The following is a 144,179-nucleotide window of genomic DNA, read 5'->3' on the forward strand; positions in this document are numbered from 1 at the left end:
ATTGGTGCTGTGCCCTCAGAGGGTACTGATGGAAACTATAAAATAAAATTTGATGACCCCTGAGAAACAGGGAATAAGTCAAAAGAAGAAGAGGAATATTCTTTAAATCATGTGTGATGTGTACTGGGATTTGCTGTTTGAATGGCGTTACAATCTGAAATCTACCACAGTGCGCCAAATTGGTTGTTTTCCAGAAACAAACTCGCTGCTGCTTTGCTAGCTAATATTATTGTAGCTTAAAAATGAGTAGCCTGGTGACCAACAAAGTTACCCTAGCAATGACAAAACAAATGACCATTGCGAGGTTTGCAAGATTGGAGGAGCAGGTGCCTGATGCCACTGCTAACATTACTGGATCCATTAACATTACGTGGGAGGGGGGCACCGAATTAGCGCCGTCAAACTCCACAACAGACAGGCCTTCACAGCTATTGGCATCAACTGACACTGAAAGCAGCCAGGGCCAGTGCGTGAAGAATGTGACCCTGCAGAGCTGTCAAGGACTCCGCCACCAGACCTGTCTGCAATTGATGAACTCAGCCAAGTTTTCCTGGAACTGCCATATCAGGACAATTACACCACTTCTCTACACGTTTGTGGCTTTAAGTGGATTGAGTATAGCAGATTAAAGGATGCTATCTTTTGCAAATGCTGTAGACATTTTTCCAGGATTTGTATGGAATATTCATTTGTGAGAGATGGCTTTAGATATTGGAAGCATCTCAGCTGGCTTGGTCTAAACATGAAAACAGAAAGCCGCATGCTCTTGCACTTAGTAAGCTGGCAGCATACAGAGAAAACTATGCACCAAATAGCCATGGGACTGTGCTAAACCAAATGCATAGAGATGCTGGTAACATTGCATTTGTTGAAAAAAGCCGTCAACATGTGAAAGTGGCATTAGATATTGTCATGATGTGTGCCAAACAAGAAATTCCTCTCAGGTGGCACAGAGAAACAGAGAAGGCTCTAAATAGAGGAATTTTTTTGAAATATTCAAGTTGAGTTTGAAGTCTGACCCAGAAGTTGACGACAGAACCCAGCAGCTTCCATGAAATGCTACACTGATGAGCCCCAACATTCAGAATGAGCTACTGGAATGTGCAGCCTCATTATTATTATTATGAAAAATCAAGGAAGAATTACATGAGTCTACACATTTTGTCATACTGGCAGATGAGTACAAAGCTCAATCCAACTGTGAGCTAAAAGCCATGTGTCTCTTTCATTCATGGTGGGATGATTAAGGAGAGGGCTGTTGGATTTGCTGACATGGCTGATATGTCTGCAGATGGGATATCAAAGAAGATCCTGGAAGTACTGGAACTGGAGCTGGATCCATCTCTTTGTGTGGGATTTTGTTCTGATGGTGCATCAGTGATGTCAGGAAACGGGGGGGGGGGGGGTACATGTTCTTCTGAAGCAAACCTACCCACAAGCTGTTTATGTACATCGCAACTTCCATTGACTGAACTTGGTGTTATGCACTGCTGCTAAAGTGACAGGAAATATCTGCACCTTTTTTGACACTGTGAATCAGCTGCATAACTACATGTTTGGAGTCCACAGACATGCGCAGTTCATGCAATTGCAAAAGGAAATGCACCTTGATCGGAAGCTAATTGAGCAAGAGAGAGCTATTGATATACAATGGAGCTCCAAGTCAGGATCCGTAAGTAAAATATTGCAGCTACTTGACATGATACTAGAGTCTGGTTGAGTTTTCAGAAGAAAGTGGACAAAGTTAGAAGCGTAGTCCCTGTTATAGCAAATTCAGACAAAGAAGTTTATATTTTTGCTTGAGACATTTAGAAAACTATTTGACACTAGTGACATAGAGATAAAATGACTACAGAGTTCTACATTTGTGTCTCAGACTGCACTGATCTGAGAGAAATTCTAAAAAAAAACAGCTTTTCCAAGTTCAGAAAGAATACAGATGGTGATTTTGACAAGGTGTTCAAATTAAGAAGAGTTGATGAGCAAGAATGATATCAGTGATTGGGACACCACCTCCTTGCAAGGCTGAGTGACACTGTGGTGACTACTTCATTAGGGAGGAAAACTCAAGTATAAAGCAACACAGATCTAACACAAATGTGGAATGCTATTCCGTATAGACAGATAATGGAGCTGAACTGCAGGTTTCAGGAATCATGCAAGTCGTGGCCTCCTTCTTGCCTGGATCTGTGACATTTGGTGAACTTGAGCTGCTGAGGAGCCCCAGCGAGTGGTTTGGTATTTCCATTGCAGAAGCTGAATACTCAGTTTTCATATAACAGATAAGACACAAAATGGATGCGGGACAAAACTATCCATGCTTGAGCCAATGCTTGACAACTGTCCAGCAGTGATTTTCTCCAATGTCAGTGTACTGCAAAGGGTTATTATAACCCTGCCAATGACATCATGTACAGTGGAGAGACTTTTCTCAACGACAAATTGACTAAAAATAAGACTGAGAACCTCAATGTCAACACCTCGTCTGAACAAATTCACCCTTTTGTCTGTTGAAGGGTAACTGTCAGACTCATTAGACTATGATGGACTCATTGGACATCTGTCTTCAACAGTAAGCCCCAATGTCTATGCCTCATTCTGTAGGCCTAATTATGAATTAATATGACCCCAGGAAGACATCAAAGGTAGGCTTAAAAATGTTAAAATGTTCTTTTTCTTTCTTTTTTTTGCCACAGTCAATTTGTCAGGCTGTTGCCATTGTAACCTGTTGTGTGTTTCTGCATTATGACAAAATAGCGATTAGCAAAGTTGGTTGTGAACGTTGCTGAAGTTGTGTCTATGGCTGTGTATTGTAAATTTATTATCAGGAATCAGGAATCAGGAACAATTTATTGTCATTTCTCACATGTACTTGTACACAAAGAAACAAAATTTCGTTTCTCCCAGCCCACAGCAGTGCAACATGAAAGACAAAAACACATGTCCAAAGTTTCCCTGAAACGACACCACCAAAAACATACAAAAACAGAGAGAACAAAGCCAAAAAGCACAAACAGTTAACAATACAATCCATTCTGTGCAAAGTAGTCCAAAAATTTTACTGTCCAGAGAACGAACACCAGCAAGGATGACTGTCGTAACTGCCGGTCTGCATGAGCTAACAGTTAGCTTAGCCTGCCCCGCATCCGCGTCCTGTCAGACAGCCCTTTTTTTCCTCTTCGGGTACAGCTCTGGGAAGGGCCATGGTCCCTGGGCCCACTGGATCCAAGACCAGGCTCCCTCAGCCAATCCAACGCTAGCTCTCCCAGCCAGACACCTTTGACACGCCTCCCCCACAATCCGCACGATGACACAAATGCAGATGCAGACAAAAACACTGCACAGTCGACGCTACGCGAGGCTGCTGCCAGACTGCCTCGGTGTTCCCTCTCGGGAGCAGCTCCCGGCAGGGTGTACAGCTCCGGGCAGGGCTGTACAGCCCCAGGCAGGGCCGTATGCTCTCTCAACTGATCTAATGACAGCTCTCCCAGCCATTAAATGAAAAAAACCAATGATCAAAATAAAAACTTCACACAATGACACAATCTTAGACGCAGATGTAGACATGGTCAAAGACACTGCATAGTCAGTACTGGGTGAGGCCGCCGCAAACGTGAGTTCACGCCGCCATCGTCCCACACCGGAAGCCATATATAACATATATAACATTATATAACATGGCTTGGCTTTGATGCTTAATACTCTATGCAGTCACTGTGTGTAGAGCTGTTTTTGTTGTACCTACATCTGCTATAGGGTACTTGTTCAGATTCACACTTGTAATGTACTGTAAATGCGATTGAGCTATTTATGGAATAAATTGTGTGGCCCATCCACTTTTATTCAGACCAAGCTGCAATTTAATTTCTGGCTACGCTACTGCAGCTAGTGTTTCACACTGACAGACATTCAGCCCAGGCAGTCAGTCTGTCAATCAGACAAAATCATCAGCCACACACCCTGTTGGTGTATTGGTCAGTTTATAAATCTGTCAATAAACCTGTCAGTTATTCAGTCTAACAGTTAATCAGACAGTTAGTCAGACAGCCATGTACAAAACATTTTGTCTTTCAAAAAGAGGAAGATCCGGGTGAGAGCTTTGACCTTTCTTTATTTGATTTCATGTGTTAAGAAGTCCACACAAGTGTTAGAAAAAGGATTTTTAAAACTAGGGTCATTTGAAACATGAACTGTGTATGTACTAGGAGAGAATGGAGAGAGAAGAGTTTTACGTGGTGTCTTGGTTGGTGTAAGCAGATACATATAACACAGTGTGTTATGTGTATCTGGAATAATTCACACCCCTTCAGGACATCCAGTCAATGGCAGGCCAGCAGATAAAACGTACTCAGCTATGAAAGGTCAGAGGAGGCTAACAGTAGTAGTATAGAGCAACAGACAGTCTATCCAATACAATACTGGTGACAAAAGATGATTAAAATAATGTATATTCTGTTGCACAAATGCCAATGGAGGACTGGGGATTGGAGAAAACCATATACTGACTGGCTGCATCGAACATGTGAGAGAGCCAAGCACCTTTAGTTATGTTATCACAAGGCTATGTTGAATACCCGATGCTGATTGGTCAACTGAAGCATTCTGTGGTCGATTATTTCTGAATTTCAGACGGCCTGGCGGCTGTCCAGGGTGTCTCCCCGCCTGCCGTACAATGGCTACTTGGATAGGTTCCAGCATCCCCGCGACCCTGAGTCGGATAAGCAGTATGGACAATGGATGGATGGAGACTGCTGTCAAGCTGCGAGCTCAACACTGTTCCTGTTCTGTTCCAAATGAATGTGCTTCATGAAGCCTTTGGAGGTGACGTTAGCAAGTTACATATACAGAAAGAAGTCTAGTCAAAAATAATTTTAAATAATGCCATGTAATAAGAGGGGTAATCCACTCCGAGGTAGTCTTCTATTGAAAAATAATGAGCCTTGCAGACCTCCCTCCTCAGCACGTTGGGGGGGGGGGGTCTTCGCCTCCACGTCAGTCATTCTTTTTCAATAGAAGACCGCCTCATCATCATGGATTGTCACTTACTTATCATCTGGCTGACTATTAGCAAAAAAATGGGAGACCACACACAGAATCAAATGTAAAAAGGATTTTGATAAAGGTGAACAAAGCTCAGGAAATAATCATGAGGTGTAGATGTCAGTAGTGGAAGTAATGTCTGGATGAGGGAAGGTGATGGCATGGTGAGTGTGGTGGGGAAATAAAACAAAAGAAACCCCAGGTGCAGGCTGGGGATATACATGGGTGAACCACAAAAGGGAGCAAAAAGAGAGAGAAAAAAAAAGCCCAGTAAACCAGCTCTTCACCGGCAGCCCCAGCCCAGGTGTTCCCCAACTCCAAGAACTCTACTCACTCTACCAGGAACCCATTAGCGTGTGAAGGGGGGCTGCAGCTCCCCCTCGTGGTGGGTACAGGCCCCCCCCGCAATAGTGGCAGATGGCTGTGTAACATCTTCCAACATTATGCCTAACTTTTCATAACGTACAAATGCAAAAAAATAAAACATTGTGGAGTTAGAAAACAACGAGACAGGAGACGTGAGAGTAGACGTAGTCGAGGTAGTTTACTAGCTCCAACTTTACATGTCATATATTCGACAACGACACTGAACTCTCTGGACCGGAAGCGGAAGTGCATTCTCTCTTAGGTGAATGTCTCTAGTTATATAGATGTGGGTCACCACACAGGCCCCCCCAGAATTCACCTACACAAAACAATGCAAAACAGCAAAAGCGCAACTCATGAACATAAAAATAGACTCTACAACAGAACAGTCAATGACATAGTGCAAAGTCACGGGGAAAACAAGTGACGAGTCGGGGGGTGGACCCTGCGGCCATAACGGCTGCGCTTCACAGGAGGGGAAACAGATGGGGCCGAAACCCGGGCCATAGGCGGGGCCGAAGCAGGAACAGAGGCAGGTGCCGGGGCCGACCTAGGAGGGCGTCCCCGCCGCGGGGGTAGGGCCAATTGCATTGGCTCCCCAATGTCCAAGTGAGCAGGCTTGAGACGGTCTATAGCGACCCGCTCCGGCCTGCCCCCCATGTCCACCACAAAGTTCTTATCCCCCGCCTCCAGGACGCGGAAGGGCCCGTCGTATGGGGGCTGCAGCGGGGACCGATGGCTGTCGTGCCTAATGAAGACGTACCTCGCCGATGGCAGATCCTTGGGGACGTAGGACCGGGGGAGGCAGTGTTGAGACATCGGAACGGGAGCGAAGGCACCGGCAGCGCTCCGGGACGCACTGAGGTGAGAGGCGGCCGACCAGGGAGTCGTAGCATCCGGAAGAAACTCCCCCGGAACTCGCAGGGGCTGGCCATACACCAGCTCAGCGGAGGAGGTCTGGAGGTCTTCCTTCGGGGCCGAACGCAGGCCGAGCATGACCCATGGGAGCCGGTCCATCCAGTCGCAGCCAGTGAGGCTTGCCCGCAGAGCGGCTTTCATGTCCCGATGGAACCGCTCACAAAGTCCGTTGCTCTGCGGGTTGTACGCCGTAGTGCGGTGGATCTTCATCCCCAGGTGCTCAGCGACCGCCGTCCAGAGCTCCGAGGTAAACTGGGAGCCCCGGTCGCTCGTGATGTCACCCGGTGTGCCGAAACGGGCCACCCAGCAGCCGATGAACGCCCGTGCTACCTCTGCTGCCGTCGTGGAGGACAAGGGAATAGCCTCTGGCCACCTGGTGGCCCTGTCCACAATAGTGAGGAGGAACGTATAACCACGGGAGGGGGGCAGGGGACCCACCAGGTCAACATTGACGTGGTCAAACCGCCTCTCTGGAACCACAAACGGCGCCAAAGGGGCCTTGGTATGGCGGTGCACCTTGGCGCGTTGGCACGCCACACAAGAGCCGGCCCAGGCTCTAACATCCTTACGGAGCCCAGGCCAAACAAACTTGACGCTCACCAATTTGGTCGAGGCCTTCACTCCCGGGTGGGAAAGGCCGTGGACGGTGTCGAAAACTCGGCGCCGCCAGGAAGTAGGCACCAGGGGGCGCGGTTGACCGGTGGAGATGTCACAGAGGAGGGTGGTGTTGGCCGCGTCGAACGTCACGTCCTCCAGCCGTAGCGCCGTAGGGGTCGACCGGTAGTCTTGAACGGTCGCGTCCTTGGCTTGGTCCGCTGCCATAGCGGCGTAGTCGAGTCCCAAGTGAACGGCGTTAACAACCGCCCGTGAAAGGCAGTCGGCGACGGAGTTATCCTTGCCCGACACGTGTTGTATGTCCGTGGTAAACTCGGAAACCGCCGCGAGATGACGCTGCTGACGCCCAGACCACGGTTCTGAGGTTTTGGCCATACAGAACGTCAGCGGTTTGTGGTCCACGAAAGCGGTGAACTGTCGGCCCTCCAATAGGAACCTAAAGTGTCTGGTTGCGAGGAAGAGACCCAGTAGTTCCCTATCAAAGGTGCTGTATTTGCGCTCGCTCTCACGGAGTTGTTTACTGAAGAACGCCAACGGCTGCCAGCCCCCCCCCACCCACTGCTCACACACGGCCCCCACGGCGTAGTCGGAGGCATCCGTTGTAAGGGCTATGGGGGCGGCAGGCGACGGGTGAGCTAGCAGCGCAGCGTTGGCCAGCGCGGTCTTGGCGGCCACAAAAGCCTCGTCCATCCCCGAAGACCAGTGCAGCTCGTCCTTAGACTTCTTACCCCGCAGGGCCTCATACAGGGGACGCATGATGTGGGCGGCACGGGGCAGGAAACGGTTATAAAAGTTCACCATGCCCAGGAATTCCTGCAGCGACTGTACAGTGCGGGGGCGGGGGAACATGGTGACAGCCTCAACCCTGGCAGGGAGGGGAACGGCCCCCTGTGGAGTGATGTGGTGCCCGAGGAAGGTGATGGACGACTCCCCGAACTGACACTTAGCTGGGTTGATGATGAGGCCGTGTTCGCTGAGCCTGTCAAACAGCTGTCTGAGGTGCGTCATGTGTTCCTCCACCGACGCGCTGGCCACGAGGATGTCGTCTAAGTACACAAACAAAAATGGCATGTCACGGAGCACAGAATCCATAAGGCGCTGAAACGTCTGCGCCGCCCCTTTAAGGCCGAAAGGCATACGTAAAAACTCAAAGAGCCCAAAGGGTGTGATGACAGCCGTTTTTGGGACATCCAGTGGGTGGACCGGCACTTGGTGATACCCCCGCACTAAGTCGATTTTGGAATAGATGGCAGCGCCCGCCAGGTGGGTAGAGAAATCTTGTATGTGCGGTATGGGGTACCGGTCGGGGGTCGTGGCATTGTTTAGGCGACGGTAGTCCCCGCACGGGCGCCAACCCCCGTTGGCCTTAGTAACCATGTGAAGAGGGGAAGCCCACGGGCTGTCAGAACGGCGGACAATGCCGAGGCGCTCCATAGTCGAAAACTCCTCCCTGGCTATTGCGAGCTTGGCCGAGTCGAGGCGTCGGGCCCGGGCGTAAACTGGGGGCCCCACTGTGGTGATATGATGTTCCACGCCGTGCTTGGCCACCGCCGAGGAGAAGGTGGGTGTGGTCAGCTCGGGGAAATTTGCGAGCAGGCGTTGGTATGGATCCCCGGTGGAGAGTGTGTTAGCGAGGCACAGCGCTCCAGCGCCCCCAAGCGTGCAGGGGTATGACGCAAAAGAGACGGCATCAATCACGCGACAGTTTTTAACATCCACCAGCAGGTTGAAAGCACAGAGGAAATCCGCACCTAGGAGCGGGGTGGATACAGCAGCCATCACAAAGTCCCAGCCGAAACGTCGGCCGCCAAAACACACGTCCACATGTCTGATACCGTACGTCCGAATGGACGTGCCGTTGGCGGCGTCCATCTGGGGGCCGTGACTGTCGGTCATCGTGTCCACAGCTTGTGCTGGTAGTATGCTGCGTTGAGCGCCAGAGTCAACCAGCAGCCGCCGGCCCGACAAGGAGTCTCTGATGAACAACAGCTTGCAGTCACGGCCGGCGCCCATAGCCGTTAACAAGCGCCGGCCTTGGCGTTTCCCTGAACCCTGTAACTGCAGGGTTTGCGACACCGTTTTGCTTTTGCCCCAAACCTGGCATGGTAATAACAGAGCCCGTCGTCAGGTTGGCGGCGGGCTGTCACCGCAGCCGCGGTGTCCATATAGTCGTATACAGGTGGTGGTGGGGCGGTCTGGTGGGGTAGCAGGGCATGCACAAACTGTTGCCGGTTGGCCAGGAAAACCCTGTCTGCTTCAGCAGCCAGAGAACGGTAGTCCTTGGAGGCGGCGAGAGGAGAACTGGCCAGTGCTGTGCGTACAGGTGCGGGGAGCTGCCTCAGAAAAATGTGTGTGAAAAGAAAGGCCGGATCAGCCGATCCCAGCACAGACAGCATTTTTTCCATTAAATCAGACGGTTTGCCGTCGCCGAGGCCATTCGGGGACAGTAAACGGTCTGCCTTCTCCAGCTCCGACAGTTCAAATAGTTTCAGGAGGAATGTCTTTATAGCATTGTACTTGCCAGCAGCTGGCGGAGCTTCCAACAGTGTCATTGCTCGCGCCGTTGTCGATGCGTCTAACGCCGCCACTACGTGGAAGTACTGCGTTGCATCCTGCGTTATCCCTCTCAGCTGGAACTGGGCTTCCACATGTTGAAACCACGGCCGTGGATTATGCTGCCAAAAGTCGGGTAGCTTCACAGTAGCGGTGTAAATGCTAGCGTTAGCAATAGCCATGTTGTTAGCACCGGAGTCGTCGTTGTCAAACATACTCGTATTAGTTGTTCGATCACGTCGGGGTCACCAATGTGGAGTTAGAAAACAACGAGACAGGAGACGTGAGAGTAGACGTAGTCGAGGTAGTTTACTAGCTCCAACTTTACATGTCATATATTCGACAACGACACTGAACTCTCTGGACCGGAAGCGGAAGTGCATTCTCTCTTAGGTGAATGTCTCTAGTTATATAGATGTGGGTCACCACAACATACCTTTATTTCAAACAGTGGCCTAGGGCTGCGCGAAATTCCATTCCATCCATTATCCAAGCCGCTTATCCCAACTGGGGTCGCGGGATGTTGGAGCCTATCCCAGCAGGCATTGGGTGGCAGGCGGGGAGACACCCTGGACAGGCCACCAGTCCATTACAGGGCCGACACATTCACACCTAGGGGCAATTTAGTATGGCCGATTCACCTGACCTACATGTCTTTGGACTATAGGAGGAAACGGAGCACCTGGAGGAAACCCACGCAGACACGGGGAGAACATGCAAACTCCACACAGAGGGCGACCCGGGACGACCCCCAAAGTTGGACAACCCCGGGGTTCGAACCCCGACCTTCTTGATGTGAGACGACTGCGCTAACTGCGCCACCGTGTGTTAAGCTGAAACGGTTAAGTATGCAGGGTTGTTTGTTTGTGTGTGTGCGTGCGTGTGCGTGTTGAAAGGGGCTTGAAGGCATTCATAGTTTTGACATGAATGCAACTTGCACATGAATGTGTACGTATAAGCGTGTGTACAATGTGCGTGCGTGTGCGGTGCGTGTGTGGTGTGGAATGTGCATTTTTAATAATAAAGTGGGTAAACTCCATTCCAAATCTGCTACACACGCTCCTTACAAACAAAACAATGACGTCATACTGTAGGCGGTCGCTCTGACTGTCGGCGGTTCTGCGCTGGGGGAGCGCAATGGCTGATGAGACGATTAATGTTATTTTTTAAATTGTGTTTTAATGGTGTAGTGTTCATGTTGTGGTCATTCTTGTGTTGTTGTTTTGGAGGTTTGACTCAGACTAAGGCCAGGGTGAATAATAGAGCACTCTCGGGGTCGTGCGTCGTATGGGCCACGGGGGTTGCGATTAAAAAGAGATCTATGTTTCTCGACTCATTCTTCCACGCCGGCTCGCAACAACACTGTAGCGAATTCAGGGGGCAGCCCGGGAACCGCCGCAGCCGGGACGCGAATCCAAGTCTCCCGCACCACGGGCGACTACGTTTACCAGTCAACTAAAGGGTCCGACCCGTTAGCCAAGGGTCAGCGAGTCTCTTCATCCGTGATCGTTACAATACTTTTCGTTCTAGTTGGCAGTCCCTTACCTAAAACATTGTAACCGGTTATTTTCTTGCCCGGTGCGGGATTCGATACTGGGTGTACTGCAGCACAAGGCGACATCACTAAGCGCTCGGCTAAAGGGTCAGACCCGTTAGCTAGGGACTAACGTGTCTTATTAGTAGTTTACAGTCGTCACTCTCCCCGGAAGCGCGCCCTCGCGCTTTGTTATTCCCGCGCTCCGAAGAGACTTCTGAGGATCTGCACACTTCCGGATCCCACCGCTGCCACCAATGTAACCGGTTATTTTCTTGCCCGGTGCGGGATTCGATACGGGGTGTACTGCACCACAAGGCGACATCACTAACCGCTCAGCTACAGGGTCAGACCCATTAGCTAGGGACTAACGTGTCTTATTAGTAGTTTACAACATCTTCCCGCGCACCTGCAGGAACATGCAAGGGAAAAAACAACAAAGCAAAGAGGAAGACAGTGGGTGGGGTCATCAGTCAGGGATCATTGCCCCCCCCCTCACTTTTTGTTGTAATATAGTAATTTGACAATGGGTGTCGCCAATGCGCTGTACTGTCCTCTAGTGTCTGCTTTTAGTTCCGGTTTGACTTTCAGAATAAACACGTGAAAGAGCAATAGGTTATGGGCCCAGAGCGCCGCTAAAAGGCTGTTTTACACGGAGTTTTGTGTGAGATAAACGGTGTTGTGGAATTCACAATGGAAGATAAGCTGTTTATTGACAGGCTGAGCGGACCAAAGAACTGGGCAACGTGGAAATTTCAGATGGAACACTTGCTGAAAGCGAAAGGACTGTGGGGCATGCTAATGGAGACGGATATCCTAGCCGCAGATGCTAATGCACACGCACAAGCTGAATTCGCGAAACAGAGAGAGAAGGCATTCTCTGTGTTAGTGCTGAATGTAAGTACACCCCAGTTGTACCTGATAACAAGCTGCCAGACTCCAAAAGAGGTGTGGAACACACTGAAAGGACATTTTGAGAGAGGTACTTTGGCAAATAAACTGTCCCTGAAGAAAAAAATAGTTCAGATGTGAAATGAAGGAAGGAGAAAGTTTAAATGAACATTTAAAACGAATGAAGGAACTGACTGATCAGCTAGGAGCAATAGGTTCTGTGATTGAAGAGGAAGACCAAATTAAAACACTCTTGGGTAGTTTGCCACCAAGCTATGCTACAACTGTCACTGCCCTAGAAACAGGGCAGCTGATCCATAGTGACGTCTGTGGTCCCATGCAGACTGAATCTATAGGTGGAGCAAAATATTTTGTGACTTTTATTGATGATTACTCTAGATGCTACAAGGTATACTTTCTGAAACAGAAGAGTGAAGTCCTTGGCAAATTCGAGGAATTTGAGAGAACATTCTCCAATGAGTGTGGGCAGAACGTCACGAGACTGAGAACGGACAATGGCGGTGAGTACACATCAAAGGCATTTCAAGAATATTTGAAGGCTCAAGGTATCCGCCATGAGATGACTGTACCTCACTCACCACAGCAAAATGGCGTTGCAGAAAGAAAAAATAGGACATTAATTGAAGCAGCAAGAAGTATGTTGTCTCATGCTAAGTTGTCAAAGATGTACTGGGCAGAGGCTGTAGCAACCGCAGCTTACATACAGAACAGGCTGCCCACATCTGTCCTGAAGCAAGAGACACCCTACGAGAGATGGTGTGGCAAAAAGCCAGACATGAGTCACAAGAGTGTTTGGCTGTGTTGCTTATGCACATATCCCAGACATAGAGAGAAGAAAACTCGACAAGAAGGCTGTGAAGCTTCGTTTCATGGGATATTCAAACAATGCCAAAGGCTATCACCTGTTTGATGAAGAGAAAAGGAGGATTCTAATTCATTGTGATGTCATCTTTAATGAATCAGACTTCGACTGGAAACAGGAAGTAGAAGTGACCTGCTCAGAGAACGAGGTAAACATGAACACAGATGAGAGTGGAACATCAGATGACGAGGTCACTGTCGATTAAGCTGCTAGAGAAGGCGGCAGAATCAGAAGGGCTCCAAGGAGATATGGATATGATGAGTTTGCTGATATAGTGACTGTTGATCATTATGCCAATGTGTGTCGTGTCGTAAAGCCAAGCACACTGAAAGAAGCAATGATGAGTACTAATGCTCAACAAATGACATGAAGGCAGATATCTTGACCAAGCCACTGACTAAACAGAAGTTTGAATATCTTAGGAGAGAGACTGGGCTTTTCCCTATGTAATTCTATTTACTGTAATAGGCACTGTTTTTCTGTTGAAAATGGTAAGAAAGCTGTAAGCAAGGTAAAAGGAGTAAGAAAAGGAATCTTGCAAGTTTTTCAGTTTAAATATTTATTATCTTGACAGTATTTGTGAAGGAGAGCACGGCTCTTAGTAATATAATTTAGTGTGAAGTGCCTTAATGCCATTTTAAAATTTAGTGGGGTGTTGTAATACAGTAATTTGACAATGGGTGTCGCTAATGCGCTGTACTGTCCTCTAGTGTCTGCTTGTAGTTCCGGTTTGACTTTCTGAATAAACCACGTGAAAGAGCAATACTTTTACCCTCTTTCCACATTTTTTTAAAGTCAGGAATCCCTGTATCCCCGCTGAAGTCCCTATATTACAACACTTACGGTAAAAAGACTGCGAGGTTTGCTAACCAAGAGGATAAAGGAAATGAATGAATAAGAGGATGATGTCCAGCGGTTACAGAATAGTCTGGATGCCGTGTTAGAAGCTTATGTGAAATTGCAAAGTATTCAAGACCAAATATGTGAACTTTTAAATGAAGAAGATGAGATTGAAGAGCAGCAGGCCTATTTTCAAGGTATAGACCGTGAAGTCCGTGAGCTCAGAGTGAGGACGGAGGAAAAAATAAAGAAGTTGAATGAAGGAAAGGTTGTCCCATTCCAGTTCCAAGCTGATGACGTCAAGCCTGAAGATTCTGCGAGCCAGGCCGGTCGCAGCCGTGCAGGAGGTTCGCGAGTATCAAGCTGCAGTGGAGCAGCTAGTTCAAGAGCGTCAGGAAGAGCCGCATCCTTGTCTGTCATCGCAGAATCCCTGCAAGAGCGTCAACGTCTGGAGAGGGAGGAGCTGCGTATTCGCCAACAGAAGGAGGAGCTGGAGCTGAGGACCCAGTTCGCTGCGGTGCAGGCGGAGATGGCTGCCACAGGGGGGAGCCGGGTGTCAAGCATCCGATCGAACAAGGAACAGCAACGGACTTTAACAAACATGGACCGCAAAAAGAACGGGACAATGAATGCTGATGCAGAAGAGTTTTGTCCTCGACCTGCAGCTGTCAAGACTGTTGAGTCTTTACAAGATGTTGCTGAGGCTGTCCGTTTTGGCAGCAACATATGTTAAATGCTGTACTGTTACCTAACCAGAGCTTATTTGTTTCGATGGGGATCCATTGAAGTATTGGGTTTTTATCAAGGCCTTTGACAGTAGGGTGACTGCAGTAGATGATGCTGCCAAACTCATGCTCTTGATTCAGTATTGTTCAGGTAAAGCCAAAGCCCTCATAGAGCCTTGTGTGTGTTTAGAAAATGGGTATTCACGGGCAAGGGAATTACTGAAACAGCGATTTGGAGATGATTATACAATTTCACAAGCCTGGGTTAGGAAGGTAGGAGAGGGCCAACAGATTGGACCCAAGGATGCATTTAAGTTACAGAAGCTGGCAGATGATTTAAGCTGTTGCATTGATACTCTTAGCGCTATGGGTTATGTGGCTGAGATAAGTACCCAGAGGGTGATGGTGCAAATTATATCAAGGTTACAAGGTTACCCATGTACCTTAGAACCAGATGGTTGAGAGAGGTTCAAAATCTAAGATCTAGGGGTGGTAAGCCACCAGATGTGTTAAATTTAGCTAAATTTCTAGAGAATGCAGCAGGAGAAGCCAATGACCCAGTCTACAGTAGTGTTAGGAAGGTAGCAGAGGGCCAACAGATTGGACCCAAGGATGCATTCAATTTACAGAAGCTGGCAGATGATTTAAGCTGTTGCGTTGATACTCTTAGCGCTATGGGTTATATGGCTGAGATAAGTACCCAGAGGGTGATGGTGCAAATTATATCAAGGTTACCCATGTACCTTAGAACTAGATGGTTGAGAGAGGTCCAAAATCTAAGATCTAGGGGTGGTAAGCCACCAGATGTGTTAAATTTAGCTAAATTTCTAGAGAATGCAGCAGGAGAAGCCACTGACCCAGTCTACAGTAGTTTACTGTATGATAAGCCAAGCAGGCGACAGGGCAGTGCCTTTATGACAGTAGGTCATTGTAATCAGTCTCAGTCAGGTGGTTTGTCAGTCACAGCATATCGCTCACGGGAGTTTGAGCCTGGTGGTTCCTCTGTGCGTTGTTCAGGTCAAGCAGGTAGGCCGGCTGTAACAGCTAACAAGAGCTGTGCATTGTGTATGAATGGCAACCACAGTCTGTTTGGTTGTGGCAAGTTCAAGGATATGACTCCACAAAGTAGGAAGAAATATGTACTTAACAAATGCTTATGTTTTAATTGTCTCAGGACAGGTCATGTGTCATCCAGCTGTAAGTTGGAAAGGCGTTGTACCGTAGATGGTTGTTCCCAAAAACACACAAAGTTCTTGCATATGCCTGAGTCACAAAGGAAGCCAGACTCAGAGTCTGAGAGTACAGATGTTACCATTAAGGCGGGGTGTAATGCAGTCGGTGGAGGCAAATCCAGACTAGCTTTGCCTATTGTCCCCGTAAGAGTCAGAGCGCCAGGTAGCAGCCGAACATTTTGCACTTATGCTCTTTTAGACAATGGGTCTACCTCAACGTTTTGCACAGACGGTCTAGTAGAGAGACTGGGGGTGAGAGGAGAAGTTGAAACTTTGATCCTAAACACTATTGATAGGCCTAATACAATTGATACAAGGGTGGTTACTATTGAAATATCTGCTGTTAACCATGATGGGTTTTATGTGCTGAATCCTGTGTACACCAGGTCTGCTATGCCTTGTGACAAGACTCACATCGCCACAGAGGCTGATGTGGAGAGATTCTCCCACCTGAAAGGGTTACGTCTACCAGATGTGAGAAGTGATCAGGTTATGATTCTTATTGGGCAAGACAACGCCGAATTGATGATACCCTTGGAGGTCAGGCAAGGAATGGGTCCTGGCATACCGTACGCTGTTAAGACCAGATTAGGTTGGGCTTTGAATGGGCCACTTTCGCCAGGTACAGGTATGTCATTGTCAGCCAATTTTGTAGCCTGTCACTTAGAGGACCAGTTGGAAAAGTTCTGGAAGGTTGAGGGTTGGGAACAGCTGAATGGTCCAGAGAAGTCGTTATCATTAGAGGATGAACGTACATTGAGTTTGTGGAAGGGTACCATTACTCAGGATATGGATAGCCATTATGTGCTGCTGGTTCCATTCAGGGGTCAGCCCAGTTTTCCAGATAGCCATCCTCTTGCTGAGAGAAGACTTCAGTCGCTCCGTAAGAGGTTAGTAAAGTATCAGGAACTTAGGGATGAGTATGTGAAGATTATGGCCGCATTGTTCAGGAACGGTCATGCAGAGGAGTCAGAGCATGATGCTGTTGATGGCCCAGTGTGGTACTTGCCACACCATCCAGTTGTTTCTCCAAAGAAAGTGAGAGTAGTATTGACTGTGCAGCACAGGTTAATGATGTTTTGCTGAATAAGCATGTCATGCAAGGCCCAGATGTTACCAATGATTTACCTAGTGTTCTCCTTAGATTCAGACTTGGACCAATAGCAGTACAGGGGGACATAGAAGCTATGTTTTACCAGGTCAAAGTTTGTCCCAGCGACAGAGATGTTCTCCGGTTTCTTTGGTGGAGGGATGGGGACCTGAATGATGATGTGGTAGTCTATCGCATGACGGCACATCTATTTGGTGGTACTTGGTCACCTGCGTGTTGTGGGTTTGTGCTGCATCATGTTGCCGACCAGGGTAGTGCCAAATATGGTAGTTTGGCTGTAGAGACAGTCAAAAGGAATTTCTACGTTGACGACTGCCTTGTGGCTGTTGACACAGTTGAGGGTGCTGTATGTCTAGTTCAAGATTTGAAAGGTATGCTTTCAGAAGGCGGCTTTAGAATAGCTAAGTTTCCTTGGAACTCCCAGGAAGTTGTGGATTTAATCCCTGCAGAGAACAGGGCTAAGGGTGTTCAGCATCTTGACCTTGATTCAGATGAAGTAGCTTATGAGAAGGCCCTAGGACTAATTTGGGAACTGGGCTCAGACACTTTGTCATTTAGTGTACGTACTGGAGACAAACCTCACACTAGAAGAGACATGCTTAGTGGGGTTAGTGCTGTGTTTGACCCTCTTGGATTTGTGACACCATTTGTGGTCAAGGGACGACTCATAATACAGGAACTAGCGAGATTGGGAATACGTTGGGATGATCAGCCTCCAGATGCTATTGTCACAGATTGGAAGAATTGGTCAGCTGAGTTACCAGTGCTGCAAGGGTTTCGAATTGACAGATGTGTGAAACCTACTAGTGCAATGAAGTTTCAGTTGCATCACTTTGCCGATGCATCAGCCAAAGCATATGGTTCTGTCGCTTATTTACGCGTCATGTCGGAGGGCAATAGCGTTGATAGTCATTGCTGATGTCAAGGTCCAGACTTGCTCCGTTGAAGCAGTTAAGTATTCCTAGGTTGGAGTTACCTGCTGCATCTTTGACAGTAAAGGTAGACAGTATGCTACTAAGGGAACTGTGTATTGAGATTGAGAACTCATATTTTTGGACTGACAGTATGATAGTTTTAGGCTACATCAAAAAACCCCAGAAGCGGTATCACACCTTTGTTGCGAACAGGGTTTTGGCCATTCAGGCAGGTTCCAGGTCTGATCAGTGGCGCCATGTGGCTTCTAACGATAACCCAGCAGATATCGTTTCTCGTGGTGTAACAGTGTAGTCCCTCATTGACAGCAGTATGTGGAAGAAGGGACCATGGTTTCTGGCTAAGCCTGTAGAGTACTGGCCTATGTCAGATGTTAAGGCTACGGTAAATCCAAACGATCCTGAGGTCAAACAGTCACCACAAGTCAGTCTGAGTGTTGCTAGTGACATTGTTCAGGACTTCATTTTGTATCACTCGTCATGGTTTCAACTCAAGAGGAGAGTTGCATTGCTTATAAGAGTCAAGGCTTGGCTAAGATTCAAGGTGTCAGGTGGTGATGTGCCTGATATCTCCCTGCCAGTTAATTCTCAGGAGATGGAAAAGGCAGAGCTTGCCATAATTCGCTTTGTTCAGAAGAAAGAATTTCCATTGTACTTTGGGAAAGAGTTGCCACAGAGAGGCATGCTAGCTTCTCTCAGTCCTTGTGTCTCTGATGATGACCTACTGGTGGTCAGTGGAAGGATATCACAGGGGAAGTTTGAGGAGACAATGAAGCATCCTCTTATCCTGCCGAAACGACATCACATTGTGGATTTAATAGTGCGTGAAGTTCACCAGACTCATGGTCATGTTGGTCAGGAACATGTATTAGCAATGGTCAGACAGAAATTTTGGGTAATTAGTGGTAGGCAAGCAGTTGAAAGGGTCCTCAGACAATGTGTTACATGTAGAAGGTGGAGTTCCAAGGTAGTTACACAGCGCATGGCAGATCTACCCAAATGCAGATTGGAGGCCACCTATCCGCCATTTAGTGGCGTGGGGATAGATTTCTTTGGTCCACTGACTGTGAAACATGGCAGACATGTTTTGAAAAGATACGGGTGTTTGTTTACCTGCATGACGGTCAGGGCCGTCCACCTCGAAATTAGTCACTCACTTGACACGGATTCCTTTATTCACTGTTTGTACCAATTCATGGCTCGTAGAGGTTGTCCAAAGGACATTTACTGTGATAATGGGACCAATTTTATAGGGGCTGAAAGACAGCTGAAGGGATTACTTGTGGGTTTGGATCAGAATAGGATTCAGGGAATGTTGCTCACCAAGGGGGTGGACTGCCATTTTAACCCACCTCATGCCCCTCATATGGGAGGTGTCTGGGAGCGTTTAGTTCGGTCGGTAAAAAAGGTGTTGTGCCCCATGCTTTCAGAACAAGTAATGGATGATGAGGCCCTTACTACCCTAATGTGCATTGTTGAGTCTGTGATAAACAGTAGACCGCTCACTATTCTTTCAGATGATGTGTCTGATTTGGAGCCGCTTACCCTGAATCATTTACTTCGCCCAGGTACTTGTTCATTTGCTTACCCAGAGAAGGAGTTTGATCACAAGGATCTCTATGTCAGATACAGATGGCGTCAAGTTCAGTATCACGCAGACATTTTCTGGCAAAGATGGACCAGAGAGTATCTCCCAATGTTGCAAGTTAGGGCAAAGTGGCACAAATTGCAAAGGGATACCGCAGTTGGAGATGTTGTTTTACTAGTTGAAGACACTCCAAGGGGAGAATGGCCTTTAGCGAGAGTAACAGAGATTTACCCAGGGGCAGATGGGCATGTGCGCAAAGTCAAGGTTAGGACAAAGTCCACAGAACTTATCCGGCCTATTACAAGGTTGTGCTTGTTGGAGGAGGCAAATTAGGATCTTTCTGTATTGATCTTTTGCATCAGAAAACTGTACTTAGCTACCATTGATATTTTCAAGTAGTTTGAATTTTGTTTAAAAAGAAAAAAAAGGGTCTTTATTACAAAAACAAATTATGTCAATTCTTATTTGGCTGTTAAAAGAAGGTTTTTTGTTTTTTGTTTTTGTAAATATGTGACGTTTTGATATGTCTTGGAAATCATAATGTAATGATGCATTGATTGCTTTATGTTAATGTGCTGTATGTTACTTAATTTTTGTGTAAAGGTCCCTTTACGGCCCTTTAGGGGGGAGTGTAAGTTATGTACAGTAGTTTGGATAATTGTATGCCCGCCTGGCCAGCAGGTGGAGCTATGGAGGCACCAATCTCATTAATATTTGGCGCATATATGACGTCATCATGCAGGGCAGGCTATTCAGAACGGTGCAAAGAAACGAAGCACATGGTTGCATGGAGTTGAGCTCCCGAAAAATACAAGAGTTAATTAAATGCGATAAAATGGAAACGGTTAATTTAAATGCGATAAAGTGGAAACGTTGTAAGTACACTGTTTTGTAATTGTATGTGAATTCCGAGTATTATATATAAATGTTAGATCGAGTTTGAATGTTTGTACAAAGCTAAATGAGCTCGGTAGATTCTTGTATAATCACCAGACTGAGCTAATAGCAGTAGCTATTGTGTTGTTATAAAAACGCATGTAAAATGCCGATAATATTGTTTGTTTTCTTATTACCGATGTGAATTTCATTTGACGCATTGTAAATTGTATTCGGTAACGTTAGTTTATTTCTGCAAATGCCGAGTAAATATCTACTAATTTGATGTTAAGAAAATTATTTGGATGACATTCTACTGACCGGGAGAGATGAAGCAGAGCACCTGAGAACGCTGGATGAAGTACTCTTGACAACTGAAAGAAGCTGGCCTGCGACTCCACAGAAGTAAGTGTGTGTTCCTACAGGATGAAGTCGAGTACCTAGGTCACAAGGTAGATGCTGAAGGCTTACATCCGGTGGAGAGCAAGGTGAGAGCCATAGTGGAAGCCCCACCCCCAAACACAGTGACTGAGCTGAAAGCTTATTTGGGGTTGTTAAATTATTTCAACAAATTCCTGCCTAACCTTGCCACACACCTAGCCCCATTACACCAGCTGCTGAGAAAAGATGTGCCATGGGCCTGGAACAGAGAAAAGAAGGAAGCGTTTCAGAGGTCAAAGCTGTTGCTTCAATCAGCCAAAGTTTTAGGTCATTACTCAGCTGACAAAGAATTGCTGCTGTCATGTGATGCCTCACTGTATGGAGTTGGAGCCGTGCTGTCACACGTGATGGAAGACGAAAGTGAGAAGCCACTATGAAGCCATCACACATCAAATTTTGACATGTGGTGTAAGATGCTTGACAGTGTTTCCCACACCTTATCGGATTGTTCTTTGATACTTTTTTGATCATCCTGGTTGGCTGCAATAATTTCAAGAAACATGCACTGAACATGGGGGCTTAAGAAAACTTTTGTTGCCTGAGGGCAATGCTGTGCAGTGGAGGGTTAAATAGGAAAAGTAAAATAGATGTATTAAGGATGGTGGCACAACCATCCTTACTGTGACTTAGAGCTTGATTTTCGCATTTACATCTTATTATGTACCGATTATTGAGCACAACAGTTAAGAACAAAGCATATACCATTTAGCAAATGCACTTTAATACCGGCACCATTGATCCTCTACTTAACTTTGAGCCATCAGGTTATTTAATTGTGCAATCAAACATAGTTGTACATTAAAACGCCAAATACAGTATAATCAAATGTCCCTGTGGCTTAACCTTTGCCAAACTTGGGAAGAATTGATAGAGGGGATCCTTATATAGCAGTAATCAGAGACCACACATTAGCTTCTTCTTTCAAGCTTGTGTCTAGTCACTCCTTAGTGCTCAGGGTTGTTCTGATGTTCAGTGGTTTCTCCTCCACCATGTCTCAACTGTGTCAGGTCCAAGTCTCACTGTTGAGCAGAGCACACAGTTAACCACGACATATAATCCTGGAATGGCTTCTGAACTTAATTTATTTGGCCAATGTGACCACTGGGCCAGTAAAGCCAATCCCATCAAAAACCAGATGTCCATTATAGCTGAATTTAAAAATGACTGCTCTGCGGATAAGCATGCTGATATACTTTATTATTACCATTAGATTTGGTTTATATTTGTTGGGTCTGAACATTCCCCTTCCCCATCCAAGCTTGGTTTCAAAGGCCCAGTATAATACAGGATGGATACAGGCTAAGTGAATGAAGGGGGACTTCTTCAAAATCCACCTTGATAATTCTAGCACAAATGCTAGGAAACTTCTACAATGGCTTTTACTGTGTTTATTTTTTAACTTCGATGTAACACAGCACAGTGAAATTAGCTTTGCTAAAGGAAAATATGTCATCTGAATTTTAACACCAGAGAGGCATGTTAATTCCAGGTCTAAATGTAATCTTAAGTCGTATCTAGCTCTATAATCATATATAATTATGGGCGGCATGGTGGCCCAGTGGTTAGCATTGTTGCTTCATAGCAAGAAGGTCCTGGGTTCGAACGCCAGGCTGTCCCAGGTCCTTTCAATGTGGAGTTTTGCATGTTCTCCCTGTGTCTGCATGGGTTTCCTCTGGGCACTCCGGTTTCCTCCCACCGTCAAAAAAGACATGCATGTTAGGGTTAATACTCCTCCTGTCTGTGCCCCTGAGCCTGACCAAGGCAATAGGAAGAAATAACTGGAGTTTGTCCCCGGGTGCTGCACGGTGACTGCCCATTGCTCCTAGCTACATAGCTAGGATGGGTGAATGCAGAGTAAATTTCATTTGTATGTATGTACAATAATGACTAATGAATAGTTTTCTATTCTGTTCTATATCATGCAGCAATATCAAAGGGAGCAACGTGTGCAATGATATGTACACCTTACATTCTTGTGCTTCTATTGGTCAGTTGCATGCTCTTATATGAACTGCTGATTCATTCCATTTAAAGAAGAGTCAAGTTTCTGTTTTCTGTCTGTGAAAAAAGCACAACAGGCCTTGAAGACAGAATTTCAACTCTGGAACCCAAGAGTTGGTAATTTTTCTCAAACCAGAGTTTCCCAGGACATGTTCTGTGATGAAAGATGGATATGATGGTGTACATTATCTGCAGTAGCTTACTTTAAAATGTTAGTTTACAGACTGGTAAACTTCATAGCCTAGCACGACACAGTAATATGAAAAATCTCATCAAATGAAAATATCCTCTTAGATTTTGCACCATGATCTTTCACAGTGGTGTTGTTATAAATGAGACTGCTTCTTAGTGTAACGGTAATTAGTTCAGAGATCTACAACACAAATATCTTTTTTATTGCAGGTGCCCCAGTGGTTCCCTCTTTATTGTGAACTTCCCAGTCAGTTCCCTGTCAGAACTTCTGACGGGGAGCATCGAACTTTCCCAGATGAAAAAAATGCAGCGTGTGTGTTAGTGGTGGAGGCCTAAGGCTGAGCAGGTTCCCAGCTGCCTGTAGGGGATGCAGCTCAGCAGCGTAGTGGAGTTCTCCCTGCAGCACTGCTATACATCTCAGGTGACCTGGAACCCCCCACCCCCCCAACCGCCTTGTCTGGGTCAAACTGTCATAGGCCTGAGGCGCTGTCATAGTGTAACATGTACTGAAGGCAACAAGGTTTTATTTTTGGAGTGGCCATGAGCACTGTTGCCCGCTCCCCTAGACAGGCATTAGTTCATTTCAGAATGAGACAGCCCCTGTGACACTCCGAACTGGGATTAACAAGCAGCAAGCAGGTTTCCCCAGCTCCTACTCAGAAAAGGTAAACCCATTGAAACTATGTGGCTGTTGATTGACAAGCTCATGGTACTGCGATGTGTTCCTGCCTCACTGGCACATGGTGCTAAGCTGGCTGCAGTGCATAAGATCTAGACTTACAAGTACACAATGTGAAATCTTAAAAATACATCTTAAATTTCATGTCTAAGTGGACAATAATTTGTAATGTCAACCATGCTGTATGTTTCTGTACAATTTTGCAAAATGGTGGATTGGTGGATGGTACTGAAGAATTATTAAAAGAACCTGCACATCAACATATTAATTTCAATATTATATCAACATTTGATAATCCTAATAAACGTTCATTTTCAATGGAAGATCGTTCACTCAATCTTTTAATTGGTATAGTAGTTTTATCTCTGCATCTGCCCTGTCAAAGTGAACCTTTGCTTTCTAGCATATCCAGTAAAAACAAAAAAAAAGGAAGAAAGAAAGAAAATAACACAACCTCTGCATCCACCTCTTACAAGGAGCACATTTTGGTAAGTTTCAGTCCAATATCAACTTTAGTATTGAAACAGATGAACATTGTATTGAATAAATAACTTGTCCTCAATATCTTTGGTATAGAAAGTTCTCTAAAGCTAGACTGGTTGAGATCATGACACACTTGAGTTGCAAAGCTAAACTTACACTTTCCTCTTTTGAGCTGCTCCAGTGGATGTGTCCCAGATATCTAATCCCGCTATCTTAAAAGAGGGACTTCTCATGTGTCGACCACTGTCTTTCCTGTCCCTGGACAGGAGAGGACAATGTAAAAGTGTTGTTGAAACAGGCTGACAAAGTATGTTTCATATTCCAGATGAATACTCATACTTACGAGAGGCGTTTCTTCATTGCACTGCTACGGAAAATGGAATCAGACAAAACACGCTTGCTGAAAACCATCTTTGTTTTATGTGCATGTTTCAGGCACATAAATCAAAATTTGTGCAAACCTGGAGTTGATTAAAATTCAAAACCCAGAGGTTGTGTGACCAGAACCACCTGGCAATGCTATAAGCATTAAATTTTAGGCCTCACGCAGAGGCCTATCAATGATTTGCAGCATAGAAGGGTGTCAGTGTTTAGAGGACGGCTCTTAACTGCCGGGAGCAGGTGGTTGGTGTCATAATGGTGTCACTTGCTCCAGTTTCCGTCAATCTAAATTTAGGTCATGGACCTTCTCTAGTGTCCATGCAAAGTTACTCTTGTCTTCACAAAGGAAACCCATTAGAAAACAAAACAAATCATCTGAAGTTAAGTGGAAAACATAGCTTACATAATTAACAACATTCAAATCCAATACCTAATCATAAAGTCAATGTACGTTCAATATTCATTTTGTGATAAGGATTTAATATAAGTTGTTGCAGAGTGTAAATCTGAACACTGCCTTAGTTCATGCATCTTATCTGAGCATTTTTCTTGTAGGTATTTTGCTATGTGATCATTCTATAGCTGCAGGGATATTTTGATAAATCTACTGTCGGCACTGTGTCTTACTTGCACTCATTATTAGTTGCATAGTTGTCAATGACCTCATGACATATAATAATGCACAGTATATCACTTAAAATATGTGATGAATGTAAACTGTGCCTGGCAACCCCAACCCAGTTAAAATGTGCATCCATCAACTTCAAAGTAGCTTTTGAATATATTGTATTTCCCATACAGATCATATTTAAACCAGACATTATTCTTTGTGGGAACTATTTTCAGAGTTAATTTGTCATCATTTCAAAGTAGGCGAGCCATAAACAGCAACATGCATAGCTTTCTATTTCTGTCACAGAGGTTTTATAAAGCCACACAACACCTTAAGGTCCTGTTAAAATTGGTTTTGAAAACTTGCTAATGAGCCTGTTGTCATAAGACTGCATAACTTCCTGAAACCAGTTGTGGTGGGTGTTCACAGAGTCATTAGCAGTTAAATAAAGGCTAAAAGCCGCTGTGGACATTGTTCAATACCTTATACCAGAAACAAACTTGAGTTAATTTGCAAAATAAATTATTGTGAATGAGCAGACAGTCATTACAATTACATGATGAAGGATTCAAACATACCCATCATTAACTTTATTTTCATTTTAGTGGTAATTTGGTGTAATGACATAAAATATCAACAAAAAGACAGTATAAATGAAATTTTCCAAGATAAATGATACATTTTGCCTTAATTTTTGCTCAGTGATGGTGTAGAGGACATTGACAAAGTATTCATCTGCTACAGCTATATTAACATTAATGTTAACTAATATGTGAAATATGAAGAAAGTTGAAATGTTATCTTTGGTCCTATGAAATGTGTGCAGTATCCAAGACATGGTTTATCCATCCAAAATCTTCAAATATCCAATGTGCCTTTCACAAATCTTCATGGAATTGCCCAGCTGAAAAGCAAAAGAACATAAGTCACAATTTTTCTACACCATCTAAATACAGTCAAATCCAAGAATTAAATGGCTTAGAAAAAAATAATGAAAACATTAGAAGTCTTTTGGAAAATTTTTAACAATGCTGTTGAAGGTTTGATAACTAAGGGAAAGGCTAACCAACCTGAGAAAACAAAAGCTAAATGTCCTATTGAGTGGTTCTGGATCTATTATCTGTCGAATTTTGGATGTTATGAACACACCATGTTATCAGAAAACGGCATTTAGTTTGTCAGTGTCAGGAAGGAAGATGCAAAAATGTTACTGTCTTTATTTATGTTGTCAGTTTTAGGACAGGGGATCTGTTCACCAGAACCACTTGGGAAATGTTACACAACCTGCCACTCTAACAGAGTTTTAATAAACAGCTACAATGCTTTACTTTGTGTCGGACTTGTTGTCATTATGCAAGGTTATGCTTGGTTAAAGAACAAGTTTGCTTTATCTGTCCCACTGTCTTTCAGGAGTTCGAGATGTTGATGGAAGTTGCCTACAGTAATGGGCTTGAGCCCGACCTCTCCCAACAGTATCCTCCACCCTTACTACCCAAACCAGGCAAAGACAACGCCAGGCTACAGAAACTTAAGAAGAAAAGAGCCAAGAAAAAAGGTGGCCCCTCTCAAACACCTATCCCCTTTCGCTCCTGTTTGTCACCTGTCAATGAAGCAAGCACAGACCTGGAGCACAGTGACCAGTCCACTCCACCAAGGACACCAGATTCAGCCTACCTAGGGGATTCTTCGGTGTCCAGTTTCCCTTTTGTCCCCATTTTTAATCACTCAGCATCTCCCTTCTCTAATCCTCAGAGTAGCCCCTATGGTCAAACAGGCAGCTTACTCCCACAGTCTTACACCCCTCCAGTCAGGACAACAGAGGACCAGGTGGCTCCACTATACGAGTGTTCCTCTTTTTTATTTGATGATGCAACTCCTCTGACAATGCCTCCATCAGCTCCATCACCCCCTCCTCAGAAAGTTCTGGCACCCCTTCCTGCTGCTTTTAATTCAACTGAGACTCCAGATTTTCATGGATCAGCGACAACAACAGCTCCTCCACTACCAGTTCCTGCACAGCAGACAAGCCCAAAAATATCAAGTCACAGCCTGACCCTGTCCCCGGCTGCCCCCGCAGGTGCTCCAGGCCTTGCACCCTCTCAAGTTCTAGATCTACCTCCTGTTCCAGTATTGCTATCACTTTCAATCCCTCAGATGGAGTCTTTTATTCCCAGCCAAGGGGAGACAAACACAGAGTCAAAGGACAAGGCTCCAAGCCAGGCAATGACTTTGACTGCCAGGCATGCTAGTAATGGCAGTTCCATTGCTTCTCAGATGCCCCCTGGAATGATCAGCTCAAAGATATCACTGGAGTCAGTCAAAGAGAAGAGGTTGGATACCCCACAAACAAGGGTTTATACATCTAAGGCAACATTCTATGAGATCTCCAAGCCCCCCTCAATTCAGGATCTCACTGTGGTTAATCCATCCTACAAGGGAGCATTATTATCTACCATACACAGAGAGAAAACAGCTCCGTCTGCAGTGAATGTTCTTGTATCTGGGACCCTGTCTGGGAGACCTAAGATACCCTCGTACACACCTGCGCGGGGGTCCACCCCTGTTTTTGAAATATCAAAACCCAACCCACTTTTATTTGCAACAAGTCTGAGTTTTGCCTCTTCCCAAAATGAGAAAACCCCTGCTAGCAAGGAGACTGCAGGGCACAAAGCACCAATGCAAACTGGCAGTATAAGCAAACCTGTTACTGAAGCAGAGCTAAAGCAGATTGGATTTAATAACACCTCTCCCAACAAGCACCCTCTGGAACTATTCATAGATCACAATGAGAGTGATATCCAAAATACTGCAAGGAGTAGAATAAATTCAATGGATGCTGTTTCCAAGATATCACCTAAAGAGAATGTAACACTGTGCATAAAAGCAGATGACTTGATTGTGGACAAGATGCCACTAACAGAACCTTCTGTCGCGGAATTAAAAACAGATCAAGTTTTAGAAGAAGCTGGAACTTCATATTTGTCAAAGACTCCGCCCTTTCTCTCTACTATACCAAAGTCAGGGTCAAATATTAACCCCATGCCGGTGATTTTAACACAAGCACCACAGAGTCCAAAACTCCTGTTGTCCAATTATCAACCACCTTGTTCTTCCGTCGATGAAGCCCGCAAATCTTTGACTTCATTATTGGGATCTCAGATGTCATTAGCATCTTCAAAGTTCAAATCTAGGTCAACATATTATGGGCTTACACCCTCTGAATACAATGCCTATGGTGGGATTAGGACAAACACATCATATCATAATTCACTTAGCCCCAAGGTTAATGAGTTACTTTCAAACAAAGTACAGTCTGAGGGAATGTCAAATAGATCTTCAATTTCAAAGTGTGAAGCATCTATGCCTAAAGCTCTTAATGGACATCCACCCATTACATCGACAATGGAACATTCTGCTCTTCATGTTTTACAGCCATCTTCAACCACAAGAGACTCTGAACGTCAAACACAGCAGACAATTACAATTAACAAAACGGTGCTTGGAGACAGCCAATCTGAAGCTCACAATAATGGAACACAAATGATACAAAGATCTAATGTGGACCAAATAAAACCTGAACTTCCATTTGGCTTGGCACAGAAAAATATGCAACAACCAACAAGTGAGATATCTGCATCAAAAGCCTCATATTCTGAGGCTACAATACCAATACCTAAAGCAGGTGAGATACAAACACAAAGCGGGGCACAATTTTCAATAGAGGCATCACTAAATACAACTCCCCCATGTCTGACTAATAGCAATGGTCCATTGGATTGTCTATCTCTCCCACAGAAAATAGAGAATGGATATTCAACTGTAGAGTTTCATAATAGTAATGATTCAAAATATCTTTCACAAAAAGAGGACAATGAAGAGGAGGCACCCTCAATAATTAACCATACAATTGATATGATTGTTAAAACAAAATCCAAGCCAACAAATCCTACACAAGTAGTAAGAATTGAGTCAACACACAAACTAGGCCCTCCAGTCCGTCATTACGAAACTGCCCGTGTAGTCAGTCCCTCATCAGAAAACATTCTCGATATTAAGCCTGCTGTCGAGCGTGTTAAAGAGCTCAGTCCTCTTGCATGCGCTATGGTGCAATCTCTAAACATAAATTCTCAACTCTCTGGGAAAGCTCCTAGAGAGTTGGGAATATCTGGTCTATCAGTGCCAGAGATCCAACAAACCATCAAGCCTGCTCTAGAGACAACACTGCCGAAAACAGCTTCCAGTGGAGTTGCATTACCTAAACAAAGGGAAGAAGTGCAGCAACGCATGAATGTGAGAGCAGAAGTTAAAAGTGTTCCCCCCAATAAGACAAACATAGATAATTTTCCTTGCACTTCTACTAATGCATCATGTGTCCAAGACAAACTAAGTGCTGAGCCCCATTTTTTCAGTATGTTTTCCAAGGAAACAAGCAACTCTATAACAGGAACCATCTGTCCACATGAGCCTGTTACAGCAGCTAGAGGCACTGTATTTGTTGCAGCCAAGCAAAACACAGAAATTCTAAAACAGAGCAAGCCCACATTAGAAACATTAATCCACAGAAAGTCAACAATAGAAAACAAAATGCCCAACAATGTATTTGGTCCAGATTTTCCAGTCAAGCCGTTTCAACTACCAAATGCATTTGACACAGATAACTTTTTGAGCAAACCTCCCTCAGAAAAACCACTTGACAAACCTATCACTGCTAACATAGCATCCAATATTTCAGATATCAAATTGCCCACAGAGACACACTTGCCTAATATGCCCACCCAAGAGCCCTTAAAACCCAGCAAATCTAAAAATGAGAATGTACTGCCAACCATAGAATCCAATCTCCAGAACAAAGCTATCAGAGAAGTAAACATCCCCAATGATTCTGGGGCAGATGCTCTGACCATTACTAGCAGACCCACAAAACAGGCCACACCAATTGTCCAGCCTCTAACCCAAACCATACTTTATAACAACCCCCCTTTACTGCTTACTCAAGTAAACATGGTGACCAAGCTTCCTTCAAACTTGACCTTTGAAGCCACAGAAATCAGCAAATCAACTGTAGAAAATGACACGCAACAAAACCCCTCTATCACAACCGTAGGCTTCTTTCCTGATAAAACACTGGCAGAAAGTCATCTCAATACACCTAGTATTACAGAAAACACTGACGGCAAGTCTATTATTGAAACAAAATTAGCTTCTCATCCTTCAAAAGCAAGCATGCCACCGAACAATTCCAACAATGATGTCACATTGTATATCAAATCTTCAGAAATGCTAACTGTGTCCAAAACTACCACAGCAACTATTTCATCTGGACAGTTAAAAAACCTAGAGACTATCCTCCATAGTAAGCCCACTATGGAAAAATTGCAGTCAAACAAATTTAGTGTGGCCAGCAATATTCACAGTACCTCTACAACTGATCCCCCAAAGCCTTGTATAGAACCTGTACCACCTACAAAGTGTCAATATGAAATGGGAATAAACACCAAACCTACGACTCAAACTATGGTACCCAACAAACCTGCCTTGCTAGCCAGCCCTACCATGAGGTATACCACACCAAAAAGCCCTAAATTAAGGTCAGCCCTTGACAGCCAACAAGCTATAAAGCCTATGATTACAACAAACCATGTTGAAGGCTGTTTAACTCAAACAAGACCCAACATAAATTCCAAAGTTGAGGACAAACAGCTTGGCAATCCTCTTGCTGAACACAGAGCTTCAGTTTTACCTGATTCGAGATCAACCAATAAAAGTATTGTAAATGAATATCCCTCTTTTACCCTGCCAAATACAGATAATAGATCTTTAGTAAGCCTTCCTATAGAAACTAACCACTTGCTAAAACCTGTACCTGATAGAATAATTTCCCCTGCCCTGGGGTCCATGCTAACAATCCCTAGACCTAGTCAGAATAAACAAACCCAAGCCTTTCCATGGCCTTGGCAAATCCCTATATCTGTTGATAATGTTCAACCATCTATGAATTCCATGAACTCTCATGCTGAAGTGAAACACTTACAATCTGTGGCCGAAGCAAAGACCTCTACAATCATTAACTCAGATACTGTAAATACACAACTACTCACCCACTTTACCCAAAACAATAAGTCTGCTACAAATATTCTACCCACTGGCAAAGCCACCTCAGTTATTGAAGCTCCACTTAGCCCCACAGCACAGACTAAAGATTTGATTAAAGCTATGGCAGGAAGAAGAGCTTCCCCTTTCCCTGACTCTATGGGAGGTAATAGCCCTGTAATAAATGCTCAATCTTTCACCAAGTCCTCTCAAACTCTCCCAACACTTATAAGCACTATTCCATCCTCTTCAAAGTCAACAACAGAGAGCATTTTCTCTCCAAGACCAGAAATAGAAATTATTATGAAACCACTCACAACTAATGCCATGTCAACCCCAACTAACAGTCCTGCTGTAGAAGTACATTCTCTGACAACACAGATAGAAACACATAAAGCCTCGAGCTCCACTATAGTGAGTAGACCCTCTTCAACAACTGTAGAGAGCAGAGCCCCTATCTGTCCCATTGATCCTATCGTCACTACTAACTCCACAGTAACTGCACAGCCCCAGGAGGTGGGAGCAAGACCTTCCTCCAGCACTATAGAAACTAATCTTTCTGTGACTTCAACTGTAGAAACTAATGATTCTACAAACGCTTCACTCAACTCTGTCCTGGTTAATACACATATCAGTAATACTATGCCCCCCACAGACCCAGGGATAGGCAGCACATCGCCAGCTAACCCAGCAACAGATAGTGTCATGAAAGCGTCCATAGTTAAAGCTGCTGTGATTGATTCTACCACTCCTGCCTCTCTGCCTCAGGCCTCAGTCACAGTCAAAGCTCCATCTCCAAACAGAGGAATGTCACCGCCATCTCAGCCAAAAACTGGACTGAAAGACAAGGAGTCTCTGGTGACCAAAACTACAGCAACCGTGATGGAAGCCCTCCCAGACACACCCTCTATGAAGTCAGGGACATCAACTGCATCTTTAATTGCTGAGAAGAAGGGTGTTTCAGCAAAAGTGTCTCTCTTAACTGATGAATCGAAGGTGGCACCAAAGCCAAAAGGCCTCAAGGCTAGGCTTACTGGTTGGTCCCGGCTCAAAAAACACATGATAGTTGAACCTGAAGAGCCTAAGTTCCCAGAGCCAGAGACCAAAGCTCAACCGGATCCTGGTGGCAGCCAGATAAAGACTGATAAAGGCAATAATGATAACATATCAGTAGATCAATCAGCCGATCTAGAGATGGTCGAGAACAAAGACAGCCCCAGGGCACTGAAGATGTGGGATGCTGTACTCTTTCAGATGTTCTCCACCAAAGACAAAATTATGAAGCAGCTCAAAACCTCCAAGAAAGATTCAGACAAACAAAAGGCATGTAAAGATAACCAGGTAGAGGTTCCCTCTTTTGTGAATAGGCTGCCAGTTCTACTGTACAGTCCCCGTTTTGATGCCAGAAAGCTGAAAGAGGCTGCAGCCAAGCCACTCACCAAAATAGCTGCAGTGTTTGAAAGGGGGCTGATGAATCGCAAATCTCAGGAGGATGACCGAAAGGACTTCAATAGAACAGCAAAGGGTTTTGGTGCATCAAAAAATTCAGATGTGTAACTGATGCTATTGAATTCATGAACATGGATGTTGGGCTTTGAAAGGCACTGCATAAATGCTGTCAAGCAATGCAAATGAGTAGTTAAACTGAGATAGAGAGTTTAAACAGTGTCCAGGGAGGGGGGGGCAGAGGGGAAAGAGTTTTTGAGGCAAAATAATCACATTTAAGAGCACCAGTTTGATGTTAAGCATTAAAAAAGATCCTGCTATCTGTTACGTAAATGGTTAAGTGAATGGAAGGAATATATGATTGCATTAGGGTTCGAGTTTTTGGGGAGGGTTGAGGTAACATAGACCCGAGGGAAAAAGGTTCAGATCCATCCGTGTATCGAATGATCAGCTGTCTACATATCAGATTGGATGAAAGGAATTTTGTCATGTTTTTAAGCCATGATATTAGTAACCAAGCAACCTGTTCTTGTGCACTCACAAAAGGGAAAATCATCCCAAAATAATTAAGGACTGGCCGCTCTGATGGCTGACCGGAATAAACCGCCGTTTTTGCAATCCGCTCGTCATGTAGCTGGAGGTTTGTATCCCAGACTCGCCGTAACCGGTCACGGCCAGAGCGTCCACGGGGTAAGGCATTCATTAGGCCACCCTTACCCGAGGGATAGGGGGTGTAGATCGGTGTAGTGTTCGGGGACTCGTTGTTCTCCAGCGACCCCTCTGGCCCATCCGGGCGCCTGCAGCCAAGCAACCGAAAGCATTCTCCCTACGTCTCCTTCGCGGCCTGAGGGTAATGCAATCCATGCGAGGCTTCAGCGTGTAAAATAGCGAGAGCAGCCGACACGAGTTGGAAGGAAGTTGGTGTTACGACTATCTCCTTCCTGTGGAAATGTGAGCCAGGGGAGTTATTCGACAAGGTTTCCGGCCATATGCCATTGGGTTAATCAGGTGGGATAAGGGGAAAAAACTAGAAATAAATTTCTAAAAAAAATTAAGGACTATAGGGGTTTTCAATGGTTAACTCTGTTAACATCTTTATTAAGCATAAAAAAATCAAAGAAGCCATAATACAGACGTGAACATTTTATCTTTAACTGATGTAACGACAATATCAAACAAGAAAATGAAAAAAAAAACAGTTAAAAAGACATACTCAGTACTACATTATATATATATAAAAAATGTGCCCAGCGAATAACTACACAATGATTTTATAATATTTGAGATGATGTTCTGCATTTTGTATTTGAGTTGATGTTTTTGTTTAACATTATCCAATGATCAAATTAATTGGATTCCCAATGGAATAAAAAAGCATCTATCTATCTATCTATCATCTATCTATCTATCTATCTATCTATCTATCTATCTGTCTATCTGTCTATCTGTCTATCTGTCTGTCTGTCTGTCTGTCTATCTATCTATCTATTTATCTTCTATCTATCTATCCGGAGTTTAATGCATGTAGATATTGAAATTCTGTTGAGGTGGAATAAGATAGTTTTACCTATCATGTTCCATTTTTTTTTTGTATTTTTCTAAACAATGCTTGCTTTCAGTGTTTACTGCTGGTAGGTTGTTTTGTTTTTTGTATCACTGTGTAATAAGTAGGGCTTTTACATTCCTGGAACAAAAGGGCAGATGGACACTCAGTAACAGTGCAAATGAGGGTACCTTAGAAAAGTGGCACAGCCTGCAGAAATTGAGAGGCAAATTGAAAAATGTGAATGTATAATCAGCAAAGGACAAAGGGATGTGTGGGGTGGACGGTGGACAGAACATTTATGTTTTGTCTAAATGAGAATGTTGTGTGAGATGCATGGCAGCTAGATCATGACAGAAGTGTCTTATTTTTTTGGTCACAAGTCAAAGAAGTTGGTAAATTCCAAAATTTGCCATTCATCTTTCCTGATAAAGTGTCCAACTAGATGTTGTCTAAAATAGAAAGAAAGAAAAAAAAAGACTTCATAATGGTGTATCACTTGTCAGCATGACTGGTGGAGTATAGTATATCAGTTACTGCAATATTCAAGCAATTATATAGTGGCTGAAAACAGTTTCCATGAAGCCTAGTAGACCTTTGAGGACTCATGCATTGAAAGGCACCGCACAGTTTAGACTGTAGTGTGGATGTAGTAGAACTGAATAGCTCTGAGACAATGATGGCTAAAGAGTAAGGGAAGATCCCTTTGCACTGAGTGAATCCCAGAAGTCCTCAGTTAAATAAACCTATTGTTAAGAATATGCACTGGAGAAAAAAATGTGTGATAGTCTAAGAAGGAAGGAGCAGGACATCGGTTAGTGATGTAATATTTGATATTTCATGGCTGCTAACAGTTGAGCTGCTGTTCCAAGTGATTGTGAGCATGTTTTTATTTTTCCTTTTTGTCTCTAAGATTGTTTTAAGAATCCCTACATACCGCTTGTGACAGGGCAGACAGGACACTAACCACACAAGCTAACCACAGCCCAATCTAATGCCCTGATGCTTAAACTAAACAATTTTTGATTAATGTGTGATTATCAAAATTGCATAAAAGTCAAATAAGCTGTTGCTTGTTTGTTGTTATTTCTGAAAATATCATTAATTTGAAATGTTTATGCCTTTTTTGTATGGCGATTATAACACTATTCATATTTCACCCTTAAGGTAAACACTCTTAAGATATTTTCTATAAACAACACTGAATAAAGGAAATGGGCTCTGGATCTGTAAAAGGGATGGCACACGCCACAGAAGAATCCCTTTCATATTTACCTTCAACAGCATTTAAACAATACCAATTATGTACAACTCTCTGTCCTTTTATGCATAGTATAAATACACACTTTTTACAATTATAAATGAGGGCAAATTTGATATTTTTAGGTATCAAACATTAATTCAGCTACATTGTGGTATCACAATTCTGATTCTGATTGCACTTGAGACTTTTTTGTGGTCAAATGCTTATCGTGATATTAAGACTAACATTGCTTTTTACTTGAATCATAAAAGCTGTAGCACACTCTTTTTACATATATCCATAATATATATGAAAAACATTTTCAAAATGAAAGGTGAAGAGCAGACAAAAGGACATTTTCTGTCTTGATTACTACTCTGATTGCAAGACTCGCTTAAGGTATCTCTCACCTGGTGGATAGTTGGTGTACTCACTGTAGTCATCATCATCAACATAGACCTTCTCATACTTTCCATGACCCGTCACCACAAATTTGTGTCTTTGACCGCAAGAGCTCCCCTGCAAAAATATTTTGTAAAGTGATAACAGCTCCATATATTTATCCCCGGCAGATTTACAGACATCTATGGACAAATGGCAAGGTTTATTGGATGGATTTAATCCCCACAACATGGATGACGTATGTGTGTCCATAAATGGAATTTGGTCTATCTATAGGTTCTTGAACACTGAACCCTTAACTAACCAATTATTGTTAGTCGCTTTGCATAAAAATATCTTACAGTAATCACGACAAGAACTGCGAAAGAGTTGAAACTTACCCTTCCTTCTCTTCCAGGAGATGATGTGTCAACCAGGTTCTCCCATAAATTTTTCTTGCTTAGAACGTCACCTGGTTTGATTTCCTGTGATTATGAAAACAATACTATCTTATCTTGTTATCCCCGTCTGTCTGCTGGTACAACCAGTCCATGTCCTTTATAAGGAAAACTGTGACTAATATGAACGACGCTGCTACTATGGTACACAGTGTGTCTGGGTTTTACATCTTCCCACAAGGGGGCAGACATTCAACGACCCTATTAGTGACAACTGGGTTGGATTGACTTATTCAAGAGACAGGGCAAGGAGGTTTTATCACAGTTTTTATCCTTACCATCATTTTAATCATAGTGTAACAAAAAACACTTACGAAGGAGAGATGAAAAATAAAGGGAATTCAGAAACAATATCAAACTGATCAGTTACCTTTGCTACATGAAAGATGAAGAAGTTATCAAACAAGGGAAAAGTTGAGGAGAAGATCGGGAAAGAAAGTTGAGGTTAGAATATAGAAGACTTGAGCAATTAATCAAACATGTAAATAAACAGTCTGTGCCGATATTATTTGTGAGGGATTCCTGTGCTATGGGCACAACCAATAAAACTGTTAGCATGGCAGTTGATAAGATGAATATTCATGACTCACTGCTGGTTTGGAGGGGGAGATGTTCCTGGTCCCATCTGAGCTCCCTTTCACCCACTGGTTGATAAGGTCAGCCACCCCCACTTTAAGACCATCTACATCCTGAGACAAAGATGAGGAACTGTCAGTCACCATTGCACAATTGTATTTCAGTTGTTTCCAAACTATTCCATGGGTAACCACACTACTGCTGGTTTTCAATTCGGCCAGGAATTTAATTGTTTATCATTTGCGTCAGGTATGCCAGCCAACCAATCAGGGTTTTTTTAGACATGGCACAACATGTGAATATAATAAACTACCTGGCAGAGAGGAAAACTAGCAATTCTGTGGGTCCCTGAGGCCTGGATTGAAAACCAGCACTGAATGTTATGCATATCTGCCTTCAAGTACCTCAGCTACAGTTGCACCCATTTAAGAAGGTGCCACTTATACAGTCAGTTTAAATCTATCCTGCAGCGTTACTGCTAACAATTTTCTCTAATATCACATATGTCTTTGATATGTGAGAAACTCACAACACAGTAGTTATCGGGTAATTCCTTGAGATTGTCACTGGATATAGAACAGAGATCCAATATCTTTTTTTTTAAGCAATGCTTCTTGGGAATGAAGTGAAAGCATGTGCGTATTTCAACAAGAATGCAGTAAACAGCAGCACTTCAACAATAGTGAACAGTGCAAGTTGGTTAGACTATGAGGTGTTGATGAAGGCGCCATGCTTGTTAACCTTGGATGGTGTGGCATTAGTGGAGCTCTGGTTCCAGGCATCGCCAGCTTCAAACAGGTTTCTCTTCGAGGCCACAGGCTCGCCGGGACTTGGGAGGTCTGTTAACACCTGCTTTGCTGCTTTGGGCTCCACGGATGAGATCTGGAGGAGGGAAACACATTTTTGACAACAGGTTGGGGTTGTGAAGTTTGGATGCAGAGAAATTTGAGCAGTGTCTGAGTCAGCAGGTATTTAGTCAACATGCATTTAAAAACGTAGGTCTCATCTTTCCTAGGAGCCAAATAAGAACCTTCAGTTGCTCAAACTCTTAATTTGTTTGATGAAAAACTCACATATGTTAAGTTTTTGAGTCAAGTTTGACAGGGTTCACGAACGCTTTTATGGACATATTTTTCCAATTAGTATTTTATTGTAAGTTTCAAAGAACATTTTCAAATCTGATTAGTAGTCCAGAAAACTTTTCAAGGGGTCTAAGTATTTTTGCAAAGCATTGTCACGTGTTCAACTGACAGACTCTGGTCTGAGGGAACATCTAACACCTGAGCAGCACGCTTCATTACTTACTTCAAACGAGTTTCTACCGGTCACTTAGCATAGCAGGAGCCATAGCTGGCACTTTTCATAATGATTCTTTCACCAAAAAGGAAATTACCAGTGGTCACTGGGGCTAACTCTTTGGTTGTGCCATTACCTTGATGGCATGTGTGTACTGCTCCAACCTGTTGTCAATCTTGGAGACGGCAATAGGCGGCGGGGTCTTCCTCATGCTGTTATTACTTTAAAAAGAATGGCAACACATCTTATTGAAGAGATGCTGAAAGTATGATAGTGTGTTTTTAGATTGGTAAATCAAACTACAGATATAACCCTGGACTCTGAGTCCCACTCTCTTCATTGCGTGCTTACTCTAATGTTCTTATACTTTGGCTCCATCTCTTAGAAAAGTTGCATGGGAAATCAAGGTAAACTGTATTCTCAGGAGGTTAAGAAACAGTCGGCTGCCAGCTGGTTACGACACATTTGGGTTTTGTGGAATATTTTGTCTCACCCGTATAACATTCAAAATATAATTGTTTCAACTTCTAATGCAGGACAGATGAAAAATACATGAATGAGGAGGGACGTCTAAAGTGGTTTCCAATGCAAAAATGTGAATATGGTTAGCTAGCCTACTTCTGCACAACTCTTGGATTTCTAACAATAAGATAGATTATCATGCTCTTAAGGTCTATCTACACACACATTCATCCTTCATTTTCTCCTCGTGTAACTAGACTCTGGTCACAGTTATAAGAAAGTCCATTTTAGATGAAAATGAAAATATGCATGTGGCACATGACCATATCATGAATTAACATCAAACATTAAGGACACTTTCCTAGTTTACCATTCTGCTCCCATTTTCTTTCCGCAATGAACAGTACTATCTGTCTCTACAGCTGTGACTTAGCAAGGTTGCTCCAAGACAGCAGCAGCTCAGTTACATATAGAATAGTATAGAGTCATAAATCTTTCTTTCTGACTCAGTTCCTGATCCATTAAACAGCTGGGGTGGACAGAACCTACTAAAAAGCCTGACATCATCATGTCCTTTGTCAAGCCTTTGTCAAGCCTTTATTTTCCCCCCCTTTTTCTCCCCTATTGTACCCGGCCAATTACCCTGCTCTTCCGAGCCATCCCAGTCGCTGCTCCACCCCCTCTGCCGATCCGGGGAGGGCTGCAGATTACCATGTCTCCTCTGATACATGTGGAGTTGCAAGCCGCTTCTTTTCACCTGACAGTGGGGAGTTTCGCCAGGGGGACATAGCACATGGGAGGATCACGTTATCCCCCCGAGTTCCCCCTCCCCCCGAACAGGCACCCCAATTGACCAGAGGAGGCACTAGTGCAGCGACCGGGACACATACCCACAGCCGGCTTCCCACCCGCAGACACGGCCAATTGTGTCTGTAGGGATGCCTGACCAAGCCAGAGGTCAAAATGTTTTTATGCATGCTCAGTAATCCAGGTAAGAAAATCAAAGAAAGTTGAATCGGTTCATATGGACACAACATTTATTGACAGAAACGTTTCATCACTCATCTAAGTGACTTATTCAGTCTAAACTGACTGCAGGTTATGCCACTGTTTTGTTTATAAGGGTGGGGATACCTGCAGTCAGTTCAGACTGAAGAGGTAATTTAGATGAGTGATGAAACGTTTCTGTCAATAAACGTTGTGTCCAGATGAACCGATTCAACTTTCTTTGATTTATTCATGGAAGTTTTACTAAGCATGTATACACTTCATCACATTTTGTCATGAGCACATAGGGCCCTGTCAGCTTCATCGGATCAATTAGGACTTCAGTGCCTTGGGTACATCCAAAAGCAGTTGTTCAGGGTGAGTAGCGCATACCATAAGTCAGTGACCACCACAGAGATTTTTCCAAGCCTTCAGTAATTAGCCAGTTTCTCCGTCAAGCTATTGTCACCTCAAAATGTATGTTAAACTTACTGTCCAGAAAAAATATTCCCACCTAAAGATTTCACGTCACTTTTTATTAATGGTAACTCCAAAATGAATACAGGTGATCCATATAGATATATATATATAGCTTCCTTTGATAAAAATCAGTCTCAGAAATTTCAGGTATCCACTTACAAAGGATCTGGCACACGAGCCCGCACATATTTGTCTCTCGTCCTTGATTTCTTTTAAGTAAAATAATCTCTTTGCTTGGTTTTTCTTTTCTGTCATTTCTACCAAGCCAGAATGTGGACTCACCTTTTCATCAGTGAGCGGCTCAGAGACTCTGTTCTCTCAGTGATCTGTAGAGAGGAACCCAGACATTGTGAAAATTGCTAGTCTGGCCTTCCAACTGTGACAAGAGTATTCATCTGTATCATTTTAAAACTGGCGTTCTCTTCATCAAGCTCTGCTGGGTCAGGAAGTAATATTAATTGCCACCGGCAGCAGTGATAGCAGTAAAGACAAAAGTAGCAGGTCTTGCTGCGGCTGCAAATTTAATCAGGTTTAAATATTGCCACTGGCAATCAACCAAACACTGGAACGTTTCAGCTATGGTCAATCCACTCTTAACTGCTCTCATGAGTACCTATCCATCATTTGGAGCTCCTATTCTATTCTTATAATCTATCTGGCTAATATGATAATGAAAGTGGTAGATAAATTTGAGGGTTCTTTATGATACAGCTGCTGACCTCTGACCCCGGTCATTTCCTGAGCTCACACTCACCGTGCACGTACTGTCAGCTGTGACTCTGGCCTGCATTTCATTCTGCCGAGTCACAAAAAGACAAACAATGAAAAATACGAAGCCAATAACGTTGATGCAGGACTTTGTTAAGCTTTGCAAGCATTTGGTCTCAATACACAAAATGCCATTCTGCAAAGCCAAAGCTGACAACATGCATGTATGCATTCTCTGGAACTACGCACACCGCTAGGTCAGTGCTTCTCAACCTTTTAGGCTCAAGACCCCAAAATACAATGCAACGTGTACTGGTGATGACTTGTTGCAGGTAAAAACATGCAGAATGAGGACTTTTCAAGACAAGATGTTTTTCATTTTCCCTTTTCAGACCATATCATTTGATTAAATATTGACTTGAAATACTATTTCAATAGAAAAAAATTGATGAATTTATTAAAAATATCATTGTTGAAATATATACTGGCAATATTTATTTTCCTGGTCCCATAAATTATCTTGTGAGCCCCGTGCAGGATCCCCCACAAGGTTAAGAACCACTGTGTGACATGATGTCAACAAGGAACAAGGAGCAAAAAGAAGGAGCAAAATTCTCAGCTTTTTAATAGCAGAAAACTGAAAGAAGCTAAGGTCAAGGACATTTCACAGCAGACGGTAAAATAATGGCGTGTGTCCTCATGGTATGAGAAGCGATCATGTAACTAAAAGGCCAGACGTTTGATCCTAGTAATTGCCCAGTGTGTGTCATTTGAAAGGAATGAATCCTTTCTAAGGTTTACTCAAGTAAGACACTGAACCATCTACTGAAACTGTAAGACAAGTCGCTCTTGATTACAGCATCACCTAGTGTGAATGGCTGACATGAGTGAATATGACTGTGATTAGGGCTGTGCAATATGACAGTATATATCATGTGACGATAGAAAACGTCTATCATTTCCTATTAAGCTCTATCGTTTATTTCGTATATGCCGCACACTGGTCCCCGCAACAGACTCAAACACCACCTACACAAGAATCATGTCAAACGGTACAGAGAGAGTCTACAGATGAGAGCCGCAAAAGCACAGTTGTGTGTTCAAAACAAACCCCGGACTCAGACGTCACAAGAGGCTTTTTGCCTGCGGCACACCATATGTCAAAGAATCACAAAGATGGAAGGAGATAACGACTGCCCCTGCAACTTACATATGCAAAAACATGGCCCCAATTTACATGGTCGAGAAACGGGGGCTTTGTGAGTTGGTGCGAACACTCGACCCATGGTACACAATGCCAAGCCGAAAAAACTTCACTCAAGTTGAGTTGCCTCGTTTATATCAAGTGTCGGGCCAAACTAGAGGGGGAAATCCACGAGGTATTCTATTTTATATTTTTTTACATGCTTAATTGAAAATTTGCACAACAGTTCTAAATAAAAGGAGAAAAATAATCAGATATGAGTAAGTACCTTTTATTTGTCATGTATATAATTCAAAATGTAATAAGAAATAGGCCTTTCCATGTGGTCATTTTATATAAACAATTTCTTCATTGAATTTACAGAAAATGGGCTATATCGTGATATGTGTCATTATCATGATATGGATCACCTATATCGTGATATTACATTTTGGTCATATCACACAGCCCTAACACTGATTTACATGCCTTTTTTTTTACTTTAAATGCTTAAAATTAAAGAATGCAAGAAACAGACCAAAACTTCCATCTGCCTTGTTGCAGACAATGTAGTACCACAGAGACAGTTACTGTACCACTCCCTATGCAAAGCAATCAACACATGCATGTATGTGACTTACTGGATAAAACTGTATGAGAAGTTTCTAGAGGAAGGGCATGAAGCAAATAAAAAGAAAAAAAAGAAAAAAATACTTTTGAACATGATTAACAGGATACTAATTTCAATAACATCACCATTAGCATGAAGCTACTGATGTTGGTGATATCACCTGTTAGATATCAGCATCTATAGTATTTTGAAGGTATGTAAGAAAGTAAGAAAAGGGGTTGATAAGCTACAATCCTCTTGTAGAGATTATTCTAAGACAAAAAAAATGATCATAAAAGCTATTTTTTTTCCTTGAAAGAACATGTCTTGCTATAACTTATATCACTTTGATAGTACATGCTTCAGTGCATACTATCAATTAGCCATCATCAAAATTTCAATGAATTTCAAAAATTGGTCATTGCTGGTGTCCCCCGGCAACAGCCTTTTTCTTTCTTGTGATATCGTAAAATACTTGGGGGATATTTTGATTTATATCGGCAGGTTATGGCTTACCAGATACCTTAAATGTAGGGCTCATTGGACCATAGGGGTTAAATGGCCCCTCCCCTTCATTGCTAGAGATGCTGGGGGTGGTCTTCCTCTCTTGGTCTTTCTCCTCCCTCCACCTCTCCCTGTACTCTGTTGTCTTTTGTCCCTCCATCTATGGGTGTAGCAACACCAACCCAACTTAGGTTGTAGCATAAGCATCATTCAAACCAACATGTAAAGCATTTCATTCCAAAATGTCTTCTGTGTATTTGGGAAAAAGTTGTTAGCTGGTGTCAAAAGCCATGTAATTGTTTTGTGAGATGGCAAGCAAGTGGAGTCAGTGTTGATTTTAGGTTGTAGCCAACAGCCTGTTAGAAAAATCATATTTATACATATAATAGTGCATTCGTGCTCATACGTTATGAACTTAAACACAGATAAATATGCATAAAGGTGATTTAACCACCATGTGCACCAATTGAACCTAATGGATTACAAAAAATAAAAAATAAAATAGCAATGTTCAGCAAGATATGTATATTTACCAATTAAGTAAAGACAAAATCAAGCAGAAGCACATCGACTCAGTTCGACATGAATTTTTCTCCCACACAAAGAGAAATAAAAGGGAACTGCAATCAGTTTGAGTCTGCAGGAACTGCAATGAAGTTATTCTTATTAATTTATTATTATTATCCAGCCCTTACCTCCTCGGGGAAGTGACTGTATTCCTCCTCCAATGCCATAACCCCGTGTCTGTCCTCCATTCTAAGGTGGAGGTTTCCCATCATGCTCTGCTGCTCCTGTTCCGTCTTGAGCTTAAGCTCCTCCAGTTGTTGCTGTCTTTCCCTGTGGGTCTCCTCCAGCTTCTTCTCATGCCCCAGGAGGACCTCCACCTCTTCCTCACCCACCTCCTCCCTGTGATCAGCTGGGCTGACATTGAGACTTAGGAAGAGACCAGGAAACTTGTTACAGAAGTAGTAGCAGTTTAATGGTTAAAGAAGTGTGATTGTGATTTTAAGCGCTCAGCTGTGAATTTCAACATGTGAAGAGAGTGGGACGAACTTTGTCTTTGTCCAACAAGGACTGCTCAGCTGCCGTTGAGCAAGGCATTTAAAGCCTAGCTACTCAGTTGGGGATAGCACTCAGCTGGGGATATCTGTACACTGTAAGGAAGCTCATCATATATACACCCTCAGTAAATAGACTGAAATGTCAATAACAAAACGTTACTTAATATATTTGTGTCAGCTGTGCAGTTCATCTGCACAGTGAGCAAACATAAAGTGGTGTCATGAAAAAGTGATTAAAAAAAGAAATTAAATTACACAGCTGACCTAAAAAACAGAGAAGAGAAAAAAATGCTATATTGTGAAGTTGAGATTACCGTTGCTGTACTCTTCCTGCCAACAAACAGGAGGTCCTCTCTGCTGCCTGGCTGTTTGTGTACCAGGGACCTCCATCCTGTGGCATGAAGACTGTGCAGCTGTAGGAGATCTTGACTTCCTTTTTCATGTTACATATCTAGAATGTACAATAGAAAGACAGCAGGGTACTTTACAATGACCACATGGGGGTATAACAACACCAACACAATTAGAAAAAAAAATCTTTGAGTGAAACCCTTGGATAATGTACTTAGCACATTATGGATATTAGATATGTTACATTAATTCAAATTACGGCATGTTTCCCCACTGAGAACACATAATGTGTTAGAGGTTTTAAATTCACTGCTAACACTGCAGTGAAACACTACAGATAGTAAAACCATCTCTGGTACAAACTGTACGATTGTTACAAAGATAGACCTTGTCCTCTGGGTGTCGTCTTAAAGCTTCTTGGGACTTATTATTTCCTCTGGCACCACATTGCCCCTCCTCCTCCTCCTCCTTCTCCTCTCTCTCCTCCACTTCAGGATCAGATTTCCGTCTTGGTTCAGAACATCCTTTCTCTCTGGTTTTGTAGTCATTCTGGACCTGCTGCTTCTCCTTGGAGGGCAGTTTACGGCTCTCCAACTTGTGGGTCCAGTCGCTGAAGCCTTCGTCTTCCTCCTGAACAAACTGGCAGCAGGGTTTCAGCTCTTGGCCCCACCTGACAGCAGTCGTGGAGAATAGTTACCACTAGAGGTACCAACAGAAAGACGATGAAGCAAAATATTGTCTGGATTCATCTTTTGCTTTGACCTGAAAGTCAATGGTTCAAAACTCTGGAGGAGTTTGGAAAATCTAGGCTGAGTGAATGAGAAACTCACTGCCCTTCCCCAACAACTACACCTGTGGTACCTTTGAGAAAGGCACTTAGCTCCAGAATATAGTACTGGGCAGCTCTCATATATAACTAAATAAATGAGAAGAAGGGTCATGCCAAAACAGTATGTGCCCTGTTAACCTTTCCCAGAGGAAGAAAAATTAAACTTAAAAAAAAAAGACAAAATCGAACAAATGTATCAAACAGCAACTGACACTAAATGTTGTCATTTGGCTGTACTTTGCTTTCATGTACTGCTAAAAGACACATTACAGGGGAAAAGCATGATAACCTAATAGTTTGCATGTGTACCCACAGGTACGCAAGACACTCAGATAGTTTAACTTGAGTGTTTTGTGGTCACAGCAGTTGGCACAATCATTCAACTGCAGAAAACCAACTGCACCTTGATAGTGTTGCATGGCAGTAAGAGGAAGTGAACTTAAACACTTGCCAAGGGTGGCTCAGCTCTGAATGAGATGTTATTTGTGGACATACTATATGGAGGATCCGGGGGCACTGCCAAGACATTTAGCCCGATGACAGATGGTAGATGGCTTTGATAGAAACCCATCAGCTGGACCTTTCTTAGCAGAATGGCACTGCTGCATCGTGTTCTCTACTTGACTCTCAGAGATATGGCACATCATGACCATGATGCATTACGATTCCTCACAGGATCCAGGTACCTTACCCACCATTGTGTATTATATGCAAAAGCAGTTCTAACTCCCTCCATGACTCTCTTTAGCTGGTTTCATTCACATGCTTTTATTTCAAAAGCCATAATTGGTTTATTTCTAAGCTATTTGTCTAGTCTTCTTAATTTGAGCCATAGCTATAGACTTCATTCAAGTGAGATGCTTATGTTAAGCATCCCTCATACTGGCATCTGAATTTAAAAAGAGAGCCTTTAGTCACTATGCATGGTGCTGGAACCATTCAGCCAAAGGTTATATTTAAAGTACTTTTTCCCCTTGCTGCCTTGGCTTATTAAATTCATTTAGGTGTGAGATCGGCACCTATTTTAGCAACTGACATTGACCTATGACCTATAACCTAAGCTTTTCTTATGTTGTCTATACTATCTTTACTTGATTTTGTTTTATTTATCTTGTAGACAGATTGATGGATGAGATCAGGCAGGACTCTCCGTGGACTATGATATTCGTGGATGACATTGTGATCTGTAATGAGATTAGGGAGCAGATTAAGGAGAGCCTGGAGAGGTGGAGGTATGCACTTGAGAAAAGAGGGATGAAAGTCAGTAGGAGCAAGACAGAATACATATGCGTGAATGAGAGGGAGGACTGCAGAACGGTGAGGATGCAAGGAGTGGAGGTGACGAAGATGGATGAGTTTAAATACTTGGGGTCAACTGTTCAAAGTAACAGGGAGTGCAGAAGAGAGGTGAAGAAGAGAGTGCAGGCAGGGTGGAGTGGGTGGAGAAGAGTGTCAGGAGTGATTTGTGACAGAAGGGTACCAGCAAGAAAGAGTTAAAGGGAAGGTTTACAAGATGGTAGTGAGACCAGCTATGTTATATGGTTTGGAGACAGTGGCCACGATGAAAAGACAGGAGGTGGAGATGGAGGTGGCAGAGTTGAAGATGCTAAGATTTTCATTGGGAGTGACGAAGAAGAACAGGATTAGGAACGAGTATATTAAAGGGACAGCTCAGGTTGGACAATTTGGAGACAAAGCAAGAGAGGCAAGATTGAGATGGTTTGGACATATGTGGAGGAGAGATTCTGGGTATATTGGGAGAAGGATGTTGAATGTGGAGCTGCCAGGGAAGAGGAAAAGAGGAAGGCCAAAGAGGAGGTTTATGGATGTGGTCAGGGAGGACATGCATGTGGCTGGTGTGACAGAGGAAGATGCAGAGGACAGGAAGAGATGGAAACGGATGATCCGCTGTGGAGACCCCTAACAGGAGCAGACGAAAGTAATAGTAGTAGTAGCGATAGTAGCAGCAGCAGCAGCAGCAGCAGTAGTAGTAGTAGTAGTAGTAGTGGTAGATTTTATTTATCTTGTGTATGTTGTGTGTATAAAAAGGGCTCCCTTGTAAAAGAGAGTTTGATGAAAGATAAATGAAAAACTCCACATTTTTCTTTGCCGGCTTATCATCTCTGATCAGCTTGTGAAACTCTGACACTAGGTTGCTTGATACTGTTGTAGTTCAAAGTATTGACTAACAATGCAATTAGGTACCTGTTTCTTATTAACCTGTAGGCTTCTTGACATCTCAAATAAATTTGCCCCATTATGAATTTTGTATGACTTTTTCACACTTTTGTCAAACACCAGATTTTTTCACTTTTATTTACCCATGGAAGCTTGACTGAGCACAAATGCTCTTCCTTAAGCACATCCCTGGCTATCCCTCACATATATACACTTATTATTTAAAGTTGTCCTGTCCAGTTAGTCACACAGACAGAAATAAAATGTTTCAGATAACCAGGCTAACCTCAAAGCTATGGCCTCCCCAACGGCAAAACTAGCTTGCTCTACACGTAAAGGAACAGCATAGGATCAGCTCACTATGACTATATTAATCACAACGGACCATCGCCAATGATGAAAAGCCACCGACACAAGCTAGATTATTATGCAGAATACCAAAAACTGAAATGGCTCTTCATTTTATTTTATTTATCAAGTCTTGGTTTTATTAAAACTCCTGACATCATGAATGAAGTAGTCAGCTTTTTACAAAGCAAAACTTAAAGGGGGTTGTTATGTTTGCTATCTTTCATTTTAAAACAGTTTGGTACTTTGTTAATGGAACATGAATATGGCTATTATTATTTAAGTTTCCTTTATTAATCCCCTTGGGGAAATTCAGTTACTGTAAATTAACTCATCCTAGCTGTGATCTGTAGCTAGGAGCGGTGGGCTGCCAACTTGATGCTGCGCCCGGGGACCAACTCCAGTTCTTTTCCCAATGCCTTAATCAGGGGCACAGACAGGAGTATAAACCCTAACATGCATGTTTCCTTTTTTTTTTAAATTCTCCCCCCTCCCCTCCCCTTTTTCTCCCGAGTGTACTTGACCAATTATTCCATGCTTATGAGCCGTCCCAGTCGCTGCTCCACCCCCTCTGCCAATCCGGGGAGGGCTGCAGACTACCACATGCCTTCTCCAATACATGTGGAGTAGCCAGCCGCTTCTTTTCACCTGACAGTGGGGAGTTTCGCCAGGGGGACGTAGCGCGTGGGAGGATAACGCTATTCCCCCAAGTTCCCCCTCCCCCCCGATCAGGCGCCCCGACTGACCAGAGGAGGTGCTAGTGCAGTGACCAGGGCACATACCCTCATCCGGCTTCCCACCTGCAGACACAGCCAATTGTGTCTGTAGGTACGTCCGACCAAGCTGGAGGTAACACAGGGATTCGAACAGGCAATCCCTGTGTTGGTAGGCAATGGAATAGACCACCACACCACCCAGACACTATGCATGTTTCTTTTGATGGTGGGGGAAACTGGGGCACCCGGATAAAACCAACCGCAGGCATGGGGAGAACATGCAAACTTCACACAGAAAGGACCTGGGATGACCCCCGAGGTTGGACTACCCTGGGGTTAGAACCCTGGACCTTAGGCGACAGCGCTAACCACTGGGCCACCGTGCCGCCCATTATTGTTGCTATTTATGTTGTTTTCATCATTAATTTTATCATTATCATTCAAATCTACAGGCAGAAAGAACCATATGGAGGTCCAAATAATGGAGCAATGCTGAGAGGAATTCTCATCATTAGCTTTGTCCCCAGTGATTGAAATGTTTTCATTTGATGGGTCAATGCCCTAATGCAGCATGACCCCGAGGCAGCGTTTCAAGCAAAAGCACAGCAAATGTCTCAGTCCACTGAATAGATCATCACTGAGGTATGTGAATGGATTGCCCGTACCCATGATTTAAGTACTCGTTTTTCCTGCAATCAGCACAACAGGCAGAACTAAGTTATAAGCAATTAGAGATGGCTACGTAGACACAACTTGAGAACATTGGGGCCTTCATCTTGATCAACTAAGCCCCACTATTTCAAAAGGTCTCCTTGACATTACTCATATGGGATTTAGTTTCCTCTCAAATCTGGGGTCCATGAGACTGACGAATTCATTCCAAAGCTTATCCAGCGGAGCCACATCATCTTGCCTTCTAAGGCAGGACACCCAAACATGGGTGCTGGGCTTTAGGTCAGAAGGTGGGAATGTATTTGGACACTGAGAATTTAAACTAAGGGTATTAAAATGCCCCCCCCCTAAATTTGGTTTACAAAATACAAAATAGCATCATAAAACACTTAAGGAAGCACTACGGGCCCACTGAAAGCAGGGCACACACAGAGACAAAAAAAATAAAAATAAAAATATGACTCACCACACAACACTATACACCAAACAGGAAAATGTCACATGCAGAACAAAATGTAGAAAAGACCAGACTAGAAGTCAGTAATTCCATTTAGTGCAAATAACAGTAAGTTAGTGTCAATGGTGTCATGGTGCACGGAAGAGTAAATTGCATTTCTGTCTTCCTCGACAATTACTGTGATAAAGCACTCAAGAAGGGAAGTGAACCTTTAACTGCTGCTTCTCGGCAGTGATGCGGGACAGTGTTAATGTGTTAAGCCTAATTTATGCTCCAAATGTCGGCTAGCAGACAAATGTCTCCCGGCAGACAAAAAAGTGTCTCTCGAGTTGTTGCATTTATGCTTGTCGCAATGTCGCTGACTGTTTCCTGGTATCTATGGAAATGTTTCGCGTCACGCGCTGTGTTGTAAACAGTAGCGAGTGTTCTTTTTATGAATGAGCGCGCGTAATGTAAACAACGCTCTCAAGCAAAACCATGGCAACGCTCGAACACCTCGTCCCTTCAATCCAACTATCCAATCACAGCTAAGCGACATAATGTGCGCGAATCTGCGACAGAAGAAAATGTGTCGTGTACACGACAGCCCTGGGAGACACAAAAAGTGTCTCTCATGACGTCAAAATTGTCGAGAGACAACTGTCTGCTAGCCGACATTTGGAGTATAAATTGGGCCTTACAGCTCCTAGCTGTGAGTTTTGTCGGTATGTGTAACTCTCTTTGCTTTATATGTCTCTAAATTTCACAATGTTTCATTCACATCCGCTAACATGTCTATCTTTGAAGGCTTAGTTATTCATTATCATAGCCTATCCCTGCTGACGCATTATCAGCTGTGTTTGAGAGTATGTGGCGAGAAAACACGGCCAGGGTTACAAACACAGTCACAGTCTGAACAATCATGGGATCGAATCAAGATTTCTCTTTTACTCAATAATCCTCGCCTTTTTCCTGCCTTTTCTCCCCAGTTGAATTATTTATTACCAATTACCCCAATCTTCCAAGCCACCCGGGTTGCTGCTCCACCCCCTCTGCCGATCCGGGGAGGGCTGCAGACTACCACATGCCTCCTCCATACATGTGGAGTTGCCAGCCGCTTCTTTTCACCTGACAGTGAGGCGTTTTGCCAGGGGGATGTAGCGCATGGGAGGATCACGCTATTCCCCCCAGTCCCCCTCCACCAGAACAGGTGCCCCGACCGACCAGAGGAGGCGGTAGTGCAGCAACCTAGACACATACCCACATCCGGTTTCCCACCTGCAGACACGGCCAATTGTGTCTGTAGGGACACCCGGCCAAGCCGGAGGTCAACCGATGATCCCCATGTTGGTAGGCAACAGAATAGACCGCCACGCCACCTGGACACCCAATCCTCACTTTTTAGGGCTTTTTACATCAGTTAACAATTGGCTGTCACAATTCAGTATATGCACAGTGCAGCATCAAGCTTAACGCGTGGACTCCTCTCGCTGTTTAAGTGCCAACACATATACAGACAGAGTAATGCACACAGGTGTTGTTCATTGGCCAAATAGGCCGCTGCCCCTCCCTGCTTCCTTTGTACAAACCCATTTGGTTCAAAATCTGATGGCATACACTACCGTTCAAAAGTTTGGGATCACATTGAAATGTCCATATTTATGAAGGAAAAGCACTGTACTTTTCAATGAAGATAACTTTAAACTAGTCTTAACTTTAAAGAAATACACTCTATACATTGCTAATGTGGTAAATGACTATTCTAGCTGCAAATGTCTGGTTTTTGGTGCAATATCTACATAGGTGTATAGAGGCCCATTTCAAGCAACTATCACTCCAGTGTTCTAATGGTACAATGTGTTTGCTCATTGGCTCAGAAGGCTAATTGATGATTAGAAAACCCTTGTGCAATCATGTTCATACATCTGAAAACAGTTTAGCTCGTTACAGAAGCTACAAAACTGACCTTCCTTTGAGCAGATTGAGTTTCTGGAGCATCACATTTGTGGGGTCAATTAAACGCTCAAAATGGCCAGAAAAAGAGAACTTTCATCTGAAACTCGACAGTCTATTCTTGTTCTTAGAAATGAAGGCTATTCCATGCGAGAAATTGCCAAGAAATTGAAGATTTCCTACACCGGTGTGTACTACTCCCTTCGGAGGACAGCACAAACAGGCTCTAACCAGAGTAGAAAAAGAAGTGGGAGGCCGCGTTGCACAACTGAGCAAGAAGATAAGTACATTAGAGTCTCTAGTTTGAGAAACAGACGCCTCACAGGTCCCCAACTGGCATCTTCATTAAATAGTACCCGCAAAACACCAGTGTCAACATCTACAGTGAAGAGGCGGCTGCGGGATTCTGGGCTTCAGGGCAGAGTGGCAAAGAAAAAGCCATATCTGAGACTGACCAATAAAAGAAAAAGATTAAGATGGGCAAAAGAACACAGACATTGGACAGAGGAAGACTGGAAAAAAGTGTTGTGGACGGATGAATCCAAGTTTGAGGTGTTTGGATCACAAAGAAGAACGTTTGTGAGACGCAGAACAAATGAAAAGATGCTGGAAGAATGCCTGACGCCATCTGTTAAGCATGGTGGAGGTAATGTGATGGTCTGGGGTTGCTTTGGTGCTGGTAAGGTGGGAGATTTGTACAGGGTAAAAGGGATTCTGAATAAGGAAGGCTATCACTCCATTTTGCAACGCCATGCCATACCCAGTGGACAGCGCTTGATTGGAGCCAATTTCATCCTACAACAGGACAATGACCCTAAACACACCTCCAAATTGTGCAAGAACTATTTAGAGCAGAAGCAGGCAGCTGGTATTCTATCGGTAATGGAGTGGCCAGCGCAGTCACCAGATCTGAACCCCATTGAGCTGTTGTGGGAGCAGCTTGACCGTATGGTACGCAAGAAGTGCCCATCCAACCAATCCAACTTGTGGGAGCTGCTTCTGGAAGCGTGGGGTGCAATTTGTCCAGATTACCTCAACAAATTAACAGCTAGAATGCCAAAGGTCTGCAATGCTGTAATTGCTGCAAATGGAGGATTCTTTGACGAAAGCAAAGTTTGATGTAAAAAAAATCTTATTTCAAATACAAATCATTATTTCTAACCTTGTCAATGTCTTGACTCTATTTTCTATTCATTTCACAACATATGGTGGTGAATAAGTGTGACTTTTCATGGAAAACACAAAATTGTTTGGGTGATCCCAAACTTTTGAACGGTAGTGTATGTTGGAGTCAGTATCAAGCAGGATGTCACTAACAGAACGTACTCAAGCTTGATAAACCTCTCTTAGATAAATACAGAGTGCAAATCTCAAATCACTTTTGTGAATGTGTGGAGGCTCGTTCTTCAACAAGCACCTCTCTGAGGGCGCGCCCTGTAAAATCTGTGGTACTTGGTGATGTTTCTGTGGTCTTTCTGTGACGCATGAGTTAACTATCATAGGACAATCAAATTCAGTAGTATGCACCATAAGTTAATGTACTACATACCTTGTAGAAACTGTAATGTATTACATATTATCACATAAAAAAGCAACACAAAGGGCCGTATTGGTATCATTTACAGTAGTATTGACAAAATAATCTCCGAAACGTGCACCACAGCAAGCCCACAGCTCATGGTGTTGAATGCCCAGAGACTGTCAACTAGTTAGTTAATGGCTCTGCATGTGAAACTCCTCCATGAGATGAGGATTTAATCCAGGCTCAACCTTCTCCTCACACTTACTTCTTTTCCACAATCTAATACATAGTACAGCGGCAGAAATATCCCAGGGACACAACTACTTGATGAATTTGTGGCAGAATACTGCTTTGTACTGTAGAGGTGTGGTGGCAGGTGTGTGAGGGCTAGTCTTTCTCTGTGCTATATAGAAGAAAAAAAATATTTCTCATACTTACACTGTTTGCTGTGTTAAGAAACTATTTCCTTGAGAAGGGGTTACAGGCAAAGATAGACTTCCCTGGCCTCTCTCCTTCTCCCTGGCCCGTCTCCTGCGCTCTCGCTCGATCTCCTCAGCATCCTCCAGACTCCGCTGGGCCGTCACCCTGTAGTCATAATGGACAGAGACATGTTGTAATGGACACACTGATTTATTTCCAATCACATCCCTGCTCTCTAAAGATCATGGTTTATTGGTGGTTCTCATGAGACCCAAACAAAATCTACATGCACCTAAGTGATCCTAGAATGAAGAAGATAGACAAAAACATTGACAATACATTCCCTAAAGAACTTCTTTATGTTTTATGTTTTGGGGGTACCATTCATGAGCCCTTTATTAAAGAATAATTCTGTTCTTATTTTTTTGAACCAGGTCTTATTTTTGCAGTTTTTGCCATTGTGTATTTGGGTTATGATATAATTTTACTCACCGACTTTGTGTTGGAGTTTTTGGACACAGGACTATCACTGGGAACAGGTGTATGGAATGATGTATTTTGGAACAACAGAACACGAGTATCAGACAAGTTTCAACAAATCCAATTTAACCTAATTACTGAAACCATGTATTGAGAAGTGGAAATGACAGTGCATGTTAAACACTATTACCCAAAATGTCTAATGTCATCAATGATCAATCTCATTGCTGAGCTATTTCCTGGTTCAACCTGCAGGAGTGATGTTTACGGTAGGTAGTAGTACTCATACTATCCAGCCCAAAAGAGAGCCCAGATGAGATGGGTTATGGGAAATCATGTACTCAGACTGAGACGCTTTTTTTTTTTTGTTGCTGAATGGACAGGTTTAGCACTTGTGTTCAATTGTTCCATAAGGCACCATTTTAAAGCTGTCTTCAAGTGGCTCCATGCCCAAAATCTCCAAAATAAATCCAGTGAGTAAAATGATATCTTAACCGACACAACCTTCAAAAATATAAGACCCAGGTTGTGAAAACCTGGAATTTTCCTTTATAAGCTATACTCGGAGGAGTTGTCTGACTTGACTTGACTTCCCACGTAGTCGCCATATGAAAAACTCCTGAAGGTTACTTGAAACCCCATTCGAGAGTGTCCACATGTACAGTCTATCTTTATTCAGAGGTTGTGTGTAGTATGCTATATCAAGAGTGGGGAAACAATACCAGCCACCAGGGACACCCTGGTAAATTTTTATTACAGCTGGTAAATTTGTCTACTTTACCAGCAACTTTGGCAAGTTACCAGCTATTGTTTAGCGACTGTATTGCATTCTAATACCCTATTTAATGTTAATAATCCTACTTGGCTGATAGAGTGATAGAGAACTTCTGTAAACGGGTAGATGAGAAAGTTCATTTCTTCTCTCAGCTTCATCTGTCCTCGGTGTGTTACACGTTCCGGACATGACAGACCTCTTGCGTAGAATTGCAACAACAGCTGGTGTGTTGTTGCAGGCACTTGTCACATGAAACCAAATGAAACCAACTGAGGCTTCACATGAATCACTTCCCCTCTTCCCACATTATCCTCCTCTACTTGTGCTGTGCCAATACGCTCCAGCCTTGAGAACAAAGATGCAGTGTCGTAGATGTGAAGCACAACTCTTTTTTTAAAGAGTTGTAGATTTTGAGAGCTTTGCAGTGCATTTGCCACCTTGTCATCTCATACAGTACGTTTGTACTCAAACACACATGCACCTAAAACAATAAACACAGGCACATGTACATCCGTGCATGTGGACGTTCACGAAAGAGGCAGTTAAGTTTCTAAGTCTGCACAGGTGGAAAACCAATTCAGTCTGATTGCGTTTTTAGTTGCTTAATTTCAGAAGGATTTCATGTTCAATCAATCACAGCTTTCAATGAGTTGGCCTCAGTCGGACTTGATGATAACAATGACTCTTTATTGTCCAACCACATCTGGTTCAGTCTCAGGCGGCAGCAATGCTTTTTCACTTAACTTCAGCCACTTTTTTAATTTTCCAACGACGACTTCAACTCCAAGCTTCACTTCCGCTGGCTAGTCGATGGCAAGGGAGGGAGGGGGAGGGGGGAGGTCAAAGGAAAAGGGAAAAAGCAGGAGGAAGTATGGAAGACAGTGGGACTCTGCATGGTCAGGGCTAAGTTGAAGAATGGTGTCCTGCCTTGACCTCTGAGCAGGGAAATCCCATTCACTGAGTTTCACTTACTCTATCACATTATCACATCCTGGGTATTTTGGGAGCTAACCAACTACCATTTGGAAGTCTCTGTCTTTTATGAAAATTTAGTTAGCTGGTAATAGTAAAAAGGTGGCGGATGAATGTTGAGATGAGCCAGACGCTGTGGCAGCATGCCACATTTTTATCCCAGCCCATCCGGGAACAAAACCTGGAGCTTATTTGGAGTATGTTAGTCTGTTTTTTAACAATCTGTAAATCGTCTTTTTGTACTCAGTTATGGGTCAGTTCATCACGAGGGCCCTCATTAAAATGTATGCCTCATGTGGGAGCAGGTTTCTGTAATGGTTAAAGAGGATTTCCTTTAAGATCGCAGTCCCATTCAACAGCAACCTGTCCTGTTAAAAAGAGCCTGTTGACAACAATGTGCTCCGTCTATTTCTCACCTTTGAAAAAAAGGCTCAAAATAGGATACTGTGAGGTGTTTACTAGCACAGACAAGAAAGACGAAGTGGTTGGTTTGGAAAAGACTGGATCTCTGATATGTGGAGGCGGTAACACTGATATGTGTAGTTATGTTTCCATGGCTAATAGTAGGCTATTTTGTTAACAAACACAGAATCTCTGTTTCCTCCCTTCAGTTGCCCTGAATTTTAGCACTCCATAAATACCTCAAATACCAGAATACATATGGACAAAAAACAGAAACAGATTAAGTTTTATAAATAGGTATTAATAGTCAACAAAAAACATGGGTCAACTGTTCTGCGCTAAGCTGAAATCTTAGAAATGGAGTATGAGCCAGCTGTTTTGGCACAACTAAATCAAGTTTTTGCCTGGGCTGCCCAGCGGGGCCAGCCCTACAAACTCGAATGTCGTTGAGTGATCATGTGTGGACTGACTGGATGACGACTGGCTGAATCCAAATGTCCGGACTTCACCGCACGTGCAGACTCGCAAACTTTGTGGGTTAGTTCGCGGGAAGTCTGCGAGTGCTGAGGGCAGTCCAAATCCACAATTCATTCAGTCCACAAGAGGCTTCAAGCAGACCTTCTGCAGACTTCCAGAAAGTCCGCTTGGGGAGCAGAGTTCACTGGACTTCACAGATTTAATTACTTCATTACAATACGGATGTGACGTTATAGTTTTTCCCAATTGCCGACTAAAAACAAAACAAACTTATTATGAATGTGTAAAACAATTACTGTAATACAACATTACTTGAATAATGTAGGCCAGAAATAATATTCAACCACATCATTTAAAAATATAGGCTATAGAGGTAATCAAAATGCACTTTAATATTGCAGCCTACCCTATAAAAGCTATGCACGACTTAAGGCCTTTACACACTGGGGATGTGAGGAATAAACGATAGGAAAATTTCTGTTTCAAATTTGCGAGACGTGAGGGGGAATCAACCCACGGGTTCAGGTACGGTGGTGTGGTGCATGGGCATCTCTTCCTCTTTCTTTTGGGGTCTTGGGGGGACTCCCGCCCACTGCCGATTCGGCCCCCGCACTCTTTCTATTGCAGTGCACCACGACCAGCTCTGGAGCATCAAGGAATGATTGCCTTGCTACCAACTCTACTACATCTAAAAGTAAACTATATAAGCTACTCACTATCCTGATAGCCTATTTGTTGGGTGATCCTCCACCACACATTGTCCTTGAGTTCATTGTCTTTATAATTTTTGTGTCCTTTGTCATACAATACAGGATGATGAGAAACACAAACGACCAACAGGTCCGCCATTGTCATTAGGAGTTGTGAGGTGGTGTCCGTTCCGCGCAACATGATTGGTTGATACCTTTATTTGCAGCACGAAAGCTCAGAAACCTCATTCTGAAAAAAAGTCACTTTTTCACCCCGTAATATTCGCATTCTGCGTGAAAGTATATGGGTGTCTACACCTGTAGACCCATCTACAGGCCAGGGGCCACTCTTTCAAGGACGGAGATGCGCACATCCTTGACAGGGAGGAACGCTGGTTTGAATGGGGAGTCAAAGAGTCCATCTATGTAAAGCGGGACCAAACAACCCTGAGCCAAGGGGGCGGGGGGCTAACAGAACATCTCTCACCATTTTACAATGCTGTGATTGCAACTATTCCCCAATCCTCTGTGAATAGTACATATGGCCATTGTAACTGTAATTAACGGTCACGGCAATTTGTATATGAAACTGATCAATGTTTTCGGTTGTTATGCCACTGTATTGTTATAAAGGTGGTGATACCTGCAGTCAGTAGAGACTGAAGAGGTCACTTAGATGAGTGATGAAATGTTTCTGTCAATAAAGGTTGTGTCCAGATGAACTGATTCACCTTTCTGTGAGTTTCCCTATGGTTGATGCTAGGGTTTATTAGAGTAAAGTGTCCCTACGTGTGAATGCATGTGGGTATGTCGGCCCCGTGATGGCCTGGTAGCCTGTCCAGGGTGTCGCCCCGCCTGCCGCCCAACGACTGCTGGGATAGGCTCCAGCATCCCCACGACCCTGAGAGCAGGATAAGCGGTTTGGATGATGGATGGTGCTAGAGGGGATTGGCCAGAGCTCTGATTGGTTGTTTCACAGTCAGAAAACTGATGACGTTCTGGGTATTCGGTTAACGTGAGTGGTTGAGGTTAGGGTTAAGGTCATGGTTAGAAAATCAGAGGCATGCGAATGTTTTCATCACCCAGAGCAGAGTATCCCTTCCGTCCCTCTGGCTGATCCACTGTAGCATCAACATTTCCCTGTTGGCCGTGAATCGGTGCAGCGGTTCCAGCTTATTCCAGAGACTGTCCTCCATGCACCAGAAAAAAAGGAAAAAAAGGACCCCATACGTCGTTTGTACAAGCAGCTTATTACGACCTATAGTTACGTTTTAGACTACTTCCTCGCGGTCCTCCGCAATTATAATACGTTACTTTCCCTGTAACAATATGCGATCTCCTTCCATAAGCTATCGTGAGAAGGAATATTAATAAAAGCAAAGTTTAATGTCGCATAGCGGTTACAATGTCCACACTAGCTGACTTTCTAACTTTTGGCTAATGTTAAGTTAGCTCTTATAACGTTATTCATAGGTAAACATACTGCTGGTAGCAATCTTAGTTACTATACTAGACGAAAACGCACTGACTACATATTCTATTGTTCTCAAGTTGCTTCAAAACCCACAATGGACAGAGGTGAAAAGTATCTGTGGCATATCTCCTGCTACCGGTAGGGGCGCTAATTTAGGAAACGCTCCTGTGAGTAAAGGGCAAACGACCTATGTGGTCGTATGGGTTGGAGCACTTATTATTCCACATTTATCGCACGCCAGCGAGAGGAATGTATTACTGCTAGTGATGGGCGGACCAATTCTTTTCAAAAAATCGGTTCCTTCGAGCTAATACATGTAACTGTATCGAATCTTTCGAGTTTTGATACTTTTGCAAAGTATGGCGTCGGTTTCTCCGTGAAACTCCCGTTATTCGACAGCTGGTGCTGCTCGTCCCAAAAAACCTCTTCAATGCACTACCAGTCATCATGTATAAGTTTGCATTAATACATTTTAAATATTCACTTTAATGCACTGATTCAGCATCCCACTTGTATGTATAAGATAAGTAAGATCAATACGTTACAGAATGTCGCTGACCAACGACCTGTCGTTCTTTTAGAGGGGCAAGTAGACCTCCTAGTTCAAGAGAGCAGTTTGTTCAGTCTGCTTCAGCTTAACCTGCGATCTGTCTCGTCTCGAGTCCGATGCAATCGCTTCTCGTTCATTCATACGTCCCACTTCGAGAGAACGGTTCATTTGATCTCCTTCGGTGGACGTTAAAATATTTTCACTTTTTGCTGAACTCGTCCTTGAACAAGATGGCCGCCGTGAGCCTTCCCCCAGTTCTAGCTCTGCTGCTGTCTTGCACTTTTGTGTTGTTTTTTTTCATATTTACAAAAATCTTTATTTTGTCGACATTGCGTTTTACAAAAGACGATCGATGTTTAGCTTCTGTCTCGTGCTCCAGCCTTCTGAACCTTTACTTACCAAAATACCATTTAAAGTGCTTTAATATGGAAAACCTGAGATACATTAGCTTGCAAGAGTGTCCTGCAATGTTCAGAAATGTGCTACAACAGTTGGCAAACTGAAGCAGATTTGGGCAGCATGCAATACTTCTGGCAGGCACTCCACTTGTATGAGGTATGACAAAACTGGAAAATTAAACAGCATTGTGGATAAAAGGCTTTACTGGTGTAAAGGTAGATAATACATTGGCTCTGTACATTGTTCAGTGCCCAGGCACTTGGCCCTCTGTGTTGGTCTACCGGTGGAGCACACTGTCAGGTTTGGGGCATCCAAACTGCTCAATGTCCGGCTCATACAGCTTGTACAATTCCCTTCTCATTACTATGGGTATCTCAGCAAACAAATTCCTCTCGCAGCTGGCAGCAGTGCGGTTGCGTGCTCCGGTAGGAAAGTGAAGCAGGGGATCCTCTCCCAGGATTCTCAGTAACTGCTCTGAGTCTGTCTCCGGTGTCTCTAACTGGCCAATAAAGTCATACTGGACCTGGCATGGATGGCACAGACAGTACACCTGCTGCCAGTGTTCACTGAAGGTAGCATCCTTCTCAGTCTCTGGATCCAGTAGGTATGTGATGAACTGCTGAAACGTTGGTTTGTTTCCTGCAGCAAATGCCTGGGCTGTTGTCTCTGGAAGACTTCCAGACAGGTTACCATAATGATGCAGCATGATAGAACCTAACTGATGGTAAAAGTCCTCATTTGGCCTTCCGAATTTGTTCCTGAAGGCAGAGATGAGGCGAACAAAGGGGCCTCCTACAAACAGGAACTTAGTGTAGCCCTGCAGCTTCAATGCCATGAGGTGTCAGGACAGAGAGCCATAATGACGCAAAGGTCAGGTGAAGAGAGGAGTTGTGTACAAGGTCAGGAGGTACAGCTTCTGGGTCCAGAGATTGAGAGAGAACCACCATCACCCTCTTCCAGTTGGTACACGCTACCTTGGGAACATAGTAGATAATTTGGTGGGTGTCATCTACAGTCAGGTGGTCCAGTTCTCTGTTGGGGATCTGGCCGAATGTCCAGGTCTTATCAGGAAATTCCACCGACCCCTCTCCTGAACACACACTCACAATTATCTGCTTCCTCTCCTCCTGTCCTCAGCATGCCTCCTCTCACCTTCTTCCTCCTCCTCGTGCTCTTCCCTTCTCTCCCCATCCTTCTCCTTCCTTTCTTTCTCTCGGTGCCTCTCAGCCTCGCTCCCCACCGCTGGCTGCTCTGAGATGGGGGCGGGGCACTGCATCCGGTGGTGGGGAGGGAGAGGAGAGAACTGGGCAGGACTGTGGCAGTGGAAAGGGAGTGTAAGGGGACTGGGGACATCTCAGGTTGGGAGTAATGATCAAGGGGGTTGCGTTTGGGCTCTTGTAGCAGGTAGAAGTTGAACCCCCCTACATCATCCCAATAGATGATAATCACGAGAATCATGAACAAAGAACCGACAATGAATGCCACTCGCAGACCATGCCACATCCCCATGGCTGCAGCAGATCCACAGGCAGGATAGGTTGAGAAACGGAAAGCAACTATCTCAGCTCCATTGGCAACCATCTCTCACGAAAGGAGATTTTTCCGCTTTTTCCGTCAACCACAGAATGTAGATTCGCTTCATTTTGTCTCTGGGGGAAAGCCCTTTGTCGCCACACCCTTAGCTTACCCTTCCCTGCTTGCTGTCCTAACTGCCGCGTGATGAGACCGACCAGAAATGAGAGTGGACTATATGCACACTCTATTCTGCATTCCTACTCGGCCAGCTCAATCATTTCCAGGCAGGGCCGGAAGTGATACGGACAACTGACAACAGCGAAGCAATGGCGTTTTTCACTCCGTCTCTTCAAGATCTACCCAAACTCACTGTTAACGACGTTAGTCGCATTATCCAAGAAGCATGCCATATATCAGTTACCAAAAAGGAAAAGGGCTTCAAACATTACGTTTCAAACTACAGCCACAATTACGAAGGTAAGATCCGGACATGTAATGTTACATGTAATGTTTCTCTCAGTCATTCTTGACATAGACATACGCTTCGAAGGGACAGGCTTTTACAGCAATCATGTCCTTTTCACTACCCAGGCAGCAAAGCATTTTCAGGGGATTTGCTGGGGCACTTTAGATTCAGAAATTTACAGTAGCATTTTCGCAGCTTGTTCATCATTCTCCTGTGAGCTATGTAGAAACCCCTCACATCTAGCCACAGCATGTACGGTCATCACCCAACTTTGTTCACACCCCTCCTCCTCATGCAATACCCTGATGTTTAGCCGCTTGTCTCAGCACCACCTTCTCCCATTGTCCCTAAACCCATCAGAATACACCCCACAGTTAATGTTCCCATCCCCAAGGCCACTGACAAACAGGGTCGGCCAATCCTCTATCAGGGAGGCAGGATGGTGTGCAACAAATTTAACGACCTGGTCTGCTCCCTCTCCAACTGCCGACTCTTGCAAACCTGCCGTTTCTGCAGTGGCGGGTGCCCATGCAAGAAAGCAAACAGCATCATTCCATCTCCAGACTTTTCCTTGCAGTACACAACCATCGACCATGCCATCACCTTCATCTGTTTGGCAGGCCACGGCACCTGGAGCTCCAAAGCTGACATTACCAATGCTTTCAAAGTCTTGCCCATTCATCAACACTTATAGCTTATTATTTCCCTGTACGCCTCACCTTTGGCTGTAGAAACAGCCCTAAGATCTTTGGCTCCCTTTCAGAAGCTTTATGTTGGATCCTCACCGACAACCACAGACTCCCTTATGTTTTCTACATTCTCAATGATTTCCTCATAGACACCCCTCTATCCTCACCTCTATGGCTCGGGCTCTCTACTACTACTACTTTCGGCTGCTCCCGTTAGGGGTCGCCACAGCGGATCATCCGTTTCCATTTCTTCCTGTCTTCTGCGTCTTCTGCGGCTGCGGCTCTCTACTCTTACTAAAACCTTCTCAGAACTTGGTGGCCCACTTTCCAAAGGGAAAATCCCAGGGCCTCACAGCTCCATAGAGGCTTTAGGCATCTCCCTGGACTCTATGTCCTTCCAGGTATCTCTGTCCCCTGAGAAAATACAGCACATCACACTGTTTCCATCTAACTATCTGCTAGACCTTCTCGGCCACCTCAACTATGCTATACACAAACCCTTCCTATCCAACCATCAAACCAAAGCAGCAGCCACCTCCTCTCTCCACTAGAGTCACACTAGACGATGCATGCAAAATGGAAATGCATCGCTGGCAACAATTCTTGTCTTCCTGGAATGGCATTTCTTTTTTTTTTAATTATTATTTCTTTTTTTTAAATGACTATGTCTCTAAATCCGATGACATTCAACTTTATACTGATGCCGTCCTTCCATAGGCTTTGGTGGTTACTGTGGCAGGAGATGGTTCGCTTCCAAGTGGCCCCTAGAGTTCATTTCTCTTGACCCACAGTCCATTTGCCCCTTGTCCGTGCCCCATAAGCTGTGTCCCATCATAATAGCTGCAATTTTTTGGGGACATGAATAGTCTAGGAAGTCTATACTCATCCACTCAGACAACCCCGCAGTAGTAGAGATCATAAACAAAGGTCGATCTCATTTTCCAGCAATGATGCAGTTCCTACGCAGACTCAGATTAATCTCCACTCAACACTAGTTCCTCCTCTGTGCAGCTTACATTCCCAGGCACCACAACTGCATTGCTGATTCATTGTCTCACTTCTTCATTTAGAAATTCAGACTCTTGGCCCCAGAGTTGGACATCCATCCCATACCAGTCCCACCCTTTTCTGCCACCATATTCTACTAGCTCCAAAGCCGGCAAACCTTTCAAATGCTTTGCAAGAAGCCATCCTTAACAGCCTTGTCCCACACACACTCTCAGCCTACCTAAATGGCTGGAACTGATGTCATGTCTATCTGCAACTTGATCACCCACACTCATTCCACTCTAAAAATCCACTGCTCCGCTATCCAGACTTACTTGTCGGGAATAAACTTTTTCTTCAAACTGTTCACCAGCCACCACTGTCCCTCTATCTCTCATTCCCATGTGTCCATGCTTCTGAAAGGCTTCTGAAAACAAGAACCTCCCCTCTCTGCAAAACATCCTTTTGCTACACTTAGGCAACTCATCTCCCTCAGTCGATCTAACTTTAGAATCCATGTTCTTGCGGTCTTTTTTTTTTTTTTTTGGCTTCCTACGGTGCTCTGAATTTGCTCCAACTTCTGCCTATATTCCATTACTTCATCCCAGCCCATCAGACATTGCTAGTCACACTCCAGACTCTCTCATATTCACATGCGGAGAAATAAACTGACCCATCTACATCCTCTGTCTAGACCTCTACCTCAGTCCATACGAGTTGCTATTTAAATATGTCTGTTCCAGGTATGCTGCAAACGCCTTGCCTCAAGACCCACTCTTTCTTACTGAAACTGGAAAAATTGCCATCAGATTCTGGTTCAACAACCATTTCCGACAAATTATTTGCATCGCCGGCATATCTCTACAACACTATTCTATTCATTCCTTCTGCATCAGAGCAGTTTCCATAGCAGCCAGACTGGGCATCCATAATCAAACAATTCAAGTTCTCGGTTGCTAGTCATCTCAGGCATATCATTCTTACATCAGCAATTATCTCAATGACTTCTATCATGCCCATGCTCACCTCAGCTCATCTAATTTAATTTGTGGGTCCATAGTCGGCTCGGGAAAACCATCACCTAAGACAGAACCACCCCCGTGAGTCTCCTTCTCCCCAGCCACTGTATGTGACGATGTCCCAGACCGGCCTAATCAGACAACTTCTACATCCATCCTCACCCTCACTTCCATCATTCATCCCCATTAAACCTTTAAACTCATGTTGTGGTATGGTCCTTGCTAGTGAATTGCTGTATCTAATTAAATAAGACAAACACAAACACGTTTGTACAATTTAACTTGTTTTTTCCGCAAACAATACAACATCACCATAGCAACAAGGTCAAGGTCAGACATTAACGCTTCATAGTCTGTCTCTGGTGGGGGAGTGGATGGATGGGTCATGTCATTTTTAAATAATGTGTGCCATATTCCAGACTGTCTGTTTTGTGACATGAAGCCCATCACCGATCTCTGTCTGAGTTTAAAAGGATGGTTTGGTTTCTGGGGATTTTACTATGTGTCCTACTTACAAAGAGTAAGACAAACTCAGGGATACCTTTTTTTTATGTCTGAGTGTGCAGTTTGAAGGTATGCTAAATAATGACTTTAGCTTAGCTTAGCACAATTGCTGGATATCTACTGGAATCATTAGCGGCTCCTCTCAAAAAAAAAAGGAGTTACACCTTTTCCATACCCAAATGTTAATACTTTTTACTCGTTAGCCTAGAGTAACAATTTTTCTCAATCGGCATTTTCACAAGTACATGCAAAATCCTAAAACTTAAATTATAGTTTGAATCACTTTTTCATACTATGCATATGTGTCGATTTCTGCTGCAGAAGAAGATGTATTTGGGTATTATAGAAGACTATGTAGTATTAAATTTTACAGATGGGTTTGTGTATGTGCAATCAGTATTGATGAGTAATGTAGTGGATTGAAGCAGTAGATTGAAGGGGGTCACATTAAATTCAAGAATATTATTCAGGAGCCCAAACGTGAAAGAGAGCCCATTAAGAGAAGGTTCCCGAGATGTAGGGGTAATTCTCCCATATTGACAACAGCTTGACAATGGCATTAATCCTGCCCGTGGTGTTGATTGGCCAATCGTTAGTCCCCCCCACAGCGCTCACTGGATAATCGCTTTTTTAGCTGAAAAACTGCTGTATCATGTCATGATGTCAGACTGCCGGAATCAGTCAACTCAGTGGAGGGGATGGATTCAAAGGTCTGGACCCAAGCAAGGAAAAAATCAATTTGACAAACTAAATATTTAAGGTGCTGGTAAAACAGCATGATTTTTCTATTAACCAAGGTAACTTGAAAATGAGTCCACCTTAAACCACCGCAAGTAGCAGTCAACAATATGGGAAAAACAGACTCTCTCTCATTTACTTTAACGTTAGACAAACACCACAGTCTCAATAGCATAACTCGACTCTGCTTTCATATCAGAGATAGATGAGGTGGAAGACAGGAAGGGTGAGGCAGGGAGAAGCAGCACTGAGTTACAAGTATGTTGTATGTGCTGTATAAAAGGTTAGGTGATTTTGTGATTTTGTTTTTGATAAAGAGAAGAAGGAGTGAACATGATAAGAAGTGAATATAGTTTAATTCAAAATCAAGTACCACAATTCCTAAATGCATGTAGAAATGCAGGAAATGTGATTCAAATTGTATTTATTTTTTTGATATCCAGGAATTCACATTATATGCAGCACCACTAACTATCCCTGTAACAAACTGGCCACAATTTCAAAAATTGGCCATTTACAGTCCAGCGATATATAAGGTTTTGACCTAGTCTTGTTCTCGTAAGATCTGAGTGCCAGCTCTGTTGCCTCAGTAGGTTTGACTCAGTAGGTTTGACTCACTGACTCAGAGCCGGATGTCTGTTTTGCAGGGGATTTAGGTCACATGGATGTGAGGGATTGATCGATCCTGCCCTGAACAAAGGAGCCTCAGTCCAAAGCACAATGACCAAAAATAAAAAAATTTTTAAAAAAAATTAAATCCTTGACATCATTAAAGCCCCAGTGGTTTACAGGTCAGAGGAGGTTAGAGTCAGCAATTATCTGAAGTGTCTACTGTTTGCAAGGCTATTTAACACAGAGGCTCTTTCACAACATTTTGTCCTTGTTTTGCTGCCATGCTATTTGAATGCACAAACTCTAGGCTACCATCAAACTCGTGCAACCCTTTCTCTGGAGCCGCCCTCCAAGTTGTGTTTCTTTGTTTCTCTGAAAAGTTGTTTCTGTGAAGCTGATTGGCTCTCCCATGGTCAGGCCCCACTTTTCCCTCTTTGTCTGTTGGGTCAGTTGCAATGACTTTGTGAAATAGAAATGTTAGCTTCCAGATCCAGAGGCGCTGGCCAGTTTGGGTTATGAAGGAAATCTACCTCACGTGAATCACTTTTTCCACCATTAACGCATACGGGACACTTTGTGTGTGTGTGTGTGTGTGTGTGTGTGTGTGTGTGTGTGTGTGTGTGTGTGTGTGTGTGTGTGTGTGTGTGTGTGTGTGTGTGTGTGTGTGTGTGTGTGTGTGTGTGTGTGTTGGAGCAGGATAGGCTGCAGGGCTCAGCTAGATGATGTCATGGTCATTAGGGAAGTTCTATGTATAAGAGAAGCCAGTGAACCCATAACTCAGCGTCATTTGCAGTGATGTCATCCTTCAACGCACCACCAATCTATCAAGAATTTACCAAACACTGTACTATAAAAAGCTTCTTGTGCCTAAACAGCACCCGCTTCTATATAAATTCCGAGCATTTCAATTTGATTTCAGTTGGTAGGAGAATGATTCATATTCTATAACAGTGGTTTTCAAACTTTTTGTGCCGCAGGCACCCCAAAGGGCGAGCCAAAATCTCAAGGCACACCTGTATTGATATACGTGCAAAACGGCCTCTATAGCATGTTATCACTATGTAAACGTTTTATTATTTACTAATGCCAACTAAATTTTGACAAACAACTATGTTACTCGTGAAATTTTACTGAACAATTATTAACAAAACAATTCAAGAATTCATTTGTAACTTTTTAAATTTACATCAAATCAGCAACACAACCGTTTAAACCAGACAGGTCATGAGGTAAACAGAGACAGAAAAGCGGTGTGTGTGTGTGTGCGCGCGCGCGCTTGTGAGACACAGAGAGAGAGAGAGAGAGAGAGAGAGAGAGAGAGAGAGAGAGAGAGAGAGAGAGAGAGAGAGAGAGAGAGAGAGAGAGAGAGAGAGAGAGAGAGAGAGAGAGAGAGAGAGAGAGAGAGAGAGAGAGAGAGAGAGAGAGAGAGAGAGTGTCCATTTTCCCCCTCACGGATTTCTTTTTTAATGTCGTTACCCTCTTTCACAATGGCTGTCAGTCAGCCGTTATTTTTTTCCGCCCTGCTCTGACTCTGATTGGCTAACCCTAACCTTAAGCAACGGAGACAACGAGAGGTCCCGGAGTGAGGGTGGGGGAAAAAATAAGGCGTCAATCAGGGCCTTGATGTGTCACGCTCTAATAATTCCCACCATCCGACAACCGAACGTCGAAAACCGGGGTTCGCTTTGACGGGAAGTTTTAATTTTTTTTTTTTTAGGGTATAGAATCTGCCTCTGTATTAGGAAATCAATGCATACAAAGTACTAAAGTAGTAAATAAAAAATTCATTCATAACCTCCAATAATAATGCATTGTAGCGTGTTAGGGGCGGAGTTTAGCAGCATGCTCTGTGACAATGTGTTTATGGACATGATTAAGTAAGTAAGTAAGTAAGTAACCTTTATTGTCACTGGACACAAGTGCCAGCGAAATTAACCATCAAGAAGACTGTATTACGAATTACTGAAATGTTACATGTACAGGATGGTTAGTGTTACTGTTATTTACAAGGTTTCAAGTTGAACAGTCACTGTTCTGAAGAAAACATTTTGCACCATGAGTGAAGCTATGTGCACATCTCATCAGATACTCAGGGTTGATGGGTTGTTGTGTGATTTTCTGTTAATAAAAGGGCACGTTTCTAGGGTCGTGCGGTGTATAGGGCACAGGAACTGCTGCAAAAGAAAGATTATCTCTGTCTGGGTTTTTACCCCTGCAAACCCCTAGTTGCTGCATTGGTGTAAGAAGTGGAATGGGCTCAGTGCATCAATGTCACGCTGCGGAACTTCCGGGTGTGTCTGTTTGCATAAGAACAACTGGATGCTTACATCCCACTGAATCATTAGTTAGCTGCTAATTTATCCATCCGAAATCTTAATTTCGTCCGAAAAAAATCAATGAATCAAACAGGGCAAAAAGGGCCGTTCAAGTATCAATGTCGTGAGTCAGGCTTCACTGAGCACTGTTGTGTGCCACAGTGTGCGAATTCGGCGCGCTATAATTCTCTTTTAAGTTTCCATTCATTCCCTTGTAACTGAGGAAAGAGCTAAGTAGTTAGCGAAGATTCGGAGAGATACATTTACCGTCACCAAGAGTACAAAAGTGTGTAGTCGGTAGGGGTGTAAGAAAATATCGATACACTCGAGTATCACAATTTTATCTTTTGTGATACTGTATCGATTCTCAAAACCACTATATCGATTGTTAATTGTTTACATGTAAAGGTTCATCACAAACATTTTGTGTTGTGTGTAGCCCTATGACCGCTAGATAGCAGTGTTGTAATCTATCTTCAGCCATTTGACTCTTCCACTCCAATGCAACAACGTAATCTGAGACAGGAAGTAGCATAATCACAAAGAACGCAGGCCTATGAAACCGCAATATATATCGCCTTTCTTGCAGTATTGCAATATATCGCGATATATTGAAGATATATATATATATATATATATATATATATATATATATATATATAAAATCATAACCCCTGTATCGCGATACATATCGTATCGCCAGATTCTCGTGAATACACAGCCCTAGTAGTCGGCATTTTGAACCGGGTGATTTCACTTGCCAACTACAGGTGTGTTAAGGAGGCTTAAAAAAGGAGCTGTCCCCACACTCTTTGCATGGAACCAGTACTCCAAACCCACACCCAGGCTAGGTGTATGGGAGCACCGGGAGTGTTCTGCTGTCACCCCTCTGCCAGCTCTGGACACCTCTGATAATGAGATGGATGTCAGCAGCTGCTTGCAAGTGCATGACCATTGCGTGGCTCCTAATCTTGCCAGACTTCGAGAGTGCCATGGCCAACCTGAGGGACATCTTCCATGTCATCCGCCAAGCCAGTCTTCCCCTTCATTTCAAGAAGTGCCTCCTGTTCCAGGGAGGACATCCTTCTTAGGTGATATCGTCAGTGCAGCAGGGGTGTCCACTGACCCAACAAAAGTGGCCGCAGTAAAGGACTGGCTGGTCCACCACAATGTCGGAGAGCTGCAGAGCTTCCTGGGTTTGGCCTCTTGCTACCAGTGGTTAATTAAGGACTTTGCCACCATCGCCAGCCCACAACACTGGCTGACCCAGAAGTGACAGACATTCCAGTGGGGTGAGAAAGGCCCTACCACCTTCGCACAGCTCTCGTCAGCCCTCGTGGAGGCTCCCGTTCTGTTCTGTCAAGACTCTCTGTGACTATTAATCATGGACACCAATGCTAGCAACATGGGGCTCGGCGCAGTGCTGTCCCAGGAAGGGAAGCATGGTGAGCAGGTTGTTGCCTACAACAATCGCTCCCTCAGCTGACTGGAGAGGAACTACTGTGTCACCTGGCGAGAGCTGCTGGCCATCATCCTGGGGCTCTGCCACTTCCAGGCCTACTTCTACAGTGGGAGATTCATCTTGCGCACTGACCATGCCTCCATCAGTTGGCTCCTCAATTTCAAGGCGCCAGAGGGGCAGCTGGCCCAGTGGCTGGAAATGCTACAGGACTACAACTTTGAGATCTTCCACCAGGCTGGCCATCTTCATGCCAACATGGACACCCAGTCCCGATATCCCTTGCAGGGATATCGGGACTGGGTGCTGGCACTGCCAATCCGTCGAGGACCAGGACATATTGACCCCAGTTGTAGCAGCCCTGCAGACTGCCCCACCAGACAACGACAACAATCCCTCAGTCGGCAGCGACGGCAACCCCCAGGTTTTGACATCTTCCATCTTCCAGCTCCTGGTGCCCTGCCAATTATGCCCTAAGGTTCTGCAGCTTGTCCACAGTTCAGTTGGGGTGGGCTACTTCAGAGTCACCAAGACCCTGCACTGGCAAGATGTAGAACCCTATGTCATTGGTGTGACTCCTGCACTGATCAGAAGGCACCAACCTGACTCTCACATGCACTCCTGCAGCAGTATCAGGAGGGGTCCCCAACTGAGTGTGGGCATAGACATCCTAGACCCCATTCCTACCACTAAACAAGGGAACCACGATGTCCTCATGGCCATGGACTACTTCACCAAGAGGCCTGAGGTGTTTTTGGTTCCAGACCAGAGTGACACCACCACTGCCGAACACCTGGGCAGTGAGATGTTCTTTCACTTTGGTACATCTGAGGAACTGCACAGTGACAAGGGGCAGAACTTTGAGGCTAAGGAGTTCTGCAAGGTCTGCTGGTGGCTGGGCATCCCCAGAGCATTGGGCTGGTCTAATATTTAAACTGCACCCTGTCCACCCAGCTTGCTATCCTGACCAGCCTACAGCAGCAAGACTGGGACTTGCACCTGCCCATGGTCCTGTGGGCGTACTGGATGGCAGCTCAGAATTCATCAAGTATACCCCTGCAGCCCTCATGTTTGGGCATGAGCTCCACACTCCTGTGGATTTGGAGCCAGAGGTGGAGGATGAGCCTGGACTGGACTACCTCTACAACCTCAGAGAACAGCTCCAGCTGGTGCACAAGTTGACCAGAAAGGCCCTCTCAGATGCCTCCAGGGCACAAGTGTGGGTCTACAGCCCTGAGTGTAAGAAGGGCCTTTCCCCCAAGTTAATTAGCCAGTGAGCAGGACCTTGTACTGTGCTTGAGAGACTGTCGGACGTTGTGTACAGGGTGTGGCTCGTCAAACAGAATTGGGTGGTAGGACTCCACTGTGACTGGCTTGCACTCTACTAACCCTTGGCCCTGCCCGAGGGGGAGTCAGGGGTGAGGACCAGCCTCAGACTCTTGCCCCATCTCCAAAAGCCACCAAGGGACCTCCCATGTGAGCTTGGTAACAGTGTCAGCTTCTTCAACACTTCAGGGACTTTATCATGGGTACGTCGGTTTCTGGGACTGCTAACCACCTAGTTGGGGGCTATATAGCATGTTGGGGGGTGGAGTTTCTCAGCACGCTGTTTGACAATATCTTTATGGACATAGGTTTAGATGATTGTGTTCAGAATTACCACAAATGTTACCTGTTACACAGTGGTTAGTGTTACTGTTATTTACAAGGCTGTTCTGAAGCAAACATTTTACACCATTAGTGAGGCTATGTGCACATATCAGGTGCGCAGGCTTGATGGGTTGTTGTGTTTGTTTTTCTGTTAATAAAAAGGGCATGTTTCTGAGGTCGTGCAATGTAAGGGGCACAGGAACTGCTACAAAAAGGGAGATTATCGCTCTGCCTGAGGTTTTACCACTACAAACCCCTGGTTTGCTACAATATGGTTGTCATAAAATCTTACAGCACACCTGGACTTGCCTTATGGCCCACCGTTTGGGAACCTCTGCAAAGCATGTTTGTGCAGAAAAACACAGAGTCAACAGAATCAGAATTAGAATCATGTATATTGGCCATGTAGGTTTGCAAATACATGAAATTTGACTCTGGTTTCATGGCTCTGTCAGTGTGCTTAATATAGAATAACCACACTACAACACAACAATCTTCAGATATATACACAAGGATTGACTTATACAGGTGAAATAAGAGGTGATAAAATGCAGCGGTACAGATAATATATCAGAGATGCTGAAATAGATGTTAGCAGGTTACTTACATACATGTGTGAAATAGATGCACATGACAGAGTGTACCAGCATACATACAATGTACAGTACAGTGGTTGTACTATATATACAATACAAATGTCTGTCATATAAATCCAAAATGGTTTGATGACAATGTTAAGCGTTCCTTTGAATGACAGCCCACAGAAAGAAACTGTTTTTATATCTTATTGTTTTGGGGTACAGTGCTCTGTAGCGCCTGCCAGAGTGGAGGAGTTGGAACAGGTTGTGACCAGGGTCTGATGGGTCTACAGTGATGTTGCCTGCCTGTTTCCTAGGTCTGGAGTTGTATAAGTCCTGAATAGAGGTTGGCAACAATGATTATCTCTGCAGACCTAACTGTCCATTGTAGTCTGACCCTGTCCTGTTTGGTGGCCGATCCAAACCAGACAGTGATGGATGTGCAGAGGACAGACTGGATTATTGCAGTGTAGAACTGAATCAGCAGTTCCTGAGACAGATTGAATTTCTTGAGCTGGTGGAGAAAGTACATCCTCTGCTGGGTCTTGTTGTGTCTATGTTGGATGCTTGCCTTAGGTGCTGGGAGACTGTGGAACCCAGAAATCTGTAGGTTTTCCCCGCAGACACCATGCTGTTGAGTATGGTTGGGGGGGCAGTGTTGGTGGGCTCCTCCTGAAGTCCACTGTCATCTCTATTGTTTTGAGCGTTTTCAGCTCCTGGTTGTTATGGCCGCACCAGAGAGCCAGCTGAACTGCGGCAATAATTAGAGTTATTGTGTGTTGGCTACATAAAATAATCGAGACATGTAAGTGCGTATCTATTGTTTTTTTTTTTGCATGGAAGAGACAATGGCGACGTGTGTACAGATTAAAACTTTAGAGTGAGGTCATTCTTCACAAATTTGCACCCAACTGTGCGGAACTGGACTTGTCTAACTATCTTAAAGCGAACAACAAACAAAACGCATAGTCACATATTCTATATGAAATAATTCACTGAAAAAAATGGTCTGACTTGCATTCGAAGGGAATATAATTGGATGCCATTTCATCTTTTTAATCTCTGACCCCATCGTAAGATCAACTTTGATGCAAAGCAGGGTCAAATGGTTGACTCAGAGCCCTGTGGAGGGGATCATACACTTCCCACTACCCGGGATGACCAGGTCAAACCTCTGCATATATCAAAAGCTTGGTTGGGGGGCAGGGAAGGTTGGAGGGACAGATTAAAAATGCTATGCATTAGAGCAAGATTGGCAGGCTCCAATTAAAGGAAAATATCCCACAGCAAAGAGTCTGTTCCTTCAGGGATCTAATAGTTCCAAACTACTATTACCATCATGCCACCAGCATATGCCGAACCAGTTACATTTTATTTTGCATTAGTCTTATTCTGGCATATTAATTGATTTGCTAATTACCAACAAAAAATTCACAACGGTTAACCATCGTAATGTAAAGTGAATGCCAGCTGTTCTGTTTATATCTGCTCTTGTTACACCCTTGGAATGACAATATGTATTCCTTAACAGTTTGCCCAATATTATAGCAGATTTACAACACTCATCACACCACTTGTCTACGGGCTAATAACAGGCTCATAGACTGACAAAACACACTTGTAAAGGCTATAAATCATTGTGACGCATACAGAAACTTTGAATCATACCGTTTTCCACAACCACAGGTTTAAGACAGCAGAGGTGCCAAAAATTTTTTAGTCTTACGTTTTTTACAGCCTTTTAACTTTTTAACATTTGCATTGTAATTATTCATTTGTATCGTCCCGAGTGGATTTTTCCCCCCATTCCACTGTTATACCAATAGCCTGTCACATCATGTTTGGAGATTAGTTACCAGTGGTTACCAGAGGTAATCCAACCCCAAATTATTAATGTTGGTAATGCTTTCCCCCAGTAAAACAAAGAAGATATCTTGGTTATCTTGGTCAGGAGGATTAACATTTTGCTTTTTATAGTTGAGTAAGATCATTAAACATGATATTAAAAAAAAAGCATTAAGTTTTTTCAAGGTGGATGATAACGTTACAATTCTTTCATTCTATTGTCATGACCCAATGTCCCCTCGGCGATGACTAAAGTATTCTGACTCTGATTCTGATGTCATGTAATTTCCTGTCATCATGTCTGTCAATGTGTTTTTTTTTCTTCTATTCTTACTGTGGGTAACCACCTTTAAACATTTTTTAGGCCCCTATCAGTGACTTGCTTTAATGTGTTTTCTGCCAATCAACATGTAAAAAATTGTTGGTGTGAGTGTACCATCTATTAAAAGCTCAACCAGTTCACTTTATCACTCACCTTGTGAGGTTCTGCAAGCCTTGCTTGCTGGAGTTTCTTCTCTTGATGGAGTTGGACATGTCTGTTGAGCCGGGTGGGCGGTGATGTGTTGTGATGTGTTGTGTTGTGTTGAGTTGTGCTCTGGTCTGGTTCCAGGTGCTGGTTCTCAGTCAGGTTCTGATGCTTCTCTCCTCTGAGCTGTCTCTGTCTTCTGGTGTTGTGGGGAGACAGAGAAATAGGGGGCTTTCCAGGAGCAGATCTCCTCTGTCTCATTTGTTTTTTTCTCTTTCTGTCTCTCTATTTCTCTCTCTCTCTCTCTCTCTCTCTCTCTCTCTCTCTCTCTCTCTCTCTCTCTCTCTCTCTCTCTCTCTCTCATCAGGCAAACACAGGACTTCCCGGAGTCTTGTCTTTTCCTCTGATAGTGGGTGAGAATTTAGGAAGGACCCCCCCGCCCCCCACCCCCACTCCCCTGCTTCACTGTCAACCTCGTTTTCTCTCCTCTCTCTCTGCTGTATTCACAGACCTGCCTCCTCTCTTCTCCGCTCCCTCATCTCTCCTTCTCCTCCTGCATGTGGTTTTCATTCAAGCCTTTTGAAAACCGGCCTATGCATACTCCCCCCCACCTAACCCAGCACAATGCAATCTGCATGAGACCTCAGGCATCATGTGACTTTTCCCGGGGGACAGGAAAGTTGATAGCCTTCACTATGGATCGGTGGTAAAGAAAAAAATAAAAATCCCAAGCTGTCTTCATTGAGAGGTGTCAAATAGATAAGCTGATAACAACTCATCGATCCTATATTGATAACAATTTGGCTCAGGGGTTGAAAGTTGAAATTGGTTTAACCTTTGTTCATTCATGATATTTACAGTTGAGTCAATCTATCAATCAATTTTTATTGAACATGTTAAAGAAAACAAGCAATAAAAACAAACAAACAAAATCATTGGCAACATTGAAGTGACAAATAAGCAACTCAAATAATACCAGTCCTGTTCAAAAGGGGTAAGAAGAAGTTGAAAACTTTACTCATACCCCCTTATTCTATTCATGCATTGATAATAGAAAATGAAAGTGTAATTTACAGCCATCACATGCTGAGTGTGAAGATCATCCCAAACAATGGTGGGTGACTCCAAAGTACTCTTAAGTGTATATGCTTGTATTAAGGTGGGACCAGTGGGAAATATCTCCTAACCTGGGCAGTGTTAGTGCTCAGCCCATGGAGCATAAACAGGAAATGGAGCCCTCAGCCATCACATTGTTAGTGCTATACTTTACCCAGCAAGCCACGCGATGAATGCGGCTCCTAAACCTGGCACTGCTAGAGTCATTTCTTCCCCAACATTAACTATACTGTGAAATATGTAGTGTCAAACATAAAAAAAGAATAAATCATTAACCAACCGTTAATGCATTGCCAATCAGATGCAGCTTTAAAGTACCTCAGCATCCATATAGAGTAAAGCAGATTATCCACATCGTAAAGTGGAAAAACGTTCCTTCAGAACACTTTCAAAGACAGTGTTCTTCCATCCAGAGAACAGCTCACTGTCTTCTGGGTACATAAAACAAAGCCATGACTGTCTTTAGTCTGGGAAAAGAGTGTGAAGACCAGTAATTAGTGGGACATATCTGGTTACTATCTAGTAGTTTATGAATAAGATATGGGCTTTCCCACTGCAATGCAATGCATAGCAGCTGTTGGGGGTGCCGATATCCTCATCCTTCACTCTCTCTCTCTCTCTCTCTCTCTCTTTCCAGCTCTTATTGCTTATTTTACTCACTCATTATTCAACCCTTTCGCCTTATGCTCTCGATTTTTGCTACTCTCTCTCTCTCTCTCTCTCTCTCTCTCTCTCTCTCTCTCTCTCTCTCTCTCTCTCTCTCTCTCTCTCTCTCTCTCTCTCTCTCTCTGCCTCGCTCTCTCCCTCTCTCACACACACACACGCACACACACGCACACGTGCAGTCTCACTCGTATTTCCGCAACACACTGATATGTAGACATGTAATATTATATAGATGTTTTGTTTTGTTTTTGTCTGAAGAAGCACACATGCTCGAAACATTGCGCACGGGGGTAATTCTAGTAAATGCCACTGGGAGCCATTTGTAGTGTGCAGACTTTATTTTTCTATACAGAGGCATTTGGAATGGCAAAACATCCTCATGTCTCTCCCTCCTGATAATACAAAGAAAAGAAATGGGGATTTGTCTCTTCAGTCCAGTCCACTCAGATGTGCATGAAGTCACCCTGGCGCTTCTTGCCAACATAGATTTAGTCACACACACACATACACACGCACACACGCACGCACGCACGCACGCACACACAGACACAGACACAGACACACGCACACACACACACACACACACATGCTCCCACGGGCAGCCCGCCCGCCTGCCTTGCCTCACCCACCTCACGGGAGCTCAAAACACTTAACAAACACTCCACAAAATGGTTACCGGGGCAACATGACAAAACTCACACACACCACGAATGCAGTCTAATGCTTTAATGGTTCCATATGAGGCAGATGTTGGACTCGAATGGATCCTACCTGCACGGCTTAATTCTCTAATGATCAAATGCCCCATGTGTAAATTAAAAAACCAAGACTTATAATCATTTTACCGAATGAAAAATTGTATTTTTGCAAACGACTGAAACACAAGAGACACGCACAGTGGAAATAAAATATAGCAACATGCGATGTTAGAATGAACACTGCGAAAGAAAAACTGATGGACTCGGGTAAGACTGGGGTAATGGAAAGCATGAGGCGAAATCTCCAGCTGTTGAATTTTAATATATCTCCCATAAATTGGATAGATTTAAACGTCAATCCATATAGTATGAAGAGAGTGGCTCAGACCTGAATTCAAAGGGTGACAGGATGAGTCCACGATGCTCTGGGCTACAATACCCTTATACGTTAACAGCCGTTTGTTGAGGCCAAAATGGCCTCAGAAAACTCCAGCAAGTGTTGCCTGTTGTCCTGTAAAGTAGGCATTATGAGGGGATAAAAAACAGCTGTACCAAACAGTTCTGGACAGACAGTGGAACGATGCCACTGACGTCAGCCAGGCAAACACTGGACAAAATGAGAAAGGAGCATTTGATTCCACTTACTCTGTTCATGAGTGTTGCACATACACAATGCTGCACCTACAACTGGAGTTGTTAATGTAAAGTGACTCACCCAATAAAGATCTCCCTTTGAGGGCAAACGATCAGGCTACCATTGATTAAATGTGTTTCTGCATATGCATGTGCATGCATGTGTTTGCACATGTCTTTGTGTATATGCCTGGGTCTGTCCCATTGTCATTTCATTATATCAATTTTAGTTGCCCCACTAAAAAGCATATTGGGCCTCATTCATCAATCGTTCATATGTGCAAATTTGTTCTTACACACCCATGGAATTTTTTTTATTTTTAGCTCTCAAGGCTGTTTGACAGTCAGCAGCAAAGCCTGATGGTTATTTGTAATTCTTTCCCCCTAACATCTATTGTCCACCTCTTGCAATGAGCAATCACCCAGGCTTGGAAAGACGTCAGTGTTAGCCAAGTGGTGTCTAAATTTAGGGGTACCCCAGGTTCTACACTGACCTCTGAGACAAACCTGAGGGCTAAAAAATCCCATGGGTCTGTAAGAACAAATTTGTACATATGAATAATTGATGAATGAGGCCCATTGTCTCTATATGTGTAGTGTACGAAAACCAACAATTACCCACCCTGTATAGATTAGCTATAGGGTAACTATTATAAATTAATCTGATTATCGAAAAGCAGTGCAAAAGATAAACCTCAATCCTAAATCTAACTTGGGATACAGCCCTATCCATCAACAATGCAAATATTGCATTCTTTGCATAGTATGCCAGACTACTTACTCTGCTACCAGAGTGTGTGCACACACACACACACACACACACACACACACACACACACACACACACACACACACACACACACACACACACACACACACACACACTTTCTGGGATGAAGAAAGTCACTGTCAGCTCTGTCAAAGTTAAAACAACGTTAGGAAGCCCTGGGATTGACCCTGTAGTTAGCTCAACTAGTCAGAAACAATTTATTACCATGTGATGCAGTCCCAGGTTAGATGGCTTTATCCAAGATGGAAGCATACCAGCAATAATTTGTGAGCTATAGTCAGTCCTTATGTGCAATTCAGGACCATCTGAGACGATGAAACACTGAAACACTGAACATATGAGACGGTGAAACATAAAACTGTGACTGAGCTCTAATGAATGCATTATGTCGGAATGTCATAATTATTGTGAAGTATTTCACACTTTAACCCACATTACGTATGTGCTTGTGCGTGCCGAATTCTATTGCAAAGCAATATTCCCCTGTCCAATGAAACCTGGCTTCCCAGACACACTCCCCCGTCTGGCCTCCGGATTGTGGAACAGTCATAGTAAAGATTTCCCACAGCACGCTCAAAGCACATGACTTGACTGTTGCTGACTTCATTATACATCAATCACACATTTGTGTTGCTGTACTGAAAACAGTTAAACAAATCTTAATAATGGAACTGTGGACGCTGCATTCGTAGAGCCTTATTTGATTTGTCTTTATAAGCCAATGCATTCGAACTCACGGCACTTGTCCTTGACTGACTTGTCACTTGTCAACATAGCCAGCAAAGGGTTGCATCACATTTTTAAGTTATATTATGCAGGCCTCTTCTTCTTGGTGATCGCTGGTCCTCCATGTGCTTATTTATTTAGGCCGGGGGGGGGGGCAAGAGACTGGCTGATCTGTGACTCACCCATAGAGAGAGAAAGAGAATGCTTAACTTAATAGTGGTTACATGCAAATAAAATATGAGTTGTACTGTGATATTGACAATGTTTAATCTCTTGCTCGCTCTCTCTCTCTCTCTCTCTCTCTCTGTCTCTGTATGTGTGCTGTGTGTGTGTATGTGTGTTGTGTCAGTTATACTGTGTGAGAAGAGCCAACTCACTTAATAATACTGCAGTATTCTTCTTCTTCTTTTTCTTTCGGCTTTCCCCCTGTTTCTCAGGGGTCACCACAGCGGATTTAATTTCCATCAGTACCCTGTGAGGGCACAGCGCCAATGGCGGTCGTTGTCAACCCAGGCCTCAACTGATCCGGTATGAAGCCTTGACCGATCCGGTATGGTCATGTCAAGCCGCATAATGATTTGGGAAAATTTTACGTCGGATGCCCTTCCTGACACAACCACTAACCCTACAGATGGGGGTACAGGTAAACCGCTAATAATGCTAATATTATTAATACTAATTATACTAATGTGCTAAGAATACTGCAATATGAATCATATAAATTAAAAAAATCTAAATTATCATAACGATGTGTGTGTGTGTGTGTGTGTGTGTGTGTGTGTGTGTGTGTGTGTGTGTGTGTGTGTGTGTGTGTGTGTGAGTGAGTGTGTGTGTGTGAGAGTGTGTGTGTGTGTGAGTGGTGGCCTTTGGCAGCCTACTTTCAGCATAGCCACGCTGTAGTTCTCTGTTCAGGTCATGCCATCTTGTGGAGAAATAGTGCTTCTCTCGTTTTGAAGTAGGTATTATAAAAAGTGATAGAACAACACAGGAAAAAGAGAAAACTCCCTTTTTTTGGGCGGTCAGAAGATTTGCTATATGCCTTTCGTACTTCACCAGTGAAATGTGTCTTCTAGAAAACTGATTTTCAGAAACTGATCTTTAGATGATGGGTGGCGGCTTGTGTTACCACCCATCTTTCTTAACCAAGTCTCAAGATCAAACTCAGAAAAGTAAAATACAAAGTAGACAGGAATTATTAATTACAGTGGTCTGCCTGAACCAGTTATTTACTGCTTCTACTTATAAAATCTCACCTTTACATTGACTACTCTTACTAGTGACACTACTTCTACTAAAAATTATTATTATTATTATTTCATGTTTCAATAATAATTTCAATGTTCAATAAAACAAATTTTCGGGTCACTTTAATTATCACTTTAATTCATATCCTTGTAAATCAGAATTTTCAATTCCTCAAGGATACTTTGTCACAGTAAAGGAAACTATTACCATTCTTTTAAAACACAAACACATCCAACAATTTATGTATCCAAACATATGTGTAAAACCACCAGAAAAATAATACAGCTGTTATAAAAAATAATGAAATACAGGGTGGAAAGGATCTGTAAACCCAAAGAGGAACTGGAAAAACCTTTAAGCCTCTGTCTCAAACATCTTTTTCCTGCCCTCCATGCCGGCCTTGTCTTCAATGGTCTTCCTCCAGTTGCCTGACTGTTTCTCCTGAAAGGAGGAGAGAGAAATTAAAGGAAGTTAGATAACCTGAGAGTCAATTTAAAGACCTAACCTGGATGAGCGTGAGTTGGTCTGTTGATAGGGTTATTTAGTGGGTACCTACATTCAGTTTGGTTCAACCAGGTCTAAAAATACCCACAGGACCTCCAACACATCCTCCATAAGTCCTGGTATGTGGACCCACACCGAGCGGACCTCTGCTACACTTACAGTACCGGACTTAAACATAACGTAAAACACATAGCAGGACACTGAACCTAAACCAGCCCACACTATCTCTCAGTAATATCATTTCTATTTCCATTATTCAACAGTGAGATTCATTTTACTCGAATTTGTCTACTACTGTGACACAATGACTGACAAAAAAACAAAAAACACACAAAGCAACTCATACTTGTTTTTACTGAGGATAATAGGGTTCACAAAATAATAGCATATTGACAGGTGTCTATATCCAAGAGCTATTAGATGATAAACTTCAAATAATCTCGGCCATATGCTTTTGTAAGAAACCCTTTAAACAATGGCTAAAACCTTATGATAAAAAAACAAAAGTGGGGTCAGCCTTGAGACAACCAGAATGAGATGATGATGACTTCCCCTGTAATTTGTCTTAACTACAGCATGTTATCACCAGAAATCCATCCATCCATTATCCAAACTGCTTATCCTGCTCTCAGGTTCGTGGGGATGCTGGAGACTATCCCAGCAGTCATTGGGCTGCAGGCGGGGAGACACCCTGGACAGGCCGCCAGGCCATCACGGGGCATCACCAAAAATAACGGTGGGAACCCACCTCATAAAGGGCCAAACAACCAGAGGGTACCCACCTCCTCTTTGGCCTCCTTCCTGACCTGTTTGAGGTTGGCCCTCAGGTCCAAGGAGACTTTGTGCTTAGAGCCCAGGAGAGCGGCCAACATGGCATCGGCAGACATGCGCACTTTCCTCAGGGCTGGCTTCTTAAATTTGCCCTTCAGGTCCTGGACTTTAATTTTCAGGTCTTCAATCTGACAGCAAGATAACATTAATGTAATTATACTTCTGGGAAAAAGTTCATCATCTAAGACTGAGGCTAAGGTGAGGCTTTATCACCATATTGGATCATAAAGCACTAAGGCTGGTAGGTTGGATCTGATTATTATCTGAAGGGTGCTGGGTGGGGTGGGTGGGGTAGAAATAGTGGACAGGAGTTACATTGAACAATAAGTTGAATTGAACGGACTTATCATTAAAGATATACCTCTATTTCTTTAAAATATGTTGGTTTAAAGATGCTGTTGCTGTATTATAGCAGTGCAGTTGTTCATATTCTCAGCTACGCCCTGATTTATTGGAAAGGAAACTAAACGAGGGAGGACCACAATAGGATCGGAAAGATCATTCAAAAACCAGCCCAACTATTGGATATAATCCATAATTGTAAGACGCTGTTTAAAATGAGAGCTGTGGATAAACATCAACGTATCCTAGATGATATAAATAATCACCTCCAAAATGTATTGATCAATCATAAAAGCTGGTTATGTAGTAGATGCACTCTTCCCATGAGAGTTTCAAATGGTATTAATTTTTGTCTGCTGACTCAGCTGTGTAATATGACCTCTAGGTGGAAGTAGACACATGGTACAGTACATGTTGTACAGTAAATAAGGGTTTTGACCTGGAAACTGTCTTGTCTGAGATTGTATTGTGTTGCATGGTGCTAGGTTGCTAGTGATGGTGTCTGTAATGAAGAAATTCCCTTTTGGGATGAACAGTACTACCACCACTGTTACTACTGTAAACTACTAATAAGACACGTTAGCCCGTAGCTAACGGGTCTGACCCTTTAGCCGAGCGGTTAGTGATGTCGCCTTTTGGTGCAGTACACCCCGTATCGAATCCCGCACCGGGCAAGAAAATAACCGGTTACATTGGTGGCAGCGGTGGGATTCGGAAGTGTGCAGATCCTCAGAAGTCTCTTCGGAGCGCGGGAATAACAAAGCGCGAGGGCGCGCTTCCGGGAGAGGGTGACGACTGTAAACTACTAATAAGACAAATTAGTCCCTAGCTAACGGGTCTGACCCTTTAGCCGAGCGGTTAGTGATGTCGCCTTGTGGTTCAGTACACCTCATATCGAATCCCGCACCGGGCAAGAAAATAACCGGTTACACTACTACTACTATTAGTAGTGGTAGCAGTGCCACAAGCCTTGTTCCTCAGAAAACGTTGAAAATGATTTGATATGAGCTCGTTAAGACACTGAAGTAGTTGTCATGTAAAGGAGTAGGATAATACATGTAACTTGAGGTGTTACTTCTGGTATTATGACTGTGCCTCCCAGTTAAAATAGCTGGATAGCTGGTACTGATCTTCTGATGAACTTGAAGGCACACATACAGCACCTCCTTATTGGACTTTGCCACTTTGCTCTCCATGTCATAACGTTCCTCATCCACCAAGTCAATCTGCTTGTGAAGTTTCCTGCACAGCTCCTGCGATGGGATTGGGGAGGTTGGGGTCAAAGGAATGGAGAAGGAGGAAAAAGGAAAGAAAAGAGGAAAGGATGGATAGATGAGTCTCACACACATTTGAACATTTCTGGTATACACTCCTCCAACGTCCTGTCAGCTGGGTACAGCAGATTACCTGAAGGTCCTGCATGGAGCCAGGGATGAGGAGAGGGGGGCAGTTGTCCTCCATGTACTTCCCCTTCTCCTCCTCCACCTTCTGGGCCTCCTGCTCCAGCATGACTTGGCCGATCTGAAGCAACAAGCTCTGAGAGGGAAACATTTGCCAAAGGGTACATTTTGGATAGTATAAGCCGAATCAGAACCACGTTTTATCACCAAGTAAAATTAAAAAAAAGATAATCGCCTGTGCGATATCAGTGTAGACACAACACAGTTTTCTACTGCATAACAACATGTGATACTGAGACAAAGCCCCAGCAAAAACACATTTAGTGAATGGCAGACAAAACCTGTTGCGGGACAAATATTCAACTCTCTAGAGCAGTGGTGGAGGAATGAGGCATACCGTATGGTTGCAGCGATTTAAGACGTGGTGAATGACCAATATTAACATTAATATACCACATAAATAACTACATTCAAACATCCACAACAGTAAAAGATAGCATTTTCTCATTGGTAGAAATGAGTGACACCACAAGCAGTAGCGTTCAGAGCCTTCAACACTATCACGCTTGTGTACTGACATTTACATCTTATGCATTTATCTACCAGTCTTTTTCTTTTTCTCCATTTCTTTTCTTTTTTTTTTAACCCCCCCCCCTTTTCTCCCCAATTGTACTTAGGCAATTATCCCACTCTTCCGAGCCATCCCAGTCGCTGCTCCACCCCCTCTGCCGATTCGTGGAGGGCTGCAGACTATCACATGCCTCCTCCGATACAAGTGGAGCCACCAGCCACTTCTTTTCACCTGACAGTGAGGAGTTTCGCCAGGGGGATGTAGCGTGTGGGGGGGGGCATAGCCTGTGGGAGGATCACGCTATTCCCCCCAGTTCCCCCTCCCCCCGAACAGGCGCCCCGACTGACCAGAGGAGGCGCTAGTGCAGTGACCAGGACACATACCCACATCCGGCTTCCCACCCGCAGACATGTCTGTAGGGACGCCCGTAAGCTGGAGGTAACACGTGGATTCGAACCATTGATCCCCATGTCGGTAGGCAACGGAATAGACCACTACACTCCCCGGACGCCCCTTATCTACCAGTCTTAATCAAACAGGCCATCCCATAAATGGAAGGTAAAAGCTGCCAATGTGTCAACTAAGTGCCATATATGCCTTATCATAGTGTTTTCATGCAAGAGATCTAACCCAAACCTGCTCTCCCATTAAGAACCACCCTGGCGGCCTTCTTGATGTTAAATGTCAAAGTTTCATTGTGATTATTCTACTCAGATTCAGCAGCACCGCCTTACTGTACCTTCAGATGATTTGTACGGCTCAACGACATCTTTTTCCTGCTGAGGAGAAATAACCGCCTTTAGTGAGTGTTTTTTTTTCCATTATAACTCAGAAAATTACACTCAATAACACGGCTCAAAGGAAACAAAAAAAAAACACAGAACTTACTCCGACATCCCGGCTGGCGGCTGAGTCCACCCTTTGTACAGGGAAGAAAAAGGAAAGATGCTCGGGGTTGGTTCTCTTTCACCTCGTTGGTACTATCTCTGAGTGAGAGGTACCACCGTGCCGCTCCCTTTAACTTCTCTTTGCAGATGCTGCTTGTCTTTCTCCAAGCCAGCAGGAATCTCGTCTAAGGAAGCGACACAAAGACTTTCTATATTTGACCAGGAGGCCGGCAGCTGTCCTCGGATGCTGCTGCTTTGGTACATTCCAAGTGCGGGGGTCATAGTGGGACGGCCCACACCACGCCAACAGGCCACGCCGCACATGGTCATGTCACACTGCACCAGTTTTTCTCTTCAAGTACCTCAAGATGACTTTACACACCGCACAGTCATCTCAGATGTTTATTTTCTGTTTGAAAGACCCCTTTTTTAAATGTAAACATGTAATTATTTGCAAAAATCCAGCATCCTTTTGCATTAAAATGGTGTGGAGCATTTTAAAAAAATCTGCTGTGCATCATTATCTCAGAGCATTTTCTCCAAAAATTGTGGTTTGCCTGACAATTAATAGTAACCCTATTAAAGTGAAAATCAGTATATTTGTAATAATGATCAGATTTATCAAAATAAAAAAAACACTTAAGGAGTCAAATAATCTGCAATCAGCCAACACAACATATATTGTTTGCAAAAAACACAATTATAAACTCAATTTTGAAATTGTGAAATAACCTGATTGAGTTTTTTTTCCCCTTTGTTTGGTTTGGGTTTTTTTTGTTGGTTTTTTTTTCTTTAATGCTTTGATCATGTTGTGATCTGTTTTATGATATGTATAGTTAGAGCAGAATCAGTTTGTTCAGAGTCCAGTATAGGTCCAGTCTTAACAAACTATGGGCATCAACAAAGTAACAAGACCTTGATTTTCTATTGATTTGTGGTTTATTATTCTCATCTTGCAGCACCTTGTGCCCGTGTGTGTGTGTGTGTGTGTGTGTGTGTGTGCATGTGCATGTGTGTGTTTCAGTCAAGACAGCTTTTTTTTTTTGGACAACTGTGAATTGGAATAAGACTGTTTAAACTGTTTCACCCCATAATAATCCATCATAGTGTATCAAGAGAAATAATAATAATAAAAAAAGATGCTAAGTGTTATGAATCATTCCACAAAAGAGAATGGACATTGGCAGCTTGCCACAGTTGACCCTCCCTTGGTGTCTGGAGGAATTGACAGCTGCTTTGCTCTAAACTGGGACCATTTATTGATCCAACTGGAGCTCACTTACCAGGTGGCCAGTGAGCCAAGGAGAAGTCAAGCGTCCATGGGGGCTTGGGGGGGAATGGGAGGGCTTGGTGGTGGTGGTGGTGGTGGTGGTGGGGAGGGGGGGATCACAGAACAGCTTTTTTGTACTGAGAGAGTAAATATATGCAGTCTTTTTGTGTAACTTTACTGCAGTAGTTCTCAATATGTTCTTGGGAAACACCAGTATTTCCGGTTTTCTGCTCTGCTGGGTTGTTTATTACATTCAGCCAGTGTTCTAGCTATTGGTCACCATGATAGTTTACTGACAACAGTAAAAAAAAGAAAAAGAAAAGGAAATTAAACTGGTTTGGGCACTTTTGCTGAATGGAAAGGACACTTGCAAAGGACATCCTGCAAGGCCTGGTAGAAGGGACTTGGAAGAGAGGGAGACCGAGAAAAACATGGGTAAACAACATCGGAGAATGGTTACAGATGAGCGCAGTGGAGGCAGGGAGAGCTGCGATGGATAGGCAATGGTCGAAGAGACTGGTTGAGGCATCAGATGTGCTCCTACGACCTCTATAGGTTACGGAACTGATGATGATGATGATGATGATGAGTGTTCTAGGTTTAATATGTCCCTGTTGCAATGGCTCTTTATGCCTGACACAACAGGTGAATAGAATAGAATACACTTTATTTGTCATTTGTACATTCATACAATGAAATTCATTCTCTGCATTTAATTGTATTGTATTGGAGCAGTGGGCAGCTGCAGCACCCGGGGACCAACTCCAGTTCTTCTTTCCATTGCTTTGGTCAGGGGCACAGACAGGAGTATTAACCCTAACATGCATGTCTTTTTGATGGTGGGAGGAAACTGGAGCACGTGAAGGAAACCCACACAGACACGGGGAGGGCATGCAAACTCCACATAGAAAGGACCTGGGATGGCCTGGGGTTCGAACCCAGGACCTTCTTGCTGTGAGGCAATAATGCTAACCACTGGGCCACTGTGCAGCCCAGTGACATTAACTACATCACAGAATAGAAAACCAGCACATTGTCCTGATTTAGAAGACAACGTGGAAAAATGTACACTACCGTTCAAAAGTTTGGGATCACCCAAACAATTTCGTGTTTTCCATGAAAAGTCACACTTATTCACCACCATATGTTGTGAAATGAATAGAAAATAGAGTCAAGACATTGACAAGGTTAGAAATAATGATTTGTATTTGAAATAAGATTTTTTTACATCAAACTTTGCTTTCGTCAAAGAATCCTCCATTTGCAGCAATTACAGCATTGCAGACCTTTGGCATTCTAGCTGTTAATTTGTTGAGGTAATCTGGAGAAATTGCACCCCACGCTTCCAGAAGCAGCTCCCACAAGTTGGATTGGTTGGATGGGCACTTCTTTGAGCAGATTGAGTTTCTGGAGCATCACATTTGTGGGGTCAATTAAACGCTCAAAATGGCCAGAAAAAGAGAACTTTCATCTGAAACTCGACAGTCTATTCTTGTTCTTAGAAATGAAGGCTATTCCATGCGAGAAATTGCTAAGAAATTGAGATTTCCTACACCGGTGTGTACTACTCCCTTCAGAGGACAGCACAAACAGGCTCTAACAGGTACTATTTAATGAAGATGCCAGTTGGGGACCTGTGAGGCGTCTGTTTCTCAAACTAGAGACTCTAATGTACTTATCTTCTTGCTCAGTTGTGCAACGCGGCCTCCCACTTCTTTTTCTACTCTGGTTAGAGCCTGTTTGTGCTGTCCTCTGAAGGGAGTAGTACACACCGGTGTAGGAAATCTTCAATTTCTTAGCAATTTCTCGCATGGAATAGCCTTCATTTCTAAGAACAAGAATAGACTGTCGAGTTTCAGATGAAAGTTCTCTTTTTCTGGCCATTTTGAGCGTTTAATTGACCCCACAAATGTGATGCTCCAGAAACTCAATCTGCTCAAAGAAGTGCCCATCCAACCAATCCAACTTGTGGGAGCTGCTTCTGGAAGCGTGGGGTGCAATTTCTCCAGATTACCTCAACAAATTAACAGCTAGAATGCCAAAGGTCTGCAATGCTGTAATTGCTGCAAATGGAGGATTCTTTGACGAAAGCAAAGTTTGATGTAAAAAAAATCTTATTTCAAATACAAATCATTATTTCTAACCTTGTCAATGTCTTGACTCTATTTTCTATTCATTTCACAACATATGGTGGTGAATAAGTGTGACTTTTCATGGAAAACACAAAATTGTTTGGGTGATCCCAAACTTTTGAACGGTAGTGTATATGAATGCATGTAACAATAGTCCCTGTGATGGACTGGTGGCCTGTCCAGAATGTCTCCCCGCCTGCTGCCCAGTGACTGCTGGGATGGGCTCCAGCATCCCGCGATCCTGAGTAGGATGAGCAGTTTAGATAATGGTCTAATGGATGGATGTAACATAATATGCTCTTACCCAACACATCTTGTTGTTACATGAGTACACACATTTTCAGTTTTGGTCGGCGTCATGGGAATCAAACCCCCAACATTATTGTTTGTTTGCCTCCCAATCCCCCCCCCCCGCCCCGACACAACACTGCAACCATCTCTTCATCCTTTGATCTGCCTCTGCATGAACTCACATGTCTCTTCTTACCGTTGAATACATCTTCATGCATACACACATGCCTTCACATTTGCAGCCACACTTCATTTATTTGGTGTCCATTAACCTTCAGTTGTACAGTTTCCATGCTTTCAGTTATTCCTTTGTTGGACAGCGTGGTTATGTTTCCTGGTTTTCTTATGAGATGGATGGTTTTAGAAGCTCATGAGTTTATCTTAACTTAACAGTGGTGCTTTTTCCCCCTTCTTTTCCACATTGTTCCCATTATATTTGTTATATGTCTAACTAAGCTAATCTAACGTTTAAAAGTTTGGGTGAGAAGAGAAGCAAAGAAAAGAAAAGAAAAGAGAAGAAAAACAAAGAGAGGAAACGAGAAAATTTTAAAAAATAATAAAGCAGATAAATTAAAATAGATAAATAGAACAGTATAAAAAACTGAACGCCCCATCCAGCACTCAGAACCTGCCTTAAAGACTTCATTCAAGGGAATAGAATAAATTGTGCTGAAACTGTTTATGATACATCACAGTGTCTCAAAGGCAACCGAAGGCATATTGCCAGCTGACATGGGGAGATGAGAGATGACGTTAGATAATAATTTATTTTGGAGGGGCATTATTGTGATGTAGGGCAGAGCAAGATCTGAGCTGACCTGACCCAGCCAGCCATTCACACACATAAATAAACCATGACGGTTACTCCTCCTACTCAGCAGAGAGAGGGAGGAGAGAGAGAGAGAGAGAGAGAGAGAGAGAGAGAGAGAGAGAGAGAGAGAGAGAGAGAGAGAGAGAGAGAGAGAGAGAGAGAGAGAGAGAGAGAGAGAGAGAGAGTGTGTTTGTGTGTGTGTGTGTGTGTGTGTGTGTGAGAGAGAGAGAGAGAGAGAGAAAAAGAGAAAAAGAGAAAAAGAGAGAGAGAGATATTTACATGATAAGCTCTGGCCAGTACATGCTATTTGCATGCTAAATTTGTTGACTCCTATTGTATGTTTGTGACCCCATAACTCATTCATTCTCTATATTGACTTAAAGCACAATCCTATCACAGCAGGCATTGCATTTGAGTCTGGACAATGTGTCGGTCTATAACAGTGACTCCAAAATCACCACGTCTAATACATGGTGATGTCAGTCCCTTTCCAAACTCACAGCCACGATTGTGCTGTAGATGAAGGTTTTAGGATTACTAAAATGTTCATTAGTATACTAAAAATAATATTATTATTATGATATTCATATTTAGTTTGTTGCAGTGTTGGGGAGTAACTACAGCAATACATAACTAAATTACAAAACACATGTAACTGTAATCCAATACAGTTACTGAGAAAAAATGTAATTAAATTACAGATTTAAATTACAGTTACTGGTGATTGTTGTTGTTGGTGATTACAAAGGGGTTACATCTGAATATATTATTTTCGGTAAAAAGCTTATATATAGAATATAACATTCATTCTGTTGCTTTGCATCTTTTCGCCATGAAGGAATGCCTTCTTTTGTCTTCTTGATCTGCTGTAAAATCAAAGCATTCCAACCTTAAATCAAATTATACTGAATAACTTTTAATAAGTTTGACAGTAATCAGTGTGGAGTACTACTGTTGTAAGGTTTACACTGCCTTGTTTATATTTATCTTTTTAAGACTTTTCAGCTTTGTTGCACAGTTTAAAACGTTTGTTAGAAAAGTAATCAAATTTAATAAGTTACATTACTTTGATGAAGTAATTAAAATAGTTGCATTACTTATCACATTTTAATAGGGTAACTAGTAATCTGTTACCTATTACATTTCAAAAGTAATAGGTTACGGATTAGCTAATACATGATTAGTACTAGTGTTTCATGGGAAAGTTTGTTTGCAGTTGAAATTAAGTTACTTTTGATCATTTTTGATCAATAATTGATGTAAATTATGCCTATATACGTGGAGCAATTAGTGCAACCTTGCTGTTACTGGCCCTTCCTCATTTGTCTAACTGTTGATGGCCAATGTAAGAAAAAATTACGTTTGGGAATCACAGTACTAATTTACACAGCTCCCCTTGGGCGGCGTGGTGGCACAGTGGTTAGCGCTGTCATCCCAGGTCGTCCTCTGTGTGGCGTTTGCATGTTCTCCCCCGTGTCTGTGGTGGGTTTCCTCCGGGTGCTCCGGTTTCCCCCACCATCAAAAAGACATGCATGTTAGGGTTAATACTCCTGTCTGTGCCCATGACCGAGGCAATGGCAAGACTAGAGTTGCCAACAATTCCTTAAAATAAAGAATCATTCCTTATTATATATATATATATAGTGTAAATAAATTATATATAACAGCTGATGAGTGTGCGAAAGGCCTGTTTCGTGTGTCGTGCACTCACTGTATTGCCTGTACTGCAATGTATTAAAACGTTTTTTCCCTGTAACTGAGCTGTATTGAGATATACACTCACCGGCCACTTTATTAGGCACACCTGTCCAACTGCTCGTTAACGCAAATTTCTAATCAGCCAATCACATGGCAGCAACTCAATACATTTAGGCATGTAGACATGGTCAAGACGATCTGCTGCAGTTCAAACTGAGCATCAGAATGGGGGAGAAAGGTGATTTAAGTGACTTTGAACGTGGCATGGTTGTTGGTGCCAGACGGGCTGGTCTGAGTATTTCAGAAACTGCTGATCTACTGGGATTTTCACGCACAACCATCTCTAGGGTTTACAGAGAATGGTCCGAAAAAGAGAAAATATCCAGTGAGCGGCAGTTCTGTGGGCGAAAATGCCTTGTTGATGCCAGAAGTCAGAGAAGAATGGCCAGACTGGTTCGAGCTGATAGAAAGGCAACAGTAACTCAAATAACCACTCATTACAACCGAGGTATGCAGAAGAGCATCTCTGAACGCACAACATGTCGAACCTTGAGGCAGATGGGCTACAGCAGCAGAAGACCACACCGGGTGCCACTCCTGTCAGCTAAGAACAGGAAACTGAGGCTACAATTCGCACAGGCTCACCAAAATTGGACAATAGAAGATTGGAAAAAAGTTGCCTGGTCTGATGAGTCTCCATTTCTGCTGCGACATTCGGATGGTAGGGTCAGAATTTGGCGTCAACAACATGAAAGCATGGATCCATCCTGCCTTGTATCAACGGTTCAGGCTGGTGGTGGTGGTGTAATGGTGTGGGGGATATTTTCTTGGCACACTTTGGGCCCCTTACTACCAATTGAGCATCGTGTCAATGCCACAGCCTACCTGAGTATTGTTGCTGACCATGTCCATCCCTTTATGACCACAGTGTTCCCATCTTCTGATGGCTACTTCCAGCAGGATAACGCGCCATGTCATAAAGCTCGAATCATCTCAGACTGGTTTCTTGAACATGACAATGAGTTCACTGTACTCAATGGCCTCCACAGTCACCAGACCTCAATCCAATAGAGCACCTTTGGGATGTGGTGGACCGGGAGATTTGCATCGTGGATGTGCGGCCGACAAATCTGCAGCAACTGCGTGATGCTATCATGTCAATATGGACCAAACTCTCTGAGGAATGTTTCCAGTACCTTGTTGAATCTATGCCACGAAGGATTAAGGCAGTTCTGTAGGCAAAAGGGGGTCCAACCCAGTACTAGCAAGGTGTACCTAATAAAGTGGCCAGTGAGTGTATATATAATATCCAGTGAGTCAAGCAAATTCTTTATGAGACAGTACAAGCCTGTTCCATGCCATAAACAATCCTCAGCTGTCAATCATGATCGCTTATGACATGAAACAGGCTTGTACTGTCTCATAAAGAATTTACTTGACTCACTCACATCACATGCACATTGTCCAATGGGGAAGAGAGATGGGCAATGTACAAAAATTTCAAAAACATGTGATCACTAACAGTCCAATTTGGGGGGGGGGTATTTGTCTAAACCTATTTTGTAATTACAAATAAATCATGACAATAGACAAATACCCCCCCCCCCATTGAACTGTTAGTGATCACGTGTTTTTGAATTTTGAATCAAACCTCCATTAGCGATCATACCTCTCTGCAAACAGTACAAGCCTGTTTCATGCCATAAGCAATCATCATTGACAGCTGATGATTGCTTATGGCATGAAACAGGCTTGTACTGTCTCATAAAGAATTTACTTGACTCACTGGATTATTTTGCTCCTTATTTGTTGAGCACTTTCCCCACCATTGAGTGTTTCTTTTAACAAAGTTATATAATTTGTGTGTGTGTATGTATGTCTTGTGACTATGACTGATTCATTGTACTTGTGTAACATGGGTGTTTATGGGATGCATTGTTGTCGGGTGCTGTGCTGAACTGTGTGTCCGTCTCTTGCTATGTCTGGAATTATTGATTTATACATACAAATTGTGCATACAGCATTGCTGTAATTGTTTCTTGTAGTGTGCTGCTTAGAAAATGCCACTTTTCAAGCCCTTGGAAGGTTTTATGCAACTCTCCTTCACATTACTTTTAAAATTATTTATTGTATATCTTTTATGTGTAAATAAAGAAATCAAACCAAAACTTTTAAAACAAAGTTACAAAGTGCTGCTGCACAAGATACAGATACTGAAAAAATGAACAGCATACATATACAGTTATACAGTTATATACAGGAAAGTAAAAAATACTGCCCCATTGCAGGGACGGCAAGTCAATAGAGATGGGTTTTGAGAAGTTTTTTTTAAAGCTGATCTAACGGGGGGAGGGGCTGTTCCAGAGGGACGGGGCCCTTACAGTAAGAGCACAATCACTCTTGGATTTGTAGAGGGAGTGGGGTATAGACAAGAGACCCTGGTTGGAAGATCCGGGTGGCCTAGACTAGATAGAGTAAGGACGACAAAGTTCAAAAATATATAAAGGGGCAAGACCATGTAGGGCCTCATATGTGACAAGCATTATCTTGAAGTCTATTCTAAACTTTACGGGGAGCCAATGACAGGATGTGAGAGTTGATGTGATGTGGGATCTAAGATTGGCCTTGGTTCGCTGCCTGGCTGAAGCGATTTGTGTGAGTTGCAGGTGGGACAGGGCTGCTTGGCTGAGACAGGAGAAACAATGCATTGCAGTAGTCAAGGTGCAAGAAAATTAGGGGTATGGATTAGTATATCAAGATCTCTGGTTGATAGCACTGATTTTGATTTTTGTGACGTTCCGGAGTTGGAAAAGTGAATTGCCTGGAAACAAGTTGTAATGACAAACTGTCGATTGACCATGTAAAGATGTCCACCGCTTTTAAACAATGGTTCAGTACAGTGTTGTACCATCTGAAAAGCTTCCCTGAAAAGCTTTCTTCTAGGTAGTGTGTATCCAAAGAAGCTCTGTCTGTCTGTCTTCCTCTCTCTCTGTTTCTCTCTCCTTTTCTCTGTCTCTGATGCTTAACCATTCATATGACCTATTCTGCCATTACATAATTGTTTGCCTGGAAATATCATGACAGGAGGACTTCAGTCTTGCCCAGTCTACCATTGCAAGGAATGCCCTTTTTAGCTATGACAGCTTCTTTAATATCATATATCATTTATGACATTATATGAGACCAGAGTGGCCCATGATGCATTAAAAAAAAAAGCAAATCTGAAGGACCAGTAGAGGCTGCCGTTTCTCCACAGCCTCCCTATGTCTGTTACCGATACAAAAGTAAAACATGTTTATCTGCAATTCTAATGTATTTGTGTTACTTAAACGTATGTATGCAATGTAATCAGCCTCTGGAACATTACTTGCAATTACAGCAATATGACGGTAGAGGGCGGTATTTTCAGTGATTATTGCCCCCCTTACAATGCGACGGCAATGCCATCAGATGTACTTTGCGGTGTATATCAAGGCTTTTGTAGAATCACTTCAGTAGGTTTTATTTTCAGAAACAGATTTCTCATGTTATCACCAGCAGTACAGTGATAAGAGCCATCTGACCGTCCCAAGTCGGTCTGTTAAGGCAACCAGCCTCTGGTCTCACTTCTGTTTCAGCCACACAGAACACTGGCCTACCAAACTGAACATAAACGAACCAGTCACTGAAGGACTGAAGGAATAAGCAGACTGACTAATGAACGAATGGATGAATGAACAGACAACAAACCAACAACAAATGAAAACATGAAGGAATGGAGTCAATCAATCAATCAATCAATCAATCAATCAATCAATCAATCAATCAATCAATCAGTCACCTATCAGTTTTCAGTTTATGAAGCACTTTTGGTGGTTGCTTTGTAAGTTTCAGTGTTTGGAGAGGGAAATGTGCCCCCCTCTCACCTTTAGTGTGACATGATCACACAAGTTGCAGTTGACGTATGATGTTTAAGAGGAAATACAACCAGGTGCTGCAGAGCTGGCCTTGAGCAGGGTGCTATGACAGGACTGCAGCTGAGTTTCAGAACAACACAGAACGGTTTTACAACATCACCCTTACATGTCGACCTCCTGAGTCTGTTTTGGTCTTATTTATCTGAAGGTTATTTGAGATAAAGCCATTCTGTCCTATAGTGTTTTGCCAATACAATACAGGGCGCCAGCTGTCAAGACTACATAGAATGCAAAATACAGTAAAATGTACTCATATCATTTCTTGTTTTAGAAACGCAAAATATCCACTTCTTTGTTCTAGTGAAGACTGACTGTCTTGGTTGACAAATATTCAACGTGTCAAGCTTGAATATGAATTTGCTATTGGTATTTTTTTTATCTAAAATTGATATTTTTTTCCAATTAAAAAAAACCCGATCGAAACGTGTATTTATCAAAAAAAAGAAGAAAGAAATCATGGTAAACCCCATTTACCAGTTTCAACTGTTTTTATCCCGGAGGCATGAATGCATGCTACGCGTTATAAAGGCCACTAGCACACTTGCGCATCTCTACTTGCCATTCGTGTGTCAGCCCGGCCAGCAGTGGCGTACTGCCGCCGCTCCGCCGACCATATTCTCCCCGAAGATGGCGGCGTGCGGACGTGCTCGGCTGCCCCTGCTGTTGATGTCCGTGTCATTCTGCGTTTTCTACACCGTCCGGGCACTGAAGGCGCCCAACAATGGCGTCGGAAACCTCCCCGCCGACCCCCAGAATCCGCCCGGCGTGAGAGCGGCGGAACCCCCCGCTAAGGATGCACCGGCCGCTGCGGCAGCGCCGCCTCGAAGGGCGCTCGGCTGGAGGCTGTCCGAGGAGGAGGCCTGCCGGGAGGACCTGACCCGGCTCTGTCCCAAACACACCTGGAGCAACAACCTGGCCCTCCTGGAGTGTCTGCAGGATCGCAAAGAGGTAGGTCGGCATGGCGACGTCGCCCCGGTGGGATGTCGTTCACGACGTAACAGTCAATGCATTCTCCCTGGGTGTGTCGTTTGGTGGTTTTATATCCAACCTGGGTAGGAAGGGGGGAAAAAGGAGAAAAAAGCTGGATGAGACGGGTTTTGCAGTCGGTTGGTGTGTAAATCGTTGTCAATGCGACAGTCGGAGCAGTCCGCTCTCTCCACCATGAACTGGGAATTGTGCGGCTTGTTTGCGGCTCTGCGGTGCAAAGTTTCTCGGTGACGAGCCGAACCCTTGGAAGAGATCACAGCTGGTAGGCTGTGCGGTGCAATCGGACTCCCTTGTGACTCCTAGGCGTTTAGCGTTGCCTGATAACGGACGGAGTTGTCAACTCGTTACACCCCATTTCCATGTTGAGAGGAATCGGTCAACTCGGTGCAGTCGGCGGATTCAAAGGTCCGGACCCAGGCGACCGTTAGCTTGCAGCCCACAGCTGAAGTACACTCTGCCGGGTTGGCTGCGTTCAACATTTGTGACCCGCGACTGAAAGAAAAGGAGCTATGATTTAAACCTCGCATTTGATCCTAGAGGAACTTTTACTTACCCTGGGGGGGGGGGGCAATCTCATTGAACCTGCAGAATTTTCTATGCAGCAGACAGAGTAGGTTCTCTCACAATTAAGTAACTCTCTCTGATAACGGATTTGCATTCTCTGAAAACGAGTTTGCCCAGTGGGAAAAAAAACATTGTCATATAGTGAAACCATAGCCACCTCCTCAATATCTCTTTTAAACAAAATAAAATTTAATGTTCAAAATGTTTGTTAGTAAAAAATACATGACACGTAGTAGGTCAGAATTTGTTTGTGTGTGTGATTGTGTAACTTTGTACCTTTCATGCATGTCTATACACATGCCAACCATACTGACAAAATGTGCCCAAGTTTTTCATGGCATTGATCACGTGTGTGTGTGTGTGTGTGTGTGTGTGTGTGTTTGGTGCATGACCCAGCAATCAGCTTGGAGGCATCTGGCAATAATTGCTTAAAAGTGTGTTATCAGTGTCAGGACACGTGTCAAAATTATGCCCGTTATGTCGCACCAAACAACACAGTTGCAGTATAATAATGGGTAAATGCCACTTATGGAAGCTAAGACACATGGTAGCTTTTCAATGAAACGAAAAATATCTGCCTGAAAGATCAGCATATATTTCGCTATTGTGCGTCCTTTGTGTGTGTGTATACACGTGTGTATGCACGCAAGCTTGTTTTTTGTTCCTCTATCCATTTGTCGCTATAGAAAGGAGCCTTGTAAAAGTTCTTCTTTGTTTGTGGATGTGTGTTGGCATTGTAACCTGAGTAGAAAGAACCACCTTTCACTGAAAAGTCACGAATACCATCTCCACACCAGCCCTCTGACTAGTAACGTATGCTCTGAATGAGATATGTACTGAACCCCACTCCCCATTATTTCACCAGTCACAGTGGCTGATATACCCTGACTCCCTGAATCACATCCCCACCCCCTCAAATATCTTCCTGCTCGACTCAGCTTTGAGTAGATCAGATAAGACACTTAGCGTTCACCATGGGGAAATGAAGCTATTGCAGTGGCAGAGAAACAGAGTGTATGCACAAGACATGTGCAGAGCACTGCACAAGTGTTCACACCAGCCAAACATATCAGGACCATAACAGCTACTGACTAAAGACACCACTTATGTCTTGTACAAAAAGCCTTTTAACTCTGTTTTAAATTTTCATTTCTCTCATATCTTTCAAGCTTTCAGTGCTGATGATGTAGAAATGCAAGCTCAGTGTATTGCCCCACAAATTAATGCCGTGGATGATTGACATTAATTATTGGATGACCTTTTTTTTGTATCTCCTTCTATCGAGCCACATTGACTACTGCGGCAGAAAGCTGTCCCGTTCTTGGATGGATTTCAAAATCAATTAACCCTTGCTCTTTTAAAAATTCGGATAGCAATCACTCCAAGACACATCTAGAGTTTATGCCTTGGCGATATGTACTGTCACTCCATAGTACCAAGAAATGACCCAATGCGTCAACAAATCGGCCAACAAATGAAATTGTGGAGCGGCTTACCAAAAGTGTTGGAGGACCACCACAAACTAACCTTTAGATGAGAACAGGGCTTTCAAATTATGGGTGGTTACCTGTGTAAGTGGCTTGTGGACTTTTCTCCCACTATAGATTTCTTCTCCATGTTATGTAAAAGTTTGTATAACGGATGCTCAGTAGAGAAGTGGGTTTTTCCTTACTCTTGGCCAAAGAAGCAAGTGTAAGATGTTGCACGGCTCTTGAGTTCTCCTTCTGCTAATTGGACCAATGCTTCTGTGAATCATGAGCTGCCTGGGTGCCATAAGCATGTTATGAGGGCCTCCAGGGTCAAGGGAACTCCCGGGACCTCCTACTGATTTTGAATTGTTGCTATAGTGTTTGATATAGCTTATTTTTTATAATTTTCCTTTATCTAAAAGCTGATAAAAAATGAAAAAGAGAGAGACCTTGTTTTGTAGATTGTATACAAAAAAAACTTGTAAAAACATCTCGTTTCAGAATCATAGAGCAAATGTGCAAAAAAACACCATTCATTTAATGAAAGGACAGGATGTTGTGTAACCATCTCTTGTGCAATAGTCCAGATCACAGTAGACTAGTTCAGATATTAGTAAAGCTGCCATAGGTAACTTCGGAGAGGTGAGCAATTTTGACATGACACTCCCCAGAATAACCCCCCCCCACACACACACACACACACACACTTCCTGCTTCCCCCTCCCTCCGAGCTTCTAGCCGGTGCATGACTTTGCCCATCGTAACAGGTTAAATTCGATCATCTGTGCATATAAGAAATGGGTTTTTCTTTCTGCACATCGCTTAGTACTTCACACCAGCACTGTTACTGTGAAGTACTGTTTTACTTGGAGGTAACATTTTTATAAAGATCATTATTTCCAAAGCACTGGGCTGTCCTGTGTGTGCGCGTGACATAACTGCTATTGAGTTAGGGACACTGCTTGGCGATGATCGGTTGTTTCATTCAGATTGAATGAATTTTTTTATGAATCAGAATACAGGAGCAGGCCGAGAGTTTTTTTTTCTCACAGTACATTTACTTGATGTACTGTCAGTATATCATGGGGATTTCGCCAGATATGCCAAAATGGTGTTAAAAAGTTTTGTACAGCATATGACAACACACAGTTGGATACAGTGGAGGACATAAATCAACTGGCCCAGAAAATGGGCAGCGCCATGAGCAAACCACTTAACCTAAACTTCTTTCAGATGTTTATAGTTGAAGGGAGTGTGATTAGGGTGACATATTAAGGAGGCTAACCATCCCCCACCATCCTCCTCCTCCTCTAGGAAATCCTCGTTCTACATTCACTGGCAGACTAGGCTATACATCGACACCTGTCGCTACCGTTTTCACTGTAATCAAGTTGACAGGCAAATATATAATTGTGCCACAGTATCTCCCCTTTTCCTCTCGCTTGTCTTCTCCAGTCCAGCCTCCTGCCGCTTCTCGCCATTCCTCCAACCTAGGCGAATTTGTTGCAGCAAGCTTGTTTCGTTAAGACCTTAGGCCCACTAAAGATGGTCCTGTGACTGACCTGTCTCAGTCTAGTTGCTTTCTCTCCCTGCTTATCTGTCTGTTTCTCTGTGTTGTTCCTCATCTGTCTTTCTGTCTCTTTCTTTTTTTTTCTACTTCCATGCAATGTCTGTCTGCGCCTGTTCTGTCTATCTGCCTCCACTCCATCCATTTCCCTCCCTCTGTGATTTGCTCTCTCATTTATTCTCCCAGCAGTGTCCATTGGAGACTGAGACAGTCTCTTAGCTACAAAGAAATGGTAGATAGGGCAGTTTGTTTTCTCTGCCATTACAGTGTTCTTTCCACTGTTTTCATTGAAAGTCCCCAATTCTAAATGTCAGCGAAATACAGCACATCAGCCAGCACCTACACATTCCCGAGCCATCTGCAAGTGACAGTTCTAACCTTTAACCTTTCTCTGTTTATGTGTACATTTCTGTGTGTGTGCATGTGTGTCTCTCTCGTTCTCGCTCTCTGGTATTCTGAGACAGAAATATGCTGCCAAGTCAGTCTGTGTACCCTGAAGGGTTGTCTTGAACATTTAATCAAGAAAATAATATCAAAAATTGCAAGTTTGACAGCTGCAATATCTAGATGCAAGAGCATCTGTGCTCAAGGGTAGGTCAGTTTTCCAAACAATGTGTTTGGCTGCAGTGCAAGAATGTCTGGACTCTAAATTAGATTACATATAAGAGAAAACTGTTCCTTGTTAGAAATATTGCAAAAAGATGTATTCATTTGTGGCAGAAAATGAGGCAGTGATGCTCAAGATTTGTCCGTTCTGAAAGGAAATAAATGAAACAAAATATTTCAGCAATTACTCGTGAGTGTATATCTAGAACATTTTGTATTTGGCGGCAATGTAGTTGGCATTTTGTTTAGTAAATTCAGAATCTGATCTTTGCTTTGCAGACACGTGGCTCAGTGGGGGTTAAAGCTTCTCACTCTTGCGTAAGCTAACAAGGTTTGTCCACCGCGCATATTGGCTGAATATCACACCGTTAAATGCTAGAGTACAAAAGCAAGTATCACCTAATCCTAATTACAAGTATTGAAAAGTAGCCATAAGTGAGGTGGAGACCAAACGGGGAGGGGGGATGGGTGACAATGGGTGCACCCTCATCCATTTATTTAGCCACCATTGAGGTCTTAAGGCCTGACACAGAGTCTCAGGTCAATGTTGCCCCTGTGGGATTGGAAACCTTGATGCTGGGGCCAGAGCTGAGCGTTCAGTGGCTGAGACTACAGAAGATATGTGGGAGAGAACGGAAGACATGTAGGGATCCTATTAACTCATTGGTTATTGTTCTGAGAAAGGGGAAAAGTGGTTGCTTAGTTTATTTTTAGACATTTTCAATGGCTGTAAATTATGTGATTGCAGTCCACTCTGGTTGTGAACAATGACTTGGTGAATAGCAAGATTGAAGATGTTCTGCCACTTTCATCACTTCAAAAGCCATTTGAAAGACAAAGCTCTTTGTTACCTTTTTATATCCTGAATAATGGGCATTGCAGTATACGTCCCCCGAGAGAAACTATTTGCTGTAGGAGGAGATGGCAAGGGGTCTGTTTACAAGCTCTCTGTACCATCCTAGAGAAGAAACAATTTTGTGCTGAAATCAGATTTCTGTTAGATTTGGTACCAGGACACAACGATTAACAAAAATGCCTAAATGACAAGTCAATGAAAAGTTTCTAAGTGAGAAACAAAATCCCCCAGGTGCAATGAAATTGAAAGTGTGCTAGAGTGTGGATAAATGTATATGTACTTGAGTATGTACATACTTAAGAAGAGAGAGTTCAGAGTGTGTGTGTGTGTGTGTGTGTGTGTGTGTTGGAGAAAGATGAGCAGCATGTTTATGTTGCTATAAAGCCATGCTTGTTAGTTCCACTTTGCTTTCTGCTCGTTTTCAGTTTTGCTGATAAGAATGAAGCCCTGCACCAAACCCAGATGGACTCGACCGGTCCTATAGACATGGCCGGGATTGTGTGTCTGCACAGAGCTGTCACTCAGGAATAAGCCGACTGCTTTTTTTTGCAAATCGCCTGTGGAAACTCATTTCATTCTGAAGTGGTTTTCAATACCTTGTATTTATTCTTGTAAATTGTTCTTCCTCCTGACACACCATTCTCCCTTAATGATGCTGTCCTTGGCCGCTGACACGTCTGTTGTCCCCTCGGCTTGCTGATGTGGCCCTGAGCTGTGCCGCAATTATTGAAATAATTGCTTTGCTTTGAGTTGGTAACAGCTGTGGCCTTATGAAGAGGTAAATGGTTGGCATAAATCTCTCTCATCTCCTACAGACAAGGCCCCTTTGGGGACACCCCCTGCCCCCCCCCTCCTCCGCCTCACAGCTATCATCAGTCAGTTTGTTGACAACAGCGCTAACATTAGCAGGGTTAGCGGCTAGGCTAACAACAGCAGCTTTTATCAGACTGGATTGTTTACTGGCCAAAATAGTACTTGCTTCTATGGATACTTGGCCATGGCTGGTGAGTTTTACTCCATCAGGCACTTGGCAAGTAACCCTCCATTTTTGCGTAGGGCTGAACTATATTGGAAAAAAAAATTTTGCAGTATTTTTTAGTTTTTTTTTTTTTTTTTACGATTTTGCACTTTTAAAGAAAAGCAGGAGATGACGTGCCACTTTTAACAACATTAATTAGATCTGTTTGGAAAGCATGTATCACTCTGGTAATGATTAGGGTGATTTTAGATGAGAAATTATGCAGTTTTTCATTGTTCAGGTTGACTGCACATGACACGATTGTATTCAGATTCAGCATCAATCCAGGCTAGTCCATGGACAACATTATGTTAATTATGCACTTTGCTTACCCTTAGCGAAGGAGGCTTGTCTGTGAATGAGGGAAAGAAGGGTGGTGAAAGGATTCAGGAGGCTTCGCTGTCCTGCAGTTTAAAATATTGCAGTTAAAGCTGTAATATCACTAAAGGGATATAACGTGATGGAATATAATTTCGCATCTTATTACAAACCTTCCTTCCATCCATACATTATCCGAACTGCCTATCCTGCTCTCAGGGTCGCGGGGATGCTGGAGCCTATTCCAGCAGTCATTGGGCGGCAGACGGGGAGCCCCCCTAGACAGGCCGCCGGGCCATCACAGGGCCCTCACACACATCCATTCATATCTAGGGATAATTCAGTACAGCTAATTCACCTGACCTACATGTCTTTGGACTGTGGGGGGAAACCGGAGTCCCCAGAGAAAACTCATGCAGACACGGGGAGAACATGCAAACGTCACACAGAGGATGACCCCCAAAGTTGGACTACCCCGGGGCTTGAACCCAGGACCTTCTTGCTGTGAGGCGATTGCGCTAACCACTGTGCCACCGTGCCACACAAAACAAACCTCTTGATCAAAATTAGAAAAGAAATTAACAGTAGATACACATCAGTTCTTGAGTGATCTATATATCAGCAAAAATAAATGGAACTACAACTTCTCTGTAAATGACCTTGCTAGTTTTTGTTTCGTATCAAGCTGCAAAGAAAATTAGCATAATGTGAGTGATGGGTCTAATTTGCCTTACATTGCATCCTTTGTAGTTTGACTATTGCAGGGTCGACTCTGAAACTATTTATTGTTCAGCTCTTTATTTAAGGATGACAGTCAAAAGTTGCTAACAGAGTGGCATAGTGGATAGGGAGATTTTTCAAACTGGAGGATGTGGGTTCAAGCTCATCTGTTACAACATCTGTCCTCAGGAAGTGTCCTTGTGCAAGGCACTAAATTCATGCAAGTTCCAGGGTTCTGCACTGTAACTGACCCTGTGCTGACATTGTCCTGATACTTGCAGATGTCAAAGAGTGGATGAATGAAAGGAGACTTTTCTTACAGACATCAAAATAATATCCTATTAAATAATAGGATATTATATAATATCCTTTTCAGGATATTATCATTGTTGCTGTTATTATTATTAACACTATTATTAAATGTTTCAATCCTAATCACACCAATTCATGTCAGTTTAGAACGAGTTTAACATTAGATCGACAATCACTACCCTCCAACAATCAAGACAGAAGACAGGGGCCCATAAAAAGCAGGAGGAATTGACACTGAGTGTCCCCGCTTGGATAATTGAAGCTTCATTTATGAGAGAGGGGGATGGGATTCGGAGAGGGAAGGGGGGAAGGGGGGCGTAAGCCCCTGTGGCTGCTGGACACCAGTGCCGGTAACTGGTAGCGCTAACTACTGTCCTTTGCTGTCGTCCATCTCCATCTCAGGCATGAGTTGCCTGCGCACCCCTTCGCATTTAGAGTGATATCCCGAAAAGACAAGAGCTTTCCAAACAAAAAGGAGCGCATGACCGATTTGAGAAAGGGTCTCTTGGGACTGGATGAGACCCAGCTATGTTATGTCAGGGCCTGACACACTGTAGCTCAGTAAATAGAGAAACTCTCCTTTTACATGGATGTCAGTGGTGTAGTATAATTACCATGACAGCCATTGCATCTGCCAGCATTTACATATATTAGTTAAGCTGACACATTTTTTTTAAAGGTACGTACAGGAAGAGTAAAAAGAGACTTAAAAGAATATGTTTCAATTTACAGATTGCCAACATTAAGCAGCCATTCATATGAGGTCAGTCAGAGCCATAGTGTCCCGATAATAGTCCATTGGCAAGGGAATACAGAATGAAGAAATAAGAAAAGTAGATGGTGCATGTCAGGGTGAAGCGTCCCTTAGTGAGACACCAAACTTCCTACCTGCCTACTGGGGAAACAACATCAGCCAGCTTCTGATTTCCACTTCCGGTGTGGGAAGATGTATGCACCAATTCATGTTTGCAGCGGCCTCACCCAGTGCCGGTGTCAGTAGATGGTGGTGCGAATTCACATTTCCGGTGGCCTCACCCAGTAAGTTTTGTTTTTCGTTTGATGGCTGGGAGAGTGGGGCAGGCTAAAATTACTACTAGTCCATACAGACCAGCGGTTCCGATCACACCGGGGGCGGTATGGCGGCAGCCTCACCTGGTGTTGACTGTGGTGTTTTTGATGTGAGGAGTGCGGGGAGGTGTGTCGAGGGTGTCTGGCTGGGAGAGCTGGTGCTGGATCGACTGGGAAAGCTTGGTCTGCTTCATCCGGTGGGCCCGGGGACCATGGCCCCTGCCTGGAGCTGCGCCCGAAGAGTAAATGCCGAGGGCAGTCTGACAGGATGCGGAAGCGGGTCGGACTAAGCTAACTGCTAACACATGCAGACCGGTGGTTCCGACAGTCACCCTGGCTGGCGTTCGTTCCCTTGGACGGAGATTTTTTTTTTTTTTTAGTATGGATTTGTTTAATTTGGATATGTGTTAGTTTGGATATGTGTGTTCTTGTAGTTTTTGGATGCGTTTTTGTCTTTTTGTTGTACTGCTGTGGGCTGGGGGAAACGGCATTTCATTTTGTTTCATGTAAGCAAGTGCACGAAGTGAAATGAAAAAGTGTTCCTGATTCCTGAAATCTGTTTGGATCGTGGGTGTCAGCAAGCAACGGGAGGGAAAAGCAGAAAACATGGCAAATGCTGAATTCCAAAGCGAAACTGACATTTTGATTTTGCACACATCTGTGGACATTTGCAAAAGATGCACATGCAAACTGGATTGCTCAGTTGTGCATGTACAGTCACTCCCACATATATACTTATGCATGCAGACGCACATGTACACACTCACATGTACGTAAGAGAACACAAAGGATATTTAGCATGGTCATTTATTGCACAAATTAAACATTGATTACAATGAGTTATTCCATTCATTGCATCCAACTAAAAACCCATTTGTTGAAACGATGTGACAACTTCAAGGTTCAGCATCAAAAGTGTGATTAACAAAAGATGACTGAAAAATACGCCTTCCCCTTATTGGTAGTCCTCTTATACTCTGGGTGCTGAAATTAAATTCAGTGCTCTGCTTATGATGTTGACAGTTGTCTTTGTTTTACCGTAGAGTGGCTGTTCACTTTGTGTTATAGTAGGGGTTGCATTATCAGCTTGAAACCCTGTGTGAGTCTCAGTAAAGGCCAGACGGTAATTGTGTTGGATGTGCAGCTGCGTGAACGTGGGCTTTGCACCACTCTCCAAAAATGAATAAAGACATTGGAGGCATTGGCTTTGTGAAAGTGTCACTGAGAGAGACCCTTGTACACATGCACACACATGGATAAACTGAGGCAGAGCATTGTTGTAGCTGTAATATATGTTATCTCCCTGTAGCAGCAGTTTATGTTCCTGCTCTCAGTGCCAGGATGGATGATTTTTTTTTTTTTATTCCACTGGGTCATGCTCACATCTAAATTTACTTCCCCTCTTTCCTGTGTGTGTGTGTGTGTGTGGGGGGAGGGGGGGGTCCGTGCATGTACAATTTTGTGTGTTTTTGCATTAGATGGACTGATCATAATAACTTACGGTAATGCCCATTAATTGGCCCGGGCATATTTTGCAGTAGTGCTGATTAGGCTGTCAGCTATTAGACAAAGCTTACTGCATGTCTAGCGTGGCCTTTCCAAAACACATCTGTCCTTTTCTAAACTGGGGGGGGGGAACACAGCTTGCTTTAATGGCCCCTGTATTTTTCTCTTTAGAGGTCTCTTTTCTTTTGTTCACAGTCCCTGACTGGCCCAGATCAAATTAGTTTCTCCCATTATTTCTGTTTGATCAGGCACGTCGATTAGTCTGTTCTAGTTCAGAAAGCCTTTGATCAGAGCGGAATGACTCTATTCATTAATTAATAAGTCGGAGACTTATTCATTGGTGCATTTTCATATATTAAGGGCGATTCTGAGTCTGTCTCCTTATGTGTCAGATCTCTGAAATGCTTTGTGGATATTACCATTGGTCACAGCAGTTGTATTTTGTCCTTTCTCCCTGCGGGCAGAACTACATTTGATGAAAGAGCTTTCATGCATTTTGCTCCTATTTACATGGAGCACACTGCAAAGTGATTTAAATCTGAAAAAGAGCTAGCCTCTGTTTGTGAGCCATAACCGATAATTAAGAATCTTTAGCAGACCGGATGATGGGCTGCCGGTGCTTTTAGTGCAGACTTTGATGTGCTCGGCCATCGAGTCGGCTGATTTGCTGTTGAAGTACTGCATATATATCAAACTGGATGTCCTCTGTCTTTAATGTGAGTTTAGTTGACATTTTGTTCTGCACAGTTTTATGCCGTTTGTCTTTTATGTCGCCTAATTTGCCAAATCGTACAACTTGAATCTGACTGCTTGGTTACAGCTACAGTCCTGAGGAAGAAAGTTTTTAGTTTAATTTGTTGACCCCTGTGGTGAATCATGGTACTTACAGGAGTATTTTTGTCTTGTTTTGTTTTTGGATTTTTTTCCCCCTTTTTCTCCTCAATTTTACCCATCCAATTACCCCACTCTTCCAAGCCATCCCGGTCGCTGCTCCACCCCGCTGCCGATCCGGGGAGGGCTGCAGACTACCACATGCCTCCTCCGATACATGTAGAGTCGCCAGCCGCTTCTTTTCACCTGACAGTGAGGAGTTTCACCAGCGGGATGTAGCGTGCGGGAGGATCACACTGTTCCCCTCCCCCCCGAACAGGCACCCCGACCGACCAGAGGAGGCACTAGTGCAGCGACCAGGACACATACCCACATCCAGCTTCCCACCCGTAGACACGGCCAGTTGTGTCTGTAGGGACGCCCAACCAAGCCGGAGGTAACACGGGGATTCGAACAGGCGATCCCCGTGTTGGTAGGCAACGGAATAGACCGCCACACTACCCGGACACCCTTTACATTAAGTGTTTGACCACTCCAAATCCTAGAGATCTGTTCAAAATTAAACAATAGTGGTCAGTGTTGTTGTTTTAACACCTTCCCCAACTAAAGACATGGTTCAACCTGAGTTTTACCTATTGATGATGTTTGACCTTCTGGGTTTGATTGCTATGTGGCATATCATATTTCCTGGTAAAGTCCCACTAGGCAGTGGCTACCTAAATGAGCAACTAGAAACGTGTTCATAATTGGATATTTGTGATTTATGTATTGTCTTAAATACGCCAGCAGTTAGAAAAGCATTAAAAAGGACATTTGTTTGCATGAAGAGTCACATGAGTGCAGCTATAAGTAAAGTTGAGGAGAAATGGAGTGGTTTGGTTGTCGGGAGTATCTGATGCACTACCAGGCTGTGGCAGCAGTGCACAGGCTCCACGGCTTTCCTGCAGCTCATTGTTCACTCAGGCTGTTGTTGGTGACCCTTTATCACACTGAAGATTAAATGCAGAATCTACAATGTGGGAGTCAACGTTGAAATTATGTATGAGTCGAGCTCTCTGGTTTTATTCATAGCAGAGTGGGTATTTCATGCATCTTCGGTATTTCTAGTTTATTTCGAAGGTTGGAAAGGGGAGAAGGGAAACCCGGTTGAGATATGATCCTAGATCAGTGGGAGCACACGTGTATTTTCATTGGCCAGGGAACCAAACCACACGACTATCTATAGGTACCCTGAACCGTAGTTTTGGATGTACTATTCGTAACAACTCAGAACCAATATGACCTTTTGTGAACTTTTTGACCAACAGGTTTTCTGTAGATGTAGACAGTGGACATGGCCATGATGTGCACTGGCCCACTTAGGAGAAGGCCAGAGGCAGCCAAGTAAAAGACAGGCTTTATGAACCAAGTAAAGAGGGAGTTATTGACTTAATCCCCTCATGAAAAGAACTGTGGTGCTGTGCTCCAATACTAAGATATGGACTCGTGGTAAACCCATTGCCAACAAATGTTTAGCTGTAGCTTAACATTTGCCAACTAGCCTCTTGTTGCTATCTCCTTTGAGGCCCGTCCTGCAGTTGGCAGGACTCTGAGTGGGCCGTGGCCAAGGCCAAGCTGGTGTGTGCCTGGGCTGGCCCACCTCTTGGATCTGCGTTTTGGCACCAGAGAGGATTATGAGATATGACAGGAATGAGGCTTTCGGTGTTGGGTGGCTGGTAGGCCACTAATGTTGCACCTGTGTGTCTGCTGAGTTTCTGTTTCTGTCCGTGTGTTGCTGTGTCACTGTTTCTTGGTTTCAGTCTTTCCTTCTCTCTATTTCTCCTTTATTTTGTCTTCCTCTCCCCGGTTCTCTGTTTTTCTCACTCTTACTGTGGTTGTCCTCTGTTCTGGCCAATGATGTGCTCTTAAGGTCTTTGTATAGGGTGGACAGTCACCAGATTGGGCCCCTTGTCCCCGGAAATGTCCCTGGATTGTCCAGTGGGACTCCCCCCCCCCCCAACTATTATAAATGGCAATTGACAGTCCAGTTTATCTATTCTCATTCAAAATAATTTCTAGAATTACATGAAAACCAGTCTAAGCATGACTCAAATTCCCGTCTCAATTCACACACACTCTCTAACATTAGTATTGCGTCGCTGCAGCCAAGATTAACAATGGCTTTATCAAATAAAATGAAAAAGTCAGGTAAAATTCCCATTTATATGACCTGTAACCAAAGATGTATTCTCTGAGAAATGGTCAGTGATGATGTATACTGTATGTGTGGGGGTGGTCAGCTGTTTATTTTGTGTGGGTGAGTCGGGATACCACAGATGTCTGTACCCAGTTTAGCTCCTAAAATTCTGGTCATCGTACCTTTACGTTGTTTTGTTCAGAGTGGCTTTTTATCCGTCTTTCCTTCCCTGTTGTTTAGCTTCCAAATCGACTACATTGATCAATATTTTTTGCATGACATCAGTGCAGAGATGCATTGATACCTAAGAGTAGACAGCATAACCATACAGGTAGCTCAAAGGAACTCCATTGACATACACTATTTGTGTCAAACTAAATGAAAATAACCGACTTTGCATATCTAATGCGTCAAAACTGAAGTATACAGTAAGGTCACTGCTGTAGTGGCAGGCTTAGAGCAGATTCTTGAAATCATAACTCAGCCATTTAAATTTATTTAAGTGCAGAATTCATATCTAGCAAATTTGTACCAAAGTTATTGCTTCTGACCTTGCTGACCTCTCTTCTCTCTATTCTATCTCTAGGAAATGGAAATTGCTGCTGACTGCAACCATGTGAGTGAGACACACACATACACACACACACACACGTACGGACGTTCATGGGTAACTTCTTGCTGACCTGGTGGCCAATGGCAACAGTCTCAACTGTGTTTAAGCCGGGTTTGGCCGGCTTTTATAGATATTTTAGGTGTTTGTTTGAACTCAGTGAGGCAACACCATAACTAAACACTCATTGTGGAAATGAGACGTATAACTACCTAAATGCCTGGTGAGTTGGCTTGCGTTGGACTGAGCTTGAGCTTATTTAGCAGCCTTTTTTTAGACGAGCTGAACCCTGACCACAGAGGACAAAGGACAGTGAGTTTCTTGGATATTTTTACAGTGCAAAGGCATTGTTTTTAGATAAACCAAGAGGTGAATGATTGACACCTTTTTATACGTTTTCTATGTACACACCTAAGTAGGTCATGTTTCAGCAAATGCATGTTTACAGTGGTGTTCTGGTGGGGAGGGGCAGGGCTGTGGGGACCAAACCAACCTTCAGCTAACAAAGGCCTGAAAGTCCATGTGATCCACATGACCGGCTGTTAGGAATCAGGAGTTCTTAAAACCCTGACTGTGATACACTCGGTGAAAGAGGTTTCATCACATATGTATTTCTCATCAGAACATGATTAAACACTTAAAGACAAAGGATGTGAGATATGCAGTGGCCCTTTACATAATCCCCTGGGTAGATGGGTGGCATAATGAGCACAGAGGAAGTGACTGTCAGCAGGACCCAGTTGAAGCTCCCGCATTGGGGAGCATCTGTCCTCTTTAGGTGTCCTTGAGAAAGACACTGAACTCTACCACGGTGGTACTGAACCATGCACCATGCAGGGCTGCGTGTGCTGGTTTGGTAACAACCCAACACACCTGCTGATTTCACTGGTTAATCCTCCTCTGTCTGGTTGAAGGTGTTTTAATCAGGATCAGCTGGTGTAGTGTTAGGTCAGTATGAAAACCCTGCACAAACATGTTGGAGAACTGCTGTCCTACCGGTTTTTATGGGTGCCGTTCTGTTGTTGACTTTGTGCTCTGCAGCCCCTGTGGGGAGGGGGAAGCGAAGAGAAATTGTTCCTTCCAAGAATAAATCAAATGCAATATCAGATATCATGTACACAAACACAGTACAACACATACTGATCCTCTATAAAAACCAAAAAGCACCGTCTGCCTGAGTAACTAGCAGAGGGAAAGGATTTCAAAGGTTACCGTCTATCGCACTGTTTTCAGAAACACAACACCCTAATAGGTAGAAGATTGCATTTTGTTATACAGATCATAAAAATAGGGGACCCTCAGAGTTCCTAATGGATACCTTTCCTAAAAGGGTTAGTAAACTCAGCACTAATGGTATTTTCCACAATTTTGTAACACATTGGAGGATATTTATTATCTTTTAAGGAACCCTGAGGCACTTAAGTGCCTCCCATTAGAAGAACTTTCTGATGAAATATTACGTGTAATAGGTTCTAACTATAAAGTTTAGATTGGTATATTACAATTATTATAGCCTTATGCTCCATCAGTTGCATTGGAAATGTCTCTTTGTCTCTTTCTCATTCAAACACACACACATACGTGCGAGAGTACACACACTCACTGACACAAAATACAGTCCCTCCTTGATTTTAGCATTCGTGGACTTTGTCCTTGTATTTTTTTTTTCTTTGTTATTTTCTGTATTGATGGCCTCCGCTCTTTTTTCACCTGGCTTCAGTGTGTGTCCTAAGTGATCAGATTCTAAAGGATAAAGAAATTAATCATATTATTCAGGTGTTCCTTATGCCATATTAACAAAAAGATACAAAGGGACTAGCTGCTGCACCAAAATCTACACAGGAACCATATTCAAATGAAACAAGACAGAGGGCAGAATGGATAGATTTTTTTTTTTAAATCGAAAATGAATCATCAGAGTGGAGAACAAGCAAAACAAGGTGTGTGCAGTTTTAAAGGATGTACAGTTAAGGTCAAAAATTATTAGCCCCTTTTATGAAATCAAACAAAACCCTTAACTTTTCCATGGAAATGACCATAATCAAAAGTGTTTATAGTTTAATTGCTTCCAAAAGAACAAAGACAAAATTTCCACCAAGCTTGATTAAGATATTTTACTGATGCGCTGAATTGAAACAAGAAAAAACAAAAATGACAAGGCCAAAATAATTAGCCCTCAGACAATTAATAGTCAATAGTGTAACCTTGCTGACTCACAACTGACAACAACCTCTTTTGGTAGTTCCTAACTAGGTTGGCACATGTCTCTTGAGGGATCTTAGCCCATTCTTCCATGGCAAATCGTTCCAGCTCATCCAGATTGTGTGGTTTTTGAGCATGGACATTAACGTTGAGCTCCTGCCACAGATTCTCAATAGGATTGAGATCTGGGCTCTGAGAGGGCCACTCCAGGACCTTGATTTTGGTGTCTTTCAAAAAGTTTTGGACCAACTTGGTTGTGTGCTTCAGGTCATTGTCTTGCTGGAAGACCCAGCAGCGACCTAAAGCTAGACTGGCAGCAGATTTCTTTACATTATCCTTCAAAATGTCAACATGATCTTCTTTCTTCATGATCCCATGTACCCGAACAAGGTTCCCTGTGCCTGAAGCAGCAAAACAGTCCCACAGCATTATGCTCCCACCACCATGTTTAAATCTGGCAACTGTGTTTTTAGGGTTGAAGGCCTCTCCCTTCCTTCGCCAAACAAAAGCAACATCCATGTGCCCAAACAGCTCAAGTTTAGTCTCATCAGACCAAAGGACAGACCTCCAAAACTCATGCCCCTGTTTCAATTGTTCACGAGCAAACTTGAGTCTGGCTTTGATGTGCCGCTGTGTGAGCAATGGAGTTTTTCTTGGACGATGACCTCAAAGCTCACCACAATGAAGAGCCCTCACAACAGTCTTCCTTGAAACATCAAGTCCAGAAGAGGCCAGTTCAACAACAATCATCTTGGCAGAGATCCGGAGATTGTTGTTGACATCTCTGACTATTTTCCTCTCCAAAGTTTTTGAAATCTTGCATTTTCGACCACGCCCGGGGTTTGTTTTTAACAGAATTTGTCTCCTTGTGCTTTGCAATAATGCAACGTACAGCTGCTATAGTCACTGTGAATGGCAGTATAGCCTTCCCCCTTAAGATGAGCATCCACTATCTTCTTTCTGAGTTCCAGACTGATTTCTTTACTTTTTGGCATGATGAAATTACTTCTTACCAAGAATTTAAGAGTAGTCCCTCTCAATCAAGTGTTAAAGTGCCACTAGCCCTGTTCACTGGAGTCCCTTAAGTAAAGTTCAGTGCTGACTGATTGCTCAGGTGTGGTTTGAAAGCTGGTTGATTGCTCAGGTGTGTTTTGAAAACAAAAAAATCACATGGGGGCTAATAATTTTGACCACCTCAATTTTCACTACATTTGGTATAAAGCAAACCTGAAGATGTTTTACATTCCAAAATGTACCAAATAGGGGCCTTAACATTGATGAATGTTTTAATATGTAAAGTTTTATGAATGATGCAAACATTGGGCAGAATTTTAGGGAAATGTTCCATAGTACATTGGGGGCTAATAATTTTGACCTCAACTGTAAATAACATGAGAGGAACTGATGTCCGCTGCACTCTGTTTTGTCAAAAGAAAGAAAAATCAGACCTCGTCATTTTTGCTGGAGACTCATTTCAGTGTTCAGTGTAAATGTAATCCAGCTAAATGTAGAAATACGTCATCTACATGAGACTTGCTACGTGTAAAAGGACCTGGGTTTGTCCATCTGCTCGTCCAGCCAGATGGGAGGTTTCTTCTGGACCGTGCAACTAAGAATTGAAATGACTATTTTGGGCAACATTGATATTCAAATCCAGATGTGCTGTTAAAGATGTAGCATTTCTCTCTTCTTTTTTTTTTTTTAGGCGAGCCCTAGTTTAAATCCTATCTTGGAATTTGGTCAAAAACACCTGTCCTTGAGCAAGGCACTAAACTCACTTGGGTAACAGGATAGGGCTACGGTTTTACTAGACACTTAGCATATGAATGTGTGTGAGACTGGGCATATACGGGATAAGAAACAAAAAAAAACGTAATAAAAATCTCGTAGGGCCGTCCAGGTAGCGTGGCAGTCTATTCTGTTGCCTACCAACACGGGGCTCGCTGGTTTGAATCTCCATGTTACCTCCGGCTTGGTTGGACATCCCTACAGACACAATTGGCTGTGTCTGCAAGTGGGAAGCCGGATGTGGGTATGTGTCCTGGTCACTGCACTAGTGCCTCCTCTGGTCAATCGGGTTGCCTGTGCAGGGGGGAAGGGGGAACTGGGGGGAATAGCGTGATCCTCCCACACGCTACGTCCCCTGGTGAAACTCCTCACTGTCGGGTGAAACTCCTCACTGTCGGGTGAAAAGAAGTGGCTGGCGACTCCACATGTATCGGAGGAGGCATATGGTAGTTTGCAGCCCTCCCCGGATCGGCAGAGGGGGTGGAGCAGCGACCAGGACGACTTGGTAGAGTGGGTAATTGGCTGGATACAATTGGGAGAAAAAGGAAAAAAAATGTTTTAGTCATTCCTACCAGTTGTCCTGTATTCACAGAAAAGGGTTTAGTTGTATGTAAATCCAGGCCAGACCCAGTCTTATACTTATTGTGACTACTAGTTAGTTGTTTTGTTAGATGTTTGTGGCCAAGGCTTAGCCATTCCATGGCTGGTTTGGCTCCACAGCGAGCATCTTCACTTTCTATAGGACCTGGACAGATTTAGCTGGAATTGGCAGCCAGCCCCCATATAAAATAATAATGGTTCATCAGGCAAACCCCAATCCAACCAGTCAGCCCCAGCTAAGTGAATCAGTCAAAACAAGGCGACGTTTTTTTAAACTGATAGACTCAAATCTTTTGTCAGATTTCCACCCTCAAACTGTTTAAATAGTGAAAACTTATTGAAATTATATGATATTTGAGTTTATTTCCTACACATTGAATATTTTCCTTTTGTTAAGGACAACCAAGGACTTCTATTGTACTTTCTAGTGACCATGTATATGGTTTCCTTTTCAGCTGTCAATCAGTTTGTCAGTTGTCATGACTTTTTTCAAATGGTATCTTATTTTGAGGTGAAAATCTTTTGTTTTTCTCTGAGTAAACCTCTACAACGCTTGAGGTTATTCAGTACTGAGTTGTCATTCACTCACTTTCTCCTTCATCTACCCCACGCCCTCATATCCCACTTGTACAAACAGGCCAGCATGCACAAGCACACACATACATGCACACATGCTCACGTGAACAACCACTCGGGTCCCATATCTTGGAGATTACGACATGCTTGGAAGTGGGGTTGGATCTCATTCTGTAATGGCCAACCATCTTTATTGTAAAACCCTTGTTGGAAGTGCTTTACGGATACATTTGACTTGGCTGTACGTAAGTGGGACATCAAGGGAGCAGATGGGACCAATTTGGGGATGGACCAAACTAGTTTAAGCATCCCTGTTCTTCTCTGTTTGTCTTTCCTCTCTCTTTCTCATATTCACTCTCGCTCTCTCTCTCTATCTCTTCTCTCTGTCTCTCCATCCACCTCAGCTCCTGTGGAATTACAAGCTCAACCTGACTACAGATCCCAAGTTTGAGTCGGTGGCCATGGAGGTCTGCAAGAGCACCATCACAGAGGTCTGTCTACTCTACTAAAGATAAAGGAACACGGGGTTGCGGGTTCCCTTCCCTGTGTAGTTTAATAGGTGGCGTGTGGCACCAACACTTGCCAGGGTTAGGGATATCATTCCCTTTATAGCTCAGTTTTTAGAAATGGCACATTCTATTGCTGAAAATCAATATTGACAATATCAATTATTGTGATTTCACTGAAAGATATTGTTTTACAATACTGTCTCAATTTCAGCTTCAACTTAAGGACTGATGAAGTAAAAGGATTGTCTGGATTTACTGGGTAGATTTAGCTGAAGTAGTGACTAAGAGTCAGTACTGCAGTATTGACATAGCATGCTCACATTGACTTAGCTACAGCATTGACTGAGGGCAGGACAAAATCAAATATCCTGATATTTTTGACTGAATACCTCAATATCCTAATGTAACAATATTTTGTGGATGACTATTGGTGCTTTCAGAAGACATTTATATGCAAGTACATTTTGAGAAATTATCATTAGTAATGAGGATATGATGACCAAGCAGGTAGAGGCGTTCATTAATAATTTAATTTAGCGAAAACAGTTTAATAAGTCAGTGTTTCCGCTTGTAATGTGTGACCGTGGTGGGCTACCATAGTAAAATCTTTACCGCCACAGCAAAAAAACACAGGAAATGGTGCCACCCCCACCCGGTTCACATTGCCCCCACGGCAAACCTCTTGTTCCACAGGAAACACTAAGTTCAGAAATTCACTTCAATGTCATGCAGCCTTTAAGACCAGGGAGTGAGGGTATTTAAGATGTCACCATATTAAACCAAAATCCCAGATATTATTGAGTGTCATATCAAAATAGTGATATTATCGATATGCAGCCCAGCTCTAAATTGAATTAGGTATAGTATTTGCTTAGTTACAGGAGTGATGTGGTTACAGAATCAGGTTTAGGGCTATGAAGCCCTCTTCTGAATCCAAAGCAAGTATCGGCCACTTGATTTCTCAATATAGATAAAGGAGTGCAATGAGGTGGCGCGTGGGAGGGGCTACCTGGTATCCTGTCTGGTGGATCACCGTGGCAACATCAGCGAATACCAGTGTCACCAGTACATCACCAAAATGACCACTATCATCTTCAGTGACTACCGCCTGATCTGTGGCTTCATGGACAGATGTAAGGATGACATCAACACCCTGCACTGTGGCAGCATCAATGTGGGACACAAGGTAGACTATCCCTGTGTGTTGGTGTGAATGTTTGTGCTTGTTAGTGTTTGTTGTTTTGTCTGTGTTTTTTTTTTTTTTTTTTTGTTCCTGGACACACTGTTGATTGTCCCCATTCTCTCTCCCTCTCTCTTCCTCCGATCTCCAGGATGTCCATTCTCAGGGGGAGGTCATTGCCTGTCTGGAGAAGGCCCTGGTCAGGGAGGTGGAGCAACAGGAGCACACTCATCGAATCAGAGAGGATTGTAAGAAGGCCATCATGCGAGTGGCCGAGTTGTCATCCGACGACTTCCACCTGGACCGCTACCTGTACTTCTCCTGCCGCGATGACCGTGAACGCTTCTGTGAGAACGTACGGCTCCTCTCCAATGTTGTGCTATCTGTCTGTCTTTGTTTGTTCTCTCACTGTCTCTCGTGCTCATCTTGTGATTGTAGGTGTGGAGTTTCACTTGTTAGTAAGGGTGTTTTACTTCTTTTTTTTTTCTCCTTCGATCATAGTTTCTGTACCTTTCCCTGTTTTCTCTTACTGTCGCCCTTCCTCTCGCTTCCTCTTAGACCCAGGCAGGAGAGGGAAAAGTCTACAAGTGTCTGTTCAACCATAAGTTTGAGGAGGCAATGTCAGAGAAGGTATGAAGCAAACCATACAGTCTCAGAACAGCATGTGGATCCAGAACCATGGTCTCGTTCATTTTGTGGGATTAGGATTGGGCAGAAGAGGGTATTATCAGTGGTCCATGAATTGGTCCATCATATTATCTGTATTATGCAGCATTTATTTATTTTTTCCTCTTAATAAACTGCACTCTTCCCCTGTACCTACTGCCTCTCTCTCTCTCTCTCTCTCCACCACCACTCTCTTACATCTACCCCTTCCTTTCCTACATCCACATCCAATTCCTTTTCCTTCCTATCCCTCTTTCCTTCCACTCCAATTCCTCCTCCCCTGCTGTATTTCCCCTGCTCTCCTACCTCTTGTCTCTTTCCCTCCCCCTCTCAGTGTCGTGATGCTCTGACCACACGTCAGAAGCTAATAGCTCAGGACTACAAGGTGAGCTACTCCCTGGCCAAGGCCTGCAAGGCCGACCTGAGAAAGCAGCGCTGCAACCTGGACACCAACATGCCCCGTGCCCGCGAGGCCCGCCTCTCCTACCTGCTGCTCTGCCTTGAGTCCGCCGTGCACCGCGGTGTGTGTGTGTGTGTGGGTGGGTGTGTGCGCGCGCACGCATGTTGGCATGGGCAGGAACGTGTGTGTGGCTTGGGTATTTTTGTGTGTTTGAGGATATGTGTGTGCATGGTTGGATTAGGTGAGTGGGGTGAAAGTGTGTGTTTCAGTTGTGTTTCTATTTCTGCTTCTGTTTTACCTGTGCACAAGCACTCTGCATGTATGTTTTAAGTGTAGGTGTGTGTGTGTGTGTCCAGGTCGTCAAGTGAGCGGAGAGTGTCAGGGGGAGATGCTGGACTACAGGAGGATGCTGATGGAGGATTTCTCTCTGAGTCCAGAGATTGTTCTGCACTGCCGGGGGGAGATCGAGGCCCACTGCTCTGGCTTGCACCGCAAAGGACGCACCCTGCACTGCCTGATGAGGGTGGGCAGAGGGGACCGGAGTAGCACCGTGGACAGCCTCTGCCAGAGCGCCGTAAGAACTCGTCGTCTTGTTCCCCTTGTTCTCCTCTATTGTTTTCCACTATGTTGTCTGCCGCTGCTGTATTTTAGATTGTTTCCTGATCCCTTTGTGTCTCCATTTGTCGTGTTGTTCATTTCATTATTGTTTTGTTAATTTTTGTCTAGTTTGTGTTTGAAGTGGGGTTTTTTGAGTCCACATCAGATCATATGCGACACTTCTTTGCATTATTTTAATGGTCGCAATTGGTCGTATTTGTTTTATTTGATCATCGTATCAGGCTGGAAAACACACACACACACACACACACACACACACACACACAGAGTTCACTTATAACCAGTATATATAGTTCCCCTACACTTTACATTGGTATGTGTTAGCATATTCTATCTCAGTCCCCAACACTTGTGTACCCTGACGGATACCCTCGGCATGTATCACTATGAAATATGAGATGAACCTAAAGCTACAATCCTGAGGATTTACATCCAAATAAATATCCTTTTTCTATACTTTCTATGTCTGTAATATTTCAGAAAACGACTAATCTGCAAATGTTCAATTCCCACGCATATCATTTTATTTTTTCATTGTAGCAGCAAAACACTAAGGCAGGTAGCAGCGAGTTCAAAGAAGTTATTTTGGCTAAGATGCAGATAAGGCAGAACAGAGGAATTTTAGAAATGGGCACTACAACACCAATGGCCAAAATACTTGTCCAGCCATGTTTTTTAGGTGGCAACTTGGAGGATGCTGACACAACAACACTGCTACTGTGTCATTTTGAAGTGATTTCTGGGAATAGGAGGGCTCAAATTCCACTGCACTTACCACATTTTACTTCTGTAAATATCAGTAAGTTAAACAGAAAAGATATTCAGGACTGTGCATAACTTTACGACTTGGTACAGGAGCTTTATTGACACTGAAAACATGAATAACTCCTGATAGTTAGTTTGAAACTCTCAATGTTTCAGTGTGTTGTTGCCTGTGTCTGTTCTCTTCCTTGTCCCTTGTGGCCAATTAAAAGTCAAGCAGTTCCTTTTCTTTCTTTATCTTGGAAGTGTGAAGTCAAAGTCCCTTGCAGTAAATTTTTCTTTTTGCCTTCACTAATTAGCATTTGGGGCGGCACGGTGGCACAGTGGTTAGCACGGTTGCCTCACAGCAAGAAGGTCCTGAGTTCAAGCCCCCGGGGTAGTCTAACCTTGGGGGTCATCCCAGGTCGTCCTCTGTGTGGAATTTGCATGTTTTCCCTGTGTCTGCACGGGTCTCCTGCGGGGGCTCCGGTTTCCTCCCACAGTCCAAAGACATGTAGGTCAGGTGAATCGGCCGTACTATATTGTCCCTAGGTGTGAATGTGTCGGCCCTGTGATGGACTGGCGGCCTGTCCAGGGTGTCTTCCCGCCTGCCGCCCAATGGCTGCTGGGATAGGCTCCAGCTTCCCACAACCCTACGCAGGATAAGCGGTTTGGATAATGGATGGATGGAAATTAGTATTTGTGCTGCTTTCTGGTTTTTATCATGCCATACATGTGAATACATTATAACTCCACTGTGAACTGTGGCAGTGTGATGCTCACTTACTTATGAGTAAATGTAACACTGTTGAAAGAACATAGTTTAACACCTTGTTTGAATTTTTAGACTCCACTGTTAAGTTTTGAAAGCACACATCCAGTGCACCCCCACAAGCACTTATTTGAATAGAATTTAAAACTGATTTGCAGAATTTTAGGAATAGGGTGATCCAGTTAGAAAGTGGATATTCTGTTGAAACATCCCTCTGTTGGAGGACTGTGTGTATGCTAGCTACACCAGATGACCATAATAATCTGAAAAAATATGAAGTTCTCTATGATACAAAGAAAATATAGAGAATATGTTTAGTTTATAATACATGTTCATTCCTCTTTCCTTCCCATAGCTCCAGACTTTGATCCAATCTGCAGATCCTGGAGCTGACTACAGGATAGACCGGGCTCTCAATGAGGCTTGCGAGTCGGTCATTCAGACTGCCTGCAAACATATCCGCAACGGGGACCCCATGTGAGCTGGACATGCACACAAACAGATGTGCAATAGATATGCGTACCCTCACATGCAAATGTTTACACACAAATCTGATTCACCAGCTGTAATTTGCATGTGTGTGTGTGCACGTGCGTGCATGTGTGTGTGCACCTGTAGGATCCTGTCGTGCCTAATGGAGCACCTCTACACAGAGAAGATGGTGGAGGACTGTGAACACAGACTGCTAGAGCTGCAGTACTTCATCTCTAGAGACTGGAAGTCAGTTTGCTCTCTTCTCATTTCCTCTCCTGTCTTGTCTTGTGTAGCTTAATGAGCAGAGTATAAGGTTGACAGGGGCAGCCATCGCTTTACAGGGAATGGAACTGCTCACGATTCAAGGGGTTATTTCCATGCTTTACCTTTTTATCCATGCTTTGTCACCAGTTATGCACTGTACTTGTAGATTGATATTCTGTTGCCTGTTCCCCAGATTGGATCCTATCCTGTATAAGAAGTGCCAAGGTGACGCAGCCCGCCTGTGCCACACCCACAGCTGGAACGAGACCAGCGAGCTCATGCCACCGGGTGCCGTGTTCTCCTGCCTGTACCGCCACGCTTACCGCACCGAGGAGCAGGGCAGAAGGGTACAGAGACGGCTATCGACTAAACACAAACACTAAATCAATGGCTTCTAATGTCTGAGATGATGTTTTTTTTCCTTTACTATTTTATTTATGAAACCAGACTAAACTATTTGGTATATCTTGAGCACTTGGTTGACCACATCATGTCATCAGCAAAATCATTCATGTTTTTGTTTGTTTTTTATTCCAGTATCTGAATTATACAACCATATTTTTTAGGTTAAGAGTGATACCATCATAATTCCAAACCATTGAACCCAACTTGACAGCATAGCTAATAATAATAATAATGATGATGATGATTATACATAAGATCTATATATTGCTTTCCTACATACTCAAAGATGCTTAACATCAGAGGCAAAAAATACACAAACAAAACTGTTAATAAAGATAAGAAATGGTAATAAAGCTGTTGGGAGGGATGGATGGAGGTTAGCTGGGAAAGGGTAGTCTGCAGAAGTGAGTTTTATGGCCTTGTTGAATGCAGACAGAGTCGGGGCAGCTTTGATATGGTTTGGAGTGTTCCACAGTGAGGGAGGGGCCACTGAAAAGGCCCTGTCAACCCAGGTCCAGAGCTTGGCCCTGATGACTTGCAGGAGGTTGGCATTAGTGGACCTGAGGCAGTAGGATGGGGTGTGCTGATAGTGGAGGTTGGAGAGGTCATGGGGAGCCAGGGTGTTGAGAGCCTTGTAGGTGATGAGTAGGATTTTGAAGTGTGTCCTGTGTTTATCCCGGAGCCAGTGGAGGTGTTGGAGGGACGGGTGATTTGAGCTCCTTAGCGGGTGCTGGTGAGCAGATGGGCGGCCGAGTTTTGTACATACTGAAGTTTGTGAGGACCGTGTTAGTGGTACTGTAAAGGATGCTGTTGCAGCCACCAAGCCTGGATATTTCTGCAGCAGTAGGTGACAGTGAGGGTCGGAGGCAGGCAATATTGAGGAGGCTGTTTTAGTGGTCTGGTTAACATGGGGCAGGAATGAAAGGGTGGGATCGGAGATGACCCCAAGGTTAAGAACTTGGGTGGAGGGGGGTAACAGTGGAGCTATCGATGTTAAGGGAACAGGGTTAAACGGCTGGAAGCCTCAGTGGCACCTTTTCAAACATGTTTGTCTCTCTCTTGGGGGTCAACAGAGAATTTGAATGGCAGTCTTTAAGTTTCTGTAATGCCTTAAAACCAGTAAGATTTTAAAAGGTAAGTCACTTGCTGCGAACCAGATTGGTCCCTCAGCTTGCCCCATACAATTGTTTAGGTGTAAGGACTCAATATGAACACAGGACACACTGGTTCAACTAAATAGCACACCTTTAACCAGAGCGGTAGACTATTGAATCTGCTAGTGTAGCCTTCAGTTTGATTGGAAACCTGCATTACACACAGGGTTTGATCTCACTGGGTAGGAAATGTACCTCTAGAGTCTTGCCGGTCTCCTCACTAGTCTTTGAATAGAGCAGGTTATAAATGGTGCTGATGCTCTCCCTCTGCTATCTACAATCCCATCATATTAATGTCAGATTAGGAGCGTCGGTATGTTTATTTGGTTTTGGTTTTTTTTCTTACTTTCACCCAGATGAATTAGACTCATGTTGAGTGAGTTATTACAGAGAGCAATAAAATGTTTGCTTGAGGTTTAGGGCTTCATTCCAAAAACTCATCCATCTATCCTTTTTAGGAAAAATGTAATCTAATGTTCAATGCTAACGATTTAAAAACACAACTAATGTCTTTTTTTGAAATGGTAATATTGTCTAGCTCAAGATTATTGTTATGATCAGGAATCTGTTTCACTTGTTTTGGAACAAACGTGTGGGTAAAATCTCTGAAGAGTTGATGTCGTGATGGCAACTAGGAGAGTTTGACTGCACATCCTCTATGGGAGAGAAGGGAGTGGATACAATAGATCCAGTAATAAAGCCTTTTTTTTTTAATTTAACAGCTAACCCCAGAGGACAACGTAAGTGTTTGATGGTTCACCTAAATCTGTCAGTATAGATCTTGGCGGTGGGTTAAGATTATGATGATCATGGTGACAATAATATAATACTTGAGATTGCTGTAATTTATGAGCTGGGTTTGTCAGCCAATGACACACGGCAGTGATTTGCTTTGGGAGAGGTAATTGCTTGTTCCAACAGAGCCAGCATTTAACCTTCTTGCAGACCAGGCAGTGCCGGTCAGGGAATGTGTCTGCTTCTGGTTTATGACACAAATGCTAAAGGCTCCGATTGATGGTCTGCCACCACAGAACCAAAACAAAACAACAAATCGGTTTAAATCAAATCAAAAAAATATGAATAATTACTCAGCCCCATCTGGCCCTTTTTGCCACCGAAGGCTGATATTCTGTGGCCCCACAGATTGACTGTATATGATTATATGGTCTTAATTATGTCACCAGAAATTTCTGTTGAGCCATGAGTGTGATGGAAAATGTGCTTGTTTGCACGAATCTTTGTGTGTTGCATGCATATGTGCACGTGTAGCTGTCCCGGGACTGCAAGGTGGAGGTGCAGAGGATTCTCCACCAGAGGGCGCTGGACGTAAAGTTGGATCCTGAGCTCCAGAGACGTTGTATGACTGATCTGGGGAAGTGGTGCAGTGAGAAGACAGACACTGGACAGGTAAGGACCAGTTTATTACTACTCATAAAACTACTATTACTAGTTCTACTGTCACTAACACAGTTACTACGAATGCACTTATTAAAATGACATACAATAACGTTTACCACTACTGTTGCCCATACCAATACTGCTGCTACTACCAATGTTATCAGAATCAAATTTATTGGACATGTAGGTTTGCACACCCATGGGATTTGACTCTGGTTCCATGGCTCTCTGTTTTTTTTTGTTTTTTTTTAATGAGGAACGCTTCACAAATTTGTGTGTCATCCTTGCGCAGGGGCCCTTGGCTCTCTGTGTACTTAACATAGACTAACAACACGACAACACAACAATCTTCAGCTATATATACACAAAGATTGGCTGTATACAGGTGAAATAAGAGGTGATAAGGTGCAATGGTGCAGAGAATATATCAGAGATGCTGAAATAAATGTTAGCAGGTTACTTGCATATACATGCCTGAGGTAGATGGACATGACAGAGCATACCAGTATATGTACAATGTACAGTACAGTATATGCAAAATGGTTGGATTTATTTGACAGTGTTAAGCATTCATTTGAATGACAGCCCGCGGAAAGAAACAGTTTTTGTATCTGGTTGCTTTGGTGTACAGTGAACTCTATACTCTGTAGCGCCTCCCAGAGGGGAGGAGTTGGAACTGGTTGTGACCAGGGTGTGATGAGTCTGCAGTGATGTTGCCTGCGCTGTTACTGCTGCTACTTCCATTGCTATTACTTCTGTCATTGCAATTATTGCTACTGTACTGTTACTACCTCTTTATATATATTTTACAAATACTCCCATTACTGCATTATCACTACAACTGCTACAATCATTACTACTAGTACATTTACTTCTACTACCACTACTGCATCTATTACTAATGGTACTACTACTGTAATATCTACCACTACTAATTCAGTTACTTCTACCAATACAATGACCTTCCCTGCCCTTACTGCTACTACCAGTACCACGTCCATGACTCATACTCTTATACATCTTTTTGTGCCACTACTGCTCCTGTTTTACTACCACTATACTATGACTAATATAACTGTAATACTACTACTGCTACTATTAGTTTTATACCACTCTCAAGGACAACTGCATTGCTTAAGCTGGCCAAAGCAGCCTTCCAAGTTTTCTGCACCGTCGACTTGGAAAAACCTGCAATGGGAACTTCACCTAACAGACTTTGTTTCTTTAGGAGAATTTAATGGAGGAGAGAATTTAATACTGTTTTTCACTTTACCTGTTTTTGAACCTGCTTGTTTTCAATTTACATTGCACTATTGATTTCATATAAGTTTTGTCTGTTTTGTTTGTGTGTGTGTGTGTGTGTGTGTGTGTGGGGGGGGGGGGTAACTGTGAATTAGAAACTGGGTGTCGATGTAGAAGAGCATGCATGCTCAGTCAACCTAACCTGTATGAATGAAGGTTAAATGAATGGGGGGGGGGGGGGGTTACAACTGCTGTTTCTGTAGCTGTCTCTCTTCAGGGCTGCTGCAGCCACTGATGCTGGTACTTGGGTTCCTTGAAATGTGCTATACAAAACTAAGTTGTTGTTGATACAATATACTAAGGTTGTTTCAAATGATGTTTCTGTAACAACTGCAGCATTAATACTATGACTAGTCAAGCTAACAACATAAAGAGGATTCCTGAGTGAGACCCACACTTTTTAATCATGAGTGTGTGTGTGTGTGTGTGTGTGTGTGTGTGTGTGTGTGTGTGTGTGTGTGTGTGTGTGTGCAGGAGTTGGAGTGCCTTCAGGACCATCTGGAGGATTTAGTATCTGGCTGCCGGGATGTGGTGGGCAACTTGACAGAGTTGGAGTCGGAGGTACACGTCATTGTCTCTGCCATTTCATCAGTATTCATGAACCACACTTCTTCCAGTATTCATGAACCACACTTCTTCCAAGAACAGTATGCTTGGAAAAAGTGTGGATTAGTTTCCACTCTGGAATGGTTTTGAAATTGAACACCAAGTTGGTAATTTATGAAAAACATATTGTTGCTCTATATAAGTACACATACACATGATGTAGACTCAAAGTCCCTTCACTTATTTTAAAATTTTTGCACAATGTTTTGGCTGTAAAGGGATATGGCCTTATGAGTTATACAATCAAGCCATGATCAGTAAACATACTGATGACTGACCAAAATCCTCAGATGTATTCAAGACTGGGAATTTAGGAATCAGAAATGATTGGAAATGGCCTTAACATTCTTCTTACAAATCAAACCAGAACAAAACAAATTGGATTGCTGTGGCTGTAGTGCACTGATGAGCCAAACATCATGACCACTCACAGGTGAACCGAATAACGTTGAGCATCTCCAAACAAGGGCACATGTCAAGGTCTCTGGTAGATTAGATGGTAAGTGAACAATCAGTCCTCATATTCAGCATGTTGGATGCAGGAGAAATGGGCAGGAGTAAAGACCTGAGTGACTTTGACAAGGGTTAAATTGTTATGGCCAGACGACTCGGTCAGAGCATCTCCGAAACAGCAAGGCTTGTGGGGTACTCCCGGTTAGCAGTGGTGAGTACCTACCAACAGTGGTCTGAGGATGGTCAAACCACAAACACAAAGGCTTATCACGCAAGGGCAACGAATATTATCCTGTCTGGTCTGAACTGACAGAAGGTCCCCTATGGCACAAGTCACAGAACATTTTAATCATGTTTACAGGAAAAATGTGTCACAACACACAGTACATCACACCCTGCTGGGTATGGAGCTGTGTAGCTGTAGACTGGTCAGGGTGCCCATGATTACCCATGTCCACTGTCAAAAGTGCCTACAATGGACGCGCGAGTGTCGAAACTGGATCCTGGAGCAATGGAAGAAGGTTGTCTGGTCCGATGAGTCCCATTTTCTTTTAAACCACGTAGATGGCCATGTACATGTACATCGTTTACCTGGGGAAGCGATGGCACCAGGATGCACTGTGGGAAGATGATAAGCCAGGGGAGGGAGTGTGATGCTCTGGGCAATGTTCTGCTGGGACACCCTGGGTCCAGCCATTCATGTGGACATCAATTTGACACATGCCACCTCCCTAAACATTGTTGCAGACCAGGTACACCCCTTCATGACAATGGTATTCCCTGATGGCAGTGGCCTCTTTCAGCAGGATAACGTGCCCTGCCACACTGCACACATTATTCCAGAATGGTTTAAGGAACATGATGAAGTGTTCAAGGTGTTGCCCTCACCTCCAAATTCTCCAGATTTCAATCCGATTGAGCATCTGTGGGATGGGCTGGTGGACTGACAAGTGCGATCCAGAGCAGCTCCACCTCGCTACTTACAGGACTTGAAGGATCTGCTGCTAATGTTTTGGTGCCAGATACACCAGGACACCTTGAGGGGTGTTGTACAGCCCATGCCTCGGTGGGTAGGCGCTGTTTTGATGGCACACAGAGGACCAACAGCATATTAAGCAGGTGGTCTTAATGTTTTGGCTCATCAGTGTATGTTTGATATTATCCTCAGTCTATCCTGTTAATCGGTAGGTGAGGTCAGGCATTTGCAAAATTAGCCGCTATGGTTAGAAACAGCAAAGTGAGTCTCTTACTTTTTGTGGTGAGGTGATTTTATAAGTCCCTCGTGATTTGTTGCATTTTGTATTCCATAGCTCGATTTTTTTATTTATTTATTTATTTTTCACTTTTTGTCATTTGTGAAATAAATACAACAACAGCCTAAAGCTAACATCCCATTTCTGTGGCTGTTTGCTGACAGGACATCCAGATTGAGGCTCTGCTCATCAGGGCCTGTGAGCCAGTCATCCAGGCCCACTGTCATGTAAGTGTGCACATACACATCTACACTGCTCAAAAAAATAAAGGGAACACATAAGCAATGCAATGTAGCTCCAAGTCAATCACACTTTTGAGATATCAACCTGTCCAGTTAGGAAGCAACACTGATTTGTGAATCAATTTCACCTGTTGGTAAATTGTCTAATTTCCACCAGGTGGAAATTAGACAATTTGCAAGACAACCCCTATAAAAGGAATGGATTTGCAGGTGGTGGCCACAGACCATTTGCCTGTCCTCATCTTTTCTGGCCGATCTTTGGTTAGTTTTTCATTTTGCTCGTGCCCTCACCACTAGAGGTGGCATGAGGCGGTATCTGCAACCTACAGAAGTTGCTCAGGTAGTGCAGCTCATCCAGGATGGCACATCAATGCGTGCTGTGGCAAGAAGATTTGATGTGTCTCCCAGCACAGTGTCCAGAGCATGGAGGAGGTACCAGGAGACAGGCCAGTACACCAGGAGACGTGGAGGGGGCCGCAGGAGGACAACAAACCCGCAGCAGGACCGCTATCTGGTCCTTTGTGCAAGGAGGAACAGGAGGAGCACTGCCGGAGCCCTACAAAACGACCTTCAACAGGCCACTAATGTACAGGTTTCTGCTCAAACAGTGAGAAACAGAATGCATGAGGATGGTATGAGGGCCCGACGTCCACAATTGGGGCCTGTGCTCACAGCCCAACACCGTGTAGCCCGATTGACCTTTGCCAGAGAACATCTTGGTTGGCAGATTCGCCATTGGCGCCCTGTGCTCTTCACAGATGAGAGCAGGTTCACACTGAACACATGTGACAGACGTGAGAGAGTCTGGAGACGCTGTGGAGAACGTTCTGCTGCCTGCAACATCCTCCAGCATGACCGGTTTGGCGGTGGGTCAGTGATGGTCTGGGGAGGCATATCCTTGGAGGGCCGCACAGACCTCTACGTGCTAGCCAGAGGTACCATGACTGCCATTAGGTACCGGGATGAGATCCTCAGACCCATTGTCAGACCATATGCTGGTGCAGTGGGCCCTGGGTTCCTGCTCATGCATGACAATGCTCGTCCTCATGTGGCCAGAGTGTGTCAGCAGTTCCTGTATGTCGAGGGCATTGATGCTATGGACTGGCCTGCACGTTCCCCAGACCTGAATCCAATCGAGCACCTCTGGGACATCATGTCTCGTACCATCCGCCAACGCTATGTCGCACCACAGACTGTCCAGGAGTTTACCGATGCCCTGATCCAGGTCTGGGAGGAGATCCCTCAGGAGACCATCCGTCGTCTCATCAGGAGCATGCCCAGACGTTGTAGGGAGTGCATACAGGCACGTGGAGGCCACACACACTACTGAGCCTCATTTTGAATCGTCTTGAAGAATTTCCACAGAAGTTGGATCAGCCTATGTTCTCATTTTCCACTTTGATTTTGAGTATGATTCTGAATCCAGACCTTAATGGGCTAATGATTTTGATTTCCATTGATCATTCTTAGGTTATTTTGCTCTAAACACATTCCTCTGTCTAATAAATAAAGATTTTCAGCTGAAATATTTCATTCATCGAGGTCTATATTGTGTTTTTAGGTGTTCCCTTTATTTTTTTGAGCAGTGTATTTCTCCCCCTCGACAGCACTAACAGGTTGTCTAATATCCAATTATATCTTGATGTGTTTGTGTGTGTCTCTCTCTGTCTGCCTGCCTTGTGTACAGGATGTAGCCGATAACCAGATTGATACTGGTGACCTCATGGAGTGTCTGATTCAGAATAAACACCAGAAGGAGATGAATGACAAGTGCTCTGTGGGCGTCACCCACTTCCAGCTGGTCAGTGATCATGGCCATGTCGATCTCCCATGCTTGCTCTCACCCTCATGCCGTCTCTGTCTCTCCATCTCTCCACCCCTCTCACTGTCTTCCCTTTCTCTCTTTGTTTTACTCTGTTGTGCTTACATGCGGTATTTTTTTTTTATTGTTTGCTTCCCCACATATCTTATTTCCTTTCCTTTTTGTCCTCTCCTTTCTCTTCTCCACTGCTCCTGCCTCTCCTCCACTCACCCCTCCTCCATTACAGATTCAGATGAAAGACTTCCGGTTTTCCTACAAGTTCAAGATGGCCTGCAAGGAGGATGTTCTCAAGTTGTGTCCCAACATCAAGAAGAAGTGAGTTGAGGAACCATTAAAATTTCTCTACATCTTAAAATAGCTTTTCTTAGCGGAGTCCAGGGCTTGAAATTAACTTTTTTCCTCAGTGTCCCGCAACTGTCCCGAATTCTACTTTGTATTGTCCCGGATATAACCAACAGTGTCCCAAATTTTAATTATTGTCGTCGCCCCCCCAGTTATGCAGGATTCATATAATTTGATCCTTTTTTTGTCACTTAATCATCACACCATGGACTCTGGTCCACCATATAAGTTTAAAATACTATTCTTTTATTAAACATATGAATATTAGTTTCGGGATTCGACAGTCGTTTCGGGAGTCGGCAGTATTGGGGCTTGCATCAGGGGGCTGTTTATTCAATCACCTCAGCATTTCTTTCTTCTTCTTCTTTTAACTGCCGTTGATGATGGTCTATCGCTCTGGCTCTATGAATGTTGCGTTGGCGCGAGTCAAGCAGCAGCCACTGGCAGAGTGGATGACGTAGAATGCATTCTATGATTTGCACGAACAGGCGATTGACTGCCCTATCGTGAGGTGCCGCAAGATCGTAAGCCTTCTGTAGTTTCGCCGTTCACACGTTTTTATTAAATTATTCAAACTACAAAGTAACGTCTAGATACTCATAATTAATGACTTTGCAAATAACACCTATTTCGACGTTTACTTGGACATTTTTTTTCACTGTCCCAGAATTGTCCCAGACAAAATATATTTGTGTCCCAGTAGGATTTTTTTATGGTCCCCGGCACATCGTTAATTTCAAGCCCTGGTGGAGTCAATAATCATTTGAGATGAATTCATGGGCTGATCATAATTTGACTAAATCACTAGAGTGTATTAGATTCTTAGAATAGACTTTTAGTCAAGATGTTCAGCCTTCACCCTCATATGGTTAGTTAGTGCAGCGGTAGAATAAGGTTAAATTTCTTAGATCGTCAATATGACATGCGTCCAATACTGAGGAGGTTAATCGCAGACATATAGTGCCAAGGAAATACCCCGCTGACACCAAGATGATGTATGAAAGAAGTGCTAGAGGGAGAAATAAAAGCAAAGGCAGGATTTTTTTTTTCTTTCTTCAAACAGGAAAAAGGGACTCCTTGACACAGTAGCATCAGCAGGGCTGATACCTGCATTTTACTACCAGCATATGCAGGCAAATTCTGTGTGGAAAGTTTAGTTTCGAGCCATATCTTACAAGCTGTTTTTGGATGAGGAGAGTTAGCATTCACCCATCTATGTATTGGCTCCCTTCGTTTGACTTCTCATCAAGGACACCTTGATTCAAAGGTGCCCAGGGTTCAGAAATGTCAAGAATGGTAAAACAGCTGGCTGTATAATTCAGCTGCTGTAGTTTGATCAAATTTACCCAGGACATAGATGTACTGGCTTCTTTGCTTTTCACTGACCATATATCTATATCAGTGGTTGCCTACTTCAATGAAATATTTATTTCTCTGGTGGGTTCTAACAAGACGAGGTCAAAACCTAGTATATGGCTGGGCCGTGTATGGGCAATGTTCAAAACTGTGGCCAATTTGTAACAGGGATAGTCAGTGGTAGTATCTATAATGTGAATTTCTGGATATTGCCGTGGGGCAATTCTTTCTCTGCATTTAAACCATCCTAGCTGTGTAGCTAGAAGCAGTGGGCAGCCGCTAGTGCAGCGCATGGGGACCAACTCCAGTTCCTCTTTCCATTGCCTTGATCAGGGGCACAGACAGGAGTATTAACCCTAACATGCATGTCTGTAGTGGTCCCAGTAATATTTTTTGTTAAAGTTTACTGAAGTAGCATATCACAGGACATGGTTAAGCTATGTGCAAGTAAAAGAAAAAAAGACTATAAATGCAGTTGCAAGAACAATACTTTCACTGATATCTTAGAATGTTTGATTTGAAAGAGTAGTTCATTTAATTGTAATTATATCTATTGTAATTATCTGTTAACTATCCCTCCTCTTTCATCTGTGGATGTCTCTCATTCTAAGACTCTGTATTGACAGGCCGGAAGTCTTGTTCTTCTAAGACTCACTCTGTATTGACAGGCGAGCTCACAAAGAATGGATTGCAGCCGCTGATGGCACCATGCATTGCACATCACTTGTAACCGCTATCTGCCCCGTCTCAAGGTCCGATTCACAAAAAATATTGCGCAAATGATATTACAGCGCAAACATGCCCATAAAGTTTTGCAGCTGAGTGCAGTTTTCCTTTGGTTTGTGTCTGATTGCGATTATTTATGTGACAAAGTACAGTACCAGCCACTCAGAATTGCTGCCCCCAGCCGGATCCCAGCCAGTTTCAACCATTGAAACTGATTGACCCAGCGGGGATCTGCCATGGATCTGTATGGGCCCTGTCATGGACCAGCTGGCAATTCTAGGTGCTGTATCTATGTAAATGGCGGCTTTGCACCAAGAACACAGTAGGCAGGCTCAACGTCATCTTTGATGTCATCAAGTATAGCAAGAATTGTTTGACCTGGCAACCTGTATCTGCGAATGATTTCAGTCTCAGTTAAATCAAAAAGTGATATTCTCCTGCGAAATATCTGCTGACAAGCACGCCTGGCAAGACAATGCCTTTGCCTGGCTGCAGTCACTGCTGCTATGATCACTGGAAAGACTGGGCATCAGTTAGCACCAACTCTCTGAAGACCTTAATTTTCACTCTCGCTGCATGTGGCTATTAGTGTTGGTGTTTTGCAATGAGGTGCCTTTGCATAGAAAGGAGCCAGTTTTGCGCCAAATGTATGCATATTGCCTAATTTAAATATGTGCAAATATCACTGGAGTACCGAGACACTGTTTGCTTGACAGCATAGTTAGCGGTGCATTTCACCTTTTGCGGGTGCTTTGAGAATTACATGGCTTCTTTTTGTCATATTTGTGCAGGTTTAGTGGCCACAAAAGCAGCACAATCCTTTTGTGAATTTGCCAGTGAGTGTTTTGTCAGAGTGATTCTTATCTGGGGTGCTTTAACTCTGCGCTCTACCTCATGACTCTCGGCGCTCAGCCGACCAGTCGCATAACTTCAGTGACGTTGTTGGTCACCTGATCCAACCGCCCAATCGTGTTAAACTGATCCACTCAGCCAGTCAGTCAGTCAGTCACTCAGGCAGTCAGTGAAATTCATGTTTGTAGGGCACTGGTCCAGTCCAGCCAAAAATGTCCTCTAGTTGCACATATTTGAATGCACTTTATGTCTGTACTTGTCTGTTCTATGCACTTTGCACTATAATGTATATATTTTTATGTGGCAGCCTTTATGTCCCAGACACATTTCCCTCAGGATAAATTAAGTAATCTTGAATCTTGAGTTAAGAGTAGACATCTCAAGGTGGCTTTAGTCTGCATTGGACTGGGGAAAATGCATGTGTCTTCAACAACTCACTGCAGTGGGTTTCTGTGTTTAGATAATGTAATGAGTGACTAACTGAGATGCATTATCGCTGACGGTCCTGTTAATCTGTGACCACCCCGTTTGGACTGACTGCACCTACTTCTCCTGCAGTCTGTCCCATGCCTCATATAGCTAAACACAACCTACTACTATTATGTCTAGGGTTTTTTTTTTCATTTTATTACCTCATGATTTTATTTTTTTTGTTCCTTACAAAATACTTGGTGACGTTCCTGTGTTAAGTGGGGCTATTGACCATAAATCTTTTAGGCCATTCTATTCCCTTGACCTCTACTGGTATGTAACTGACTGACATTTCATATCCTGATGTTAGATATTTACCTGACTTCCTTTGCCCCTCGAGTGATCATAAGTGAGGGAAAAGTGCAAGGTAAAGAAATGTTAGAAGTAAAAGTAGAAATCATATTTATTACTTCTTTTTATTGTAACAATGATGTGCTTCTGGGCACCACGGTCTCCTGCTGTCATCAGCTTCTGTTTTCATCCCAGAGGAGTCTGACTCAACAAGCCTCCTTGGCTAAATTCTTTTGACCTTTACTTTATGGGACAAATTCCTGCACTGCCCTACATTTGTACTGTTCCACACCTTTACTGCCCGGTCTTCTCCAAATTGCCACTGACTGTTTGGGGGTAATTTGTGGTTCAGTGCCTTGCCCCAGGGAACCTCAGTTGTAGTTTGTAGTTTGGATATTCTGGTCACCTCTCAGATATCAAGAAGGCCATCATCCCCAATGATGTTTCCTTTCACCGGTTATTACTAGTTCTTTCTTGCATTATCCAGCAAAATTGTAATTTGAATCACCTACTACTGTTACTTGTGTCACTGTTAGTAATCTATTTATTGCACATGTACACTGTTTGCATTTGACATAATATATGATGACTGTTCAGTGCTCTATGATGCATGTGGGTTCACACAGAAATATATCTGCTAATTGCTGACTGAAAAAACATTGCCTAAAAGCATCTGCTAAATGAGAAAATGTAAGGGCATCCGGGTAGCGTGGCGGTCTGTTGTGTTTCCTACGAACACGGGGAATCCCCGTGTTACCTCCGGCTTGGTCAGGCTTCCCTACAGACACAATTGGCCGTGTCTGCAGTTGGGAAGCCAGATGTGGGTATGTGTCCTGGTCGCTGCACTAGCACCTCCTCTGGTCAATCGGGGCGCCTGTTCATGGGGGGAGGGGAACTGGGGGGAGTAGTGTGATCCTCTCACACATTATGTCCCCCGGTGAAACTCCTCACTGTCAGGTGAAAAAAAGCCGCTGGTGATTCTACATATCGGAGGAGGCATGTTGTAATCTGCAGCCCACCCCCCAGATTGGCAGAGGGGGTGGAGCAGTGACCGGGGCGGCTCGGAAGAGTGGGGTAATTGGCCGACTACAATTGGGAGAAAAAGGGGAGAAAAAAACCACAAAAAAAAAAAAAAAGTCATGTAGTTCTATCCAAAATGGACTCTGTCTCCATCCCCCATCTCTCTTTGCTTGGCTCACCCCCTTGCTCTTTGCCTGCCACTATGCCCTCATTACCCCCCCCCCCATTTCAGGGTGGACGTAGTCATCTGTCTCAGCACCACAGTGAGGAATGACACTCTGCAGGATGTGAGGGAGCAACGCGTCTCTCTTAAATGTCGTAAACAGCTCAGGGTGGAGGAGCTAGAGATGGTAAGCCAACTTAGATGCTAACCAGTATGTTTACTAGACACTAATTGGTACTCATACCATATACTAGTTGGGATGGAGATGTATTCTAAGTGTGAAATAAAATAGTTTAACCTCTGCTTTCAGTCGGAGGATATTCGTTTGGAGCCAGAGCTTTATGACTCCTGTAAGACTGACATCAATCGGCTCTGTTCAAACGTGGCCTTTGGCAATGCACAGGTAAGACCTGGAGAGAATAACGCAATCACTTCAGTCATCAAGTTCAGCAGATGTATAGTACACAAGTTTGTCTTGCAGACATCAAATGTGCAGGAACCTATTAACAGATTAACCTTATCATTTTGCTGAATACTGCAATTACAATTATCATTCTTGCCGTTTTAAAGTGACTATTCTGTTTTTGTTTTGGTTTTCATTTAACTTACCGGCACCTAATGCCATACTGGTAATTGCAGTGATGTAAGGGCTACCCATATCCTTTAGATCCATTCAAAATGAAACAGTTTTCTAGTACTGTTGTGTCAGCATCTACACCGAATCCTTTTTTTTCCAAAGAAAGTGTCCTGACAGAAACCGTTAAAATGAACAACTACAAAAGCATTCACGATTTGGACATTCGTAGAACCACTGTTGTCTTGCATACACCAGCAATAGAAAATATCATTAAGGTAATTTGTGTGAATGTGAATCTTAAGGATTGGAACTTTAAGGAACAAAATTATCTTACCTCCGGCTTGGTCAGGCATCCCTACAGACACAATTGGCCATGTCTGTGGATGGGAAGCCGGATGTGGGTATTTGTCCTGGTCGCTGCACTAGTGCCTCCTCTGGTCGGTCAGGGGGCCTGTTCAGGGGGGAGGGGGAACTGGGGGGAATGGCGTGATCCTCCCACGCGCCATGTCCCCCTGGCAAAACGCCTCACTGTCGGGTGAGAAGAAGTGGCTGGATGAAGCATATGGTAGTCTGCAGCCCTCCCTGCATCGGCAGAGGGGGTGGAGCAGTGACCGGGACAGCTCGGGACAGTGGGGTAATTGGCCAAGTACAACTGGGGAGAAAAAGAGAGAAGAAAAAAAAAAGGAACAAAATTATTTTATGTCAACATTAAAAACTTTGGTCAACATCTTGATAGTTTTTAACTACGGTGGTTGTTCTTAATGAAATGCTTCAGAGATGTACACAATTTGGAAAAAAAGTGTAACATAATATAACACTATAGCTACTAAATTGGTTGATTTCTGTAGGGAAATCTCTTTTTGACCTTGCCCTGTTTGGGGATGGGATGGCAGACCTTCGGTTCAGGTCTAGCACAGCGCCCCCAGAACAGGAAGATACTGGTATCGTCTCACCAAGGAATGTAAATGCTAGTAGATCTATGCCTGGATAAGCAACTGGGTGTTATAGTGGATGGAGAAGACCGTGCAGTAACCCGAAGGCCAAAGATTTGAACCCCACCAACCAGTGTGTTCATTTGTGTTGCTTATGTCTCCCCGGTCTCCAACCTGCCATCCTCAGATGATTGAGTGTTTGAAGGAGAACAAGAAACAGCTGAGTCAGCGGTGCCACCAGCGCATCTTTAAGCTGCAGGAGGTGGAGATGAGTGATCCTGAGCTGGACTACCAGCTAATGAGAGTCTGCAAGCAGATGATTAAGGTCAGGAGGTGGAGGAATGGGAGGGCATTAAGGGACAGACTGTAGGAGCAGGATAACAGTGCATGATTTTAAATCACATGGTCCCAGAACACCATGTATACATTGCAATAGGAGGAGAAACTCCTTTGTTCCTTGTGGAATAACTCTGCTTAATCTTCACATGTAATTTAGCACTTAGATTGGTTTGTTGTATTGTTGTGTTCTATATGTTGTATGTATTGTATGTACAGGAAACATTTTTGTACTAGTGTTGTTTTATCTTGTGCACCTGACTGCAAGTCAAGTTCCCCATCTGGGATAATGAAGTAACTGAACTGAACTGAGGTCCCAGAACACCATGTGCTTGGTGGTCCAGTGGGTCAGCTGTGAAGGGAGAGGTCCTGGAATGTATCATTGCATTGATGGAGCAAACACAATAGACACCATAACATAGGCATATCGTTAACATTATCAGTCAGCTATGTTACACCAAGTTTTATTGTGAACCTATGGGTAGTGCTCACCGATATGGAAAATATTATCATGATAATCATAGGGAATTTAAAACAACATCAATATATATCAATGTATCTACTCACATATGGAAAAATACCATATTTAAGAATCCACCTAAGGTTCTGAAACTGTTTGGTATCATTAAGTACAATATTAAACCAAATTTAGTTTTCAAATCATACTTCCTCAAATATGTCTGACCTAATTTTTTGAGAAATTATAGGTAATAGATTCTCATTATCATTGATTTTAACAAAATTCTGTATCACAATATGGCAGTATCTGAATTATATCCAAATACAGTTAATTTAATTATTTAACCGAGAAGGTTCTATTATTAATATTGAATTTATTGCCCTGCCTATAGGCTGCTGTAGCCTTCAAATACAGTGAACTCATTACAACCATGCAAAACAAATGCCAAGATGCTTTGCATGCCTCATATGAAAAATCACAATGGAACTGCAATCACCTATAAACCAGAGTGGACTACCAAACCATTTAGGCGGAAATTCATACATATTCGGGCGCAAAAAAAAAAAAAGTGGTCAGCTATTACAGTTGCCTTTTGGCCATCGTAACACATGCATACAATTTCAGATGCCACACATTCACTTTATGGCGAATCTTTTTTCTGGCACAATCCAGCGCAGTTTAAGCAGCATGAGAGGTTCCATAAATTATGGAAATTGGGCGGCACGGTGGTCCAGTGGTTAGCGCTGTTGCCTCACAGGAAGAGAAAGTCCTGGGTTCAAACCCCAGGGCTGTCCAACCTTGGGGGTCATCCCAGGTCGTCCTCTGTGTGGAGTTTGCATGTTCTCCCCGTGTCTGCGTGGGTTTTCTCCGGGTGCTCCGGTTTCCCCCACCATCAAAAAGACATGCATGTTAGGGTTAATATTCCTGTCTGCCCCTGACCGAGGCCATGGCAAGACAAGCTGGAGTTGGTCCCCGGGCACTGAACGGCGGTTGCACACTGCTACTAGCTACAAAGCTAGGATGGGTTAAATGCCGAGCGTGAATTTCCCTACAGGGATCATTAAAGTATTTCAAAATAAAAAAAATAAAAATAAATTATAAATGTATGGATAAATACTGTGTGTGTTTGTGTTCCCTGTGATGCCTACCTAATGTTATTTTTCAGTCAGTGATGACTCCTCAAATCTTTTTTTTTTCTGTGTGCGTGTGTGTGTGCGTGCCCGTCTCTCTCTACAACACCCACCCCCTGGTTTCATTTGCTGTACCTCCGCGGGTCCAGCGGTTCTGTACGGATGCAGATGCAAGGAACGTCCTCCAGTGTCTGAAACAGAACAAGAACAGTGAGCTGATGGACCCAAAGTGTAAACAGATGATCACCAAGAGACAGATCACCCAGAACACAGGTACATATAAACAGAGATCACAGGTACACTAGGAGGACCACACACACACACACACACACACACACACACACACAATATAACCACGTAGGCTTTTATCAAGTACATCTATCTAGTACTGGGAGCGATCCCATTTTCCCTCCAGAAAAGCCTAAATTCCTTGTACCATAGATTCAATAAGGTCCTGAATATATTAAAAAGCGACTTTAGTCCACACTCATATGATAGAATTAAGCAGTTCCATGTTATAGGTACACATTCATGACCACCATTAGCCTGTGCCGCTCACACAAGGCAGGATGGATCCATGATTTCACGTTGGTTACGCCAAAATTATGACCCTAGCATTGGCATGTCACAACAGAAACTGAGATTCAGCAGATCAAGTTGTGTATTTCTTCTCTTTAACCATCCAGTTTTGGTGCTCCTGTGCCTACTGTAGCCATGTTTTCTTGTTCTTCCTGTTGCGAGCAAAACCCAGTGTGGTCCTGCGCTGCTGTTCTGATCTGTTTAAGGTTCAAAAAGTTGTGCATTCAGATATGCCCCTCTGCACACCATTGTTTTAATGAGCTGTTATTTGCATTCTTGTGGCCTTCCTGTTAGTTTGAACGAGTCTTGCTTTTCTCCTCCGACTTTTCTCATTAACAAGATTTGTTCGCCCACAGAACTGCAGCTGACTGGAAGCTAATTGTTTTTCTCAACATTCTCAGTGAACTCAAGACATGATAATGTACAACAATCCTGGGAGAGCAGCTGTTTCGAAGATGCTGAAAACACCACATCCGGCATGTCTGGCACCAATGATCATAAAGTCGTGTAGTTCACGCATCTGACATGAACCTCTCCACCCGGTCTGCATGCGTTTTACTGTATATCGAGTTGCAGTCTAAGTGATTCCCGTCTGGAGGTGCAGGCTGTTTGTGTTATATAGCAGGTTTACCCAATTAATTTGTCACCGAGTGTAGCTGTACACACAAAGATAATATAAGAACACACATACACAGAGAGGGGGGCATACACACAAGCACTGAAAAACCGAATGGATAACAGAGATGAGTGCAGGATAACGTGATACAGCTCTCCAGGGGGACCTCCAAATGCCAGGATCACCAGAACTCCTGAACTTGACCCATCTCCCGCTGACCATAATATCCATCTCATTTCACTGAATGGCCTCTATATTCTGCTGTCTCTTCTTCTGCTTTTATATGCCTCTTCCTCCCCATCCTCCTTCCTCGCCTCTCGTCTCCTTTTTCTCTGCTTTCCTTTTCTTTCATTTAATTTTCTTCTCACTTGTCTTCTCTACACATCTATATTCCTCTCCTTTCACCCCCACCCTTTTATTTTCCTCCCTGTTGGATTTTCCCTGCTTCTCGTCATGTCCACTTTCCATCTCCTCTTCTTATCTTGACTGTCTTTTCCCTATTATCTCACCCTCTCACTCCTCACCTTTAGACTACAGGCTGAACCCAGTTCTGAGGAAGGCTTGCAGGGCCGACATTCCCAAGTTCTGCCAAGCCATCCTGAACAAGGCCAGTGATGACAGTGAGCTGGAGGGCCAAGTGATAGCCTGCCTCAAACTCAAATATGCTGACCAGGTAAGTTCGTCAGACCGACTGGGGACCTGTGGACTTTAACCAGGGGTTGGGGACCCAAAGCGGGTTCAGGGTAAACACACAAACCCATCAGAATTATTGGGGTCATCAAACAAGTACCTCCCATCAAACCCATATTGAACAGGTCTGCACCACCTTCATAATTGAAGAGGGTATCTTCCCAAACCTTGGTCAGTTTCTTTGCTAACTCTTAATTGTTTATTGAGGAACTAAACTATCGATATAGTTGCTGTGGAAATACAATTTGGCTGGATCACACAGGCAAGAGAACACTTGCCAAAGCAAAAAGGAAAAGAAAAACCACATAGGTTTCAGCCATCAGTGTGCACAGGCTTGCTTGCTGGACTAGTTAAATTTTTCGCTTATCAGTTCCTGGTGCACAACTGTCTGCAGTTGGTGTTCCATTGTGACATAATTGGTTGTGTTGCCTTGTGGGGAAATTTGCTTTTCAACAAAGGTTCGTTTCTTTTGTTGACATTTCCACACTACCACCTCATGTTAAATGTATAGTACAAAACTGTAGCAAGCTCATTTTGTAAACAGAGGACCAAGTGATTCATTTTTTTTTCACTTTTTAATTATCTAACAGTGGTATGAATGTCATACAAAGAGAAAAGGTAGAGCGTTTTACTGTGATTATGCCTTTTACTTAATGCGTTGCTCTCCTTTGTTTAGTATCATTTTATCGTGTTTAGGTTGAATAATTTACTGTGCTTTGTCTGTGATGTCAGTTTGATGCCATTTTGCTTTTGTACATTGTTGTATGTTGCATTCATAAACAATACACTCAGTCTCACTGGGAAAAGCTGGTTAAGTAAGTGTCTGGTGTCATCACTTTAACGAGGTGTGTGTTTGTCCAGAGGCTGTCTCCAGACTGTGAGGACCAAATTAGAGTAATACTGCAGGAGTCGGCTCTGGACTACAGACTGGACCCGCAGCTACAAATACACTGCACAGAGGAGGTAGACCCCAAAACACTCATATTCATAAATACACACACACACACACACACACACACACACACACACACACACACACACACACACATAGATGCAACCAGGCATGTGACAGAGTATGTTTGTCATTCCGCTACATAGTTTCTTCTTTTTTTCCTCTGTCTCTCTCCCTCTCCATATAACTAAATCTTTCCTCCTCCTCTTTTTCGCTTCTCTCTTATCTTTCTCTCCCTCCTTTTTCTCAACCTCTCCCCTTCCCTCTCCTCCCAACTACAGATCTCCAGACTATGTGCAGAAGAGGCAGCAGCTCAAGAACAGACAGGCCAGGTGGAGGAGTGTCTGAAAGTCAATCTGCTTAAGATTAAGCAGGATGCCTGTAAGAAGGTACACAACTACCCTCCACCCAACATGGAGCCGTTACTGTCAGACCCCATTTCACACTCAGCATATTCTTTTTTTCTAATTTGGAATTTTCCCCATTTTTCTTCCCAATTGTATCCGGCCAATTACCCCACTCTTCCAAGCCATCCCGGGCGCTGCTCCACCCCCTCTGCCAATCCGAGGAGGGCTGCAGACTACCACATGCCTCTTCCGATACATGTGGAGTCACCAGCTGCTTCTTTTCACCTGACAGTGAGGAGTTTCACCAGGGGGACGTAGCACGTGGGAGGATCACACTATTCCTCCCAGTCCCCCCCCCCCGCCCAAACAGGTGCCCCGACCAACCACAGAAGGCGCTAGTGCAGCAACCAGGATATATGCCCACGTTCGGCTTCCCACCTGTAGACACGGCCAGTTGTGTCTGTAGGGATACCTGACCAAGCTGGAGGTAACACGGGGATTCGAACCAGGGATCCCCGTGTTGGTAGGCAACAGAACAGAGTGCTACACTACCCAGATGCCCCACACCCAGTATATTCTTGCTGTGCTCCGATCTACCTCCAGAGGTGATCTGTCAGAACTGATCACAAGGCGGGCTGTGCACATTTACACCTTGCTACTTTCCGTAGCGTGCAGAGGCGGTGTTTACTCTCCTCCGCCTAGCTTCTAATGGCCGTCATCATTCTCCACTTTGCATGCAGCTTTTACCTTCAATATTCTTTGCCTAGCAAACAACCTTACCATTTAACATACATTAAAGAAGGGAGTTTCAACGCTCGAAAAATGCCTTAAACTGTTGAGTAAATAACGGTCATAAACAGAAAAGTATAAAAACTTCCGAAACCATTCCAACTGTTTGACGTGTCTAACATCTTAAGGTACTTTGTTTGACTCCATCAAGATGGCTCTTCCCTCATCTGACCTGTATGGCTTTGTTGTGTGGATGTTAGATCTTGACACTGTTGACTTTTTTGTATCTCACCTTGTTGGATCTCTTCTGTCCAGGAAGTTCTTAACATGCTGAAGGAGAGTAAGGCGGACATCTTTGTGGACCCAGTTCTCCACACAGCTTGTGCTTTGGACCTGAAACACCACTGTGCTGCCATCACCCCTGGCAGAGGACGACGTTAGTAGCCTCATAATACTAGCTATATTTGTATAGATGTTTTTAAGACCCTAGAAATCAGTTCACATCAGCATAAAAAGGAACAAAAGCACATGCTTAGCAAGTCAGTTATATGTCAAACATTAATAGTGATCTTAAAAAGGGAGTCTCAAGGTGAGACTGAGGGCCACGAAAATGATGGCCCCGTGCCACCAGGCATAGAGCCTTTTCTGGACATGGAGATGGTGAGATTGGCCTCAGCAGACCTGATGGAGCAGTGCCATATAATGACTTTAAGGGTCTCTTTAAGCATATTAAAGAGAATATTGAATGTGATTCTATGTTGAAATGGGTAACCAGGTTGCTGGAAGACAGGGGTGTTGTGATTTGGTGAGTGTTTTGAGCCAAAAAGTACCCCTTTTTTGGGGGGGGACTTTCCCCCGTTTTTCTCCCCAGTTGTATCCGGCCAATTACCCCATTCTTCCTAGCTGTCCCGCTCGCTGCTCCACCCCCTCTGCCGATCCGGGGAGGGCTGCAGACTACCACACGTCTCCTCCGATACTTGTGGAGTCGCCAGCTGCTTCTTTTCACCGGACAGAGAGAAGTTTCAGCAGGGGGACGTAGCGCATGGGAGGGTCACGCTGTTCCCCCCAGTTCCCACTCCCCTCTGAACAGGCGCCCTGACTGACCAGAGGAGGCGCTAGTGCAGCAACCAGGATTCGAACCGCCAATCCCTGTGTTGGTAGGCAGCGGAATAGATCGCTACACTACCCGGACGCCTTAAAAAGTACCTCTTCTTATAAAAACTGGAGACCAGTATCATCATTTGTTTTTATTGCAGCAATCTTTAAGCCCTACACCTCAGGCAAGTCCTTTTAAAAGCTACAAGAAAGTGTGAACTGTGTCGTTTTACTGATGTGTAGCTGCTCCCTTGACGGTGAATGAAAGTCTACCTGGGCACTTTGGTTCTGACCTTGCATTCTTTAGTGTTGGCTGTTTGTGATGGACTGTACATCAGCATGACGTCGTGAATTAGAGAGCAGTGTGGATTATGCCTCTAATTACGGGAGACAGGAATCAAAATTCACTAATACAACCAAATTTCTCTGTTTCTGCCTATGGGTGAGGAGGATAGTAAGTGTTTACTGTAGCGCCCTGATACGCTAACCTCTCATAACTTAAGAAACACACCCAACAATGTGACTTTTTCAAATCAAAAATAAAAGGAGTTATAGTGCTGGAAGAGAGGTTCATGCTGGATACAGAGTCGTAGGTTTGGATCTGAGACGCAGTCATTTGTTGCCATCATTGGGGTTTCTGCCTTATTTCAGTTTCTCTTAACCCTCTCTCTCCATCCATCCATTCTATCTATCTAGAGATGTCATGTCTGATGGAGGCATTACAGGACAAGAGGGTGCGTCTACAGCCAGAGTGTAAGAAAAGACTGCAGGATCGTATCGATATGTGGAGCTATGCTGCCAAGGTAAGCAGTGGCAGAGGAAGATCATTTTTTCCTAAGACGCCGTTCAACCGCGCACACACCCTTATTTTTTTGTCTCATACTTTTGCATATTGTGCATAAGGTGTTATGTATTTTCTCTCTCCTCCAGGTGGCGCCAGCAGAAGGCTTCTCAGACCTGGCAGTGCAGGTGATGACATCACCATCCAAGAACTACATCCTGTTCATGATCGCCCTGAGCGTGTGCGTTCTCTTCCTGATCGGACTGCTGTGTGGCCGCATCACCAAGCGCATGACACGGGAGCTGAAGGACAGGTAGAGAAGAAGACGGACGCTCAGACGCTCCCGTGAAAGACTGGCTCCTCCCTCACCTGCCTCCCCTTAATCTCCCCCTCGAGCAGCCTTCGTTTCTGAGGGGCCCAGTTAATGACCAGCCAATCTGCGCAGTGCCAACGCCCATGTCTGGCCCCACTACACATACACTTTTAAAATCCCCTCAGATCTGCTGCTGCTAACTCCATGAATCAGAATGATACCTGGTATATCGGTTCTGCTGTACAACTACCGTCACCCTTCCACTCTCTCCACTGGACTCTCAAAGTTTAAGGAGGGCATCTCTAAGTTTGGAGCGTGTCTTTTCCTAAACATCGCCGCCGTGTATCTGCCGAACTAATATTTGATGGTAATAAAACCCAGTGCAAACCTGCTTTAACTGAGGACAGTGTTGG

The 144,179-nt window shown here is 43.6% G+C and overlaps 3 protein-coding genes, 1 long non-coding RNA gene and 1 pseudogene across 4 annotated transcripts; 1 reads left to right on the top strand and 4 right to left on the bottom strand.

Annotated features, from left to right (window-relative positions):
* Window positions 1-21,258: 21,258 nt before the first annotated feature.
* Window positions 21,259-24,451, bottom strand: LOC130111892 (uncharacterized). The gene is made up of 3 exons (XR_008810181.1): window positions 24,244-24,451; window positions 24,057-24,158; window positions 21,259-21,564 (listed from the first exon to the last, which is right to left on the bottom strand). It is a non-coding gene; the product is annotated as an uncharacterized LOC130111892 (long non-coding RNA).
* Window positions 24,452-25,475: 1,024 nt separating this feature from the next.
* On the bottom strand, window positions 25,476-74,728 carry LOC130111513 (non-muscle caldesmon-like). The gene is made up of 15 exons (XM_056278735.1): window positions 74,418-74,728; window positions 53,366-53,512; window positions 44,661-44,943; window positions 44,237-44,373; window positions 43,557-43,794; window positions 42,881-43,021; window positions 42,389-42,412; window positions 40,611-40,652; window positions 40,139-40,182; window positions 38,064-38,148; window positions 37,373-37,513; window positions 36,646-36,744; window positions 35,999-36,082; window positions 35,627-35,735; window positions 25,476-25,798 (listed from the first exon to the last, which is right to left on the bottom strand). Exons 1-15 carry the CDS (start codon window positions 74,474-74,476, stop codon window positions 25,773-25,775), a joined length of 1,659 nt encoding a protein of 552 aa, XP_056134710.1. The 5' UTR covers window positions 74,477-74,728; the 3' UTR covers window positions 25,476-25,772.
* LOC130111138 (carbohydrate sulfotransferase 12-like) lies at window positions 59,843-61,146 on the bottom strand (annotated as a pseudogene).
* A 5,873-nt stretch (window positions 74,729-80,601) lies between the features above and the next one.
* Window positions 80,602-84,869, bottom strand: LOC130111293 (troponin I, fast skeletal muscle-like). The gene is made up of 6 exons (XM_056278432.1): window positions 84,819-84,869; window positions 84,670-84,706; window positions 83,367-83,495; window positions 83,123-83,212; window positions 81,569-81,745; window positions 80,602-80,723 (listed from the first exon to the last, which is right to left on the bottom strand). Exons 1-6 carry the CDS (start codon window positions 84,824-84,826, stop codon window positions 80,637-80,639), a joined length of 528 nt encoding a protein of 175 aa, XP_056134407.1. The 5' UTR covers window positions 84,827-84,869; the 3' UTR covers window positions 80,602-80,636.
* A 10,733-nt stretch (window positions 84,870-95,602) lies between these two features.
* On the top strand, window positions 95,603-143,912 carry LOC130111448 (Golgi apparatus protein 1-like). Its single transcript, XM_056278643.1, has 26 exons — window positions 95,603-95,923; window positions 109,560-109,589; window positions 115,154-115,240; window positions 116,229-116,444; window positions 116,590-116,793; window positions 116,997-117,068; window positions 117,439-117,625; window positions 117,861-118,078; window positions 119,991-120,112; window positions 120,254-120,355; window positions 120,567-120,720; window positions 123,202-123,339; window positions 125,107-125,193; window positions 127,109-127,171; window positions 128,874-128,987; window positions 129,235-129,323; window positions 134,299-134,416; window positions 134,540-134,632; window positions 135,926-136,063; window positions 137,814-137,937; window positions 139,390-139,532; window positions 140,411-140,512; window positions 140,783-140,890; window positions 141,893-142,013; window positions 143,369-143,475; window positions 143,603-143,912. Exons 1-26 carry the CDS (start codon window positions 95,603-95,605, stop codon window positions 143,768-143,770), a joined length of 3,426 nt encoding a protein of 1,141 aa, XP_056134618.1. The 3' UTR covers window positions 143,771-143,912.
* The last annotated feature ends 267 nt before the right edge of the window (window positions 143,913-144,179 follow it).

The sequence above is a fragment of the Lampris incognitus genome, chromosome 4 (genome assembly GCF_029633865.1).
Source record: "Lampris incognitus isolate fLamInc1 chromosome 4, fLamInc1.hap2, whole genome shotgun sequence".
In the NCBI taxonomy this organism is placed as follows: domain Eukaryota; kingdom Metazoa; phylum Chordata; class Actinopteri; order Lampriformes; family Lampridae; genus Lampris; species Lampris incognitus.

Coding starts and splice junctions, on each gene's coding strand:
- LOC130111513 (XM_056278735.1), bottom strand. CDS start 74,476: ATGTCCAACTCCATCAAGAGAAGAAACTCCAGCAAGCAAGGCTTGCAG. Junction 44,944..53,365: donor TTCTTAACACAGCAAACAGT/GTAAGTATGAGA, acceptor GACTGCTGTCAG/GTGGGGCCAAGAGCTGAAAC. Junction 43,795..44,236: donor GCAGGAAGAGTACAGCAACG/GTAATCTCAACT, acceptor TCTCTTCCTAAG/TCTCAATGTCAGCCCAGCTG.
- LOC130111293 (XM_056278432.1), bottom strand. Junction 83,496..84,669: donor GCCGTACAAATCATCTGAAG/GTACAGTAAGGC, acceptor TTTCCCTCTCAG/AGCTTGTTGCTTCAGATCGG. Junction 81,746..83,122: donor TGGCAAAGTCCAATAAGGAG/GTGCTGTATGTG, acceptor TCTTGCTGTCAG/ATTGAAGACCTGAAAATTAA.
- LOC130111448 (XM_056278643.1), top strand. CDS start 95,603: ATGGCGGCGTGCGGACGTGCTCGGCTGCCCCTGCTGTTGATGTCCGTG. Junction 120,113..120,253: donor ATCCGCAACGGGGACCCCAT/GTGAGCTGGACA, acceptor GTGCACCTGTAG/GATCCTGTCGTGCCTAATGG. Junction 123,340..125,106: donor AGAAGACAGACACTGGACAG/GTAAGGACCAGT, acceptor GTGTGTGTGCAG/GAGTTGGAGTGCCTTCAGGA.